Here is a 144179-nt window from a genome sequence, read left to right as displayed (position 1 = left end):
TTATTACTGTATGTAATACTTCATTCAGAACAGGCGAGATGTTTTTAGCTACCAAGTTTTCCCTATGAATAACACAATGCACAAGAATCATTTCTGGATTCGCATCTTTCATCAATTTTAAGCAGCCATTTTTCTTGCCCATCATATTGGGAGCACCATCTGCAGCACAAGATGTTATATTTTTCATTGGTATATCATTGACATCTAAGTAGTTTTTTTAGCTTATTATATATATCTTTGGAGGTAGTGGTGCTTTCTAATCTTTTACAGACAACATTTCTTCAGCAAAATGTCTTTTATCAATATATCTTACGTAAGTTATCAATACTGCCTCACTGTCTCTCAAAGTTGATTCATCCATTTGCAAGGAGAATTTTCTTGTTTTCAGCTTTTCAATAAGTTGTTTTTCAATATCCTCACTCATTTCATCTATTCTTCTGCTAACAGTATTGTCACTGAGTGGCATAGCTTTTACATCTTTGTCATCTTCTTCAAGAACCGTTTTAAAAAATGCTGATATTGACAGTTTTATTAAATTCTCTCCTATAGTGTGATTTTCTCCAGTTTTAGCGATGTATAAAGAAATTTGATAACTAGCCTCAAGAACACGATTATTAGTTGAAGTATGAGCAGTAAATAGAGACTTTAATGTTGTTCTTTTTTCAAAATTTTTCTTTAAAGTTTTAAAGTAACTCAAATCTGAATTAATATAAGCACTATGTTTCGCCTTCAAATGCGCCTCAAGATGTCCTCGTTTCATTGATTCGTTGGTCAAGCATTGCTGGCATAAAAGACAAAAAGGAATCCGCTCATCGTGAACAGCGGGTATGAACCCAAATTTTAAATATTCCTCCGAATATTGACAAGTTTTTTTCTTGCTTGCACCACTCATTTTACTATGGGCTATAAGAAATAAAAATAAGATCAATTAAAAACTAATATTAAAATATGTGTTAAAATATATTCAATGTGACATAGAGTAAACGTATACTAAAAATTCATATTTATTTAAATGTATATAACACATTTACTACACTACCACCACAAATCAAAAGGTATCTATATTTTTTCAACTTGACAAAATTTTCTGGAAAGTTATGCTTCTAAAATTAAAATTGTCGTGCACACACTATTATAACCCCAATAATATTTATAAAATATTAGTGCTTTCTAGCCCCGATGCAAGAAGTACTTAATAAAGAGTTTAACATTGATAAAAATAAAATCAAATACCAATTATATCTATACAATATATATATGTATATTTATTAAATCAACGAGCTTTTACAACAGTTTTGACTGACACTTATTTCAAATTAACACCAATTGAATTATGTGAAACACTACAGAAGTTGCGATGGGCCAATTAGGTGAGAATAACTGCGTTGTTTAGCGAGTTTTTAAAACGTCCGGGGTTCCCCGCGGCAGACGGTACACTCGGCGGTGAACCCAGGACGAAGTTTACTTGACGACGCCAATCACCCAGTTGATATTTTGGTCTCGCCAAACGAAATTATACTTAATAATTATTTACCGCAATTATTTAAGAATTGCATTTTTTGTTAAATTTGGCACTGATATCTAGTATTGCATTTAAATGGCCCGGGGCGAAAGAGTTAAAGTCGTGTCGAGTCCATTTTCAAATTGCCCCCCTTAACTATCGAATTGCCCCCCTGTGGGGCGTGGGCCCCACGTTGGGAAACACCAGTCTAAGGTGATCTCTAGATGTATTATCCAATATAGTAGGTAGCTGCTAGCCATATGGCTACTTAAATTTATATTGATTTGCCCTGACCAGGTAGCTCATTTAGTTAGAGCATCATACCAATATGCCAGGGTTGTTAGTTTGATCCCCGGTCTGGGCACATACAAGAAACAAGCAAATCATAAATAAAAGGGGACATCAAATAGATGTCTCTCTCTCCCTTTCCTCTTTCTTTCCAAAGAAATCAATAAAAGTTATATTATATTAATCAAATAAATTAAAATTTTAGTTCTTCAGTTACCTGTTACAGTTCTTTTTTTTTCCTTCTTTTCCAAGTGAGAGGAGGGGAGATAGACAGACTCCTGCATGCACCCTGACCGAGATCCACCCACCCGGCAACCCCATCTAGTGCTGATGTTCTGCCCATCTTGGGCCATGCTTGTAACCAAGCTATTTTTAGCACCTGAAGTGGAGGCTGCATGAACCCATTCTCAGGGCCAGGGAATGATGTGCTCAAAACAATCAAGCCATGGCTGCAGGAGGGAAAGAGAGAGAGAAGGGGCAGTGGGAAGCATGGAGAAGAAGATGGTCACTTCTCCTGTGTGACCTGACTGGGAATCCACCCCAGGACATCCACACACCAGGCCAACACTCTATCACTAAGCCAACCAGCCAGGGCCACACTTGTCACATTTCAAGTGTTCAACAGTGCATGTTGCTATTGTCTACCATTTTGCATAGCACCATTATAGAACATTTTCATCTTAGAAGAAATGTTCAACTGTTTCTTTTTCTGCCCTTGAAAGAGAATAGCAAGTTAAGCAATGGTATCATAAATAAATAAATAAATATACCCTCAGGCAGTTTCTCTTCCTAAAACAGGCACTCACAGGATCCCATTTCTGCTTTCAGAATTAGGTTTAGGCCAATATTATATTCTAATAGCTGTGTTCAATAATATATTTATGCTTTCACAAGTGGCTCTCTTAGCCTTGATTATCTCAATTTAAGTTTTTCATTTCTTTTGGATCTTCCAAAGTATTTCCCCTCAAGTAATATCAGAAAAAAATTCTATTCACTTATTTCATAACTGTTCCCTTGACCTTTTTATTGCTTTTCTAACTATTAGAACTCAAGATGCTCTTGAAAAGGAGACTTATTATTGACAGTCTTCATTCTTTGCAAGTAGAAGTGATAACAGACCCACTACTTTGACAAAGTATTTTACTATTTCTATACAAAATATTTAATTAATGGAAACACTTGTATTTTAGTGAAATGTTATAACTTAAAATTTGGTTATCTACTGTGTCTCTAATAATAAAGACCACATTGAAACTGTTGCTTATAGACTTGCCACTGCCTGGCATTTTAATTTTTAATTCACATTTTTAACTCAAATATGACTGATCTGAAAAATTCTCCTTGAATCATTGCACTCCAAAAGAAGAAAGCCAATCCAGCTGTCTAATTATCACACAATCTTTTATTTATAAATGGAGATCATTAGCACATACTTAATGCCTCCTTCTCTCTATTAAATGTACTCCCAATAATGCTAAATGAAATGAATGTGCTTTATAAAGTTAAATTTACCAGAGCAACATAGCAAAATATAAAGGTAAGAATTATTAACATGTCAAGAAAAAACTCATTTCTAAGAACAGATTCAATAAACTAAGTATACAAAAAACTACTGCAGTTTATCTTTCTCAAACCTTAAAAAATGCATCCCTAGATAATGCTTCTAATAATTCTTCTGTCTTCCCCACTGCATTATGAACTGCTTGAAGGTATGTGAAAAGTCTTCTTACTGTTATTCACATATCACTAGCATAGTTCCTTCTACCCTACTGAATATTTATTGAATTTAATTTAAAATCAGTAAGCCTTGCTAATAAGCCAACAATTCATAGGCACTGTTTTGACTCTAAAGTCATACTTGAAAGAAAAACATCTAAAAGCAATGTGATTTCTTCATTTAAAATGTTGAAGAATATTTTTTCCTTTTGCTTTTAGCTTTATTGTTAACATTAGCATTGAAAAAAAAATTAAATCCATCTGGTTAGTTGAATTGATGAAACATCACTTCTCCAAATTCTAGTTCACCTTCATTTTAATTTTAACTTAATTTTATTTTTTATAGAAAAAAATAAAAAGTGATTCAAATCTTTTCTAGCTCAGGGTATAGAAGGTCATAATTTTCTGCTACAGAATTGATTTTTTTTTCCTTCTTCATTCCTTATATGTTTCTATAGTAATATGATCAAAGTAATTTTTTAATGATGACAATAACCCTTTAGATCACTTCCCCATAGACTCAAGAAGTTGGCAGTCCCATTATCCTCAACCAGAAAGGTTTAGATCAGTGGTCCCCAACCTTTTTTGGGCCACGGACCAGTTTTTTGTTTTTTTGTTTTTTGTTTTTTGGGTTTTTTTTTACAGAGACAGAGAGAGAGTCAGAGAAAGGGACAGATAGGGACAGACAGACAGGAACGGAGAGAGATGAGAAGCATCATTAGTTTTTCGTTGCGACACCTCAGTTGTTTATTGATTGCTTTCTCATATGTGCCTTAACCAGGGGGCTACAGCAGACCGAATAACCCCTTGCTTGAGCCAGCGACCTTGGGTCCAAGCTGTTGAGCTTTTGCTCAAACCAGATGAGCCCACACTCAGGCTGGCGACCTCGGGGTCTTGAACCTGGGTCTTCAGCATCCAAGTCCAACACTCTATCCACTGTGCCACTGCCTGGTCAGGCAGCCACGGACTGGTTTAATGTCAGAAAATATTTTCATGGACCGGCCTTTAGGGTGGGACAGATAAATGCACAAAATAAAATTATGCGACCGGCATAAAAACTGGTATTTTTAAATATAATTGTCGAACTTACAATATTTATTGGGCTAAGTTAAAGGAGGAACGAGCATGTCCTCATTATTCAGGCTGTATTTAAATTTGTTATTCTGACAACGTTTCATGTCTGACATCAATATGTAATATAATAGGTTCAGGCTCGCTACCAATCATGAACCTACAACAATAAAAATAAACATGAATCCACTGTGTACTCGTATGCAACTTTATTAGAAGCGTCCTCTTAACATCACACCAACAACATAACATGAGTAACATCCTCTCTGCCTCCAAACACTTTCCAGTCACTATGGTAACATTTAAACATGCCTTAAAAATTAGATACAACACAAAAACAAAAAGTGCATGAAAAATACAACTCACCATTGTTATGAATATTGTAAGTTAAGGGTTATTTATTATAATGTTTATATAGAATGAGAGATAGTAGCCTATCTCTCAACAACCATAACGCTAAATCAGTGGGAGCCCTGAGCTTGTTTTTCTGCAACAAGACAGTCCCATCTAGGGGTAATGGGAGACAATGACACCCGAAGTGTGTTGCTTATGTACAGTCTATTCCGTAATTTTGTTTTGGTTGCTGTCACTGCAGAAAATCCCGCTTCACACAAATAGGATGTCGGAAATGGCAACAGGGTTTTTAGTGCTTTTGTGGTGATCTCGGGGTATTCTGCCATGACTTTAATCCAGAACACCAGCAGAGTTGTAGTCTCAAACATATTTTTAAGGCCGTCATCATTTGCGATCTCCAGTAGTTGATCCTCTTCTTGCATAGACACACTGGATTCACCTGGTTTGTTGACAAATGGATCACAGATCCTTTCCTTGGCAATTCATGGGTCTTTTGTGGTTGGGAAGTAGCATTCAAACTCTCTTAAAAGCAAATACAAGTGATCGTGCACCAGCTGGGACAATGAAGGCTTGGGCTCAGTCTCTTCCAAAATTCCCGCGAATGTTTGAAACATGTCAAATATACCCCTGTTTACGCGTCATCCCCATAAATCCAGTTTGGCTTTAAATGCAGCTACTTTATCTGCCAACTTGAAGACAGTTGTCATTTTCCCCTGAATGACCGATTGAGTTCATTGAGGAGGTTAAATATGTCGCACAAGTAAGCAAGTTTTGCGACCCATTCCTCGTCACTGAAATGTGCTGCTAGCGGTGACTTTTTTTTCTGAGAGAAATCTCTGCAGCGGCTCTCGTAATTCAAATACTCTGGCCAGATACCTCCCCCGGGATAACCATCTTATTTCTGTGTATAAGAGAAGGTGTCTGTGCTCCGCGTTCATTTCCTCACAAAGCTGCTCGAACAGGCGCAAGTGAAGGGTGTGTGCTTTGATGTGGTTAATAACTTTAACGATATCATTCAATATGCTGTTAATTTCCAGTGGTATATTTCGACTAGCCAGCATTTCCTTGTGAATGACACAATGCGTAGACTCGCATTCAGGTGCAACCTCCTTAATCCGAGGAGTTAAACCAGACATCCTTCCGGTCATGGCAGCAGCTCCATCCGTGCATATGCCGACACAAAAAGACCATTTCAGTTTTCCTGATATATAGTCATCCAGCAATTTAAATAGTTCTGCAGCTGTGGTTTTGGTTGGCAATGATAGTGCACATATCCTCATGATAAAGATAACGCACGTAAACAAGTAGCATTACCTTGTTGTCAATATCTGTAGATTTGTCAACTTGGAGAGCATACCATGGTGATTTATTAATCCTTTCCAACAATTGTGATTCAATGTCCTCTGCTATTTCCTCAATGCGCCGTGTGACGGTGGTAGCCGAAAGAGGCATCTGAGCTATCTTTTTAACCGCAGCCTCTCCTAGAAGTTCATGACAAATGTCTTTAGTGGCTGGAAGGATCAATTTTTCACCAATGGTGAATGGCTTCTTAGCCTTAGCAATACGATTAGCCACCAAGTATGATGCTGTCAGTGCACTTGCATTTATTGATGTAGTGGCCACCAGTAATTGTTTCTATCCTTCTTGTTCATGCTTTTTTCTTTCGAAATACTCAGAAGGCTTGTCTTTTAAAGTAGGGTGCTTGGTCTCCAAGTTGCAAAGCAGTTTTGAAGGCTTCATTGCCTCATTACTTGGCCTGTTGTCACATATTATGCAGAGTGGCCTTCGTGCGCAAGAATCACCAGTTGCGATAAATCCATACTTCAAGTAGGACTCCTAGTATTGTCTGTTAAATGAAGCCTTCTTTTTCTTCGAGGTTGTAGGTTCTTCTGTCTCCTCACTGGCCCTTTTCCACTTCGCAAAAAAACTTTCAATGGAATTTTGTTTTTCACTCATTTTGCTAGTTTATGGGTTTAATTTTAGCAGCAACGTATCATATGACCAAGACAAGCATCAAGAGTGAGTCTTAAGCCCTGGCCGGTTGGCTCAGTCGTAGAGCGTTGGCCTGGCGTGCAGGAGTCCTGGGTTTGATTCCTGGCCAGGGCACACAGGAGAAGCGCCCATCTGCTTCTCCACCCCTCCCCCTCTCCTTGCTCTCTGTCTCTCTCTTCCCCTCCTGCAGCGGAGGCTCCACTGGAGCAAAGTTGGCCCGGGCGCTGAGGATGGCTCTGTGGCCTCTGCCTCAGGCGCTAGAATGGCTCTGGTTGTGACAGAGCAACGCCCCAGATGGGCAGAGCATCGCCCCCTGGTGGGCATGCCGGGTGGATCCTGGTCGGGCACATGCGGGAGTCTGTCAGACTGCCTTCCTGTTTCCAACTTCAGAAAAATACAAACAAACAAACAAAAAAAGTGAGTCTTAGATGGATGTAACAGGGAATATGGTCATTTTTTAAAAATAAAACATCATTCAGACTTAAATATAAATAAAACGGAAATAATGTAAGTTATTTATTCTTTCTCTGTGGACTGGTACCAAATGGCCCATGGACCAGTACCAGTCCACAGCCCGGCGGGTTGGGGACCACTGGTTTAGATAACTCATGGTCTAAACAGTAAAAATTCCAATAGTCCACTATGAATAAGGTAGGTAAATATCTCAGCTGAGAAACCTGAAATACATGAGAAGATTAGTTACTCTGAGACATTTAAATTGGGTTCCTGCCTGACCAGGTGGTGGCACAGTGAATAGAGCATTGACCTGAGACACTAAGGACCCAGATTCTAAATCCTAAGGTTGCTGGCTTGAGCGTGGGATCATAGACATGACCTCATGGTCGCTGGCTTTAAGCCCAAAGGTCAGGTTTGAAACCCACAGTCACTGGCTTGAGCAAGGGGTCACTGGCTCAGTTGCAGCCCCCCAGTCAAGGCACGAATGAGAAAGCGATCAATGAACAACTAAAGTGCCACAACTATGAGTTGATGCTTATCATCTCTTTCCCTTTCTATCTGTTTGTCCCTGTCTGTCCCTCTCTCTCTCTGTCCTTCGCTAAAAATAAAGAAATAAAAATAAATAAATTGGGCTCCTAATCCTTGGTCCAAGAATGACATGAAAACAGCTCTTTTATAATGTTAAATGAGATGCCCTGTCATATGGGGCAGGAGATGAAAGGGAAGGAAATCATGCTTGCAAAATTGATATAATCTTTTAAGGTTGCTGCATGGTTATAATTATCTCATCAAAAACTTTTTTTTGCTTGATTTTTTTGCAATTAAAAAAAATTTTTTTTTCTATCTAAATATTCAGTAAAGTTTTGAAAATGACTGCCTACTTCATCTGAAGTAAAGAGAATCAAGGAAGCATATATTGTTTACATTTGGATCAGAGTTTGGTACCCAGCAAAATTCAAAGTAGTACAGTAAAAATCTTCCCAAGAGAAGATGAAAATTGAGTAAAAAATTAGGATCATTTACTTGGCTTCTCCTCCTAGAGATTTTACTTCCAGAATTTTCACTAAATGAACTTCATATGGGTTTGTGTTTCAGCTTTTATAATAAAAGAGATTGGTGTTATGATACAACATATAATATTTTTTAAGTTTATAAGATTACTTTTAAATATGTCAACTTGTGTGGTTTCCCTAAGAAACAGAGATAGTGAAATAATAAGAAAAATCTTAGGAAACAAGACTAAGGAAAGACTAATGGGAAGATCTTTGACTATTGCCATCATCAATTTAATTATAGATCCCCATGGTGCCTGATGATTAGCTCTGCTCCACATGATGCTGTGCTGGTCTGGTACAAAGATAACTCCCTAATGGCTTCAAGCATTTAGTAATTATTGGAAGTATGAGTTTTAACAGAGTTGATATAATACTGAGTGATTAAAAAAAGAAGATATAAAAATTCAATTAGAGGAAGACTTAGAGAAGTTAAAAATAAAAAGGAAACAGCATTAAGATTAGGGGAAATTGTGGGTTGGGTCTTTTAAAATATAATTGAGAAAAAATGAATTAGCAGGGGGAAAAATCTTAATGTATATAAAATATTCCTGTATTAGAAGGGAACAGAAGAGTATACCCAAGAGATACATAAAGGGTAGAGAAATATGATTCTCATTAGCTTCAATCAACTAATTAACAGTGTTGCCCAGAACATTTTTATCAATTCTTCTAGGCTTGTAGGTTAGAAAAAAATGACAACTACCTTTACTGCTTTACTAGGAAGATTGTAAGCTACTTAGGTCATGGGTCATGTTCTTTGGTTTTGGTTTCGGTGGGTTTTTTTAGATTTTATTTACTGATTTTAGACAGAAGAGGGAGTGTAAGAAGTGAGGGGCACAGAGGAGTAGGAAGCATCACTCAGAGTTGCTTCTTGTATGTGCCTTTTATTCTTTTATTTACTGGGGCCTCTATACTATATCTTTACTCTCCTTAAATCCTTCTATTTTAACCATTATCTCTACTTTCATTCGTTTTTCTTTCCTTCTCTACTGCTATTACTCCAGTACAGGTCATCCTACTTCAATCTATATTGTATGTGGCTGCCAACTTAATATAGCTAACATTATTTTATCATGTCACTACTCATCCTCTCAGGAATCTGCATCGTCTAGACTAGAGAGAGTATAAAGGCCAACCTCTCTTTCTGAAAAATGAGAGCCCTCCATTCTACATATATAAATTTTATTTCCCAGTACTGCCCAAAATACACTCATTTCAGACAGGGATATCTACCTAAGCACTTCCTCCACAATGCCAAGCACGCTCGTTTCAATGCCTGTGCAAGTGCCAGTATATTGCTGAAATGATGTTGCTGTCTCCCTTTCTAAATTGTCTCATATTCAGTTCAGTTCAAATCCCACTGCCAGAATGAGGCCTTTTCCAGTCACTCTAGCTTTTACAACACAGAGGCTTCTATTACTGAAATCATTCTATCCTTAGAGTGAGCACAGATACAAAACCATTTTGTTTTTTAATGTTTTACTAGGAAGATCATAAGCTACTTAGGTCATAGGTCATGTTTTTTGTTTTTGTTTTTTTAAAGAGTTTATTTCTTGACTTTAGAGAAGAGGGAGTATAAGGAAGGAGGAGGGGTGCAGAGGAGCAGGAAGCATCACTCCTAGTTGCTTCTTACATGTGCCTTGATCAGGCCAGCCCAGGGCCGCAAACTGGTGACCTCAGCATTCCAGGTCGAAGCTTTAGCTACTGCATCACCACAGGTCAGGCATGGGTCACATTTTTAACTCCCTTTTTCTCCAGTAGTGTATAAAATGAGCTAGGCCTTAATTTTTAATACTTTGACTCACAGAAAAACATTTAAATTTGAAGATTATGTGGAGCATTTGAGACCTTGCTCCCCAGAATATGTCATCCATTATCTCAAATAAATTCTTTGTTTGTTTTATTAATTTTTAGAGAAACATTAATTTGTCGTTCCACTTATTTATGCATTCATTCATTGATTCTAGTATGCGCCCTGACTGGGCATCCAACCTGTAACCTTAGCATATTGGGATGATGCTTTAACCAACTGAGCTAGCCAATCAGGGCCTCAAATAAACTTATAAAAACTCTATAAAAAAAATTGAAGATTAGGATTTAGGGAAAATCTTTAAGCATTTGTACAAATTTATATTATGTGGTGCAAGTTTTTTATAATTTATATTAAGTAGTTTATACTTAATTATATCATAGGAAAAAACTCAAAATTAGGGGAGATAGAGAAACAGACTCCCACATGCACTCCGACCGGGATCCGCCCAGCAACCCCCATCTGAGGCCAATGTCCTTCCCATCTGGGGCCATGCTCGCAACCAAGCTCTTTTTTTTTAGCACCTGAGGTACAGGCTCCATGAAACCATCCTCAGCACTTGGGCCAATGTGCTTGAACCAGTTGAGTCATGGCTATGGGAAGGGATGGGAAGGGAAGGGAAGGGAAGGGAAGGGGAGAGAGAGAGAGAGAGAGAGAGAGAGAGAGAGAGAGAGAGAGAGAGAGTAGGGTGAAGGGGAGAGGCGGAGAAGCAGATGATCACTTCTCCTGTGTGCCCTGACCGGGAATTGAACCCAGGACATCCACTGGCTGGGCCAATGCTCTACCACTGAGCCAACGGGCCAGGGCCAAAATCTTGCCTCTTAATCCCCAGCCATCCTTTCCCCAGTTCCAGTTTACAAAGGTAACCATTATCAACACTTTCACTCAAAATCATTTACAAATTTGCTATGCACATACAAATGAAATCATATTATACATACTGTTCTTCCAATTTGAATTTTTATTTAAATATACATCTTGGAGCTCTTTTGGTGTTAGTCCTGTAGAGTTACATTATTCCTTTTTTTTAAATACTTTTTAATTGAATTTATTGGCATGACATCAGTTAATAAAATTATATAGGTTTCAGGTATACAGTTCTATAGAGCTCTATCATTTTTAATGTTTTGCATAGTTTTCCACTATATCAGAACACCATTGGCTCAGTGGTAGAGCGTCAGCCTGGCATGCAGGAGTCCCGGGTTTGATTCCTGGCCAGGGCACACAGGAGAAGCGCCCATCTGCTTCTCCACCCCTCCCCCTCTCCTTCCTCTCTGTCTCTCTCTTCCCCTCCCGCAGCCAAGGCTCCATTGGAGCAAAAGATGGCCCAGGTGCTGAGGACGGCTCTGTGGCCTCTGCCTCAGGCGCTAGAATGGCTCTGGACGCAACAGAGCAACGCCCCAGATGGGCAAAGCATCGCCCCCTGGTGGGCGTGCCGGGTGGATCCCGGTCGGGCGCATGCGGGAGTCTGTCTGACTGCCTCCCCGTTTCCAGCTTCGGAAAAATGCAAAAAACAACAACAACACAAAAAAAACCCAAAAAAAACCCCACCATAGTCTATTTAATCAATCCCTTATTAATAGGTTTTAAAATTATTTTTACACATTTTTGTGTATTCATGGAAATATATTCGAGAAGAGAAATTTCTAGGTCAAATGGTAGACGCATGTTACATTCTTTAACGATTGCCAAACGCTGCCCTTTAACAAAGGTCACACAAACCTGTTCCCAGCTACTGTGTAGGAGTGTTTGTTTACCTATGCTCTCACTAGCACTAGCTATTACAATGATTTTTATTCTTTGCCAATCTAAGAGATGAAAAAACATCTTGCTATTTTAATGTTCATTTCTTCAATTATGTATGACAAAAGGTTTATTGGCCATTGTAATGCCGGTGGCCAAAGCCAGGCAGGTCCACATTGAATTCGGGAAGATGGTAGAGAAACTGTGGAGTCAGAAAGCATTGGACCATTCCCATCTAATAGATTCTCCCAACGGCGGACAGACGAGCAGACAGGCAGGGGAAACCCTCTTCTCACAGCAGCAAGTGAACAAACAGCACAATGGCCCCTCACAAAGGCGGGCAGGCAATCCACCATTCACTCTCTGCAGTCCACACTGAGCACAAGCATCCAGAGCCTTACCTAGGCTATGCATATGTGCTCAAGCACTAATCAAGCAAAGTGCTTGCAGCCTGTACACTAGCGAGCAAGCCTAACACAGCTATTTTCCCAACAGCCATTTGTGGGGATTTACTGAAAAATGTTCCTCTTTCTTACTGAAAATTTTTTTATTTTTTTGAGAGAGAGACAGAAATATCAAGCTGCTCCTGTATGTGCCCTGGCCAGAGAATTGAACCACCAGCCTCTGCAATCCGGGACAATGCTTCAACCAACCCAGCTATCTGGCCAATGCTTAATATATATATATTTTTTAGAGACAGAGGAAGAGAGAGAGAGAGAGCGAGGAAGGGGTAGGGAAGCATTCATTTGTTGTTCCACTCAGTCATGCATTCATTGGTTGCTTCCCGTGCATGCCCTGACCAGGGATTGAACCTGTAACCTTGTCACTTCGGGACAATGCTTTTAACTGACTGAGCTAACTGGCCAGGGCCTTTTTTCTTTTTGTTTGAGATTTTTTATTTAGCTCTGGCTGGATGGCTCTATTTATTGGTTAGAGCACCGTCTCTCTCTCTCCCCCTTCCTCTCTCACTAAAATAAATAAAGGTCTTTTACTTATTAATTTTACAAGAGAGAAGAGAGAGCAGGGTGGGGGGAGCAAGAAATATCAACTCATAGTTGCTTCACTTTAGTTGTTTATTGATTGCTTCTCACATGTGCCTCGACCGTGCAAGCCCAGCGTTTCCAACTAGCGACCTTAGCATTCCAGGTTGATGCTTTATCCACTGTGCCACCACAGGTTAGACTTTTTTACTGATTTCTTAAAATTATTTGCATCTGTCTGTCACATGTGTTAAGAATATATTTTTCAGCTTGTCTTTTTTCTTTTGAACATTTTTATGGTATATTTTTCTCACATAAATGTTTCCATGTTTTATGATGTCAACTCATCATCATCCTTTTGCTCTGTCCAGTCTGTCCTTTGTACCATACTAAAGGCCTCATCTCCAAAAGTATTTTCTTAAAATGTATCTCTTTTCCCATGGCCATTTTTTATGGCTTTCTTTTTTTTTTTTTTTTTTTGACTAAATTTTTTTTATCTATCTGAATTGTGGATGAAGGATATTGTAAGAAATGAAATAGAGATACAGATTTTTCCCAAAAAGCCAGTGGTCCAAAAATTATTTCATTGAATAATTCATCTTTTCCTGATGTACTTAAGATGTATATGTAGGTTAGCAAACTTTGTTACTAGCTATTTTATTATTGTCAAGCACAAGGCAAGGTCTAACAGATTTGGCCAGAAAAGAAATAACAAGCCCTTTTTAAAATTCAGACGGTTTATTACTTACATAGACGGCGAAAGGAGGAGCATGCAGAGGTGCCCGCACCCTGTGGCCCTTAGACACGGCAACACCAAAACATAAGAGGCCTCCACACTGCTGCTGTGCAGTTTTGTTTTGTTTTTTTCTTTTTTCTGAAGCTGGAAACGGGAGAGACAGTCAGACAGACTCCCGCATGCGCCCGACCAGGATCCACCCGGCACGCCCACCAGGGGCGACGCTCTGCCCACCAGGGGGCGATGCTCTGCCCCTCCGGGGCGTCGCTCTGCCGCGATCAGAGCCACTCCAGCGCCCGGAGCAGAGGCCAAGGAGCCATCCCCAGCGCCCGGGCCATCCTTGCTCCAATGGAGCCTCGGCTGCAGGAGGGGAAGAGAGAGACAGAGAGGAAGGGGGGGGGGGGTGGAGAAGCAAACGGGAGCTTCTCCTATGTGCCCTGGCCGGGAATTGAACCCGGGTCCCCCGCACGCCAGGCCGACGCTCTACCGCTGAGCCAACCGGTCAGGGCCTGCTGTGCAGTTTTATAGGCTGTAGCTGCACCCTGTGTAGGAGGTGGGGAATAAGACAGAAAGCCTCATGCTCATCAGCACCCAGCAGGTGATGAGAAACTGTGTGTAATGCCAGTGACCAAGGTCAGGCAGGTCCACACTGGATTTGGGCAGATGGTAGAGAAACTGCAGACCCAGAAAGCACTGGGCCATTCCCGTTTAACAGTCTTTCAAAGGCAGATGAGCAAACAGGCAGGAGAAAACCACTTCTCAGGCAAACAAACAGCAAAATGGCCCCTGACAGTGATGGGCAGGTAATCTGCAATCGCCATCCACGCTGAGGGCAAGCACACATAGCCTTATAGGGGGAAAACAGCCGTGTTAGGTTAGCTCTCTGGTTTACAGGCTGCAAGCACTTTGCACAACTAGTGTGTGAACACGTGGCAAAAAGCCATGTGTGCGTTTCTGTGCAAAGCTATGGGTGTTTTCCCTCAGGGGCGAGTCTCCCAGATCATTCTCCCACCACTGCGAGGTGCGGTTCCCTGATTCCCTTAGTCACCGGAGTGAGGGGCTGGTTTTCCTGATCCCTTGTTCCTTTGTTTATTCGCTCGCCTGTCTTTGCGAGCCTCCAATAAGTGGGTATGAACTAGCTTTCCGGTTCTGCAGTTTCTCTACCGTCTTCCAACCGGCATTACTGCTTTCTTAGACTATACACACGTGGTACTGCCACGTGCTCAGGCACTAATCTGGCAAAGTACAAGCAAGCAAGCCTAATACAGCTGGTTTCCCAACATTGTGTTATAACACCCTCCCTAGAGATCAGGGTGGTGAATGAGAAATGTCCTTGTAGCAATAACTCATAAGCCTCCCACACTCCCATATTCTGGGAAAATCACAGCATTCTGCCATGTCAGCTGGGGGTCAATCTTGCTTACATGGCCTGTGTGGATACATGCAAGGTCATCAAGCGCCAGCATGGAGCTGTTGCCCTACAACTGTTAGTCTGTTCTGGCTGCACTCATACATAACCTGAAGTCCCAATACATAGGATTAATGAACTCATTATAGGCAGCTCAATTTTGTTTCAAAGAAATGTATATGATTAAATAAGAGTATTATCTGGCCTAAGCATAGGGAGGGAGTAGGAATGAAATGAATTTCACCCCAGCCCTGGCCAGATAGCTCCGTTGGTTAGAGCATCATCTCATAATGCAATAGATGTTCCATCCTGTCAGGGCACATAAAGGAACAGTGTATGTTTCTGTCTCCCTCCCTTCCTCTCTCTCTCAAATCAATATATAAAATTTTTTAAAATTACATTCCAAAACTCAAATATTTCCTCTAAAACTATTCTTTAAAGACTGATTGTGAATAGAAATATTAAATACTAATGTGCAAAAGAGGAAAGAGAAGTGTCCAAATAACCAATGTTTTCCTAATTAAAGGCCAAATTGACTTATAATTTGTTTTTCATTAATACACCAATACATTATTATAAATAAAGCTAAGAATTTGATGAAAAAAAACATCAAATGACTATGCTAATTGTTATTAGCATCTTTATTAATATCTTCAGATTTTAATGCATTTTAAAATAAAAAATTTAAATTAAAGTATTAATGGCTTCAAACTATTAATATACTTTCTATATTCATATAAGTAGAAATATAAATTTGTTGATTTCTTAAGAAACTCAAAACACTGAATAATTTTATTTTATTTTTTGTATTTTTCTGAAGTCAGAAGCAGGGAGGCAGAGAGACAGACTCCTGCATGTGCCCAACTGGGATCCACCCGGCAAGCCCACTAGAGGGCGATGCTCTGCCTATCTGGGGCATTGCTCCGTTGCCACCGGAGCCATTCTAGCACCTGCGGCAGAGGCCAAAGAGCCATCCTCAGCTCCCGGGACGACTTTGCTCCATTGGAGCCTTGGCTACAGGAGGGAAAGAGAGAGATAGAGAGGAAGGAGAAGGGAGAAGAGTAGAGAAACAAATGGATGCTTCTCCTGTGTGCCCTGGCTGGGAATTGAACCCAGGACTTCCACATGCTGGGCCAATGCTCTACCACTGAGCCAGCTGGCCAGGGCTAACACTGAATAAGTTTTTAATGCTATAGTTGCATATGAAAATTTCCAACTGATAGATTTTTCCAAATCATTTTATTTATCTAGTGTCACATTAAAATAAGCATTTATGCCTGACCACGTGGTGGCACAGTGGATAGAGCGTTGGACTGGGATGCAGAGGACCCAGGTTCGAGACCCCGAGGTCACCAGCTTGAGCGCGGGCTCATCTGGTTTAAGCAAAAACTCACCGGCTTGGACTCAAGGTCGCTGGCTCAAGCAAGGGGTTACTTGGTCTGCTGAAGGCCCACGGTCAAGGCACAAATGAGAAAGCAATCAATGAACAACTAAGGTGTCTCAATATGCAACAAAAAAAACTAATGATTGATGCTTCTCATCTCTCTGTTCCTGTCTGTCTGTCCCTGTCTATCCCTCTCTCTGACTCTCTGTCTCTGTAAAAAAAATAAAATAATTAAAAAAAAAAGCATTTATTTTAAAAACAAATTAATATTGTAAAATTTGTTTGGCTCTATTATTCAAACATGAAGATTCCTTTAAACATATTAGAACTGTTCTATAAGAGAATATTTATAAATGAAAAAGGAGGATTTTTTAGTATTATCTTGCTTGAGGCAAATTCATCATACAAATATTAAATTTACAGAAAGATAAATTAGGGCATGAAAATTTACTCTGTAAAAGACACCCTTTCCACAAGAAATTCAGATTTAAGTAATATCTTTCAATTTCTTACTACATAACAATTACTAAGCATAGTGCTTTCAGACACAATATCTCATGTGATTCTTATGAGTCCACACAAAACTCAACCTTTCTTATACCTTTTAATATGATGTAAGCATCTGCCTAACTGTGGGGAATGAGGAAGTGGCAAAGACAGCAGAATGGATTAGGCCACAACCAAAGTGCTTGCTGGAGATGGAATTGAGGGAGGCAGGAAGAGAGAACAAAGCAGTTTTTAACCCTAGAACCACAGAAAGATGCCTTGAAGGCCCAAGATACAGCAAATGGCAGAGGTAAGGTGTGGGACTGAAAGAAGTACCAGCTGGAAAATCTAGAGAGAAAATTATTAGACTCCCTAAATCCCCTTTCCAACCCCATGTGGTTTGCAACTCCACACCCACCACCACCTACATCGCCCACCCCAAGCATATACCCAACACTTTCATCAAGATTCCATAGATATATGGGTCTCTGAACCGAAGAGGCTCAGGACTTGAGTTCCCAGGGTTGGAATTAAAGTAGGAAAACAAAGGACTAATTTAAGAAGTTAAGAAAATCTAATGGCCTCCCCTCTCCTGCCCTGGTTCCACTGCCTGTCACCAACACTTTTTAATAAAAGTGTCCTCTAAAAATTCACATCTACCTAGGACCTTAGAAAGTGACCCTATTTGGAAATAGGATCTTTGCAGCTGAATAAAGAAGACATCATACTGAGCTCTAAATCAAAGACCGTTGTCCTTATAAGAGTAGAGAGGACACATGGAGAGAAGGCCATGTGAAGATGGAAACAGTGATTGGAGTGATGTAGCTACAAGATAAGGAAGGCCAAGGATTTCCAAGAGCCATCAGAAGCAATCAAATTTTAAAACTCCTCACAATTTTTCTGCTATCCAGTCACCTGCTGTATTACAGTTAGGCAACGGGCATAAATGAACAGGGATACAAGGATTCTCAGGCCAGGACCCTCTTCTCAGAAGAGATAGCAAGAGAGCAAGGGGGTCATACTGCAGGTAGTTTCCTCCGACGCATATCTGCTAATCCCACTTCACTGCGATTGTTCCTCATACTTGTAGGAAACCATCAGAAGATAACCAGCAGTAACAATAATAACAATAGCAACAGCAACAGTAATAGTAATACTAATGACACCATCTGGGGGTGTGCCAGGCCTAAACTCTTTAAATACTGTATCACATTTAATTCTCACACGAATTCTATAATGCAGGTACTGTCACTGAGAGGGTGTAGCATAATTGTTACGACTGGACTTCAGAGCTAGATTAGCCTGGGATTGCATCCTGGTTCTACCATCTCTTAGCTGTGAATTCGTGTTTCCTAACCTCTCACCTACAGAATGAGGATAATGATAGTAAGTATTTCATAGGTCTTTCTGGTGAACATTAAATGAGTTCATAAAGGTCACATCCACAGAAAAGGACTGGATTAAAATGTGGATTGCCTGGGTTTTCATCCCAGCTTCACTACTTATGACCTATGTGGCCCTGGGCAAGATACCTGATTTATCAGTGCCCTGGTTTCCTCTTCTGTAAAATGGGTGTGGCAAGAACAGCACCTACCGCACAGTATTTTTATGAGGACTAATTAAGTTATATCTGTAAAGTACTTAAGCAGTATCTGGCAAATAATAAGCTTCTCCCCATTTTCTCTCATCTCTTAGGATTTTACCTGCACATGTCAAACCCGTTTACTGTGTCTATTTGTCTTTTACTCTTTCCTGTGTTTTCCATCCCTTTTTTTACTTAAGTCTGAATATTTTTTTCTGATCCCCTTTTTTATTTGTTAAATCAAAAATAAATAAGGTATATACATATACTGTATTGTTTGGTTGGTTAGAGCTTCATCCCGAAGTGCAGAGGTTACCAGTTCAATCCCCGGTCAGGGCACATACAGGAGCAGGTTGCTGTTCCTGTCTCTTTCTCTCTCTCTCTCCCACCCTCTCTCTCTAAAGTCAATTATATATATAAATAAATGAATAAGCACACTGTGCATAATATACACCTGACAGATATTATCTATGATTATTAACCCTTATATAACATTAGAGGAAACTGAAACTCAGGGAGATCAAATAATTTTTCAAAGGCTACACCGCTAGTGGGTGATGCAGCTGGGATCTAAACCCAGAGCCCATAGCCTTAACTACTTCAATTATTATACTATGCTATTGCTGGGAAACTAGTGGAACACTGCAGGTGTTTGGTGATTTACCTAGTTCTTAAGGGTGAAGACTGACTTTGTTATCTAGTTGGGTACATGTATATGTATGTATATTTAAAGAGCTTTGTCAGAGCGGGGTTCTTTTCAACCCAATCCACCATACCTACACCTTCCTTAATTTTACTCAAAATACCTAGTTCCCAACTAGAAAGCCACTTTCTCGTCTGTCATTCTGTGTATGCAATCAGTGGGAACTCCCCACCCAGAAGAGATGAGGAGTGAAATTAACCGTTCTCAAGCAAGCAGCCCATGATTCCAGAATTAGCCTCATGCTGCTGCCATCCTGAGCCCTTGGGCTGAGATGTGGCTCTGGCGGAGGAAATAAATGAATCACCAGTTGGTTTTTTTAATTAGTCTTTAGCTATTTGGAGCAGCACCACTTTAAATAATTAAAGGAATTTAAAGGAAAAGAAACGGTGATTTCTTTCTTTGCTGATAAAGCCAGAATGTATTAATATTAACTGAGAAAGAAGAAAGACTTTCTCTAGGAACAGTTCTGCTCAACTAAAAGGCACAGATAGAAGAAAATCAGACATAAAACTGGAATGACAGGAGATTAGAAAGAAAGTACAATTACTTTTTAATATTTGTATTGGTTTTTTAAAAACTTTTAGCGAGAGAAAGAGGTAGAGAGACAGAGAGATGGACAGACAGGAACAGACAGACAGGAAAGGAGAGAGATGAGAAGCATCATCAACTCATAGATGCGTCACTTTAGTTGTTCATTAATTGCATTCTCATATGTGCCTTGTGGAATGGGGTGGGGAGCTCCATCTGAAACTTGGGCTCAAGCCAGCAAGCTTGGGCTTCAAGGCACAGACCTTTGGGCTCAGGCCAATGACTATGGGGTCATGTCTATGATCCCATGCTCAAGCCGGATGAGTCCGTGTTCAAGCCCTTAGGGTTTTGAACCTGGGTTCTCAGTGTCCCAGGTCAACACTCTATCCACTGCGCCACCCCAAGTCAGGCTGTATTAATTTTTTTAGAGGGGGAGAGAGAGAAAGAGAGAGAGAAACATCAATCTGTTGTTCCACTTATTTATGCATTCACTGGTTGGTAGATTCTTGTATGTGCCCTAACTGGGGATTGAACCCTCAACCTTTGTATATGGGGATGTTGCTCTAATCAACTGAGTTACCCAACCAGGATAAGAAAGTATAATTATTATTTTGTACAACCATCTACTTCCCATCAACTACATACATATACACAAACACTATTGTTTTTAGAGTAACTTCAATGATTTCATTCTGTGTCTCCAATCATCTTTTTGTCCATTTATTCTTCCCCTAAAGTATCTATTCTCTCAGCTTTGATTATCAGTTGCATCTACAAATAACATATAAATTTTAACATCTCGTGTCTCACATTTGTAGTTACTTCTTAGAACTATCTGAGTGCTTTTCATGCCGTCAGCCCAAATCAAATACATTTAAAGTAAACATAATTCTACCTCCATCTAGCATATAGAAAGCTTGAAAGAACATTGTTTTCACCCTAATAAAAAGAAAAGGCAGGGTGATCAACATAATCATACTTTTCCTTAAACCCCTCAAAAAGCTGATATCACAGGGCACCCAAGCACATTGAAATCCATGGGAGGACAGAAACTTACAAGGAGAGAGGGGTTGAGAACACCAGCTCACTGTAGCAGCGTGCAGGAGAAAGAAACTCCAGCTGCCATATAAACAGGTAAGGAGAATACCATTGAGTGTGGGCTTGTGAGAAAGGTTAGAATCCCTGGAAACTGCGGACACAACTGCAGGCCCTTCTCCATGAATACCATATTTCCCCATGTATAAGACTCTCCCATGTATGTATAAGACGCACCTTAATTTTGGGGCCCGAAATTTAAAAAAAAAATATGTATTAAATAAAATTATTGAACTCAAGTTTTATTCATCATAAAATTCATACAACTCTTCATCACTGTCAAAACTCTCATTCATTAGCTTGTCCTCATCTGTCTCTGATGACAGATCACAGTCTTCAACAATGAGTGCAAAAACAAGCGCATGAAAGGGGGAAATACAAGAAAAAAAATCTACAACCACTATATAAGACACACCCAGTTTTTAGACCCTGTTTTTCAAAAAAGTGTGTGTCTTATACATGGGGAAATACTGTATCCACTGAGTATGTATACAAGGTGCTCAGGGTAGTGCAGAGAACATGGTATCTGAACAGGGCCATTCCACAAAGATAGGGAACGATTACAGGTGAATAGCAGGGACACCTTCGCGGGGACAAACTTCTGTTCAAAGACTACAAATAGCCTATCAAGGGCACATGTGTTTGTGTTTGGAAAGAAAGATGGAGGTGGCAGGAAGAGGACATGAATTCTCATTTAATTTGCCTGGAAGATGAATGGTTTTAGGGAGGCTCCTTTTCAACAGTCTCCTAATGTGAGACTTGGCAGTTGTTAATACCGTGATGGGGAGTTCTAGTGAAAGCTGTATGACATCAAGACTGAGAAACGGTAGAGAAGGAAGACAAATGTGGCAGCTTTTAAATGTGAATGTTGCCTTCCCAAAAGAGGCAACCTCCGTCACCCATATCTACCCTACCTGCTCCCTCAGGCTTGTATGTGCAAATGGCAAATTCTTCCTACACCACGGTGTCAAATGTACATTTAGGAAATTCTCTTTTTTCTCTCCTTTGTGAAGTCCCCTGTGCACGGGGGTAGGGTACTAAACAGTGAGCCCAGGACAGTAGCACCAGGTTTGTTTCATCTGGTTGATCGCTGTCCCTGAGCCAGGTGCCATCTATTACTGACACTCGACACAGGTCTCCCATTTCTGAGATAGCAGTGTCATATGCCCTATTTTCATTTTTGCACTTAGCTATCTGACTCTACCACCAAGTCATTTCATTTGAATGAACTGCTGAATCGCTTCCACATCTCCAAATCAAAATTTTGTGCTATGATAACCACTGGATTCAATTGGAAGCTTTGTTTTAAAAACAACAACAAAAACTCTATTTAAAATAAAAATGCTCTTTGCAGGGGAAGAGCTCTAAGAAAACTGCATTTGGAGTTTTAGCATATTCAAACCAAAGGAATTTCAAAGTAACCTCAATCATAAGAAATAAAAAACACATCATTGCTCAGCAAACCTAAATGATCATATGAACATTTACCTGTAGGGAAGAATGGATCAGTCAAGGAAGAAAGATGGAGAATAAAGCATTTGGTCATGTATTTCTTCAGTTTACCTTCTGACATTGGGAAAATCTGATTGGAAGGAAAATGTACTTATGCTTCACTTCTGTTTACTTCTGCTTTGGTTACATTAGATGTTTTTATTTTTATTTTTGTGACAGAGACAGAGAGAGGGACAGATAGGGACAGACAGACAGGAAGGGAGATGAGAAGCATCAATTCGTTGCAGCACCTTAGTTGTTCATTGATTGCTTTCTCATATGTGCCTTGACTGGGGGACTACAGCAGAGCGAGTGACCCCTTGCTCAAGCCAGTGACCTTGGGTTCAAGCCAGTGACCATGGGGTCATATCTGAGATCCCACACTCAAGCCAGTGACCTCAAGGTTTCGAACCTGGGTCCTCTGCATCCTAGTGCGACACTCTATCCATTGCACCACCGCCTGGTGAGACTACATTGGATGTTTTTTAAAGTGCATTTTGACCCACCTTAGTTTATTCTCAGGACTAGATATGGAAGGATTTGAAGGGTACTAGAAAGAGAGCATACCTCCAAATAATCCTTTTTATACCTTGGGACAAAAACATATCAGAGTACCCTCAGAAAGAATCTTCCTAGAATCTCATGCCTGGTAAGTTTCCCCATAACTACCTGTCATATGGACTATGGCTTTTCCCTTTTATTTTATTATTACTATTTTATCTCTATTTCCCTCTTTTCTGAGTCTTGTTATCTCAGCCTAGTCAGTCAGCCACTTAGGTTTCAACATGGTTCTGCAGTGAAGAAATTTCAGCATGCAAGTTATCCAGAGTAACCAAAATACAGTTTGGCTTCTTAAACTGGCTTGATGATTCTTAACTCATCAAACCCAACTCTAACAGTTATCTTAATGTAGTTCTCAATCTCTGCTGCCTGGCCAGCTCAGTTCTAGCCACCAGATCGTGTCCTTGATCCCACCAGAACACAGCTTTCTTTCTGCAACCTCTAGATATTGCTTGAATAGTTAGTTCTATTTGGATTCCAGCTGAAACTCTTTGTCAAATTTCTCATCTCAAGATCTCTTTCGTCTGTTCAGATGAAGTGATATAAGCTGCTGTTTCCTCTTTTCAAGCCTTTTTTAGTATAAAGCTAATGTACCTCTCCCACTGGAGAGGCTAATAGCCTTACAACCTCCTATCCCTGCTCCAGTTTCCTATGCTTCTAAAACTTGCTTCCAGCATCTCTTTAAGTAACTTCTACATTTCATTTTGTCCATCCTTCTCTCTCACAGTTATACTTCCAGTACTTTTAAAACCTTTATCCTAGCCCTCTGAATACAGCATAAAGCCTCAATCACTCTTGCCTTCATTTGGACAGCCATACCATGCCCTTAAAACTACACATTCACTGGGGAAGGATTACCCTTTTGTAGTCACAAGTTTTAATCAACAAAAACCTTGTTATCAAAGATCACTTTACATATGGGCACCTAATTAAGGCAGGAAGGCCCTATCATAGGGCATAGACTAGGACCTGAATGGAGAGATGGAAGGGTACAATAATTCATGAAGGTTCCAAATAGGATATAGCTCCAACATTTGGGAATGAGGTCAAGAAAAGGTTAGTTCTGATATTCAAACTAACAAAAATCGGACAAGACTGCATCTGCAGAAATGACTCACTTTAAGTGGTTTGTAAACATGTACCAAGTGGCGCCACTGTCTCTTACTTCAATTAAGAAAGTCATGGGTTTCTCAAAGAACTGTATGTAGCCCACTCAGGGATAATGACTCAGAATCTTGTTGTGCTGTCATAACAGGAGTATTGGAAGTCTGCCTCAGACCTAAGAAAAGGCAGGCAAGAAAGCAAGCTGACATTAGTTTTATCCAGCCTCCCCAGAGGGCAGGACACTTTGACTTCAGAGGACTAATGTCAATTATTTAGTTAGAATATATCTAGAATAGAACAGGGGCAAGCTACACTTAATTTTATAAAAATAGCCAGTAATTACATCTAACTATTTTTGTTGTCATTATTTTCAGCGAGTGTTGCAGTAGGCAGAAAAAACTAAGAAGAAGAATGGATTAAAATGTCATGGATAAGGAAAATAATGTACATTTAGTGGCAGATAGGAAAATAAATTGCTAAATGGAAGTTTCAAGAGAGATGCAGCTCAGGAGTAGGTGAAAGAAGAAAGAGGCGGAGAAAGGCAAGGCTGACCTACTGATAAGAGAAAGTTAGGATGAGGCATAATCACAAGGGAGTGCATTTATAGATAAATGCTGAATCTGAATGCTTGAATGAGAAGGAAAATTGGGAGAGGATGTCCCCAGTAGAGCTTGCCATCGTAAGCATATTTTTCCCCCAAATGAAGCTGATACTTTGTAATGGTAAGCAACTGAGTGAGGGTAAGCATTTATAATCAGTCAAAGTGGAAGATAGGAAATAGAATGTGATTAGTTGGATGTATTAAATCAGATATCAAGACATACTGCATAAATGCTTTTAAAACTTCACTACTTAATATAAGAAATAAATTCAGTGTTTCCCAAGTTTAATCTTTGGGTACCACTTTATCAACTTTGACATATCACCTATACTCTTACCTTAATGTAATTCTTTCTTAATGTTTGTATACTTAATTCTTACCTTAATATAATTCTTACCTCAATGTAATTCTTCAAAATAATTATTTTCATATTTTAGATTCACCCTAAACAATATTATCTATGACATCACGCATTTGATAAACTAACTTGAGCTTTTTATAACACATATTACCATAAATGTATAACCTTAAAAATAAAAGCTCTCCACCTATGTGACAGCTGGAATCAACCTGTGTACTACTGCTGATACACATATACAATTTCGGAAAACCTAAGATACATATTGTTTGTAATGTTATGGTTGGTATGTAAGAAGTCTCCTTCTTACTTTTTGAGAGAGGGGAAAAAAGCACCATTAACCTACTTGGGTGGCTCAGAGGCTTATTTTTAAGTTACTGAAACTAATGGATAAAGACAAATGTAATCTCTAGCCCTGTTTTCCAAAGGCTGGCCCTGCTTGTTGGGTAGCATTATGAGGGCATCTTAGTACTCATTTCAAAGCTGTGTCTAACATCTTACTGGTGGAGGCTTTGCTTTGATAGTCAGTAAAAGATATTTATTAATGGAGCTGTTTAAGAAATGAAATGAATTTGTGTGGGAGGTAAATACTTTGAACCATAGCAGAGACTGGTTTGTGCTATACGCCTTCATGTGTTGAGAAACTTGGGATTTTGTCACCAAACCATCTGCCTGTCTTCCAAGGGCTATGCTGACCTTCCCGTTGTCTTTTTCTTGCTTTCAGTTAACAATCTCTGTTAATTAGATGCTAAGAGGACAATGTAGAAGTCTAGGTAGCGGAATCCAGGACCAAGTTCTAATTATACAGAACTGAAAACAAAAAGCCTTCAGAATTAGATAATCTTTCTCTGGAGCAGGTCAGTCCTTAAATGTTCTTTCTTTCTTTCTCTTTTTTTTTTCTTGTGGGAGAGACAGAGAGAGTCAGAGGAGGGACAGATAGGGACAGACAGACAGGAAGGGAGAGAGATGAGAAACATCAGTTATTCGTTGCAGTTCCTTAGTTGTTCATTGATTGATTTCTCATATGTGCCTTGACCCAGGGTCTACAGCAGACCAAGTGATCCCTTGCTCAAGCCAGTGACCTTGGGCTCAAGCTGGTGAGCCTTGCTCAAATCAGATGAGCTCGTGCTCAAGCTGGTGACCTCGAGGTCTCGAACCTAGGTCCTCCACATCCTAGTCCAATGCTCTATCCACTGCGCCACCACCTGGTCAGGCAAATGTTATTTCTTTTTACTTTTCTTTCTACCAGTCATGCTGTGAAGTTAGAAATGCTAACTCCACAGAAGCATTTGATGCTATAAAACTATTAGAAGAAAGCACTGTAGTAAATCATTATGACCTTGGATTAGTTGATAGATTTTTAGATATTGGCACCCAAAGCAGAAGCAACAAAAAAATGGAAAACTAGATAAACGAACTTTATCAAAATTAAAAACTTGCCTGACCTATGGTGGTGCAGTGGATAAAGCATCAACCTGGAATGCTAAGGTTGCAGGTTCAAAACCCCAGGCTTGCTGGGTCAAGGCACATACAAAAAGTAAATATGAGTTGATGCTTTTTGCTTCTTCCCCTTACCCCCAACCCCCACCTCTCTCTCCCATTCCTCTCTCTAAAATCAATAAATAATACAGTTTTTTAAAAATAAAAGCTTTTCTTGCCTGACCAGGTGGTGGCACAATGAATAGAGCATCAGACTGGGATGCTGAGGATCCAGGTTCGAAATCCCAAGGTTGCGAGCTTGAACATGGGCTCATCTGGTTGGAGCAAAGCTCACCAGCTTGAGCCCAAGGTCTCTGGCTTGAGCAAGGGGTCACTCAGTCTGCTGTAGCCCCTCGGTCAAAGCACATATGAGAAAGCAATCAATGAACAACTAAGGTGCTGCAACGAAAAATTGATGCTTTTCATCTCTCTCCCCTCCTGTCGTCTGTCCCTATCTGTCCTTCTCTCTGTCTCTGTCACAGAAAAATAAAATAAAAATAAAAAACTTTTATGTGGCCCTGGCTGGTTGGCTCAGTGGTAGAGCGTCAGCCTGGTGTGCAGGAGTCCTGGGTTCTATTCCCGGCCAGGGCACACAGGAGAAGCGCCCATCTGCTTTTCCACCCTTCCCCCACTCCTTCCTCTCTGTCTCTCTCTTCCCTTCCCGCAGCCAAGGTTCCATTGGAGCAAAGTTGGCCCGGGCACTGAGGATGGCTCCATGACCTCTGCCTCAGGCGCTAGAATGGCTCTGGTTGCAACAGAGTGATGCCCCAGATGGGCAGAGCATCACCCCCTGGTGGGCATGCTGGGTGGATCCTGGTCTGGCGTAAGTGAGAGTCTGTCTGACTGCCTTCCCATTTCCAAATTCAGAAAAGAAAAAAAAAATGTATCTAAGAACATCATCAAAAAACTGGAGAGCACATATAACTGAAGAAAATATTGGAAAATCACATATCCAAAAGAGGACTAATACCAGAATACACAAAGAACTCTTACAACTCAACAACAGAAAGACAAACAACCCAAATTAAAAACAGGCAAAGAACTTGTAGACATTTCTCCAAAAAAAAAAAATATATGCAAATGGCAAACAAGCACAAGAAAAGATGCTCAACATCACTGACCATTAGGGAAATGAAGTGAAAACTACAAGAAGATGGCACTTTATACTCACGAGGATGACTCTCATTAAAAAAAAAAAAAGGAGTCTGAACTGTGGAGGCGCAGTGGATAAAGTGTCAACTTGGAATGCCGAGGTCACCAGTTCGAAACCTTGGGCTTGCTTGGTCAAGGCACATATGGGAGTTGATGCTTCCTGCTCCTCCCCCTTCTCTCTTTCTCTCTGTCTCTCCTCTCTAAAAAAATGAATAAATAAAAAATAATAAAAAAGGAAATAAGTGGTAAGGACGTGAAAAAATTGAAACTCTGTACTGAGTATCTAAAATAATGTAGCTCCTATGGAAAATAGTGTGGGCCTTCCTCAAAAAGCTAAACAAAAAATTACCATAAGACCCAGCAATTTCACTCCAAGGTATACAACTCAAAGAATTTAAAACAGTACTTAAATATTTGTACATAAATATTTGTACATATATTTGTCTACAAATGTTCAAAATAGCCTAAAGGTGGAAACAAGCCAAGTGGATATGGATACAATGGAATATTACTCAGCCGAAACCAGAAATAAAGTACTGATACATGATGTGGATGGACCTTATACACATTATGCTAAATGAAAGAAGCCAGACATAAAAGGTTAGGTAATGTATGATTCCATTTACATGAAATATTCAGAATGGGTAAATCCATAAAGGCAAAAAGCAGATTGGTGGTTGTCCCGGGTTGGAGGGAGAGAATGGTGAGTGACTGCTTAATAGGGATAGGTTTTCATTCTTTATTTTTTTTTTTGAGGTGATAAAAATGTTTTGGAACTGGATAGAAGTGGTGGTTGTACAACACCGTAAACATACCAAATGCCACTGGATTGTATGTGTGCTTTAAACTGGTTAATTTTGTGCTATGTAAATTTAACCTCAATTTAAAACAAAAAGAAGTAGATTGTTATTGAATGATCTGACTTGCAAATTTGAAGCCCGAATCAAAAGAATGCAACAATATGACAATGACTTTCGATGATTGAAATAATCCATTGAGTTGAAATAATTTTCCAAAGAATCATATAAGGCTATCTTTTCAGGGAAATACTTTTTATGACTGTGTATGCTCAAAGTTTAGCTGATATCTTTTAAATAACAGTTTAAATTATTTAGCTTTGTTTCCCCATAACTGATGGAGGATGAGTTCAGAACAAGTGACATTAATTTGAACATGACTGCCTATCTGAAGTGACTGAGAGATCATGGGGAACTTGATAGTGTCAGGTGATAAAGCTGATAGATACATGGCATTGCAGCTGACAGCTTAGAAACTATAGAAGCACATCTACATTCTGTGGAGTCCTAATTAGGACCAGGGAGTCCACGGGAGAAGTGCCGCAGAAGACTTGTACAACATTCTACTACAAACAGACAAGTCTGCCGAGAGAGCATGTTCTATTCCTGGAGAGACAGACTTTGGGCAGAAAAACTAAGAATCCTTACATGGAAGACATGCTTTTTTACTCTGTGGAAGTCAGTTTCATTAACTTCCACAGAAAATGCCTTGATGAACCTCTTCAAATGTTCTCCATCCAGTCTGCAATTGGCCTCATTTCCCAAACTGGTTACAAGTAATTGTCCCCTTAAGGATGATTCCTGAACTGTGTTACATGCACATCCTGATAACATACTCATGTTTTCATAACAGAAAACTATCACCTCTCTTCCACCCTTTGGAATTACTTACTGAATTGAAAAAAGGTTTATAATGATTACTACAGATGAAACAATCTCACATAAAATAGACAAGGAATAAAATGGAAAATATGCTGCTTACAAACATGAAGGGATATTTCAAAATGAATATGAAGTGATCAAATATCCCCTAATTTTTGTGAGCAAAATATTAACTTATCCTTTGGGGTGGGGGGGTTGGTTCTCAGAATGAAACTCAAACCAAGTCTTGTATTAGTTAGGGCATTTTCTTGGCTGTAAGTATTTAGAAAATCAAACTAACAGTGGCTTAAACCCATAGGGATCTCATAATTAGAAGACAGGAGACAGGAGGTAAGCTCTCCTGCTGAATGATGTCATCAAAGACCCTGAACTTTTCTATCTTTCTACTCCAGCCTGATACGATGGACTCGTAGTAATAATATGGTCACCATAGTACCAGACATTATGTTCACTTTTAAGACATTAAAGAAAAGAAATGCGGGCACGCTGTGGGGAGAAAGCAGGTGGCACCAACCACATCTGTCCCTCACTAGGAAAGAAAACCTTTCCCTGAAACCTCACAGGAGACTTCTGCTTATGCCATATTGGCCAGAGCATGTTCACACAGCCAACCTAACAGAAAGGGAGGTAGAAGAAAAAATTTAACATTTCTAGCCTCTCTAGTGGAGAGTTGGGAATGGAGAAGAGGGGGAGGAATGGGTTTTAGGCTTGTCATATTTCACCATTTACCATGTTTTCCTTGTACAATCATAATAAAAAAGATTCTTAGGTAAATAAATAAAGTGACTGGTCTTATGCATAATAAACAAGAATATGGACAATGTGTCACTCCTATTTCAGCTCTCTGAACCTAGGAAGTATAATGTCGCTTAAGTTTTCTCTTCATCTCAGAAAAAAAAGAAAACTGATATTCTACCTTAAGTGATTTGTGGCCTTTCTTTTCTGGTTCTAAACGGTCTTCATGCATATTGACTCATTTGGTTTTATTACATTTAAGAGAAAGACAATGGAGTTTGGAGGAGGGGGAAGATGGAAAATGAGCAACATGATCATTTACTTACCTAAATTTAGAACATTAAGGGATTCTGGTTTAGAGTTCAGGATATTTAGCAAGATACTTTTTTCTCTACTATTCTTCCTCCCTTTCAATGCTCAATTAAACACATACACTTATAAACACACACACACACACACACACACACACACACACACACCACTCACTGATATAAATAGTCACCACCAGCCTAGGGAAAGGAAGCAATTATCTAAACCTTGGCCTGGGCAAAGGAAGGTCGTGACTGAATACCCAATGCCAGGAAAAGAAGGAAATTATCATTTCCCTAAGGAATACAAATTTCTTTTAAGTTATCACACCTAAAAATTAGATTTACGCAGCAATATTTCAGGGAATAGTGGTCAGATTTATGATGACATAAAATTCATTCAACTTACAAAAAATATCCAGCTTCCTCTTTGTTATCCACAGAACCTATCTTACCCAACCAGGCAAAATAAGCTTAACCTTGACAAATTTTTCTTCCTGCAGCAAATGCCTGCATCAACCAGCAGTTTTTCCTAGCTGTGGATTAGTAATGACTTTCTTCATTTTGAAGAACAGATTAAATGACTACTTAAGGATCTGAATATTGCCATCCACAAATCTTCCTGCTAACTGATTACTATAAGTTATTTTCCATGTTTTTCATGTTTCAAAAGCATTTCCCGTGCTGGTGCATCCTTTGCGTTAAGTACATATTGCCATTGACAAATAATTCAAAAATAAAATATGAGCTTCAAAGAAAATGAAGCCAATTATGTGGCAGAATGAAATTCAAGGAAGATTTTTATAATATCGTACAGGTAAGAACTTTAAATTATACTCCCAAGGCTAAAACAAAGTAGCTTTTCAGGTTTTCGCATAAATCTTTTTCTTTTTTTTCTTTTCTTTTTTTTAAATTTTTATTTCTTTTTCTGAAGCTGGAAACGGGGAGAGACAGTCAGACAGACTGCTGCATGCGCCAGACCGGGATCCACCGGCATGCCCACCAGGGGCGATGCTCTGCCCACCAGGGGGCGATGCTCTGCCCCTGGGGGGGGTCGCTTTGCTGCGACCAGAGCCACTCTAGCGCCTGGGGCAGAGGCCAAGGAGCCATCCCCAGCGCCCGGGCCATCTTTACTCCAATGGAACCTTGGCTGCGGGAGGGGAAGAGAGAGACAGAGAGGAAATAGGGGTGGGGGGTGGAGAAGCAAATGGGCGCTTCTCCTATGTGCCCTGGCTGGGAATCGAACCTGGGTCCCTCGCACGCCAGGCCGACGCTCAACCGCTGAGCCAACCGGCCAGGGCCTAAATCTTAAAATAAGTTTGACCAAAGTACAAAAGTATTTATAAAGTGCAATGTTTATAGGTCTAACATTTGAGTTTTAATAACTTGTACAACATCTGGGATAAAAATAATCTATGACTATCTCTTAAAGGCAAAATACATTCTCTTCTCCTGGGTTAAAATGGACTTCTAATCTACTAGCCAAAGGGCATAGTTTAGCTATTTCTATAGCAACAATTCTTTTTCATTTATCACAGCATCTGAAGAAAGAACGTGCTGGGTAATGCAGCTGTTACAGACTTTAATAAATTTGCTTTTACATGCTATTTACAGATTTCTATCACATCTGTGATCTTAGACATTAAGGTTGAGAGATACACAAGGTCTTCATAACATTCTTCTACAGCTATCTGGCTATATTAGCCCCCTTGGCAAACTCCTGTAGTGCAATGTTTTATATTTGGAAAGTACATTCTAATCATTTCCGTTTATCTTCTCAATATCTGTAAGGATGGAGTAAGTTCAGAGACAAGGTTGGCTAATATTGAAGGCAGAAGAGTCTGCTGGCCTTTCATAAAGCTTTTATAACAACAATCAGAGGTTGAAAAAACAGAAGACTATCTTTTCATAAATGTCATAATAAAGGAGGACAAAGAGGCAGAACTAAGAACCTATCATTGGAATCCAGAGAAAGAGACCTACTAGCTTCCGAATGTGGAGAAAATAATAGCCCGTTATTGGTGAGCTTACTGTGCTGGGTACTAGAATAAGTGTTTTACATACTGTATTGTCACTGAAAGCTCACAGAGTCCTGTGACGAAGATACTATTGCCATTTTCAGATGAGAAGAGGTTTATGAAAATTGCTCAATAAAGTTTAATTTTATTAACCATAGTGCTATTCTCCACTATGATAATTCTAACAAATGATAATCATTCATTCAATTTTCCTTGATTTCCTGCTACAAATATTTAATGTACAGCTATTTAGTGCTAGGTCACATGCTAGCCACTGGGCAAACTAAAATAAACAAGGCCAACATAAGCCCTATCTTCACAAGTTTAACTTTTCCAGTTTAATGTGACACAGAGTCTGTGTTTAAGAAATGGTAATAGTACCCTCGATGGGTAGCTCAGTTAGTTAGAGTATTACTCCCAAATGCCAAGGTTGTGAGTTGGATCCCTGGTCAGGGCACATAAAAGAATCAACCAATAAATGTATAAATGAGTGGAACAACAAATCAATATTTCTCTCTCTCTTTCTCTCACAAATGAATAGATACATTAGAATAAAAAATGATAATAGCAAATATATGTATAGAATGTGTTATATAGTAGATGCTGTTTTAAGTTTTGACACATATTAATTGATTTAATTCTCCCAACAACCCTTCCACTTTACAAATGAGGAAATTCAGTCAAGGATAGAGGTTGAGTAATTTACCCAAGGTTACACTCCTTGTGATTGTCAAAGTAAGGATTTGAGCCCAAGCAGTCTAACTTGAGTGGCTCTCATCTTATCTACTGAACTCTTCTATCTCTTTAAAATTACTTATTGAAATAGGTGAATTAGAGACTTCTCTCACTGACTCCCAGGCCTGGAGGATGTTAACTATTGAATATATTTCTCTGAGTTTGTAATGAGGAAACAATGAAAGAAATAACATCTACTCCTCAGAAATAAGAGAAGGGGGAGTTTTGACGAAGCACAGAGGTCAGGGAGCTGAGAGTCCAGCCAAGGGTAAGGCAGCCAGTGGACCACGTCCCTCAGAACCTGCAGTTGGCAGAGAAGTGCTGAAGGGTTGTGTCAGGAGGCGCCAACCTGCCCTGTGGCGTCAGAAGAGTTTTCTCTGAGGAAATGTTTGAGAAGAATGGCAGAATTTCAGACAAGCCCTGAGAGCGGAGGGGAAAATCCATGGAAATACTGAGGCAGGAGTCTCCTGTGTGATCGAAGACTAAGAGAAGTCCCTCTGGCTGAGCATAGACAGAGCAGTGTGACATGCTATAGAGGTGTGATGTTGACCATAGAGAGCCTAGAAGCCATGTGAAGAACTCTGGACTCGACTCTAATGGCAACAGGAAGCTATTGAAAGGTTTCTAAGCACAGGAGGAACATGAAGTTGGCTTTGAAAAAAGATAATTCTAGCCAAAGAGTACAGGACAAGTGAAAAAGGGGATAAATTCGGGTAAAAGTACCATTTCTTACAATGCAGGAGGCCATTACATTAGTCTAACTGAGGTCTGATGGTGGACCAGATTGAGATGTTGGCAGTGGGCAATAAAGAGGAGAGGAAGGTTCAAAGATAATTAGGAGATATTTAAGACTTAATGAGTAATGGAAGGACTGTGAGGAACCAAGAACATCCAAAAGCAGAAATCTAGTATCTGGGTAATTATCAAATAAGAAGGGAGCAATGCTAGCATGTTGCAGGGCAGGTAGAAGAAGCCGAGAGGTGGGATGTAGGATGATGGAGTGGCAGCTGGAGAAAGCAGGGGTTGATGCTGATGTATCAGTAGGAGGAGCAGTGTTGGTGGCTGTGGGCAGTCTTCAAGCTTGGGAGGCTCCTGAAGTTTCTTTGATACTTTTCAAAACACCCAAATATTTTTACTAAAATTCACTTCAGTTATCTGGTGAAGACAGAATTTTAGTAAATATTTTTAAATGGAGAACACTTATTAGTCACCTTATATTAAAATCATACATATATATTTATATATAGATATACATATATATAGATATATAGATAAATATTCCCCCCCCCCTTTTTAAGTGAGAGGCGGGGAGATAAGAGAGACAGATACCTACATAGGCCCTGACCAGGATCCACCCAGCAACCCTCATCTGGGGCCAATGCTCAAATCAAGCAAGCTGTCCTCAGTGCCTGAGGCTGATGCTCGGACCAACTGAGCCACTGGCTGGGAGAGGGGAACAGAGAGAGAAGGGGGAGAGGGAGAGGACGAGAAGCAGACATTTACTTCTCATGTGTGGCCCGACCATGGATTAAATCTAGGACGTCCACATGCTGAGCCAACACTCTATCCACTGTACCAACCAGCCAGGGCCAATATATTCTTTACAAACACAAATCAACTTTGAGCTGAGGCCTCCTTTATTATTGTCATCACTGCCAACATTAGCATTCATCCACTAGAGGGGAAATCCCAAAGATACCTAAAATTGCCTTACAAATGTTTATTTGTAAGATCACTGTTTGATTCTTGGAATATAATTTCTAATAGAATAAGTTACAAATTGTAGACAACTTCCCAAACCAGCCCAGAAGTATTTATTTTAAGCCTTAGTATAGATAAAGAATCCATATAAATCATGTTGGAGAGATCCATCCATTTATTCAACAAACTCAGTTGAGCATCTATGATACAACAGATTCTCTTTATATGCTGAGAAATCAACAATAAACAACAGAGTTCCTTGCAGTCTAGTTGGAATAAGGGACTGAGGATAAAAAGTTGTGACTAGGAAGTTTTCTTTCCTCTTCCCCCTTTACCTCTTTGATTTCTCTGCCTGAAGAGTAGAAAACAGTACCTGCACAGAGAATGTAGAATAGAAAAGTTACTAAAGTAGAAATATAAGCTCCACTTCCTGTCCCTTCTCTCCTTCCCAGACACTGACTACAGTATTCCCATCCTTTGTGCCCCTTGTCTATGGAATCCCCCTTTCCTTGATCAGCGCTTCAGTGGCAGAATCTGGGAGGTGCAGGCATTGGGAGGCGAGAACAAATGGTTTTGAGAAGAGCAAGACAAGATTACCTAGGAACAAAGAAAGGAAAATGTACAGTCCAATAGGAGGAAAAAAGTCTGTATCCAAACCAGAAGAGGCAGCTCGTAAGTAAAATATTCAGATAAAAAAAATTGTACAGGGCTTACCATTTTTTTAGAGTTCCCACTCAACTGTTATTTTTTTAATTGAATTTATTGGGGTGACACTGATTAACAAAATTATACAGCTTCAGGTGCTCCATTCTACAACTCATCTCTGTACACTGTGTTTTGTGCTTACCCCCCCCCCCCCAGGTCAAGTCTTCATCTATTGCCATGGATTCCACCTATACTCTCTTCCACCTCCCCCCTCCTCGGCAATCCACACTGTTGTCCATGTCCAGGAATATTCATTCTCTCTCTTTCTCATCTTTTGGTCCTTTTTTGCTCAATCCTGCCACTCCCTCACCCAGCCCCCCCCCCTCCACAGCCCCACAGCTATCAGCCTGTTCTTTAATTCTCAACAGATAAAATGTACTTAGGAAAAACTAACAAATTAGAATCCTTTCTAATGTAACTTCCAAAAAGTAATCCCCTTATGAATTAATTGGCCAAGAGCTATACACTTATTCTTGAAACCAATAGATATTAACTATCATTAACTTCAGCAGAAAGGGGATTTGTTAATAATGTATAGGATAGATCACAGGTTGTTTAGAAAGGCTGGACTCCAAGGCTGGAAATCTGATAGGAGTCAGGGAAGGTTAGGGAGCAGGAACGAGGCCAAAGTCCCACTTCAGCAATGGTCTGGTTGGGACATCTCAATGGGCATGACTGCCATTGCTGCCTTTGCTGCCCTTGCCTGCTGCTGGGTGCACCTCCATGAGTCAATTCAAAACTGTCCCTGTTGCCTGACCTGTGGTGGTGCAGTGGGATAAAGCGTCGATCTGGAACATTGAGGTTGCTGGTTTGAAACCCTGGGCTTGCCTGGTCAAGGCACATATGGGAGTTGATGCTTTCTGCTCCTCCCCTTTCTCTCTCTCTCTCTCTCTCTCTCTCTCTTTCTCTCCCCCCTCTCTCTAAAAATCAATAAATAAAATATTTAAAAAAAAAAAACAAAAAACTGTCCCTGCATGAGAGCTTCACTTACCCCGGATTCAAAGCACTGGGCGGAAGCACCAAATTGGCTTTTCCCCTCGGGAACAAGGAGAAGGAGTATCTGCTTATCACTTTCAAAAATCACACAGTATGGATTCCATCAAAATAGATGCTGGGCAGCCATGGAAAGGACAAACACTCAATGCACATTGCTTATGGTAATTGACTAAAGTGTCATTTTAATAAAAGAGTAGAGGTCCTGACCTGTGGTGGCGCAGTGGATAAAGCGTTGATCTGGAATGTGAGGTCCCCAGTTTGAAACCCTGGGCTTGCCTGGTCAAGGCACATATGGGAGTTGATGCTTCCTGCTCTTTCCCATTCTCTCTCTCTCTCCCTCTCCCTCCTCTCTAAAATGAATAAAGTCTTAAAAAATAAATAAAAGAATAGAATTTCAGCAAGGATTTCAGAAATGTTTGATAGGGTAACACAGAAACCCTTCCCAAGAGTTAGTTACCTCCATTGTCCAACTCAAATAATAAATACCCCCCACGTCTATTGTTAACTTTGATTCTCAGATCTTGAAGCAAGCATTTTTTGTCAAGATTGCTGTTTGCCTAGGGTGTGACACTGTCGCATTAGAAGCCCTTAGCTCTGTAAAGGTGTAGGTATACACACCCACCTTAATATACCCATTTTAAATAATGAGTCTCAGTAAGAATGTCACAAACTTTAGGTGCTACTGGTTATTACAGAATAGGAACAGATTTGGAGTGTAAGGTCGGTGGGCAATGGAGGAAGGTCACGTGGGTTCCCTAGCTGGGAACTTTGGCTAGGACCGCCCACAGCCAAGTGTGCCAAAAGAAACTTCCCAGGAGCCCTTTGGAAAAAAGCGACCGTCTGCCAGCCAGTGAGATTTCACCACATCATATTAGCTCGACCACCCTAGGGACCCTTTAAATATCCCCCACGCGGCTCACCACTCACAACTTCCTTGGCCTCCATATTTCCGCTGGGCCAGGGAAACTCGTCCGGTGGGATGTGTGCTCTGTACTCAATAAAGCCTTTTATTATTCCACACTTTGTGGCTCCGGCCCCTTCCTTCCTTCTCTGTGGGGAAAAATACCTTACATGGAGTAATTAATTTCTTCTACCTTATTTATTCCAATTTAAGCAAAACATGGTTAGTAAAATTATTTTAAACTGTGTATTTCCTCTAGAAAATATTTCATTTTTCCTCATATAATGAATGACAGTAATTTGAATGGCCCTAATAGACAAGTAAGAAGTTTGTTAAGGTTTTTTATTTTTTTAAAGACTTTATTCATTTTAGAGGGAAGAGAGAAAGAGAGAAGGGGGAGGAGCAGGAAGCATCAACTCCCATATGTGCCTTGACCGGGCAAGCCGAGGATTTCAAACCAGCAACCTCAGAGTTCCAGGTCGACACTTTATCCACCGCGCCACCACAGGTCAGGTGAAAATTTCTTCATTACAATAAAAATTGAGTTTATTAATTGTAAATCAGAATGGATAAAGCTTCACATTGAATCTAATTAGCAAGATTGCTTTTTATAAATTACTTTCCTGAACTATTTCCTTAAAGAATTGAAGCTAGGCTCAAATATATTTATTCTAGTGAATTAGTTGTGATATTTGAGCTTGAAACTTGTATATTTGGGATTCAGTGTACTGTAACAAGTGGACATGAATCTAAATGAACTTTTAAATTGGAATTACACATATTGAGGAATGTGTATTACTGTCATTCCAAACTCAATATTGGGGCTTATATTCCTTATGAATTACAATTGTTTAAGGAAACATTTTTACACATCTAATGTTGTGATGTTTTGATTAAGGAATCCTTGGAATAAGCTGCTTCATAAAAACGTTCAAGGTGTTAAAGCCAACAAAGCAAGGTTTCCTGAAGTGTTAGCAGGACACCACCACCTCTTTACAGAGCTCCTATTTTATTCCCGCTAAGGTGAAGATAAAATGCCCTTTGAGGTAATTATGAAGTCTGCAAAGCTTGTATTCTCAGGTGCAAGGCGTTCTGAAGCCTCGGCAGCCCGAGATAAGCCCTGGCTCGGAACAACAGGGGCTGCACCGGCTGGCGTGGATGCAGAGCTCGCGGCTGTGGGAGCCTCTGCAAGGCTGGGAAGCATTCCGGGCTCATCAGTGGCTGGTCAGAGCACAGAGAAAGGATTCCTGAGTGTTGATTCAGTTTAGGGGCCAGACAAGACAATTAATTACCAAAGTGTCCATGATGCCAGTAAGCAGGGCACAGGCTAGCAGGATTCAGGGAAGCCAATGTAGTGGGCACTCGTTAGAGTTCCATGGAGAAACTGCCCGCTGCATGAGGAAATCTACACTCAGGCCCAGGGAGCCCTGAGGTAGACCTGGACTGGGAGTTGAGCTGAATCCCCGCTGCATGAGGAAATCTACACCCAGGCCCAGGGAGCCCTGAGGTAGACCTGGACGGGGAGTTGAGCTGAATCCCCGCTGCATGAGGAAATCTACACCCAGGCCCAGGGAGCCCTGAGGTAGACCTGGACTGGGAGTTGAGCTGAATCCTCGCTACATGAGGAAATCTACACCCAGGCCCAGGGAGCCCTGAGGTAGACCTGGACTGGGAGTTGAGCTGAATCCCCGCTACATGAGGAACTCTACACCCAGACCCAGGGAGCCCTGAGGTAGACCTGGACTGGGAGTTGAGCTGAATCCCCGCTACATGAAGAACTCTACACCCAGACCCAGGGACCTGAGGTAGACCTGGACTGGGAGTTGAGCTGAATCCCCGCTACATGAAGAACTCTACACCCAGACCCAGGGAGCCCTGAGGTAGACCTGGACTGGGAGTTGAGCTGAATCCCCGCTACATGAAGAACTCTACACCCAGACCCAGGGAGCCCTGAGGTAGACCTGGACTGGGAGTTGAGCTGAATCCCCGCTACATGAGGAAATCTACACCCAGACCCAGGGAGCCCTGAGGTAGACCTGGACTGGGAGTTGAGCTGAATCCCCGCTACATGAAGAACTCTACACCCAGACCCAGGGACCTGAGGTAGACCTGGACTGGGAGTTGAGCTGAATCCCCGCTACATGAGGAAATCTACACCCAGACCCAGGGAGCCCTGAGGTAGACCTGGACTGGGAGTTGAGCTGAATCCCCGCTACATGAGGAAATCTACACCCAGACCCAGGGAGCCCTGAGGTAGACCTGGACTGGGAGTTGAGCTGAATCCCCGCTACATGAGGAACTCTACACCCAGACCCAGGGAGCCCTGAGGTAGACCTGGACTGGGAGTTGAGCTGAATCCCCGCTACATGAGGAAATCTACACCCAGACCCAGGGAGCCCTGAGGTAGACCTGGACTGGGAGTTGAGCTGAATCCCCGCTACATGAAGAACTCTACACCCAGACCCAGGGACCTGAGGTAGACCTGGACTGGGAGTTGAGCTGAATCCCCGCTACATGAGGAAATCTACACCCAAACCCAGGGAGCCCTGAGGTAGACCTGGAGACCTAGACTGGGAGTTGAGCTGAATCCCACGCTTTCCTTGCACCTCCTACCTCAGTTAGGAGCAGTGGAGTTCAAGGTGAGCCGGGGAGGTGTTTGGGTTGAGTATCAGGAAACCTGGAGTTAGGAGCTGGGAAAACAGAAGCAGTCAAAATGAGTTGAGGTAGACATTAGCCTCCCCTTTCTGTGCTCTTATGTCAATTCAGGAGTGAGCAGTGACCTGTCTCCCATTCTGAACTCCCAAGTTCTTTCTGTTTTCTTTACCTGCCTGCCCATATCAAAATACTGATGTGGGCCCTGGCCGGTAGGCTCAGTGGTAGAGCGTCAGCCCGGTGTGCAGGAGTCCCGGGTTTGATTCCCAGCCAGTGCACCACAGGAGAAGCACCTATCTGCTTCTCCATCCCTCTCCCTCTCCTTCCTCTCTGTCTCTCTCTTCCCCTACCGCAGCCAAGGCTCCATTGGAGCAAAGTTGGCCCGGGCGCTGAGGATGGCTCTATGGCCTCTGCCTCAGGTGCTAGAATGGCTCTGGTTGCAACAGAGCAATGCCCCAGATGGGCAGAGCATCACCCCCTGGTGGGCATGCCAGGTGGATCCCGGTCGGGCACATGCGGGAGTCTGTCTCTGCCTCCCCGTTTCCAACTTCAGAAAAATACAAAAAAAAAAAAAAATACCGACATGATATTGCTATTTATGTTGATGATTAACTGAAATGTAGTAAGTGTACGGGGGCTTGCTTACACAGAGCTCACTCTGAAGATATCCCAACTCTAGCCCATGCTATGCAAGCGGTCAAGGGCAGATCTGCTAACCAGAGCTTCCGCATGACTCTGTCCTCACAAAGGACTCTGCCCCAAGAAATGGTGACCACAGATAAGGGGTTTTTCTCTTTGGGCATCTGAAATAGAAAAACAGAAGTAAGTAGCCGACTGATGGGGCATTGGAACTAAAAAGTCATGTCGCGTCAGACTGGAGCAGCCATTTTGGAGACAGGAAGAGCTGAAATCACGTAAGAGTAGAAATTAGGAGTAAGGAGAAGGCAGCCGGTGAACATAAAGAACAGACGCAGAAGCAGCCTCGTTTCCCCGACGCCGGCTCAGTGGTGCTGGGGTGCCTGACCTTGGATCTCTGACTCCTCCCCACACACTCCTAAAGTGCCTGGAGAAATACATTGTTCCTTGCAACAAAATAATCCTCAATCTACAACAAAACTTTGGGGTGTTCAAATCAATGTATTTATTTTTTAATCTTTGTGTTTAAGTGCAATAAAGAGATGTTTTATTTAGTGGGGCAGGAGACTAGGAATCACAAAATCATTCAGGCCTATTTTCTTCTTTTTTTTTTGAGACAGATGGACAGAAAGACTGAAAGAGAGAGAGGGAGAAGAGAGATGAGAAGCATCAACTCATAGTTACTTCATTTAGTTGTTCAGTGATTGTTTCTCAAATATACCCTGACCAAGGGCCTCAAGTGGAGCCAGGGACCCCTTGCTCAAGCCACTGACCTTGGGCTTTCAAGCCAACCACCTTTGGGCTCAAGCCAGTGACCTTGGGGTCATGTTGATGACCTTGCACTCAAGCCAGCGACCTCATGCTCAAGCTGGCAACTTCGGGGTTTCAAACAGAGGAGCTCACTATCCTGGGCCAATGCTCCACCCACTGTGTCACCACCGGTCAGGCCGTTCAGGCTTACTTCTAAAGCTGTCCCTAAAAGAAAAGCTGATTCCTTTGTTTGGGTGAACTACGGGTGAAAAGATCAGAAGAGATGTCTTCCCCATCTGCTGCTGCCAGCCTTCTCTCCACTCTTTCTTGCATGTGTGTGCACCTGCTGGAAGCCTGTTTTCTGTCACTGACTGATCTTGTCACAGGCCTGTCCTCCAGGATTTGTGGCACACCCTGCTCTGACTTGGTGACTCAACTTCCTGCACCTACCCTTATCTTTACCTAATACTTGCCACTTGCCTTTTCTGCCCTCTGCCCTAAGATCCATAGATAAATTTTTTGGTTCTTTCTGATCCATTAATCTTGAGTACCTACCTAATGACATTCTTATCCCCAAACTCCCTTATCTCTCTGGATAATAATATTAACCCCAACCTAAGGTAATAAAATTCTGATAATATAGCATTGCTGCAACAGTTTCTTTGGTTAATAATGACATATCTGAATGAGGAATCACAGATTTATTCTGAGAACAACCCCGCTGTACTTCTACTCACCCATGCAAGATGCTAAAACCAGCTGGTATTTGAAAAACATCATTCACCTCTGGAGGGCTCCTTCCTTCCCCAGTAGGAAGTTTGACTTTTTCTCCTGGGTGCTGCTATCATATCCTAATAAGACATCATAATGTACTGCAATTAATGTCTATATCCTTTAAGACTGAGCTCCTTTAAAAATCTTTTATAGATTGAGTGCAAAATACAGACACTACATATAGATTATAATAGGGCCTTCCTTTGGGGGTTATTATTATGAAAATTAAGAGGAAATTACAAAAAAAGTAAATCAACTTGCAGTGCTGTGACTGTTCAATAAACATTAGCAACTATTGCTACTATTGCAATTATTATTAATAACTTGATTCCTGACACCCAGGTTCTAGGTATCTTTAGGGTGACGTGCCATTCAGAAATAAGAAGTGCAGAAGAAGATGAGATTCGGAAATTAGAGCAGAATAGTAAATTCATTTTAGGAATATTATCTTCAGTGTTTATGAAGAGACCCAGACACAAAACTGACTTATAAACAACCTCCCCATAGCTAGAACTCAGTAACTGTTGACGAAATAAAAGAATGTTCATTCATTCATTCATTCATTCATTCAATGAAAGTATTCCTGGCCCTGACTTAACCCTAGCTATTCAATAACTTTAAGGGAAGAGATCTGTTGGTCAAATAAGTTTGTAAAAGATGATTTTTGTTTGCTCTCTTATAGTTTACATTGGGGGCTGGGCAGCACCAGGTATATGTTGGTCTGTGAAATTGCAAATTACCTTCCTGCTTGGGAAGGGCTATTGTTTTGCTAATGATTGCTGGAGCAGAGGTTTTCTTGCCAGAAAGTTTTGAAAAGAGTGGAGAGAAAAAGAAGGAGAGAGAAGCCATGTTTTGCAGGGAGAGCAGAGAGAATGCAGGGTGCTGAAGAAGAAGCCAGTTTGTGCAGAGAGAGAGAAGGTGTGCAGATGGGGAACCAGAGCTGAGGGGCTTTTGCGAGCTCCGCTGAGACTGGTGGGGCCTTTGATTCTAGGAGGAACCGGAGAAGACTCTCCTGGTTGTGGAATGGTGGAATGTGTCAGTGGCTTTGGGAGCCCTGTGTGTTTGCTCATCTGCCAGTGCAAGACTTTAAAGAATGGCCTACCATATTTTGCTCCACTGTTTCTTTACCATCTGCCCGAACCCAGTGAGAACCTGCATGTGCCTGGCCATGATGGCTGTGACGATTGGCCAGACAGGATCAAAGCAAACTTCATGTTTACTTTAAAAATATATGTACCATTATCATTATCACAAGTGTCATAATATCAAAAAACTGTAAAACACTGATTTATTATATGTTTTTAAATCCCTTTCACCAAATTAGCAAATACTTATTTAGTACCTTTTAATATATGGGGCTCTAAGACCCTATATAAATCACCAATTTCACCAAGTTGAAAGCAATTTTTTTTTTTAATTTATTTATTTTTTTTGTATTTTTCTGAAGCTGGAAACGGGGAGGCATTCAGACAGACTCCCGCATGCGCCCGACTGGGATCCACCCGGCACGCCCACCAGGGGGCAATGCTCTGCCCATCTGGGGCGTTGCTCTGTTGCAACCAGAGCCATTCTAGCGCCTGAGGCAGAGACCATAGAGCCATCCTCAGCGCCCGGGCCAACTTTGCTCCAATGGAGCCTTGGCTGCGGGAGGGGAAGAAAGAGACAGAGAGGAAGGAGAGGGGGAGGGGTGGAGAAGCAGATGGGAGCTTCTCCTGTGTGCCCTGGCCGGGAATCAAACCCGGGACTTCTGCACGCCAGGCTGACACTCTACCACTGAGCCAACCAGCCAGGGCTGAAAACAATTTTAGATTCATTGCTCAAATATCCAAACTGACCATAATGTTCTGTAAGAACTTATGATGTCTGACTTCCTGTTATCCCTTATTGCCTATGATACAGTCTTTACGTCTCCCTAGTACGTAGCTATCACACCAACTTTGAAAGATTTCCCTCATCTGTTCTGTAAAATGTAGAAGATGAAGAAGGAGGAAGAGGAAGTGAAGGATAGAAGAAAAGAAGGATGAAAGAAGAAAAAAAGGAAAAGATAAAAAGACTATTCTATGCCCATATCCCTAAATGGGTAGTAAGTAGGGGTAAATAAATTGCTCTTTTCCCTTTCTTTTTTGCGAAAATAAAATGATTAGTGGGGATTATAAAATCCTCACAGGTTGAGTAACAGTCTTCTCTCTCTGGTTCTATCAAAGATAAGGGCCCTAACAGCTACCAAATAATAAGACTCAGTAAGGGGTTGGATGCAAATTTCCTTTCTAAGGGGCTACTATAAATCCTGTGTTGACTAACGTTTCTCTTCTCTCTTAAGCGGCCCTTTGACTTCACTGCTATCCTCCTTCCTACCTCAGGGTGTGGCTCTAACAGCCTTACTTCCCAAAACACATCTATGCATAGTATTCCAAAAGATTTTGACTGGGTAAATGACATTTCAAAATGGTCAAAATCACGTCCCCATTTCTAGATTAGTAAAAAGCTCAAATCATAGAAAATCGCTCACGTCTCGCACCAGTCAGGTTCTGGTAAGTGCAGTTCTCTGAGCTATCACTATGGAAACCACAGGCTGTAGCAGGAGGTAGTGCCAGTGACTCCGCAGGTGGTACTTCCCTTCCAGTCAGCCGTACTCAGTGCCCTGACTGGATGCCAGGCAAACACCACCACACCATCGTTGTTTCATATTTATGACAGTTATATACAATGACCTTCACCAGGCAAAGCTACAACCAGCTTTTAGATCAGCCAAAACATGAGCAGGAAAAACAGCAAAGGGGAAAGATCAGAGTCAAGTGGTAAAAACAAAAAAATAAACTTCCATTCTACTTAACTTTGTAAATCACTGGAAAGTTGGTCTCGGTGACTGGAACTATTTCCTCAGGGGAAGGTTGTAAGGGAAGGAGGTTCTGTTCTGTTAAGCTCATTTTTACTGTCTGTAAAGGTAAAATACTGCTGGATAATGAAACAGTTTCCTGTCTGGAAATGTTTTCTCTTAGTGAATTATGAACTGCTTCAAGTTTTCAGTTTTGGATTTTGATTTTAAAAAAGAAGGATCCCTGTTGTTATTTCTATAGTGGCTAGCCTAAATTTGACTAAAATAAGCAAGGTTTAACAGCAATGGCACTATTGACATTTTAGACCAGATAATTCTGTTTTGGGGGTGCTGTTCTAGGTACTGTAGGATGTTTAGTGGCTTCCCTCCCTGGCTTCTACTCACTAGATGACCATGACAAGCCCCCAGCCCCACCCTGTCATAACTAGAAAAAAATGTCTCCAGGGAGTCGAAACTGCCTGCCATTGAGAACCACAGAACTAAAGGTAAAAGGTCCTGTTCTCAGATAACTGGGAGCTTGAATACACTCTGTCCTTAATTATCATTATTATTTTTGAGAGAGACAGAGAGAGAGTCAGAGAGAGGGACAGATAGGGACAGACAGACAGGAAGGGAGAGAGATGAGAAGCAACAATTCTTCATTGTAGCACCTTAGTTGTTCAGTGATTGCTTTCTCATACCTGCCTTGTCCGGGGGCGGGGGGATTACCACAGAGTGAGTGACCCCTTGCTCAAGCCAGCGACCTTGACCTTGAGGAGCCACTGTGCCACTTCACCCGCAGGTGTTGTAAACTACCAAAAGCTACAGAATTAATATTAATATTTTAAGAGGCTTGAAGAACATTTTATTAATTTGGGTTAAAGTGTGCAGAGAACTTTTGAGAATAATCTCTGTACTGTGTGACTGGCATAAAACCAGATGGCCCTTGGCATTGTATTGTAAATGCAAAGGGAAGGAAAACATGGATTCCTAGACATTCCACCACACCTGTGGGGGAAGGGGTAAATGGCTAGCCAGGTGCAGGAAAAGCCAAAATAAACCTTTTCTTATAGCAATAAGCCATTTGCGGGCATTTGTCCCCATGGAAACTACCTCTCCTATGTAAATGCATGTGGTTAATATGTGTGACTCTGGACAGAGAGATGGCGGATAAACACTAGAAAATATAGGAATGCCTTTTAATATGTAAAGAGACATCTTTCTACCATTGTGTTGACTTATAAATTTTGTTTTCTCCAAAATGATGTATGGCTTGCAAATTGAACATGGTCCTATCATGTTAAAGGACATATGACTATAACCAATAGTGGTAAAGGACACCTAATTGCAATTTTTGCTTCTGTACTTCCCACTTGCAAAACTATAAAAACTAAGTAAAACAAAGGGCTAGTGCGCTCTCCCTCAGATTTCTGTTGGAGTTGCCACCGCTTGGCCAAGCTAGACAATAAAGCTTTGATGTGCAATCGACGGATTTTGTTCATGTCTTCAACATGTCAAGTTCCTCCGGATTAATCTTAACAACCTTAAGCCAGTGACCTTGGGCTTCAAGCCAGCAACCTTTGGACTTAAGCCAGCGACCATGGGGTCATGTCTATGATCCCACACTCAAGCCAGCAACCCTGCGCTTAAGCTGGTGAGCCCATGCTCAAGCCGGATAAGCCCATGCTCGAGCTGGCAACCTTGGGGTTTCGAACCTGGGTCATCCATGTCCTAGGCCAACACTCTATCCACTGCATCACCACCTGGTCAGGCTCTGTTCTCAATTATTTTAAAGGAAAAAATGTAAGTTTTAAAAATTGAACTTTAAGCTTCAAAGCCAGGGGAATAAGACTCATTTCAATATATACACCAAGTGTTCTTTTCCTATTTTATGCTTTATAAAAAATGCTGGATGACATGATATTATATATAGGAAACTGTTTAGTCTCCACTAAAAAACTATTAGAATAAACTAATTCACTAAAATTACAGAATATAAAATCTAAATATAAAAATCAGTTGTGTTTCTGTACACTAATAACAAACTATTAGAAAAAGAAATGAAGAAAATTTCATTTACAACTGAATCAGAAAGAATAAGATACCTAGAAATATATTTAACCAAGGAGGTGGTTAACTATACTCTGAAAATTTTAAGATATCGATGAAAAAAATTAAAGGCACAAATAAATGGGAAGTACTTCACATTCATGGGTTAGAATAATACTGTTAAAATGTCCACACTAACCAATGCGATCTACAGATTCAATGCAATCCCTATGAAAATTCCACTGGCATTTTTCAAAGAACTGCAACAAGCAATCCTAAAATTTCTATGGAACCACAATGGACCCTGAATAGCCACAGCTATCTTGAGAAAAAAGAACAAAGCTGGGGGTATCACACGCCCTGATTTCAAACTATACAAAACTATAGCAACCAAAACAGTACGTTATTGGCATAAAAAACAGACACAAAGATTAATGAAACAAGAGATCCCAGAAATAAACCCATACATTTATGATCAATAAATCTATAACAACGGAGACAACGATATACTATGAGAAAGAAACAGTCTCTTTGATAAATGGTGTTGGGAAATGGACAGTCATATGCAAAAGGATAAAACTAGACCATTATCTTATGCCATACACAATATTAATTTAAAATGATTAAAGACTTGAATGTAAGACCTGAAACCATAAATATTTTAGGAGAAAACGTAGGCGGTAAACTCTTTGATATCGGTCTTAGCAATATATATATTTTTGATATGTCTCTTCAGGCAAAGTCAACAAAGCAAAAATAAACACATTGGAATAACATCAAACTAAAAATCTTCTGCCCAGCAAAAGAAAGTATCAACAAAATTAAAAGGCAACCTACTGAATGGAAAAAGATATTTGCTATTGGTACTTCTGATAACAGGTTAATATCCAAAATATATAAGGAACTCATACAACTTAACATAAAAACTATAACCCAATTAAAAAATGGGCAGAGGGTCTGACCAGGCAGTGGTGCAGTGGAATGACTGTTGAACTGGGATGCAGAGGATCCAGGTTCGAAACCTCAAGGTTGCTGACTTGAGAGTGGGCTCACCAGCTTGAGCACAGGGTTGCTGGCTTGAGTGTGGGATCACAGACATGACCCCATGGTTGCTGGCTTGAGTGTGGGATCACAGACATGACCCCATGGTTGCTGGCTTGAAGCCCGAGGCTGCTGGCTTGAGGCCAAGATCTCTGGCTTGAGCAAGGGGTCACTCACTCTGCTGTAGCCCCCCCTGGTCAAGGCACATATGAGAAAGCAATCAATGAATAACTCAGGAGCCACAACGAAGAATTGATGTTTCTCATCTCTCTCCCTTTCTGTCTGTCTGTCCCTATCTGTCCCTCTCTCTGTCTCCATCACAATATATATATGCAGAAGACTTAAATCGACACTTCTCCAAAGACGATATACAGATTGCCAACAGATACATGAAAGGATCCTCAACATCACTATCAGAGAATTGCAAATCACAATTGTACAAATTGTCAGTTACAAAAATAGTCATAGGGACATAAAGTATAGCATAGGAAATACTATTGTAATATCTATGCATAGTGACAGATGGGTACGAGACTTATTGGATGATTATTTTGTTGGGTATATAAATGTCTAATCACTATATTGTACACCTGAAACTAATACAGTATTGTATGTCAACTGTAATTGAAAAATAAATGTAAAAAAACACAATGAGGCATCACCTCACACCTGTGAGAATAGCTGTTTAAAAAAAACAAAAAGCCTGACTTGTAATGGCAAAGTGGATGAAGTGTTGACCTGGAATGCTGATGTCGCTGGTTCGACGCCCCAGGCTTGCCCGGTCAAGGCACATACGAGAAGCAACTACTAGTTGATGCTTCCCACTCCTCCTCAACCCTTTCCTCTCTCTAAAAAATCAATAAATAAAATCTTAAAAAAAAAATAAAAATAAAAAACAACAAATAACAAGTGTTGGTGAGGATGTGGAGAAAAGGAACCCTTGTACACTGTTGGTAGGATTGTAAATTGGTGCAGCCACTATGGAAAACAGTACGGAGGTTCCTCAAAAGTTTAAATAGAACTACCAGATGACCCAGCAATTTCACTTCTGAGTATTTATCCAAATAAAATGAAAACACTAATTCAAAAAGACATATGCAGGCCCTGGCCAACTGGCTCAGTGGTAGAGCATTGGCCTGTCATGTGGATGTCCTGGGTTTGATTCCTGGTCAGGGCTCACAGAAGCACCTATCTGTTTCTCAACCCCTCGCCCTCTCGGTTCTCTCTCTTTCTCCCTCTTTCCATCCTGCAGCCACAGCTTGATTGGAGCGACTTGGCCCCAGGGGCTGGGGATGGCTCCATAGACTCCACCTTAGGTGCTAAAATAGCTCACTTGCTGAGCAACAGAGCAGCACCCCAGGTGGGCAGAGCATAGCCCCTAGTGGGCTTGCCAGGCGGATCCTGGTTGGGGAGCATGCGGGAGTCTGTCTCTGCCTCCCCTCTTCTCACTGAATTAAAAAACAAAAAAGATATATGCACTCCTATGTTCACTACAGCATTGTATATAATAGCCAAGATATGGAAGCAACCTAGTTGTCCATCAGTAGATGAATGGTTAAAAAGATGTGGTATACATACATACGATGGAATATTACTGAGGCATAAAAAAAATTTTGCCATTTACACCAACATGGATTATGCTAAGTAAAATAAGTCAAACAAGAGAATGACATAGACTGAATCGTTTCAATTTTACATAGAATTAAAAAAAGACATGAGCAAACAAAATGAAGCAGAAAAAATCTTATAGAAATAATGAATTACTATTTTGTACACCTGAAACCAATGCTTGTACTATACATCAACTATAATTAAAAATAAAAAATTTTAAAATGAAAAAAACAATTTTGGCAAGGACAGGGGAATAGACACTCATTTCTGGTCAGGACTGTACATTCAGACAGATTTTCTAGATGGCAATTTGGCAATGTGGATTGAAAGCTTTAAATGTTCTTTTCCTTTTTCTGCTTAGCAATGCTTTAATATATTTATCTGAAAAAAACGCTTAGACAACAGAAAAAGATATATACAAGATCCTGCTTGCAACATTTAATAAAACCCAAAATTATAAACATCAATATCTAACTGGTTGTTTATAATGTACTTCCTACATGTAAGACATTCTTATCTTTCCAAATTAAATGCATTCTGCAGTTTATATCAAAAGACTACCTACAGTGGTCAGTTTAACTAGTAAGTTAAAAAAATGAGATACCACCTCATACTTTTTAGGATGGCTATTATAAAAAATAAAAAAAAAATAAAAAAAAAAAAACCAAGAAAAAAAAACCAAGAAAAATAACCACTGTTGGCGAGGATGTGGAGAAAAGGGAACACTTGTACATTGTCACCAGCTATGTATATTGGTGCTGCTGCAATGGAAAATAGTATGGAGGTTCTTCAAAAATTAAGAATAAAACTACCATACCACTTAGCAATCCCACTTCTGAATATCTATCCAAAGGCATTGAAATCAGGATCTCAAAGAGATTTCGGCATGCCTATGTTCAGTGCATCATTATTCATAATACACTGCTCACAAAAAATTAGGGGATATTTCAAAATGAATACAAAGCTATAAAACATCCCCTAATTTTTGTGAGGAGTAATATATATGCATAATATATGTATCAATGGAATATTATTTAGCCATAAAAAAGAAACCTTACAACAACATGAATGGAACTTGAGGGCATGTTGTGTGCCTATCGATAATCAATATTGTGGCAACCAGCCTTTGTGGCTCTTGTGATTGATACCCAGAGCAATAACCATCTGAAAACTTCAAGAGAACAAAGTTTATTGCCTCTATAGTCCCCTCAAGTAAAAATGTAAAAGAATGATGACAAATACGTAAATTTTCAAAAGGGGTCAGATTGTTTGTGGAGAGGCTGAAATCTTGTATTAATGTTTTCCCATCATTGAAACCCCTAGTCTGTCCCCTTTAATAATACAGAATTCTGTGGTCCTCCTCATGTTTTATAAAATTAAAGAAAAAACATATCATGGCTAAAAAGAAATTGAGCAAAGGGGAAAACTGGGGCTTTGTTTCTTACCTGCATGATCTGATATATGTATTCAGATCCTCCATCTCTTAAGAATTACAGTTGGGGTCCTGTTTCAGTTATAGTGATTACTCATCAACAAAACAATAAAATCAGAAAGGAATTTTATAACATCCATTTAGCCTAGCATTATATATTTGACTGCATTTTTGTGTATAGATATATTTAATTTAATTTATTTTATTAAGTGAGAGGCGGGGAGGCAGAGAGACAAATTCCCACATGCACCCTGACCAGGATCCTCCTGGAAAGTCCCCTATCTAGTGATGCTCTGATCATCTGGAGCCATTGCTCCAATGCTTGACAACCTAGCTCTTCTTAGTGCCTGAGGCAAAGCAATAGAGCCATCGTCAGTGCCCGAGGCTAACTTGCTCCAACTGAGCCAGGGCTGCAGGAGGGGAAAAAGAGTAAGAGAGAGGAGGGAAAGGAGTGGAGAAGCAGATGGTCACTTCTTCTGTGTGCCCTGACCAGAATCTAACCCAGGATATCTACAAGCTGGGCCAATACTCTACTGCTGAGTCAACCGGCCAGGTTCGTTGTGTTTAGATATATTTTAAATAATTTTAATCAATTATGTCAATTAACTGAATCAAATTGAGGCATGGTATAGATCAGTGGCCCCCAACCTTTTTTGGGCCATGGACCGGTTTAATGTCAGAAAATATTTTCATGGACCGGCCTTTAGGGTGGGACGGATAAATGCACAAAATAAAATTATGCGACTAGTGTAAAAACTGTGGTATTTTAAAATATAATTGTCGAACTTACGAGACAAGTGTCAAGAGTGAGTCTTAGATGGATGTAACAGAGGGAATCTGGTCATTTTTTAAAAATAAAACATCGTTCAGACTTAAATATAAATAAAACGGAAATAATGTAAATTATTTATTCTTTCTCTGCGGACGGGTACCAAATGGCCCATGGACCAGTACCGGTTCGTGGCCTGGGGGTTGGGGACCACTGGTATAGATGACAAAAAATTAGCTTGAATATCTTCAAAAAGTGAATTTAACCAGTTATGATGCAGAGTTTAATGACTTAATCAACTTTTTAGTTTATCAAATACATTTTTGATATTAGCACCATCAAAAAGTTGAATCACATATTTCTATTTTTGCACATGGACGATATATTTTTTAGTATTTCAGGACAAAATATATTTTAAGAAGGAACTTTTCTTCACTTGATCTTAGCAAAAAGGCCGAGAAGCAATAGAAAGTCACTTTTCTTAAATAGAGATATTCTTCATTCTCAGGTTTATGGAAGACAAAGGAATTAGGAGAAAAGAATTAAGAAAATACATTGTAGCCTGACCAGGCAGTAGCACAGTGGATAGAGCGTTGGCCTGTGATGCAGAGGACCCAGCTTTGAAAGCCCGAGGTTGCCACCTTGAGCGTGGGCTCATCCAGCTTGAAAGCAGGCTCACCAGCTGGAGTGTGGGGTTGCCGGCTTGAGTGTGGGATCATAGACATGACCCCATGGTCGCTGGCTTGAGCCCAAGTTCACTGGCTCAAGCAACGGGTAACTGGCTCAGCTAGACCCCTTGGTCAAGGCATGTATGAGAAGCAATCAATGAACAACTAATGTGACACAACTATGAGCTGATGCTCATCTCCCTCCCTTCCTGTCTCTCTCTTTCTATCTATCTCTCTCCTTCGCTAAAAAAAAAAAAAAAAAAAAAGAAAAGAAAATACCTAGTAGTTGGACAAATGAGTTTGAAAAATCTGTATTTTTTGAGTTTGCTCACTTTTAGTGCTAAAAAATGGCTCTGGGCAGAGCCAGGTATGTGATCTGTGAAACTGCAAATCACCTTTCTGCTTGGGAAGGGCCATTGTCTTGCTAATGTTTACTGGAGGAGAAAGAAGCCATTTTTTGCAGAGTGAGAGCAGGGAGAAGGCAGAGTGCTGAAGGAGAAGCTGGGGAACCAGAGGTGAGGGGCTTTGGGACAGGTGAGGCCTCTGATTCTAGGAGAAACCAGAGAAGATTCTCCTGGTTGTGGAACTGGATAATGTGTCAGGGCTTTGTGAGCTCTGAGTGAAAGGGAAGTGTTTTCCCTGTGGGTTTGCTCATCTCCGGTACTAGACTTGAATCAAGGAATGGCCCACCATTTTTTGTCTCCGTTTCTTTGCCTTCTGCCTGAATCTAATGAGAACCTGCACCTGCACGGCCACAATGGCAACAGCCATGACTACTGGCCGTACACTAGTAAATATTGTACCAGAAGCACAACAGGGGTTTAGTTTTTTTTTTGTTTGTTTTTATCAACAAGCATTTAATGAGCAGCCACTATGTGCCAACTGTTAAGTGTTGAGTGTGGCTCCCTTCTCTCCATGGTCTCTTCTAATTCCCTGACATTTAATATCACTTAAAAACAATATTAAGTTAACATCACTTAAAGCGACTATCACTTAAGAACAGAGTATTTTAAATAGCACTTTGCAAAAAATAGTATTTTAAATAGTACTTTCCAAATGAAATGCATTTTCACTTATGTTAAATTCAAGAGAAGTTAAAAAATTTCTGTGCACTTCTTATTAAATAATATGAGCTGACCTGTGGTGGCGCAGTGGATAAAGCATCGACCTGGAAATGCTGAGGTCACCAGTTCGAAACCCTGGGCTTGCCTGGTCAAGACACATATGGGAGTTGATGCTTCCAGCTCCTCCCCCCCTTCTCTCTCTCTGTCTCTTCCTCTCCTCTCTAAAATGAATAAATAAAAAAAATTTAAAAAAAATCTAATAAAAAAATAATATGAGATTTCCTATACAGAAAGCAAATAGATGCTGAATCATAATGATAAGGGGTATGAAAGTGAGTAGCTGTGGCAACCAAAGAAATGCACCTCAGATCATCAAGAGAATTGTCTGTGGGGAGAATAGCTAAGAACCCCAGCTGCAACTAACCCCTGGATTCCACCAAGGCAACACTTCCTTCAGCTGTTCCCAGCCAATGACAGCACAACAGGGGTCTCAGTGTGTGCCCATCCCTGTCGGATTTAGGACTTCTCTAGTAGGCACCGTTCACTAAAGAACTCTCCACTGGCTTGGCTAAAACCTTCCTAAAACTGCACTCTAATCTCAGGCTCTTCCTACCCAATCCTTCTCCTTCCCTCTCTCCTATCACAGGTCAAGCCTATGATCCAGTGGGAAGGCTCCCTCCTCTTTATCCTGCGCAGACAATTACCTCCAATAATTCCTTTGCTTGTCTAACCCTGTTTCAGGTGTCTGTTTCTTACAGAACCCAAACAGACCCACGTGATACTAGGCATGGTTCAAAAAAATAGATAGTCAAGTTGGAGTTTGGAGATAGGCCCACACTCATGCCTGACTGATTTAAAAGTGGCTCAGTGAATAGAGAGTTGGCCGGACATATGAACGTCTCAGGTTTGATTCCAGGTCAGGGAACACAGGAGAAACAACCATCTGTTCTACCTCCCCCACTTCTCTCCCTCTTCTCCTCCCACAACCAGTAGCTTGATTGGTTTGAGCATGGCCCTGGGTGCTGAGGATAATTCAGTTGGAGCGCATCAAGCCTCAGGCACTAAAAATAGCTTGGTATTCGAGCATGGGCCCCTGACAGGGTTGCCAGGTGGATCCTAGTTGGGCACATGAGGGAGTCTGCCTCACTATCTCCTCTCTTCTCATCTGGAAAAAAAAAAAAAAAAAAGAAGAAGAAGGCTCCACTAGAGTGGCTCAATTGCTGACCTAAGAAAATGTCCTGATGTTGGGCACCATCCTTAGAGCTGTGATGATTCAAGCATTTTAAAATACAAGGGGCACAATATCTATAAAGACAGCAGAGTCTCTGGTTAGTAAGTTGTACTCGTGTCCTGGAGAAAAATAATGGGAAACTGAGAGCCATTAATAATCAAAGGCTAAGTGTGAGAGCCAGAGAACAGCATCTTTGCTAGCTCACAAAGAAGCCCCTACCTCCTGCAGTGAAAGTGCAAAGTTGAAGAACAGAAATAGAATTTGATAATGAGAGTTGCAGAGCTCCTGAGACATCTAAATACTCAGCCAATGTAGGTCTGTGTTGCTAAAAAAAGAAAGAAAAAAAAAAGAAAAGGGCTCTGGAAGGGAAAACATAGGACTTTGAAATGCGAGGTGGGAGAGATCCAAGATGTTCCTAGGATTTGGAACTGCAAACCTTTCTGGACCCCTAGAACTCGGAGAAGTGCTCCATCCCTTTCTAGTAAGAGCTCCCAGTCCTCCCACATGGAAAGATACCACCAAGGCTTTGCCCTGCAAGGCAACGGGCGTGGGGCTCTCCCCACCCACACTCTTGGCTGCCGGGCCCGTAGCTGAAGTTAAATCCCAGCATTTCTTGGCTGGGGATATGTTGGGCCTGACAGCAGAGGAAAGACATTACACACCAAAGGAACTGTGAAAACTAACTATGTACACTGGCAGGAGCCAGGCCACTACTGGGGGGTTGGATTCTGAGGTGCTCAATCAGGGGGCAGGATATAACAGTGAAAAAGGAAGAATGCATAAAATTGGGGCAATTTCTTATGTCGTGATATTCAGTTTAGCACTCTGGCCAGGACTCAGTAGGGATCACGTACACTCACTGCAAAGGTGGCTCTTAGAAGCCTGGAGAAAGTGCTAGTCACTGCTGAGCAAAGTGGAACATACCTGTGTTGCCCTCGTAGCCTGTAGAGGCAGAAATGAAGAGCTGGGGGCCGGGCTGCTGGCATGCTGGATGGATATTATGCACGGCCAGACGACTACCAGGTTATGTTCCTGGGAAAGCCTAGAAGATACATTGTTCACCATGGTCAATGGGAACATGCGACTGAAAGGAGCACTAACACCCAAAGCTCAGTGCTGGTTCTCTGGAGGCCAGAGTGAATAGTAAGAGAGCAGTCACAGAGCTGGGTTCTTTAAATTCCAGGTGATTGGCCCTGGCCGGTTGGCTCAGTGGTAGAGCGTTGGCCTGGCGTGCAGGAGTCCCGGGTTCAATTCCCGGCCAGGGCACACAGGAGAAGCGCCCATCTGCTTCTCCACCCCTCCTCCTCTCCTTCCTTTCTGTCTCTCTCTTCCTCTCCCGCAGCCAAGGCTCCACTGGAGCAAAATTGGCCCGAGCGCTGAGGATGGCTCTGTGGCCTCTGCCTCAGGCGCTAGAATAGCCCTGGTTGCAACAGAGCAACGGCCCAGATGGGTGGAGCATCGCCCCCTGGTGGGCCTGCTGGGTGGATCCCAGTTGGGTGCATGTGGGAGTCTGTTTGCCTCCCCGTTTCCAACTTCAGAAAAATACAAAATTAATTAATTAATTAATTAATTCCAGGTGATTGTGCCCTTGCCCCCAAATACATGCTAGTAACAGAGGCCAGGTGCTAGTGCTTAACCATTAGAAGCCAGGAGGCCATAATGATCAGCAAGGTTGGAGAAACAGGAAAATAGACTAGGTCTGCAGGGAGTTGTGGAACCAGGTAAAGCCTATCCTTGAAGCAAAATAGATGGACATTCAATGGGGATACGCCCTGACCTCTACAACCAGAAAAAAGGCAAGAATGGAGAAGTAGGAGTTCGAGTGTAGTCACTATAAAAAGGCACAATCTCTTGCTTAGTTACCAGACTCAGGCCAATTTTCCTATGTGGAGCCACTAAATGAAGAGGTGGCTCGGCCCCAGGAGGAAGGACTTTGCAAACCCACGGCAAGCGTATGCTATAATGATGCCTCAGCAGGCCATTTACTTAGGTAACTGCACTGGGGAAAAGGTATACCCAGAATCTCAGTTGACATTTGATTCCCAAAGACTGGAAGACTCATCATGACCCTGTTAGAATGGCAGTTTATGAGGATCATTTAATAAATGGAGACCTGTAGTCGAACTTACAGTAGGTCCACTGGGTCCATGGATGTACTCAGTTGTCATTTCTCAGTTCCAAAGTGTGTAATTGGGAATGATATAGTTGGAATAACCATCATACTGGGTCCTTGACCTGTAGGGTAAGAGCTGTAATAGTGAGGAGAAACAAGTAAAAATCTTTCAAATCCTACCATATCCCCCCAACCACGATATTAAATCAAAAACACTACTGCACTGTGGTGAACAGGATAGGGGAGATTGGTGCCAGTATTAGAGACCTAAAAGATGTGGGTGGGCGGCAGGTGTGGCCTTTCTCATACCTCCATGTCATTTGCCGGTCCGACCTCTGTACATACTAGATGGATTCTGGAGGATGACCAAAATGTAGACCCCTGTAAATGGTTGAAAGTAGGAGCCTCGGTCAGGTGCTGTGCTGGACATGGTATCATTGTATGTACATGGTATACAGCTATTGATTTGGCAAATGCCTTTTCTATTCTGATTATAAAAGGATCAGAAACAGTTCACATTTACATGGAATAAACAGTATTTATATAATTTTTCTCTACGGCTGTTAACTCTCCTGCACTCTGTCAGAGTCCGAAGAGAACTGGACTGACTGGCTATCCCACAGAATATGACATTCATCCATTACATTGACAACATCCTGCTGATTGGACAGGACAAGCAAAAGATGACTTGTGTGCTGGAAGCACTGGCCATACACGAGGTCAATCCTGTGAAGGTCCCGCCGTCTGACCTTTTTCAGAAGCGCAGCAATCAAGGGGCATGCCGTGATATCACTCCCAAAATATAGCTGCTGCCTTGGAAGGAAGCCTGGTAGGCCCCTTTGAGTTCTGCAGGTAACGTTATTTCCCACCTAGGAATCCTTACTGTTCTGGCTTATGTATTGGGTAATATGGAAGGCTACCAGTTCTGCATGGGGCCCAAAGCAGGAATCGCTCTGAAGCAGGTCTGGCTGGGTGCAAGCAGCCCTGCAGCTTGGGCCACAGGATCAGCAGACCTGTGGGGTAGGAAGCATCAGCGGTAGGGAAAGGTGCAGTGTGGAGTTTATGGCAAGCCCCTGGGGGAGAATCACATCACAGGCCTAGGATTCCAGAGCAAGGCCCTGCCATCTGCGGCAGAGAAGTACAATTTTTGAGAAATAGCTCCTAGCATGGTACTGAGCTCTGGTAGACACAGCTGTCTGACCATGAGCACCAGGTAACCATGTGGCCAGAACTGCTCATTATAATCTAAGCTTAGACTCACCAAGACATAAAGTTGTATGAACTCAGCAGCAGTCTTTCAGAAGGCAAAAATGGAACGTCTGAGACAGAGCCCAGTCAGGACCAGAGGGCGAAAGTAAACTGTATGGGCAGGTAGCTCACGCCTCCATGGCACCCCCCACAGCTGCTGTCAGTGCCACTTATCCCCCTGCACCTGTGGCGATCGGGGAGGGGTGGTACGACCAGCTGAAGGAGGACAAGGCTCAAGCGTAGTTTACTGATGGTTTGGTTGGCGTGGTTCAGCTTGTGGGTTTGAGACACAAATGGACGGTGGCTCGTTATAAGAATGTAAAGGGGCAGTCTAGTAGCTAGTTAGAGGTGAGGGAGGAATCTTCCCAATGGGCAGATCTGTAAGCAACGTACCTGGCCAGTCATCATTTTATGTAGAAGTGGCTTTAGGTGAGATTCCTGGGCAGTAGTCAATGGCTGGCCCTCTGATGAGTGTGAGGAAGGAAAATGGCTAGAAAATCAGAGACGAGGTCTGAGGGAAAGGTATATGGGTGGACATGAGGGTGCGGGCATAGAGGAAATTCTTTCAATAACATGTTTGTGTCCACCAGGAAGCATCTACCACAGAAGAGGCATTCCATCAGCTGACACGAGCCAGCCTGGAAGAGGCACACTGGGCACATGGACGGAATGGCTTCTGGCAAAGGGGCTATGCATGAGCCCAACAGATGAACTCCCACTTACTAAAGCTGATCTATTTATTGTGTCCCTCAGTGTCCAACCTGTCAGCAATAGACTAATGCTGTACTCGCAGTACGGCACTATTCCTTTAGAAGAATGAGACCACTTGCTGTCAGCTTAACTACATGGTCCTAGAAATGCCAGCAATTCATCTTCACAGTGATACCTGTTCTGGTATCCCCCAGTCCCAGAGCCACAAACCTCAGCCAGCATCACTATCTGGCCTTTAATTCACAGGCATGAATCCCACTCATCCAGGGAACCTACTTCATAGCAAACAAGGTGAGAGTGGGCCCAACCCTGGGTCCCACAGGTCATACCATATGCACGCAATCCAGAAATATGGAGTCTCATTGATCACTAAACAGCCTACTGATGACACAATGTAAGCACCAGCTCAGATGCAGTATGCTGAAAAGATTGGGTACCATCCTATGGATGTATTTAGCATACATACATGCAAACCTTTATATTGGTCCAAGAACTAAGAGAGAGTAATGGCTCCAATTACCATCACTTCCAGCGACCCACTGAAGTACTCTGCTTTCCATTCTAAAACTCTGGGCTCTGCAGGGTTGGAAGTATTGGTCACCAAAGGGCCACACCCTTGCTAGGGCACACAACAGAAGTTGTACTGAACTACATGCTATGACTATCACCAATTCTTTTGTACTCTTATGTCCAGGGAGCAGCAGGCTAGAAGAGTAGTCAGCCTTCTGGTAAGGGTAATGACTTTGACCAGCATGGGGGGGGAGGACTGGAGAAACAGGAGAGACTCAGCTGGTCCATTTGGTGCCTGCTGGAATTCCCTTGCTCCACTGTAATTGTAAACAGGTATGAGTAGCAACCCCAGCCTGAGAAGGATATGGTTACCTAAGGTTCAGATACCTCAGGAACAAAGATTTGAGTCACATTATTAAGTAAGCCATGAAGACCTGCTGAGGAGATAGAATGATGGAAGACAGACAATAAGTACCAGTTTGGGCTCTTCAGTGTCAGGGGTACCAATCATCCAACCAAACTCCCTCTTCTGAGCGGCACAGGGAAGAGTTGCTCCCCAACCCGGTAAGAAGTTGGTCTGTACGGCACCAGGGGTACAGCCGTAGAAACGCTCTGCTCAGAACTCCCTCAAGGGAGCTGGCAGGAAGCACAGCGGCCGAGTCCAGGTTTCCGGCCGAGTCCAGGCTGCCACCCCTCTGGATTCACCGCTGCACTCACTGCAAGGCCACGCTTCCCCAGGGCTGCTCCCAGCCACTGCCTGAGCACACGAGGGGCCTAGTGCTGGCCCGTTCTTGCACAACATGGAACCCTTTGACAAGCTACGTTGGCCTGAAGACACCCCATCAGCCTGGCCCAACCTTTTTAGAACTGCTCTGCAGTCCAAGGCTCTTCCCACTCAGTCCCCCTTCCTTCCTGCTCTCCTGTCACAGGAGTCCAGCCCACAGCAGAAGGCTCTCCCTGCCTACTCCTGCTCCCTCCTCTTCATCCTTCACAGCTCCCTTTCATAAACCGCCTTCCTTCCTTACCACATCTAGGCAGCTTTTTAAAGAGCTCAGCCTGACCAGGCGGTGGTGCAGTGGATGGAGCGTCGAACTGGGATGCAGAGGACCCAGGTTTGAGACCCCGAGGTCGCCAACTTGAGCGCGGGCTCATATGGTTTGAGCAAAAAGCCTACCAGCTTGAACCCAAGGTCGCTGGGTCCAACAAGGATTTACTCGGTCTGCTGAAGGCCCGTGGTCAAGGCACATATGAGAAAGCAATCAATGAACAACTAAGGTGTTGCAATGCGCAATGAAAAACTAATGATTGATGCTTCTCATCTCTCTCTGTTCCTGTCTGTCCCTGTCTATCCCTCTCTCTGACTCACTCTGTCTCTGTAAAAAAATAAAAATAAAAATAAAAAAAATAAAATTAAAGGGCTCAAACTGGCACACATGCTCATGCTTACGGCTCAGCATTTGCATATTTTCTTTGAAAACACACCCAAACTAATAATATGTTCATAAGAAACTTGGTTCACCTTTAAAGTCAAGTCATTGAAGGCCTACAACAGATCATAAAGATGAAAAGATAGATGGCTGATCCCTCTCAGCCTTAAGAAAGATATGATGAAATGTTTAAGATATCCAAGAAAGCATAAAAAATTAACAGAATAAACAGAGCTTAATAAATGAACCTCCCTCCAGGAGCTGAAGTCTCCTGTGTCCCACCCTCACTGTATCCTCCCTCTCCGGGTTTGCTCTTTATCAGCCCTGTGCATTTCTTCATCTTTTTACAACAAATATATGTAGTCTTAAATAACATTTTTTCTTTGGATTCTTTTAATGTCTTCTTTACTTAAAATTACCTAAAATTGGCACTGGCCAGTTAGCTCGGTGGATAGAGCACTGGCCCAGCATGCAGACGTCCCACGTTCAACTCCCCGCAGGCCACACATGAGAAGCAACCATCTGCTTCTCTTCCCATCCCCCTTCTCTCCTTCTTTCCCTCCCACAGCCAGTGGTTTGACTGGTTCTAGTGTCAGCCTCAAGTACTGAGGATAGCTTGGTTGATTCAAGCATAAGTCCCAGACGGGGAATGCTGGTGGATCCAGGTCAGGGTGTATGTGGGAGTCTGTCTGTTTCCCCACCTCCCGCTAAAAAAAAAAAAAAAAAAAAAAAAGCTTCCTAAGATTTAAGTTTATATATTTACAATAGAGTTAAATAAGTTGATGATTAAAAAGAAAAACCCAGCCTACACTACTATTTACAACTTAGTGAGAAGTTATTTAGTAGAAATGGATCAGTTACAATGCTGAGAAAAAGGCTGTTTTATTATTGTGATGTGACCATAAATTATAATCATTATCTTTTATGAAAGTTACAGAATTGCAGGCTGATCAACTTTAAAGTCTCAAAAAGCCAAATATAAAAGCACAATAAATAAATCCAATTGAAAAATGTACTGACATAATTCTTCTACATGTTCTGTGAAATCCTGGGAAGAAACATTACATAATTAAAGCAATATTAAAGGTAACACAAAAGATGTTTGGTCTTAAATGTGAATTTAAATGTATAGTGTCTATAATAATAGATCAGAGCAAAAGTATAATTGCAATTTCTAACAGAAAAAATAAGCTAGTTTGCAAATACTCTGTATTCTCCAATGAAATACAAAGTATTGGATAGTCTTACCAACAGGCCACCTTTTAAAGATAATTTTTCAGGGTAGCTAAAATGAGCAACAATAGTGCTCTACACATATAACTAAACTTTGTTATTCATAGCAAGTACAGTTGACCCTTGAACAATGCACGGGTTAGGGAGCCAACCTCGGGCAGTTAAAAATCCACACATAACCTCAGTTGGTCCTCTGCACTCACGGATTCTCAACCATAGATAGAAAACACTGTTTGGTCCAAGACTGGTTGAATCTGTGGATGCCCAACCTGGGAACAGAAAGAGCTAACTGTTTATTTATTGAAAAAATATCTCCATATAAGTGGATCCAGCCAGTACAAACCCATGTTCTTCCAGGATTAACTGTATTTTTATTTGTAGAGTTTGCAAATCAATACGTAACAAATAATTATTCATCAGTATTCGTAGGAATACCAAATATTATTTCACAACTGCCACTACGTGTTTCTTCTTCTCCGACAGGATCTGCACAGAGCCAGGCTTGCTATGTTTCAGACGATTCACCTCCCTAGAAATAAGACAAAGTACACAACATATAAGCAGGTTTATGAGAAGTCATCTTAACCAAAGAAAACTTTCTCAGAAAAATCTGAGAAATTCACTGGAAAAAACACTTAATGAAAAAGAAAAGTTTTCACAGTAAGATTAGGTAAAAAGCAACTAAAAATAAACTTATTACAAATTCGTATCCTTTATAAGTTAGAAAAATGTGTCATAGTTAAAATTGTTAAAAGGGATTCAACCTCAACATCTATCCAAAGACAGAAAAATAATAATCATTTGTATAATATAACTTTTTTTAAAAAGAGCTCCCTATTAGAATTTCTGTAATACTTTGCATGAATTCAAGAATTAAAAAGAAGACTATTCCACAGGGGAAACAGTGGTGATGAGTTCTGCTTTAGAGTCAAAATGCTAGATTCCAAACGTTATGATGAAGCACATTAGAAAAATTTTTATTTAAGAAATGTGGACAATGAGTTCTTTGCATACTTTATCTTGGAAGACACAAAATACCTCTTAAGTCTAGATTCATTAGAAATCATTTTTAAAAAATATTATCCACTGACAACAGTCCTCTAGTATAAGCAGAAGCATTTTCTTATTTTGATAAAAGCCATTTCATTGTCTGCCCTTTAACTATATTCTCAAAAATAGATATTAGAAATTTTCACAATCTTATATGCTTCTTGCTCTCCCTTTTATATATTAGAAAGAAAAAAACATCAGCAATATGTCTAATGTATAATAATAGCACATAAATTATTTATTCCCTTGAAAGGCAGGTTTTTTGTTTGTTTGTTTTGGTGACATGGGGTGCAGGGGGTTGTTAGAAAAAGGCACTGAGTTAGAGTCAAATTTCTCAAAACGTACTTTCGTCGACGAGCCTCTTTCATGATGCGCTGTTCCTGAATCTGGCTGTAGATAGATTTTGGTAGATGTCGATGACGAGCAATCCGTTTTATGTGAGGATAATATTGAAATTTCTCCTTCAACTTCTGGTTATAATCTTTGGCTGCCTCTTCTCGTGATGTCAGCTGAAAAAAAAATGCATTTGATATTTTAATGAATGGTGTGTTCTTTGTTTTGATTCAGTATAACAAAGCTAGGAGCACCCAAAATTTCCGCCCAAAACTACATTTTTATGACATGCAACCAAAACTGCCAATGTAATTCTCCCACTTGCAAGGCTCTATGAGCACTGAATTTTCTTTTAGGCAGAATTCCTACAACGTAGACAGATTCTGCCAGGTGAAAACAGCAGTGCTGAGGCTGAGGGAGCAGGGTCACGTGCACCACTAAGTTGACCTTCCCCAGGCATAAGTAACACAGAGAACCACCTGTATGAATCACTCAGTTTTTTATTTCCTGTAGAAATACATATTGAAACAGAAAAGAACAAGTGTTCTATTCTGTAACAACTAGCCTTTGTTTAACAATGTTAAGGACGACAAAGATTTAGAGGAACGTTTAATGATGAACTGAAACCCAAGCAATGTAAAACTTAGCAATCATTAAATCTAAAATAGAATTGTCTTTAATTACTGCATATCATCTTGTGCTTTTCCTAACAGGGCTAAGCAGAAAATAACTCACCCTTAACCTTTCCTTCCTAAACTTAAGATGTTTCTGATATAAATACTCCACATGTTTCTTAGATAAAGCATGAGACATTTAGAAAAATATTAAGAATGAAAAAAATAAGCCATAACCCCAAAACCCAGAGGTAGCTAGCCAATGATATTTGTTACATTTTCATTGAATCCTTTTTTAGAGTCTGAAGCTTTCTGTATTTTTTCATCTTTTAAAAACTGTATTTATTGATTGTAGGGGAAGAGAGGGCAGAGAGAAACAGAAAGAGAGAAACATCGATTTGTTGTTCTACTTATTCATACGTTCACTGGTTGATTCCTGGAGTGCCCTCACTGGAGGGCAAACCTGCAACACTGGCACGTCGGGATGACGCTCCAACCAAGCGACCTACCTGGCCAGGGCCGTCTATATTTTATTCAGTGTTTCACTGTGTCTTTAATATTAAAAATCCTCACAGGGACCCGAAGCCTTTAATCTGCCAGATTACGACCAGAAGAAATAGGTGTTCCACATTCTGAGGTTCTAGTCCCTACGCCTTCACTCCCTACACCTCAGAAACACCAAGACTCAAGAGGGCTCAACTATCGTCAAACATCTGAATTAGCGAAGGCCTCTGAAGGTGCTTACCCATGAAAAAAAGTAAATCTCAATACAGACTTCTGTGTTGGTGCTAACATTTTTATTACAACTATGCCAACATGATCAAAATACCTACATATTTCAAATAAATCCTCTTTACAATATAGTGATATCCAATAACATGAAAAACTAGCTTTACTTGACAATGAAAGAAAATGGGTCTCTTACCACACCCAATTTTTCCGAAGCATTAGCTTTCCAGAGACGAATATTCATTTCATCAGATCCGCACATAATGTACTTGCTGTCAGAAGTCCACTTTACACAGATCACATGTTGCATTCTCTTTGTGTGATATACTTCCCTATAGAAGAGGAATTAAGTTAAAACCCTTAGTGTTTTGGTACAAATTTTCTTGACCTACTGCCTAGCAAGTATCAGAATAGTTTTTTGAGTCCAAAGAGAGTAAGAGAAATTCACAAGATTCTATGCTAAGTGCTGGGGAATCAAAAATTATTCCTGTCCTCAGAGAAGTTACAACCCCAAAACAAAAATATAAACAAACTAAGCAAAACTGCATGCCCAGGAAAGTTCACAAAATAACTGAAGACATGTAACACAAATAAAATATGCTGAAGCTAAAGAATTTTGTAACAAGAAATAGATTGTTTTTTGTTTTGGTGTGTGTCTTTTTAGTGAGAGAGGGACAGACAGGGACAGATAGAAAGAGAGAGAGATAAGAAGCATCAACTCATAGTTGCAGCACCTTAGTTGTTCATTGATTGCTTTCTCATATGTGCCTTGATTGGTGGGGGGCTCCAGCTGAACCAGTGACCCCTTGCTCAAGCCAGTAACCTTGATCTCAGGCCAGTGACCTTGGGCTTCAAACCAGTGACCATGGGGTCAGCTCTATGATCCCACACTTAAGCCAGTGACTCCGTGCTCAAGCTGGAGACTCTGCACTCAAGCTAGATGAGCCTGTGCTCAAGCCAGCGACCTTGGAGTTTTGAACCTGGGTTCTCCATGTCTCAGGCTGACACTATTCATAGAGCCAGTGCCTGGCCAGGCAATTGGATTGTTTTTAATAAGCCTCTACTCCCTCCAAATCAATTCTGGCCAACAATCATACTTTACATTTTACAGAAAAACAAAATTAATGCAATGGTATTTAAAGAGCACATCCTGATATGTTGATCCTAATATCTGATTTTTGTTTTGGTCAAATCATTTAAAAAGCTTAACTCAAGTACGACTTGACTTAGTAATGTGTGAAAAGGGAGGGCTATAGAAGTGTCTGATGAGTTAAGAATCATTTAGAAAGTGGAGATGTCAAGTATAACACCTATTTGGAAAGTCTGTGGAACATGCTAAGTGAATTCACAGAAGGTACTATATTGGGAAGTGTGAAGAACATTAAAAGCAAGTAAAAAATAAGGTCAGTAAAAAAAAAAAAAAAAAGAGAGACTTCTGGAGAAATATATTTTCCATATCTGGATTAAAAATGGTTCTTCAAAATGCAGACTACCTGAGAGAAAGGAAGTAAGCTCAGCAAACTGCACAATGAAAGAGCCTATCCTGACGACCAGATCAGAGTTCCTGCTGTTAGAAGCATCTCTGAAGTGCCCTCACACACTGGTCTCGGACAGACAGGTTTGCGCTCCTAAATGAGTCTGTGCATAAACCATAATAAACTTACTTCTACAAGTGGAGACATTAGGTCAGAAAGAACAACCCAGTAAAATGAAAAATAGGAGAGCTAGACTGCTTTTTCCTATCCTCCCAATGCTCTGCTTTCCCAAGACTCAGTTCTTACAATTTCTACATATTTAAGAGGCCCAGTTTCCCCACAGCCATGTAATGAATTTAAGTACCAGGAAATCAATCAGGCTTCGGCAAACATTAAAAATAACTTGTTCAAGTATTAGACCAGTTAATACCAATTATTAGTCCCTTAACCAACCTCTTTACTTGTAAATGCTACAGAATTCTTAATTTCTAGGTGTTTATGCTTGCAAATATGATAGAAACTAACTGCTCCATATGAATGCAATTCATTTACTTAGTTGCTTAGTAATTATTGCATGAAATCCCAATAGAAGCCTACTTTCAAATATTGATTTAACTATAGTTTAAAAAAACCTACTCAAAATTTACTTTAACAATTTTAAGTTCCTTTAAGGGAAAATATTTTTGAAACAGAGATCATTCAAAGCACTGCCTGCATTATCTGATGTTTGGTAATGATCAGTACTCTACGGACCGCACGGAAACAAACTAGAACTAGCATTCAAGTGAATGATGGCTTAGAACACCTGCTGGTGTATCTAAACCCAACAGGAAGACATACTAAGATTGTGATTTTTAAAACCTCCAAATGATATCAGCAGACAATTCTCTGAAAATCAGTTATCAAACTTAAATGTTTTGGAACTTTAATATTTTGTACAGTGATGGATATGCCATTTCATACATTTGTTCAAACCCACAGAACGTATACACCAATAGTGACCTAAGGGAAACTACAGATTTGTGGTAGCTACGATGTGTCAATGTAGGTTCATCCTTGGTGACAAATGTGCCGCTTTGGTGAGTGGTATCGATAATGGGGGAGGCCACGTGTGTAGTAGGGGGTATGCGGGAAATCTCTGTACCTTCTCTTCATTTCTATTATAAACCTAAAACTGCCCTAAAAAAGGTCTGTATTTTAAAAGGTTTACTATAAAACATTTAAAAATAATTCTAAAATAAATGGCTTTGCCATAAGGCGAAAACTAAAATTTCCTATCAACAAATTATATAAATACAATATGCTGTTTAATGAAAGAAACTGCCCAGCAGGCTGACGTTTTGCCCACAGATGATACACTGAAAGCTGGCACTCCAAGTCACACCACCAGGGTAGGAGCCTCATCGCATACACACAAACAAACCTCCCCACAAAGATAATGATCAAGACAAGGAAAAATCAAATAAAAATAAATGGTTTATTGGCAGTAACATACCTGCTTCTACTTTTGTCCACAGGAAAGATTCGAATAGATTTATCAAAACTAGCGGACACGAACTCCTTCCCAGTGGGAGAGTAGTCCACATCAAGCACTGCAGACACGTGATCCATGTGCACCATTACAGGAGTGTCCAGTGCACGCATGTCAAAAGTATACAGGCTGCAAAAGGAGTTTTAATTACTTGACACAAATTCCTTAAAGCAGCATATACAGTAATAAGAGACACTAGTGAGAATAACACCATTAGCTAAATAATGCACGTCTAAATAAACAGCTCAGATCTTCACACAGTGGGTAAGGGCTACAGAAAAATATTAATAGTTTTCATTATTCCTTAAGATTACACTTACATAATTTTTATCCTTATAAACATAAATCTTGTAGAAAATGAGGAAATTCCACACAAGTATAGAGTACAAAACTCATCTTTTAATTCTACTACCCAGAGAAAGTTGGCACAGTATAATTATTTGAGCTTTTCACCACACAAATTAAATGTGTATTTTTAATAAAATTAAAATATGAAGCTCTGTATTCTGATATTTCATGTAGCATATTATGATCATTTATCCATTAAATAATCTTGGAAAACATTTTAATGGTTGTATATGTAAATGAATTAAAATGAATTTATTAATAATTATTAAATGAAATTCCAATATTTAAATTTGACACAATCTTTGATCGACTGAGGTGATTGCAACTAAATCTGGACAGATCCCTACAAGTAGGATTATTAAGTCAAAAGATATGAGCATATTTAAAGCTTTTAATTTGACAAATCATTTCTAACAAAGTTGCACTATAGTTCTATCAGTGAGTACTTCTCAGAGTGTACTAAAATTAGAAAACTATACTTTGTGCACAATTAGTAAAAACAGTAACTGCATGATTGTCAAAGTTTAAAGATTCTTAATGAACAGCTAGAAGAATAATGAGTGCTTCAAATGTGCCAATATGGACAAGAGACAACAATAATACAGCATTACAGTGACCAAGTTCCTAACACTGAAATACTTCAGGACGCTAAGATTAGTAAGCAAAAGTCTGCAGAGAAACAGGGTGTGCATATAATTCAAAGTTATCTCCCCAAAGATATGTATTACAAAAGGAAAAAATAGTAACTGCATAGTGGAGAAATTTGGCAGATTCTACCTTAATTAAGTGATCAAGGTTAAAATCACCAGTAATAAGACACACTGACATCATGTAACACTGATTCAATGCACCAAGAAGGGCATATCAGTATGGTGGTATTCTTACCAAAAATGCACAATAATGAAAAACATCAGTTAAGCCAAAATTAAGGGCAGTCTAAAAAACAATAAGTGCCTTTCAAAAGCACTTAGATCATGAAAGACAAGAGTAGGCTGAGGAACAGAGTGAGCAGACTAAGGAGACACGGCAATCAAATGCAACATGGGATCCTGTATTGGATCCTAGAACAGAAAAAGAACTTTAGACTGGGGATGGAATAAAGTGTAGCTTAGTTAATAGTATTGTACCCATGTTAATTTCTTGGTATTGCTAATTGAACTATGGTTATTAGAAGAAGTTGGCTGACGGGTACTATTTTTACAATTTCTTTGCAAATTCTAGTTAAAAATAGTATGTTTAAAAAAAACCTAACATTTCAAAAAATATTTTTAATACCATTTGAAAAGTCAGGCCCTGGCCAGTTGGCTCAGTGGATAGGGCGATGGCCCAGAGAGTAGACGTCCTAGTCAGGGCACACATGAAAAGGGACCATCTGCTTCTCTTTCCCTCCCTCTCTCCCTTCTTCTTTCTCTCTCACAGCCAGTGGCTCAGCTGGTTTGAGTGTTGACCCTGGGTGCTGATGACAACAGCTCAGTTGGTTCAAGTGTTGGCCTCAAGCACTGAGGATAGCTTGGTTGTTCTGAGCACTGACCCCAGATGGGGATTGCCAAGTGGATACCAGTTGGGGTGCATGTGGGAAATTCTCATCAAGAAATGAGTCACTATTCTTTCTTAAACTTCCAACATATAACAGGACTGTCAGCCAAGGTCATAGTGATCTTCCAGGTTAACTTTCTCAGTTGACAAGTGCATTATATTCAACCAGGTTTGTTTTGTTTCACTAAAAAAATTTTAAGTAGATTGTTTTAATTTCTATATTGGATAGAAAATGTTTATACAAACAAGCTTTTGAATTAAAAAATTATTTAAAGATAATATATTTCTAACGGTCTGATGTTACAGATGATGAAACTATGGCACAAAGCTAGTCAGCATGACTTCTCCAAATTTCTAGTTGCTACTGGTTGAGTCTGGACTTGAACTTCAGTTTCTAATCAGAATGATTAAACTATTTAAAGGGCAAAAGAAGAAAGAAAATATTAAAAATGTATGCAAGGACCACAGCATGATCACTTTCAAGTAAGAGCAATTATGGTACTCTGACAAGAGACATGCTCTTTGTTTCAGGTGTCGTATATAATTCTTCCCAAGGTCAGAAATGAGAAATCCCAAGGACACTGAAAAAGTTATCGTGCCAAAATAGCCAATTTGAACAAACTTTAGAAACCTCAGTAAGTTTGGGTCCACAGGACATACTCTCATTGCCTTTAATTGAAACAAGGCCATATAATTTCAAAATGTCAAAGTCCAAAAGGGCTGCAATTAATCTGGTTTGGTTATATATTGCTAGTTACTGAGAGTCCAACTGAGCTGCTTCTTCTAAGATTATTTATTTATTTTAGAGAGGAGACAAAAGAAGAGCGAGAGAGAATGGTGGGAGGGGGGGTACAAGCGGGAAGCATCAATTTATAGTAGTTGCTTCCCCTATGTGCCTTGACTGGGTAAGCCCGGGGTTTCGAACTGGCAACCTCAGCGTTCCAGGTCAATGCTTTATCCACTGCGCCACCACAAGTCAGTCTGAGCTTCTTTTTAGTAAAATAGATGTTGGTACCACTAAAATATCACATAATAAACCCCATTTCTGAGCTAATATATGCTTGGATAAATAGGGGAAAGAACAAAGAATTTAAATGCAGAATATTAAAGTTAAACTCAATGAGAACTTCCAAGTTCTCAATGAATAAATAAATAAGCCCATATATGAAAAATCTACCATATATACAGTGCTAAAATAAATGCTTTCAATAGCTTGACCAAGTAGTGGCACAGTGGATAGAGTGTCAACCAGGGATTCGGAGGTCCCAGGTTTGAAACCCTGAGGTCACTGGCTTGAGCACAGGCTCATCCAGCTTGAGTGTGGGATCACAGACATGATCTCATGGATTGCTGGCTTGAGCAAAGGGTCACTGGCTCGGCTGGAGCCCCATGGCACATGTGAGAAGCAATCAGTGAACAACCATAAAGTGCCCTAAATGCTCAGTTGATGCTTCTCATCTCTACCTTCCTGTCTCTCTCTCTCTTGCAAAAAAAATAAAAAATAATAAAAAAATAATAATAAATGCTTTGGGTAAAAAAGATAAATAGGGCATTCTTTCCTCACTAGGATATTAGCTCATCTCTAAAAAGAGAAGAACATATATATCCACCTTACAGGAATAACTACAAAAATACAGTAAGACAGCCAATGAGTTGCTTCAACAAGTTATTAAAGGCATTATAAAATTCCATCTAGGTCAACCTTTACACGGAGTCACTGAATAATTTATCTGCAAATACTAAGATAAAGATTGAAGCTTATTTTTCCTTGTCTTACTGAAGTCACAGCGATAGCTGATCACGTAACTACATGGGTATCAGCTACCTGCAGAGCTACAACTTTTGTAGGCAGGTGTTTTTAGTTTCTATCAAAACATGTTTGGTTCAGTCATTATTTATATGGTCTCCATCAGAGGTCAGCCAACTTTCTGTGTAAAGGGGTAGATAAACATTTTCAGCATCATGGGCCAGAGTATCTGCAGCAACTACTCAATTCAGAATGTTAGCACAAAAGCAGCCACATTCAGTTCTTTTTTTTTTTTTTTTTTCTTCCATTTTTCCAAAGCTGGAAACGGGGAGGCAATCAGACAGACTCTGGCATGCGCCCGACCGAGATCCACCTGGCACGCCCACCAGGGGGCGATGTTCTGCCCCTCTGGGGGTCGCTCTGTTGCATCCAGAGCCACTCTAGCGCCTGGGGCAGAGGCCAAGGAGCCATCCCCAGCGCCCGGGCCATCTTTGCTCCAATGGAGCCTCGGCTGCGGGAGGGGAAGAGAGAGACAGAGAGGAAGGAGGGGGGGGTGGAGAAGCAGATGGGTGCTTCTCCTGTGTGCCCTGGCCGGGAATCAAACCCGGGACTCCTGCACGCCAGGCCATCGCTCTACCGCTGAGCCAACCGGCCAGGGCCACTACAGTTTTTCTTAATTCCACATTCAGTTCTTAAGAGAGCGTGGCTGTCTTCCAATAAAACTTGACAGAAACTGGCAGCAGACAAGCTTTGGTCCACAGGACACAGCTGACTGTCCCTGGTCTGGATCATTTTGAAAACAGATTACTTTTCTATGGAGCTCTTCTCCAATTTGGAAAACTTTTTTTTTAAAGCAAAACAAATACAGTTTTCTAACATATATGAATGAATACTATTTAGGAAACACATATTTCATTAAGACACATAACTGAGCCAAATCTGATAAAAAAATAAGCTTTAAAAAAAAAGGAAACTTACTTGTAATCTTCGTTTGCTGCAGTAAAAACAAAAGCTTCCATAGGGTTCCAACAAATTGTATTTGTTCTCATATCTAAGATGACCTGAGAAAGTAAGCACACACTAACCTATTACTATGAAATTAATTCCCTCTAAAATGAATAAACTTCCCACTTCCTTTCCTTTTTTTCCCCATTGATTTAAGCAAATATTTAATAAATACCTATTATGTACTCAGTACTTGCCTTGGTGCAAAAGGAAAAGAAATCAATCAATAATTGCTTTCTGAACACACAAGCAGGTGTTTAATAAACGGTCCCTGAACATCAAATAATTTCTACTTTAATCAGGAAAATGACACATACATGAGAAAAGTTAAAATATAAAGTATGAAGCAGTAAATAACTAAGTATGAAATCAGAGGGAAATGAATGGTGAGCTTAGAGTTAAAAAAAAAAGTTTCAAAAGACAAGCAAATTGCAGCTAAGCAGCGAAGAACCAGTATATTACAGAGCTTCTCAACAGGAACACTGGGCAGGAAAAGCTTTGGCTGTGTGTGACTGTCACCGTAGCCTGGCTGGCCTCTCAGGCGCCTGCCCGTTACACGCCGTGGCAGTCTCTCAGACGCTCCTCCCACATCCCAAAACATACCTGGCAAGGGGTACAGTCCAACTGAGAACTACTACATTAGCAGAAAACATGAAAGAAACAGTCTAGTCGACAGAAGAAAGAACTATACAGAGGGTCCTCGGGTTATGACAGTCTTTACATATGATGTCTTGAGTTTATAACACACACTCCCATAAAAACTTTAAAAAATTGAAATGTGAGTGTTTGGGCTTACGCCATTAGCGTCAGACTTATGGACTAGCCTGGAACAATTCTTTAAGAAGGTAGAGAGGCCTGCAGCAGATCCTACACCCTCTGCATCAGCTGCTTCTTGAGATTAAACACCTATAGTACAGGTAGGATCATCTCCGGCATCTCCTGCATGTTCCTTAGGCAATCCTGATTCACCTGACCCAGTGTCTCCAGCACCTTCTGCAGGTTCTCCTGCCTCTCCAGCTTCCTCCTCCCAGTAGGTCACTCTCTCCCACCTTGCAATGCCCCTTCCAGTGTGCAAGCCAACCACAGGAATAAAGGGAAGGAATTCTTTTTACATTCATTTTTTGTCATTCTTTCTGTTATTATAGTGCAGTGTACCGTACAGTATATTTATGTCCTCTTCCTTTTTCTGTTGCTGAGTTGTGTTTTTATGTTCTAGATTATGATTTTACAACTGTGTTAGGATAGGTAAGTGACTTAGGCTAGGGTGTGTTTCTACTAACACCAAAATTCGGGTTACATCACTGTCGTAGGAACAGAACTGTGCCATAACCCAAGGGCCCCTATGGATCCATCAAGGCGACCTGCATGTAACAAACCCTATTTATAAGTTGCCTTACTTACTGAAACAAATAAACAAATGGAACACACACAGGGACCAGATGCTGGATGGCTTAAGAGCCAGGCTACTGCTCTTTTCTTTAACCTAAAAGTAATGGCACATCATTTAAAAACTGAGACTGCAGGAGCAAAGGGGGGCAGAACTACTATGTATTAAGCTAGTGATTCATATTGGCAGTCTAATGGCTTAATGTATCGTGTTATTCTCACCAATGTGCTGCAAGGTTATTAATATCACCATTTTACAGGAGAAACACAGATTAAACTACCTGCTCAAGGTCTAAACCAAAGTTTACACAGGGTCTTCCCACTGTATGACATAAGTGAGTGAAATAATTAAAGTGGTACTTTGGAAAGGTTACCATATTTATCAAATACAAACTTCAATGAATATACTCTACTTCTAATATTTCTAAATTTATTACATGTTGTAAGAATGATGAAACAACAAAAATAATAAAAGTACTTCTTTTACATGTGGACTCTGACAGAAACTCGAGTACATCAGGGAGTCCAGCCCTTCCTGCATGCTCGCATTCTTACACTAGTGCTCCTCTCCTTACCAACAATATTCTCTCCCTTTGGAGGTAGCCTAAGGTTCCATTAGCTTTGATATCTCACTCCTGGAATGATTGCTTAGCACTGTTGGGAAATCTGTCACCTTGAACAGGACAGTGTTTTGTCTAAACAAAATGCCAAACTAGTAACTGTCAGCATGTAACTAAACAAATAAAGCTGGTTATGTAAATTAGTTACAAAACTTTTTGGAATAAAATGCCGTACGTGTCATATGATCATCATGGGGCCTGAGCTAAAGGGAGGCAATATTTTTAATGAAAGAACTTTCAGTTTAGTAAGTACTAACTGTAGATGCCTACAATGGGCCGGCACCGTGGAGGACACGCGGACGAGAATGAAGTACGGAATGGAAACGAGGCTCTGACAGCAACAGGAGCCGAGAGATGCCACTGGGATCGCTTCGGGTGCTAATAACAGCTCTACGGAAAGAGGGTTTTTTATTTCTCAAGAAACATTTGCTCCATATTTTGTTGCTCAACTTACCAAGGAATGCATTAACAATTGCATAAAGCAGAAGACAAACTGAAACTCACCTTCTTCAGAGGAGTAGCTTGCCTCATATCATATAATACTATATTCCTGTCAGAAGCACAACTTCCCAAGAGAAATGTCTAAAAATAAGTATAACAATCACCAGTTAAACGCCAGGGTTAGCAGCAACACATATCCATTCAGGGAAAAAATCATTTAATTGCCCTTAACGTTTATGTTTAGGATACCAAGTTACAACATTAAAGTTCATTTTAAGATTAATCACTTATATCTCAGCAACCTAAATATTTTCATTGTTAAATCCCCATGTACGTGTGTTCTAGAGGCCTGTGATGATAAGTGTACAAATAATTCTGTATTCTATTTTATAACAGAACATATTTTACTGATCCATTCTTCCACTCAAACCTGTTTTCTGTTTTTCAATTTACTTCAATAAACACTTTCATACACTAAGCTCTTCTTTTTCTAAGGATAAAATTTCAGTAGTGGCATTACTGAATCAAAAAATACTAAAAAAATTTATGGCTTTTGATATTTAGAGCTAATCATTTTCTAGACAGCTGTACCAATATACACTGCAACATGTGAATACGTCAATTCTACTACAACTGGGCAACATTAGAGTGTCGTTTAAAAGTTAACTGCATGGCAATATTTTCTAATTATATAAACTATTACTTTATTAGTAGTAAACATGTCCTCAGGTATATTAAGTCTGTATAAATTAGGCCTGTCCTTAGTTTAATTGTTTAACAGATGTTTCAAATATTTATTTGTCAGTTATAAATGTGCAAGGTACTTTACACAACCCTTGGCATTTGGTGGAAATAAGTCTTCAAGCTACCAGTAGAGCCCCAAACCCCACCCTTCGGAGCACCATTCCTCCTCACTCGGGGTGCCTATTAACTCTCGGTGTCTGCCTACTAACGACTTCGTATTGCAAATGTAAGAGGACAAGACATTTACTAAATATCTGTATAACCAGCTCCTACTACAGGTGTGTACAAAGTTTAAATAAAATACCATGACTTTTAAACCCCTCCTTTAAAATAACTTTCTCTCTGGGACTTTCTCCTAGTTAGTGACCCCGCTCAACTTTCTTGGTGTCTCATGTCACCTCGAGGTCTGACCAGGTTCCATTTCTAAATATAAACACTTTTATCTGAGCAAAGCAAAAATTCTACATGGAGAGGAAGTGGACTTTCAGACTATAAAATGTGGCAATGCTTAGTATAAACCTTTGGCTTTATTAGAATTCTAGGCTTCAATATTTTAACAGAAAATTTATTATTAATAACTAGAGGAGACAAATATACTCCATTTGTTCACAGCAACTTGCCCTTTCCATTCAAGTTAGTACGGGAAGTGACACACACACTATTTGCTTTTACCACTAAGTCAGTTCATAAGATTAACCCTCTCTTCCACAGACAACTGAACAAAGAGCTGTTACACAGACAAATTAGAAAAACGTCATTGTTAGGTTGTCACTAATAAACATAATTTTAGAACTGCCCATCCGTTCTTCTGACACAGGTGTTTACCAAAACAGAAAAGCAAAAGATCCTCCCTCAGAGAAGCAGGAATCAGTATCTGTCTGTTCCTTCTGTTTTGTTTTATTTTTTTCAGTAATAACATTACCATCTTTAAACTTGGACAGCACCTTTTAAAAATATCCATATACATTACCACATTTTACACTCCAACAAATCTATGAAGTACACTGAAAGATACAATGAATCTCACTTTAAGAATAAAGAAACAAATACAGAGAAAAAGCCTGGACTGTATAAGGTCAAAGGTTATGTGCAAAGGCACGAGGGCAGCAGCTTGGTGCCAGCGGCAGGAAGCATGCTCCAGCCGACATCTCAGCAGCATCAACAGGCCAAGCTCACCGCACAGCAGCACCTCATGTTCCAATGCTTCAGACAGTTTGTACAACTTGCTACTTTGACTCGACCTGTCTATCCTATTATCAGCATTACCTGTCTATCCTATTATCAGCATTGGTCTTCGAGAGTATAAAACTGGCATGCCAGAATTTTCTCTTAGACTATCGAACACGGTAATTTCCTGGGAACTTCTAAAACCAGCTTACACATACAATTTCATTTCCTTTCCTTTCTATAGGAAAAGCATTTCTACTGAGTGTTCTGGGAAACGAGATCACCTACTGACACATTCAGAAAAAGCTCAGGTAAAGACCTGGGGACCAAGGGCTTGGCCTTCAGGGCAGCTTCCTTTCCTAAATTCCGACTCAACTAAACAGTAAATAGCCAATTGCAACTCTTTCCTTGGACACACAATTCATATCTCTTAGAAAAGAAAAAGTAACTAATTATCCTGCGGTACAATAATCAAGCATACTATCATGAAGCATTGGTACCCTTGTCACTTATAAAACGTTAAAGAAAACAATGGCTGATTCCCCTTCTTCTGACCTCTGAGAGTGAACAAAAAGGAACATTTTCCTGCCAGACCTGCGGTGGCACAGGACATACGGTGCTGCTGACCTGGAATGCTGACGCTGCACGTTCAAAAGTGCCGGCCTGCCCGGTCAAGGCTCACACAAGAGGCAACTACTTCAAGTTGATGCTTCCCACTCCCCCCACTTTCTCTCTATCTCCTCTCACTAAAATCAATACAGAAAATCTTTAAAAATATATATTTTAAAAAGGTTAACATTTTCCTAAAAGTATAGCGATGGAGCCTGTGGTCTGAGTGTTGAAGGCATGAGTAAAACTGAAGTGTCACAGCACAGCACTGGCTTGAGTTCCACCCTTAGCACATGCACACACCCCCTCCAGTGGACCTGGCACTAAGGCTGCAGGCAAGCATGGTGAGATCTGACCAAAGCTGTGAGAACTGAGAAAGAATTGACCAAATGCCAGAAACATAATTAAAACTCAGAAAAAAATGTGTATCATGTTTAAAAGTTTCCTACACAGAGCCAAAATTATTAAATAATAAGGAAACAAGAAGCAGAGAATATTTCAAAAAGAAACATTACCTCAATTGGGTTAAATTTAACACTACTTATACTGTCAAATCCCCAGGTCATGGAACATATAGGACTGGTTCTTTGTTCATCCCAAATGTCCACTTGCTGTCCACATGTGGCAAAAACAGCTTCTTTCCAGTGATGGTCAATTCCTGTATACACTGTCTTTAAAAGCAAGGAGGTTGTTATAGATGGGCCTTTTCATTATTTCTTCAAGTTTACAGAATAATATTTTAAATATATTTATTTATCCTCTCTCTCTCTCATTTTGGAGAAAATCCCTATTCACAAAGAAACTTCTTTGAAGGCCTTACTTAAAGGAAAAAACAGTATCATAAGAAGTGTTATATCTTATCACACATTCTGGAAATAAAGAAAAATGTTAACATGGTATGCATTTAGTTAAGTTTGAAAACATCACTGAAGCAATTTTTAAATCCTCACTGGGTATTGAAGGATCTAATAAAATACAAATGTAATTTTTTAAAAACTTCATTCCACATTTACCACATAAAGTACTGACTCCCAGCACAGTAACACAGATACCAACTGGATTAAAACTTAGAGAGAAAAATAAAATCGGTGAGGGTGGATGCTAATATTGTTAAAGGCAATAAAATCTCCTAAATTTGATAGTATCCACTTAAAATATGTGTTCAAATTCAGATAGGACATATTTAGACAATACTTTAAGCTTTTATAAACTCTTAGCAGCACCTGCAGGTTTCTGATTATTTTCTATTCATGAAGGCAAGTCCTACAAACTTTTCTACAATTAGAAGTAATCGCCCATACCCCTGGTTGGCAAACTGCGGCTCGCGAGCCACACGTGGCTCTTTGGCCCCTTGAGTGTGGCTCTCCCATAAAATACCACGTGTGGGCACTTCCTCGATAAGGAATGTACCTACCTAGATAGTTTATGTTTAAAAAATTTGGCTCTCAAAAGAAATTTCAATCGTACTGTTGATATTTGGCTCTGTTGACTAATGAGTTTGCCGATCACTGGATACCATAGAGCAGCGGTAGGAGTAAGACTAAAGAGTTCCAAAATCTTTCGGTATTTCTAAAGAAAAGCATTTTACAAGTATGAAACCAATTTTGTTTGAGGCATTGACAATTTTTTTTTACCACTTACAAGTTATTTCCGTCTCATACTATACCCCATTTCCATGTCCTTGTAAGAATATTTAGAACATCCTGAAACCTGAAAAGCAGAATCTAAATATATACTAACTATAATAGTGAAATGACAAACTGAATTAAAAAATACATGATTAAAAATTAAATCTAACATTATAATTTTGCTCATTATCAAATATAAGCATTATAAAACATGAACAGCCAAACATTCCAAATTATACTTAAGCTATATCATCTGGTTTGCAGAGTAATTTTGTAAGAAATATATATGAGGTGTACAAAAAGCATAACCACAGTATTACATTTCTTCATTTCCTAAAGGATTCTGTCAGGTAAGAATTTCTGAGCTTTGTGTAAGATCTATGATGCTATAAATCACACAGAAGCTGAAGCATTATTTTTTCTGATCTTTATACCCTATAGATGTCCCTTGGAGCCTTGCTAGAGAAAAATGTCATTGAATCCTCTAGGTAAAAACAGAAATCAAACCCTACAACAAACACTGAAGAACTGTTCAAATTCTTTAGCTGCAAAGGACCACAATAGCATTAAGTAATGTTTAAAATAGGTCAGTTATTTCAATCTAAGGGCTTTGATTTTTTATTTACATCTGTTTTGGAAATGAAAATTATGAAATAATTTGAAAAGAGAAGAATCTTCATAGACAAAGTATGGGTCAACTTATTTTTGTACCTTTCCTAATATTGTATGCAATGGTTCTTCCTCTTCTCCAAAGCCTGGTCCATCCATTTTCCACTGCTTCACAGTTTTGTCATCACCAACCTAAAATATTTATTGTGGTGATAATGAAAAGTTATAAATTATGAACTTGCCAACATATACATCAAACTTTAAACATCTTCAGTTTTACAAATAACTGATGCATATATATCTCACCTTGTTAAAGATTTGTAACCAATACATATAATATATAAAATTAAGAATAAAAAGTATGAGAGAAAACAAAATAAGTAGGAACACAGGTCACATAAATGGCAAAAAAGAAACAACTGATACTGCAATAAGGATGGCATTTCAATTGAGACATAGAGTCTAATAAAATGATACTGTGATATCAAGTTGACTGCTTTAAAAGTCGAACTAATTTGATGCTTGACATAAAATTCCAGATAATTTTAAATGTGAAAAGTGAAAACACATAAAAATATTAGAGAAGGACATTTTTATAATCTTGTCATGAATAAAGTCCTTCTTTGCCTGACACAAAATTCCAGAAACTACTGAGTTGATGGTTTTCAAACTGAAGGCCCCTGAGAATTTTTCAGAGGTCCATGAGGTCAAAACTATTTTCACAGATGTACAGATGGTAAAGCAGCAATGATGGGTAGAACTGTTGGCACCTTAGTCCAAATCAAGGCAAAGCAACAAACTATGGTAATTTAGATATGGGTATGGGGCAAATATGTCCAAGACACTTAGTGAAATGAGCTGCAAAACAGAATGCAAAATATAACCTGATTTGGGGTTAAAACATAAAATAATCATATATGTAGTACTGTACAAAATTGTATATATACCAAGCCATTAGTTTTAACCAAAAGTAGAATTATAGGGTACTTTAACCTCCTGTTTTCTTTTTTACATTTCCATGTCATATATAATTTACATCCACTTTTTAAAATAAAAATATTAGCAAATATATATACATTCATATATGTATTCATAGACATATATCTTTATATACATTTGTCTGTGGGAAGAACATAAATTTAGCTCTTTTCTTGCAGCAAATTCCAAAAGGGAAGACTTTCCTGTAAAACAATTCACAGTGCTCATATATTACAATAGGACAAGCAAATAGGAGAGAAGTTTGGGTACTAAAGTCAGACAGAATTTCTTTTGTTGAGGATGCTAACAGACAAAGAACTATTTAATACTAGAGCTGTAATTTATTAACAACTCTGAATCTAAGCTACTAGCATAACACCAAAACTCAATTCTGGAAACTAATACTGAAGGCCAGTAAAATGTAATCTAGGAACCAAGGTCTTAGCTGATCCGGTTTGACCCAAATAGAATATTCTAGCACTTATGGAAGACAGGATAAACTCATTAGACACACGTTCCGTGAAGACTGTTTCTTTCAGTCAGGACTCCGATAAAGTGTCTGCCAGCTCAAGACTGAACCTCCTTGTAAATGTCTAAGCTACACCACCCAAGTCTACTGAGCACAAACTCGCAGACCACAGATCCTGAGAAAGGTTCAGCGACTTGTAGAAAGGAGGAACCAAACAGGCGCATGCCCGGCTACAAACATCTTATATCCCGCTGTGTCAGCTGAAGAAGGACCTGTTAGTATCACAAACTGGGATGTTACAGATAATTGAAATTTAGGTAATAAAGTTTTATCTTTAATAATATTGTATATTAAACATTTTTTGAAACATGCCAGCAAGTAGTTTTCACACATGCCTCATCTCTAGCCAAGCACACATTACCTAAAACTATCTAGAGAGGGAGAAATCGATAGTGATTACAAACATTTTCAGACTTGATTCATTTTTAAGCATTAACAAGAAAAAAATCAGTAAGTCCTCTGGCGAGGATGTTAAACTAATTAATATATCCAGAATAAGCAACTGGAAGAAGTGTAGTTGCAGTCTGCTCCAACTTCCCACACAAGTCCTTCTGTAACATGCATGCAGGGTTGTGAAACCTCTCTGCACTCCTCTAGTGAAAAGCTACTAAACGCTTTGCAATGTAGCCTATTTTAGTTTTTGACAGTGAATAAGTTTTCCTTACACCAAAACCAAACCTTTTAACATTAACACCTACTCCTAATGCTCCAATATGAAACGACAAATAAGTCCACTTTCTCTTTCTCATGACAATATTTCACATATTTAATTTTTTTGTTGTTGCATTTTTCTGAAGCTGGAAACGGGGAGAGACAGTCAGACAGACTCCCGCATGCGCCCGACTGGGATCCACCCGGCACGCCCACCAGGGGGCAACGCTCTGCCCACCAGGGGGCGATGCTCCAGGCTGTTGCTCTGTCACGACCAGAGCCACTCCAGCGCCTGGGGCAGAGGCCAAGGAGCCATCCCAGCGCCCGGGCCATCCTTGCTCCAATGGAGCCTCGCTGCGGGAGGGGAAGAGAGAGACAGAGAGGAAGGAGAGGGGGAGGGGTGGAGAAGCAGATGGGCGCTTCTCCTGTGTGCCCTGGCCGGAAATCGAACCCGGGACCCCTGCATGCCAGGCCGACGCTCTACCACTGAGCCAACCAGCCAGGGCCAATATTTCACATATTTAAAGGTAGCTCTCAGGTTTCCCAGAAGTCATCTCTTCCCTCCATTATTCCCTTCTTCTCTGGGTTTGAACTCAGCATGCTACTCAGCCTATTCTTTAAAAAACCACCACTGAATAAAAAAGAAAGAAGATTTACATAGTTGGTTACTGTGTATGTATATATAAACTATTACATATATAAATAGTTCAAAACATTTTAAAAGATAAATTGAAAGCGTCTAACAGTTTTAGAACTAAAACAGTAAAATTACAGGCCCTTTAACTTTCCATTTTGTGCAGGTCTGCATTCCTGAAATACTCTTCTCAGTCTTCCGTTCTCATTATCCTTTAAGGTACAATAGTTCGCACAATCAACTATCCCTTCCTCCTGGGACATTAAGCTCATTCACAGGTTCTCGTGTTTTGGCTCTTCCCAGAGTTGCCCCATTCCTAGAGGTGGGCATTCCCCGAGGCAATTTCCCTGACATTGCCTATTTCCACATTTTCCACCTCACTTCTCCCCAATAATGCCATACCATAGCTTCAATTGTTATTTCTGTATTGATGCCTCCAAGTTTTACTCTTGATTTCCCTCCTGAGCTCCAGCTTTGCATCTGTAAAGGTCTGACAGATCTCTTCAATAACCCATGGCAGTCCAGCTCATCACAATATATCTTTCCCACTCTCATTCTCTTCTAAAGTTTCTGACACTCCTGATTTTCCCGTTTCTGTAACGAAAACCACCATCTTCACAGAAACCCCATAGTAGTCATGCCTGTCAAACCTCCAAAACGTTTCTAAACCTAAAAACTAATTTCCACTGTTTTCACTAATAAGTGTTGACTTATTAATACGTACCAAGATTATTAAAAGACTCCAAACTGATCACCCACTGCTGTCAAACTAATCATTTCAAAGCACAGCTTAGATTTTGTGATTCCCCTATTTAAAACTTTCAATGAGCTCAAAAAGACATTTGCACACCAATGTTCATAGCAGCATTATTCACAAGAGCCAAAAGGTAGAACAGCCAACTGCCCATTGATGGATGAATGGATAAACAAAATGCAGTATACTGTATACATACAATGGAATATTAGCCTTAAAAAGGAAAAAAATTCTAACATATTCTAAAACATGAACAAACTCTAAGGACATTATGCTTAGTGAAGTAAGTCAGACACAGAAGAGAAGGGCAAATATTATCTGATTCCTCTAATATGAGCTACTTAGAATAATCACTTACACAGACACAAAGTGGGACACTTTATCAAGGGCTGGAGACAAAGGGGATGGGAGTTGTTTACTGGGGTACAGAGTTACAGTTTGGAAAAATGAAAAAATTCTGGAAATGAATAGTGGTGATGGTTGCACAAGGATGTGAAGTACTTAACGCCACTGACTATACACTTAAAAATGGCTAGAATGGTAAATTTTATGTTATGTATATCTTACCGCCCCCCGCCAATTTTTTGATTTAATAGTACATCACTACCTCACACACTACAACTGACACAGCCCTAGTGCTGAAAGTCCTCTGAATAAATTACCTTTCCAGACTCACCCTGCATAATATCCTATAAGCTACTAGTTCACTATTATATTAAGTAACTATTTATAAAAATCCAAACGCACGATATAAGAAAACCAGTACTTTCCAAGGTTTTTGTAAGTTATTTTGCATTGTGAAACTCCAAAAGAGCCTTGGAAGAAATAAATGAATTCAGAAAATAAATTCAGTTAGTCTTTACATGTTGAAAAGGGTTAACAAGTTAATTGCATTATACTTACAGTAAAAAAAGAACTCCCACAAAAACGAGCACATATTCCTCGTACAAAACCTTCATGTGCTTGTATCGTATGGATACAGTTTCGTTTGGTCAAGTTCCAAATTCTAACCTATGATAAAAGTATACCAGGGAATTTCAATAAGTTGTAAATATAAAATTTTCAGGCACAGAAATACTACTACATTCTAAGAAAAATAAATTCAACACTAAAAAGGCTATGAATCATTCTACCAGATAGCTTAAAAAAAAAAAATCCGCTAGATTAAAATAATGCAATCTTTTAAGGATACATACACCAACAAGCAGAACATTCAACCTCTTAAATACTCAATAGTTCAAAGTGTTTCAAGGCTTTCTTTCTTTGCTTTATTTCCAGAGTGGGAAATAAGTGCTAAGTTATTAACAACATCCTGTTATTAATAAAATTCACATTGAAATATCTTTATTATAAACATTTTATTGTTTACTATTAAATTAAGGCATAAGCTACATTTTTTTTTTTAAGCAAGAGAATGAGACAGAAAGGGAGGGAGATGAGAAGCATCAACTCATAGTTGTAGCACCCTAGTTGTTTACTGATTGCTTTCTCATCTGTGCCTTGACGGAAGGGGGGGCTCCAGCTGAGCCAGTGACCCCTTGCTCAAGCCAGCAAACTTTGAGCTCAAGGCAGGGACCATGGGGTTATGTCTATGATCCCACGCTCAAGCTGGTGACCCCACACTTAAGCTGGTGAGCCCACATTCAAGCTGGATGAGCCCACTCTCAAGTCGGCAACCTCAGGGTTTTGAACCTGGGTCATCAGCATCCCAGGCTGACACTACCCACTGAGCCACTGCCTGGTCAGGTGCTACTACATTTTTAATTTCCTGGGTTTATATAAGAAACTTCTGGAGATATTAATTCAATTCAGTCTTGAGAATTAAAAGAAAACAGAACATATAAAAATAAAATCAAACCAATTAAAACTAAAGGAAGACTATTTATAACACAGAATAGCTATCTTTAGTTTAAAATACCAACATTTAGAGTGACACTTGCCTCTCCATCACATGCGCCAGAAAGGACAGTAGCCAGGCTCTTTGGATGCTTTGCCAAGCAATTGACTCCATCTCGATGACCATCCAGAGAAGCAAGGAATGGTTTTGCAAATACCCGTTCCAGTTTAGTGGCATTTAAAGCTCTTATGTATTCTCGTGGGACCTCAAAAGGATGTAAAGTAGGATCATAGTTTCTTGGAACTGAAAATAAGAATGACTCCTCTTAATAAAACAATTCACATTTAATATTTCCTGTGGTCTTCTTCAGCTAACCATTCAATGTGTTTTGAAATAAGCCATTTTTAGGGATACTGTCCTATGCCTAGCACTGTGGAGAATATAAAAATTGGAAACCTTTTGTCCAGAAACCTTTTCAAAATTGCCAAGAAATCATGGAATGCATATATTTTGCGAAATAATTAGACCCTATACATATACACAGCTTCTTCTTTTACATGTCCTACTACATCCTTCAACTGGTGTAAGTTTTCACTTGTACTCTTTATGCCTAGAGCAGTGCCTAGCACAAAACAAGAGCATGATAAATGCTTACCCAAATGAACTCTAAGCAACTTGTGCGGCAGGGGACATTATTAATCTCCTAAACACTGCTAAACACTGTAGTGACAGGCATACACTGGCGTGATTACGATTATAGCTACTATTTATTGAGCATTTTCCATGATTTTCCAAACAAGAGTTTGCCACGTGCCAGGCACTGCTGCAAATACCTTATATCAGAGGTCGGGAACCTTTTTGGCTGAGAGCCATGAACGCCACATATTTTGAAATGTAATTCCGCGAGAGCCATACAACGACCCGTGTACCATACGCATTATCCAATAAAAATTTGGTGTTGTCCCGGAGGACAGCTGTGATTGGCTCCAGTCACCCACAACCATGAACATGAGTGGTAGGAAACGAATGGATTTTAATACATGAGAATGTTTTATATTTTCAACGTTTTCTTTTTTTTATTAAAGATTTGTCTGTGAGCCAGGTGCAGCCATCAAAAGAGCCACATTTGGCTCGCGAGCCATAGGTTCCCAAACCCTGAATTCTATTAACTCATTTAATCTACACAGCACCCTATGGGTTAGGGTCTGTTACTATTTCCCACTTTATAGATGGGGAAACTGAAGTGATGGAGTCAGGAATCAAATCAAGGCAGTCTGGCTCTAAAATCAATGTTTTTAACTATTATGCTATACTGCCAAATATGTTGTCTCAGTTAATAACTACATTTAGGAAATAATTCTAAGCCCATATGCCTAAAAATACCCTCAACTGCCTGACTGGTGGTGGCACAGTGGATAAAGTGTCAATTCTGAACACTGAGGTCACCTATTCGAAGCTCCAAGGTCGCAAGCTCTGAGTGCATGCTCATCAGCATGGGGTCACTGGCTTGAGCAGGGGAATCATACACAATCCCAGAGCTTGCCAGCTTGAGCACAAAGGTTGCTGGCATGAAAAGCCCAAGGTCGCTGGCTTGAGCAAGGGGACACTTGCTTGTCCCGACACATACAAGAAGCAATCAATGTACAACTAAAGTAAAAACAACTACAAGTTGATGCTTCCCACCCTTTCTCCCTTCCTCTCACTCTTTCAAAGATAAAAATTAAAAAACAGGCCCTGGCAGGTTGGCTTAGCGGTAGAGCGTCGGCCTGGTGTGCGGGGGACCTGGGTTCAATTCCCGGCCAGGGCACATAGGAGAAGCGCCCATTTGCTTCTCCACCCCCACCCCCTCCTTCCTCTCTGTCTCTCTCTTCCCCTCCTGCAGCCAAGGCTCCATTGGAGCAAGGATTGCCTGGGCACTGGGGATGGCTCTTTGGCCTCTGCCCCAGGCACTAGAGTGGCTCTGGTCGCGGCAGAGCGACGCCCCGGAGGGGCAGAGCATCGCCCCTGGTGGGTGTGCGGGGTGGATCCCGGTCGGGCGCATGCGGGAGTCTGTCTGACTGTCTCTCCCCGTTTCCAGCTTCAGAAAAATACAAAAAAATAAAAAACATACAAATACCCTCAATGTCTAAAGGTAAGTGTATCTTCTCACTCCATGACTTCACTGTGCTGTCTTGTCTTTCTGATTGTAGACAAAAAAGGGGTTCTACAAAAAGTAACATCACAGGGGGATTTGATCATAAATTCCTAAATGGGCAAGTCATGGTGGGGAATCACACCTCAGGCATGTAACTTTTTCCTTTTTTAGAGAGAAAGAGGGGTATGGGAGAAAGAGAGAGGACAGGAGAGAGAGAGAAGCATCAACACATTGCTTCACTTAGTTGTGTTTTGGTTGTTTCTCATATGTGCCTTCACCTGGGATCGAATCCGCAACCTCAGGGTAGAGCCAAGCTCAAGCCTGCAATGCCATCATTGTGTTGGCACCTCAGGCTCAAGCTGGCAACCTTGAGTTTTGAATGGGCAACCCTGGCATTCTGGGTTGACATTCTATCCACTGTGCCACCACCTGTCAGGTCATGTAATTTCTTAAGTAAAAGGTTCATCTTTGCCTTAAGCAAGCCCTGTCCCTTACTGTGCATCTAGGTTAACATGCCTTTGAAATAAGCCTAACCACCTTCAAGAGAGCACAAAATCCTGTTCAAATGTATAAAAGAAACTGCAAAACTGTCATTCTCCTGAGCATTTGAAATCTTGCTTCCTGGCAACTGCCAGTCTGGCTCAATAAATTCATATAAAAATTCTCTACAGGTTTGGAAGCTGCTTACATCAACAGTACTACATCCAACATTCAATCAAGCTTAAAGCTTAAACACATTCTTATGTATTCCATGTTCCACATTCCCCAGTGCCACAACTTAAAGTCCTACTTACACCGTCTCTTTGAAATAGTGCATTTCCCCATGTATAACACAAACCTTAATAATGTATTATATAAAAAATAATGTATTACATAATGTTATTGAAGTCAAGTTTTAGTCATCATAAAATTCATACAACTCCTTATCACTGTCAAAACTCCTATCCATTAGCTTGTCCTCATCTGTGTCTGATGAATCACTGTCTTCAACAACGAGCACAAAAACAAGCACGAAAAAGCAGAAAATGCAAGTAAAAAAAACTACAACCACTGTATAAGATGCACCCAGTTTTTAGACCCCAAATTTTTAGAAAAAAGTTGCGTCTTATACATGGAGAAATACGGTACTTCTTATTCATTCTTTCCTTTCTTTACCTACTTCTAATAACTTAGTTTTGGCCCTTAATTTAGACTCCAACTATTGTAAGACCATCCCTGTTCTATTTGGTGGCAGTTTACACTATCACCAAATTAATCACGCTAAAACACTGCTTTTTGCATGTCACTCTAAGGCTCAAAAACTTTCAAAGGCTCCCTATAGTGGCAGTCTTCAAACTTTTGATTGTGTGCCCATTAATAACAGAGTTTTTAAGCAGATCTCAATCATATAACAGTATTTATTTAGTGAAAGCATGTGATTAAAGATGTTATGTTTTAAAATCTAAATCTAATATTATTTAAAAGTTTTCATCAAAATGTTTGGTTTTAACTGCTGCCATGGTTGAAAAAGACACAAGCAGAACTTGCTAATCCATGGTACTGACCACAGACATACGGAAACCTATTCCTCACTTTGTAGTTTTCTAGTAACAGACATGACTTGTGACGTATCACTGTGAACACATCAAAAAGTGGAACTGTTTGAGTTGCTATAATGCTGTACTAAGTGAGAATTACCTACTGCACTTTTCAAAGACAAGCAGATTCAAAGAGAAGATATCCATAATTGGCTATGTTTATTTAGTATACTTAATTTTAGTCCCATCCACCAGTTTTATAAAAGTTATTTCTAAAATATGCCTAGGAAATTTCCATTTACTCTGATGTCTATAGCTGTTCCTACAACTATTTGGCATTTTAATAATTTTAAAAAAGGTTAAAAAAAATCTCAACAAGGTAGTTGCTGTATACCAATATTTATGTGTAGTCAAAAAATGAATTTTCATAGAAGACACTTTCATCATATTCAGGACAAAATTTTTTAAATGATGGAAACAGTTCTAACCATATATTTTCAAAATGATCTTCCATAGCACAAGATTTTTTGGAAAATAATCACTTCCTCACCACTCATCATTAAAAGGGACATCGAAATAACAGGTTATATTCTTTTTAAAATAAAAAATAAAAACACATACCCAGTGTTCACAGCCACAGAAAAGTTCAGCAAGTTCAAAAATTCTTATTTCACCATTATGCTCTACAACTCTTTTGAAAACTTTGATATATATTACCAAGGAACCTCTGCAGGAAAAGATTTTCATGCCCCCTACCACTTCACAAATTATTATAAAGTTTCTGTAATTTAAAATAATATTCTGCTCACAAAAATTAGGGGATATTTAAAAACGACTATGAAGCAATAAAATTTCCCTGAATTTTTGTGAGCAGTGTATATTATTCCCCCAATAAATGTAAACTGTAGTAATGTGCTGCAATATTCCAAAGGTAGAACAAGCACACCTGTGTCAACCCTCCAGTCTCTTCCTGGGATACCTATTGTATTATATACAGCATGTAACTAACATATTGTTCAATGAGGATGTCAGTGTCAATGCAGTTATTATGTAAATAAATGTTTTTTTAAGAACATGAATTGAATATTGTTTTTTCTACTCTGCAATGGATAGCCCAGTACATCCATTTTACAGACTTCTGACCATCACTGTCTTGTTACTTAACTTGTAGACCTCTTGTGAGTAAATATTTACTTCTTAGCAATGCTCATATATATGTTGATAGCTTCTATGACTCAATCAAAATAACAAAATATTGTTCCAGCCTCATCTTCTATCACTTATCCCTTACTCAAACTCCGATGACATGGCCCCCAAGTTCATTTTTGCCTTAAGGCCTTTGAACTTATTCTCTTCACTAAGAATATTCTGTTGACATATGGTTGGTCCCTTGTCATTTAGGTATCATGAGCAATTATATAATTCATAAATAGTGAGCATGTCAATGGAGAAACACACCAGTATAGATAAATATAGAACTCATTAATTTTATTTCAATCATTTCCAATTACAAAAGTTGTTGAAAAGTGAAAACTGATGGCTTTAAGTTTCACCTGTGTCTCTTCCTACATCCAGACATACATAATTTTAAGTCGTAAAGTGGCCAAAAGTTAGAACAGGAGAAAAATTTAAAGAAGCCAATTTAACTGTTAAATACTTCAATCCACGATTTTGGCTCATTCAAGATGTACTTTTCAACAACCTGAGAGAAGTAGCTGCGGGGGGGGGGGGGGGGGTTGGGAAAGCAGAAGCATTCTCCATATAACCAACTTCCCCCTAACCACTAAGAAAGTTCTTTTAGACTTCAAGAGAAGCTACCCGCTACCCAGTCCCGTCGCGGTCTGATCTGTAAAAAGTTTGCCTTGGCGAAAGAGAGCTGGGAGAGAATGAGACTAGAGCGCCTGTCCCCCGCCAGCTTCACTCAGACCCAAGGCTGGCGGGCTCCCTACTAACTTGCCTCACCTCTCTGTAGGTCCAACTTAGTTTCGCGGACATAGTTGTCCGGGTTCCGGCTCAGCATCTTCACCTTCATCTTGGCTACCACTTCTCTCCGCTTCCAGGAGCCTTGCCCTCCGGATTCCGGGTACCGCCCCCTCTCTGGCACACGCTACTTCCGCTTTTTGTAGCCTACTTCCTGCCATGTGACTTTCACGGAATGGAAACTGGCCGCTCGGTTGGACCCCGCGGCGCTCCGTAGTTTTGCGGACATTGGCTGGGGGCGGTTCTGGGCCCTCCCATCTTCTTCCTCCAGCCACGGCCTGCGCCGCTGTGGGCGAGGCTGGGCGGGAAGGGGCGGAGGAGGGCGCCCCACCTCCTTCGCGCTCCTCGCGGTGTGACTTGTGGCGCCTGTGTTTCGTGGTCCGTTGGCTACAGGGGCTCTCGACTCCGTGCTACCTAGTCCGCGCGGTGGTCCCGGAAGTGGGCTAGTGCCCCGGGGTTCCACCTACAGGGTGGCAATTCCCACGGTGGCGGCCACCGCATCCCGTCCCACCTCCTCGGCCCTAGGAGCCGTGGTATCAGCGGGCCCCGAGCCAATGACCGATCGTAGCCATCCGGCACCCGGGTCGTCGGCGTGGAGCACGATATTCCGCCACGTCCGGTATGAGAACCTGGTGGCGGGTGTGAGCGGCGGGGTCCTGTCCAACCTCGCGCTGCACCCGCTGGACTTGGTGAAGATACGCTTTGCCGGTAAGAGCCCGTTCTGACCCTGGGCTCTTTCTTGCTGTCATCCCGAACTGGGTGATAAAAATGCAAAAGGAGGCCTTAATATTCTCTGCTCCTTCCAAACCAAGAGGCGAGCGTTGAAGGAGATTGCTCTCAGTCCGGGCTCACCTGGAACTAGATTTGAGGGAGGGGACCTGGTAAAGGGATCTGACGGGCGTCGTGTTCCCCTAGGGCTGGGGAGTACGGGTAAAAAAGTCAGAAGAAAGTCCTCACTGATGTAGAATGTAGGACCCAAAACCTGACTTGTAAAATAAAAAACGAATTGGCACACTTTGAGCTTAGCCCTCAACACGTACAAAACATTAACCGTTGAAAGTACTTTGAAATCTTAGGGTAGACACGTGTTTGGCAGCTCAGCTGAGAGTCAAATGCGAGTGCGTAGTCAGTGTAAGGAGTAATCCCCAACAGGCATAAGATAGAATTCTCTTGAAGGTTTGTTTTCTAGCGTTTATAATGTGGTACAAGGTCCTGTGAAGGAGTTGATAGCTAGAATCCAAATACTATTTTGTGTTTTATTTAGGTTTATTGAATTAAGTGTCTTGAGTTAAGCAGTATATTGAAATTCACAAAGTACTTGAGAAGTTAAACTCAGCGCTAAGTTCTAGGAAAGATAGTTTGAAAGAAGGTCTTTGATAATTTTATTTGCAAACTATTTTTTGTCGTTTCAGTACTCTTACATGTTAAGTTCTGCCCTGAAAATTAGATCTGCAGAAGTGGTTTATTTTAAAGAGTTAAATTAACTTTAATTCTATTCTATTCACTTGTTATATATTGTTTCTTACTATTTGCTCTATGGCATACGGAAGTACCTAAACACAGTTCTTGCTCTGGGGGAATTTACAGTCTAATCCTAGGCTTGACACTTAGTAATATAAAAGATCATTGTAGACAATAAAACCAAGGGCAAACTAGAATAAACGTAAATACTAAAATATGAGTAGAGATAAACTATCAATAAAATTATAATTTGCTGATAGCCATATGCATCTGTATCTGTAAAGGTTCCATGATTAGATCATGAAGTTCCTCAATAGAAGGACTCAAATTTTGACAGTTGGACTGGAGGTAAGAAGCTATTCTATGAAGAAAATCAGTGAAAATTATGGACTATTATTCCTCAGAGAAAACCCACAAAGTCATATAGTTTTCATAGTTTGTGGTGCGTGCATACATAAATAAATTAGGATATAACATTCATTGAGCATTTACTAAAAACAAGGCGATGAACTGTGCATTATCTCCTTGACTACTTTGAACAACCCTGTGAATTTATTTTCCACATTATACAGATGAGGATAATAGAAGTGGACTAACACAAGCCATAGGTTTGTAAAGATAGAGCTGGGATGTAAACCCAGGCAGTATAATCTTGAATCCACTAGCACTTAACCACTCACTGTAGTACTACAACTAGAAATCCCTCTGGTACACAGTGGCTTGAACATGAAAAGAGTTTTGGATTTTGGCTATGGGCACTGGCCTCTAGGATTTGGTGTCTCGACTGCAATTTTTGTCTAGGAACAGAAGAGATGTCAGTCGAGAAAATCATTGAGGAATCATGTGGTTGGCCTAGTGAGTTTAAGAGGGTGCAATAAGCATACCATTCCTGAGGAAAGGGAAGTCTTGGTACCTGAGAAGATTGGTAGATTGGTAATCTTGTTGAAATGGGGAGAGGATTAGGAGACAGTATGGCTGAGGTGACAGATAAGACAATCGAAATTGGGTGGGAAGACAAAATTAAAGATCTAAGAGTTGAAGCAAGGTTTTTTAATAATACAGCCCACTGTGTGGCTGGGAAATTTTGGTAGAAAAGATGAAAATTTGGCCTGACCAGGTCATGATGCAGTGGACAGAGCATCAACCTGGGATGCTGAAGACCGAGGTTCAAAACCCCGAGGTCGCTAGCTTGAGCGCGGGGTCACCTGCTTGAGCGTGGGATCATAGACATGAACCATGGTCACTGGCTTGAAGGCCAAGGTCCCTGGCCTGAACCCAAGGTCGCTGGCTTGAGCAAGAAGTCACTGGCTCAGCTGGTATGAGAAGCAAACAATGAACAACTAAAGGGACACAACTATGAGTACATGTTTCTCATCTCTCTCCCTTCCTATCTTTTTCTCTTGCTTAAGAAAAAAAAAAAGGAAAATTTGGCAAAATGAAATCAAAATTGCTTGGCCATCAGCATTAATGCTGTAGTTTTTATGCTTTATAAAGCCCTTATAATAAAATTGTATCTTGTGACAGGGGTGTTAGTCTTGAATGTAGCATTAAATCAAATCTGGACTTTTTCAGTGAGCCAAATGCAAATTGAAACTCAAAGGTGTCCAGAGTACTACTATGAACAACCCTTTGTCAAGGGAAATTAGAAATCATTTCATATGAGAAATGTCTGGAGGACCTAGTTTAGCTGGTGGGAGGGTGGAACCTACAGTATTCCGAGAATTGTCATGTGGCAGAGGGAGCTGCCTTACTGTAATGTTGATCTGAAGGGCAGACAGAAGTTGGGTGGAAATTATAGGGAAGCAAATTTAGCCTGGCAAAGTGATGGTGTTCAGAAATGAAACCAGTGGTGACTACAAGTGGTTCAGGGGCTGGATGACAGAGGTTAGAAGATATTCTTGTAGTAGGTGTGGATAAGGTGATTGTGGAGACCTCTTTTAACTTTAAGATATATAGTCATGCCTCAGTATCTGCAAAGGATTGGTTCCAGGATTCCCGCTGTGGAAACCTGGAAACCGAAATCCCCAAATGCTCAAGTCCTTATACGAAATGATGTAGTATTTGCATATAACATATGCATAGCCTTCAGTATACAGTACTTTAAATTGCCTCTAGATTACCGATAACATTTAATACAATGTAAATGCTCTGTAAATAGGTTTTAGACTATATTGTTTAGGGAATAATGACAAGGAAAAAAAGTCTACATCTTCAGTTCAGATGCAGCCATCATAGGCCTAATTACATAGTACACATCAGCAACAACATAACTTTTTTTTTTTTTACATATATTTGACCCCAGTTGGTTGAATCTGCGGGTGCAGAGAGTAGACTGTAATTTTAAATCATCAGAATGATGAGATAGCCCCAATAAAGAAGAATGTAAATGAGGTAGAAAAATAATTTTCTAAAATGACCTGAAAACCTAATAATCCACACATTAATCAAGGAACCAACATCCAGAGTCCAGTAACAAGAATAACATGCAGTTGAGTTTTGGTCTAGTATTGCAAGAGCCAGTAGCATAAATAAACTAATACTTATTGAATGATTGCTATGTGCCACGCAGGATTTTTTTTCTTTTCTTTTTTTTTCTTTTTTGTATTTTTCTGAAGCTGGAAACGGGGAGAGACAGTCAGACAGACTCCCGCATGCGCCCAACCGGGATCCACCCGGCACGCCCACCAGGGGGCGACGCTCTGCCCCTCCGAGGCCTCGCTCTGCCTCCACCAGAGCCACTCTAGCGCCTGGGGCAGAAGCCAAGGAGCCATCCCCAGCGCCCTGGCCATCTTTGCTCCAATGGAGCCTCGCTGAGGGAGGGGAAGAGAGAGAGAGAGGAAGGAGAGGGGGAAGGGTGGAGAAGCAGATGGGCGCTTCTCCTGTGTGTCCTGGCCGGGAATCAAACCCGGGACTTCTACATACCAGGCCGACGTTCTACCACTGAGCCAACCGGCCAGGGCCGTGCCACGCAGGATTTTAAGGGCTTTATTTGTAATCCTTTGTAATTTTTAGAGTTGAGTTCTATTAGTGTTCTCATTTTATGGGTGAGAAAACTGTCATGGAGTAATCAAGTAACTTGCTCAGAGTCACACAGTGGTGGAACTGAGTGAGATTCAAAGCCAGTATACCTGACTCCGTTAGCATACGCTCTTAGTGTGAAACCATAAGTGGGTAGTTTGGTATAACTAAAGGGTAAAATGGTAAAGGTGGAAATGAAAATGATTTCAGAAAGTTGAGAAGCTGCCAGATGGATGGATCTTTTATGCCATATAAAAACAGAAGCCAGGTCTGAGCGTTAGGAAGGAGATCAGGACTAGAGAGGTAGAATGGAGTACAGGGACAGCAATTGAAAGTATATACTTAGTAATTGAGAGACTGTCCCTGTTGTGTGGGAAGACGGGCAGAAAACAAGGAGGCTGCAAAGGAAATTTAGTGGCGTAAGAGGAAAATCCGGGGAGTATGGTGTGAAACTAGCCTGAAGAAGAGTGTTAGGAATTAAATGACAGGTGCTGCTGAAGGGTTAGTAAGTTTATTTTTTGAGTAATATTTTTGACCATTTGAATTCTTAATCTTGGATTAAGCTAATCCAACTTAATTAGAGCTGCTAATCCAACACTGTACAATATTATTTGAGTTCTCAGTAATGCCTTCCATAAAAACTTGAATAAATTCATGAATGTGTTTATTTTAAAATATGAAATAATCCTGGAAAATTTCCTCTACCTAAATATGTTTTTCTTCTGAATTTATCACCTTTATATGATTGTATAGTATCTGTGTTTATATGTGATTCAGAGCTTGAACTTTGCCCTCACCTGACTTTGTGTATCTTTTCCCACAGTGAGTGATGGATTGGAACTGAGACCAAAATATAAAGGAATTCTGCATTGTCTGACTACCATTTGGAAACTTGATGGACTACGGGGACTCTACCAAGGAGTAACCCCAAATGTCTGGGGTGCAGGTTTATCCTGGGGACTCTACTTTTTCTTGTGCGTAGATCTAGATTTTCCAGTACTAAATGAAAGGAATTTTTGTTTTTAGTGATGTTTTTACATACCAGTTAATAAAGCAAGATGAGTCATTTAATCAGTTTCCTTGAATTGGAAGAGTCTGAAAGAGCAAAATGGCTTGATCCATACTCTGTTAGCTGTCCTCGGAGGCATTTGGTGTGGAAGAAAGTTTGTAATAGGAAGAAGGCAAAGGGGTGGAATGGAAAAACAGTTGCAGAAGCCATTTCTTTGAAATGAATTCCAGAAAATGGCTTATCCCAAAGGGAAAGCAGAAGAGAACGGATCTTGGGGTTCCTGTAGCAACATGTGCCACAGGAAACAAAGCAAAAGCTACTGCTTAGCTGAAAGAGTTTGAGGCGTGTTTCTTCTTCCCTCTTATTTGACCTGCTGCATCGTCTTCCTAGCTCATCCGTTTCCTTTATCCTTTACCTGTAACGTGTCATCACCATTTGAAATAACTGCTATTGCACACTTACTGTAGCAACCACAGAAAGGGTCTGCGGCAGGCACGCTCAAACTAGTGAGTGTACTTGAGCGGGGGAGCAGCCGCTGTGACCTGCAGTGGAGGGGTGTGTGCTGCTCTCGGGAAAGCAAGATAAAATTCAGCTCGAGTACTGGTTAAGTGGCTTTTTATTTTCAGTTCTAAGACAGACTTACAAGGGCGAAACTATGTATCAAATTCATGCTGTTAGGAATTTCAGAGTGGTGTAGGTTCTCCAAAGAGAGTTCCTAAAGACAAGACATATACAGTTTATGTGTTAAGTTTTTAATAATATAACAGTATACTTGTTTTATGTTAGAATGGTGTTGGTAAAACTTAGATTTACTTAGCCAAAATATTTTTTTAAGAGAAATTGAAATGAGAGAAAATAGGCTGATTTGACTCCCTTGCTCAAGTACGCATTAGTGGTTGCCTGACCAGGCGGTGGCATAGCAGATAGAGCGTCAGGCTAGGACACAGGGGACCCAGGTTCAAAACCCTGCGGTTGCTGGCTTCAGTGTGGGCTCACCAGCTTGAGCTTGGGGTCACTGGCTTGAGCATGGGATCATAGACATGACCCCATGGTTGCTGACTTGAGGAAGGGGTCACTGGCTTGGCTGTAGCCCTCTGATCAAGGCACATATGAGAAAGCAATCAATGAACAACTAAGGAGCCGCAACAAAAAATTGATGCTTCTCATTTCTATCTCTTCCTGTGTCTGTCTCTCACTAAAAAAACACAACACATTAGTGGTTTTCTATTTTCTGCCAAATAAAGTCCAAATGTCAGTCTGCCACTGAGGTGTGGCTCAGTTTTTTCTGTCTTCCTATTCACCCTTATCATAACTTTTGCTCATGCTCATCCGTTTTCCTATTGTACCTGCATGTGTCTCCATACCTAGCCAATGCCACTTCCTAGCAAAGCCTTCTGTGACCTCAGCCATACTTTCTCAATCCTTTCTGAGACTGCCTGTGTTATCTTTTATCTTTTGTTACTTGGTAGTCTGTTAAGAAGAATCCATTTATTGATAGAGTTTATCTATTTACCTACCAAACTTGCCAACTATAGTGGTAACTGAACATAGATATTCAGCACATGTTTATTTGTTAGGTGCCTTTTTTGGTCTCTTTTTGCCTTGTCTGCCCAGTCACTGAACCACCACTATACCTTCCCCCTCCTAGTTTTTCCTGTCGCTTTTATTTTATTTTATTTTTATTTATTATTTTTTTTTGAAGCTGGAAACGGGGAGAGACAGTCAGACAGACTCCTGCATGTGCCCGACCGGGATCCACCCGGCACGCCCACCAGGGGGCGATGCTCTGCCCCTCTGGGGCGTCGCTCTGCTGCGACCAGAGCCACTCTAGTGCCTGGGGCAGAGGCCAAGGAGCCATCCCCAGCGCCCCGGGCCATCTTTGCTCCAATGGAGCCTTGGCTGCAGGAGGGGAAGAGAGAGACAGAGAGGAAGGAGGGGGTGGGGGCGGAGAAGCAAATGGGCGCTTCTCCTATGTGCCCTGGCTGGGAATCGAACCCGGGTCCCCTGCACGCCAGGCCGACTCTCTACCGCTGAGCCAACCGGCCAGGGCCACCTGTCGCTTTTATTAATTGAAGCGTGTGTGATTAAAATACTTTACATATGTATTACTAGCCATATAATTTTGGGGGGAGGAGAGGTATAATCTTAACAGTAAACCATTCCAGCAGATCCATTCTTGAAAAAGCTCTCATTTTGTGGCTGCACTATGCATTGACTTTCTGTTCACTTTTGAGGAACCATTGTTATGATACCACTTTAAAACAGACTTGACTGTTTTATGACACCTACTCAGATATTTACTAAACTGCTCATGTTTTATTCTTTTAGTTACAATGCCATCAAGTCATATAGGACAGAAGGAAGAGCTGAACAGTTAAATGCAATGGAGTACCTTGTCTCAGCTGCTGAAGCTGGTAAGACAGTGGACAGTGTGTGAAATTTAAAACGTCAGATTTTCACTTTTGTTTTTTATTTTATTTGCCTTTTTTCCTTTGAACACCAGAGTTTAAATATGCTTACAACTATACTAATCAGTGATCACATGAAGTTTCTTAAAAAGCAGGTATTCTTATTGATTACTCTAGATAGATTTCAAGAATTTGACTTATCAGAGGGTAGTAAAACTTTAAAAAGTTATACATCTCTCATAGTTTAAAATGATTAAGTATAGTGTTTCTTCAATTAAAGTATATATAATTTCAGTTTTCAAATCATACAGTTTAGTTGCCTTGTTTAATTGCCTTGTGTGTATGATACTCAAGGAAATACAAAGTAACACTCATAAATCTTTAAAACCCCTTTGATACTTTACATACCTTTCTTTCCTTTTTTATTTTATTTTAGTTTATTTTATTCATTGATTTTAGAGAGACGATGCAGAGAAAAGGAGGGGGGTGAGGGGGAGGAGTAGGAAGCATCAACTCACAGTAGTTGCTTTTCGCATGTGCCTTGACCAGGCAAGCCTAGGGTTTTGAACCCGCAACCTCAGTGTTCCAGGTTGATCCTTTGTCCGCTGAGACACCACAGGTCAGGCCTTACTTTCTTAATGTTGCTTTTTAAGGCAAGAACTATCTTACTCATTTTTGAATACCTAGCTGCTAGCAGAGATCTAAATCACAGGAACAGTAAATATTTGTTGAACGAAGGACTACTTAGAAAACTGCAGATGAGAAACTGACCTCAATTTCTTTTTATACAAAATTGTCACTTTCTATAAAAAATGTGAAATAATACTTATTACATTGCATGGTTCTTTAATTTGGGGGGTGTAGTAGTTATTTGAATGGACTTGAGCAAGATCATGTTAAGTTGGGGCGGATATCTGTGTGCACATGCACACATTATTAAGGTGCTGGATTCCTGGTTCTTTTCCCCTCATCTGCCGCCCCTCTGGGTTAGCCTGTGTCCTGCTCTTCTGAATCTGTATCTATATCTCTTTATCAGAGTTGGCTTCCTGTGTCTTCCAGCTGTTCTCCTACACCAGGTCTCATTGTTTAGAAGCTAGGACGTCTTTATCCTCACACCCTAAAGGGAAAGTGTTTTACATTTCCATCTCCCCCCTCCATTTTTTTTAATTTTTAAAAATTGATTTATTGATTTTAGAGGGAATGAGAGATCAATTTGTTATTCTACTTATTTATGCATTCATTGGTTGATTCTTGTGTGTGCCCCAACCTGGGACTGAACCTGGAACCTGACATATCAGGAGGACACTGTAACCAACTGAGCTACCCAGCTACCCAGCCAGGGCCCCATCTCCCTCTTACTTTACCTCTCACTAACCACATGAGGAACATTTTATGATCACCTAACATGATGTCTACTTTTTAGCCCTAAGACTGTGGCTCAGAGACACTTACCACTGTTGCAGGTACAGATCCTGGGCAGCCCTTTTCTTATTGGACTGTTCTTAATTTGGATTGTTATAAGTGAGAAAGTACTTGTATGCTGAGTAATTGTATTTAAATCTGCTTTTAGGAGCCATGACTCTCTGCATTACAAACCCATTATGGGTAACCAAAACTCGCCTTATGTTACAGTACAATGGTGTTGTTAACCCACCCCAGCGGCAATATAAAGGAATGTTTGATACACTTCTGAAAATATATAAGTATGAAGGTGTGCGTGGATTGTATAAGGTAATGAATTATTATCAGTACATTTTTAATAACTGACCATTATAATTTCCCATGGCTCTACTGTGCCAGTTATGAATGACCTGTAGTCAGTCCTAAAAGGAAGCCAAACTTAGACAAGAAACAATTTAATGAAAACTGAAATCTAGTTTACAGTATTGCGATTGTGCTGTGTGTCCCTGTTACTATAAGGTGTAATATCATGACACAGGTGGGTGTGAGAACTGTCTAAAACTTTGTCAAGTAACCATTTCACTTAAGTCACACATTGAGGTCACCCATTCCTTACTCCTTTATGTGGAAGCTGTGGTCTTTTGGGAAATTGCTTACTTTAGTTTTTTTTTTTCTTTAATTGTTTTGATTTAGGGGTTTATTCCTGGGCTGTTTGGAACATCACACGGTGCCCTTCAGTTTATGGCATATGAATTGTTGAAGTTGAAATACAACCAACATATCAATAGATTACCAGAAGCCCAGTTGGTAAGATGATTCTTGAAAACAAATGTATTATTTACTTTTATGGGCGTATAATAGATGGAAATGTTGTCATGCTTACTTTGGGAATATTATGATGATGAATATTGACTCTGCCACTAATTTAATTTATAGTTAAATATTTCATAGGCCAATGACATACAGATGTTAAAAATAGAACCCCTTAATTTCTCAAAGCTTTTGTTAAGAAGGGAAATAGTATTTTTCACTTATAGATTCATTTAAATGTTTGCTTTTTATATAATTTATATTGCTATATTTTTAAAGAAATCTTGTCTGAAGAAAAAGACATGTTTTGTGTTGTCGTTTTAGAGCACAATAGAATATATATCTGTTGCAGCACTATCCAAAATATTTGCTGTTGCAGCGACATACCCATATCAAGTTGTGAGAGCTCGTCTTCAGGACCAGCATATGTCTTACGAGGGTGTATTGGATGTAATCACAAGGACATGGAGGTGAGAGCGTGCATTGTGTATCAGGATGGCTCTTAGCTGGGACCTTGCAAATCTTAAACTGTCTGGTTGACATTAGTTTTATAGCAAAGGCCAGTGTGCTGTGGTGAGAACATGGCTGGCGGACCCTGCTTTCCCATTTCCCATTTACTACATATAAGGAATGGACTTAATCTCCGTGAGGCTTCATTTGTAAAATTAGAATATCTAGGCTGAATAGGTTATAAAAATCAAAGGAGATCTATGAAAGTACTTTGACACAAAATTTAGATGTTTTAAAATAGTTGAATAGCCTTGAATAAAAGAAGTCATAAAAGACTTGGTTTAATGCAATTAAGAAGGCCCCACACTTGCTACCAGCACCATAACGTCTACAAATATATCAAGTTCTTAAACTACATTGTTTCATTATAATGTTTATGAGATAGATGCTCTAGGACCTTACCTCTTGTTTATATCAATTAGCCTATGGTAAAGTTGGTTTTGTTATTATGTCATTTTGCTTAAAGTCGCAGAACTTGACTCTTGATGAGGACTCACTGCACTGTTCTCCGCGTATGGAAGAAATGCTTGTTCATTATCATGGGTATAGTTAGACTTTTATAGGTTTACATCCTCATATTTATCTTTAATTCTAAAATGCCGGAGCAGAATATTTAGAATGTTTAAATTTAGTTCAATTTAGTAAATACTTACCAATAACCTAAGTGATAAGGTCCAAGGCTATATTCCTGTTTTAGGCTAAGGAAATAAATTATTTTAGAATGTGCTACATTCAGTGTTGTCTCACATTTATATAATGTACGAAGTTTTTAATGCCTATATTAGGTCATTTACTGCTCCTGTACATTTATACATTTAAAGGCATTTAAAAGATGATTATCAGCCTGACCAGGCAGTGGCACAGTGGATAGAGCGTCAACCTGGGATTCAGAGGACCCAGGTTCAAAACCCTGAGGTCACTGGCTTGAGCCCAAAGGTTGCTGGCTTGAAGCCCAAAGTCACTGGCTTGAGCCAAGGGGTCACTGGCTCAGCTGGTCAAGGCACATATGAGAAAGCAATCAATGAACAACTAAGGTGCCACAACGAAGAATTGATACTTCTCATCTCTCTCCCTTCCTGTCTGTCTGTCCCTATCTGTTCCTCTCTCTGTCTCTTGCTAAAAAATAATAATAATAAAAGATGATTATTAAAGCACTTTCCAGTTCAGTTTTGAGGTGTCCCTTCCCTCTCTTCCTCAACCAGCCCATAAAAGGAATGTAAGCCCCTACAAATGGCTCATAAACTACATTACTTGAGGACATTGAAAACATGAACTTATATCACAGTGAGGTTTGACAGCTGGCTCCAAGCCCCATGTCAGTTAAACTTTTGTATCTTCATAGCTATATAGGAAAATAAACATATGTTTTTTTCTCTCTAAAGGAAAGAAGGCGTCGGTGGATTTTACAAAGGAATTGCTCCCAATTTGATTCGAGTGACTCCAGCCTGCTGTATTACCTTTGTGGTATATGAAAATGTGTCCCATTTTTTACTTGACCTTAGAAAAGAGAAAAAGTAAGCTAAAAGAAGACAAGTCCAGTACATCTGCCCAAGGCAGCAACATACTCCTTTGTGTTTGAAATACAGCACTCAGAAGAATACTACACAGCAATGTGGCTCATAATCAGAATTGGTCTGTAATCATTAGAAGTAAAAAAACTGCTAAGTCTCTGCAGTGTTCTGCTTTTTGCCTTCCCCACGTATCGGGACTTGGCTACCTCTGCCTGAACTGGCCGCCATTGATACAACAGTAAAACTGACACCACGTGGGAAGTCTCACAGATTTCTCCATTTCATTGTTCAAGTAGAAGCTGATTTGCCCCATTTGCTAAATGGATTAGATGAATGTGCTTTTTTTTGCTGAACTCATTTTCCTGGATTAGCTTTAAAATTGACCTCTGCAACAGCAAGAAAATGGCTTCTTATAAGAATGTCATCACTGTTTATGGGCAAATTAAACCTTAAGGATTATCTGGAAAAGATGTCGCCCAAATCTAGACCATTTTAGAAATGGGACATTTTGGTGAGAAAAAATAATCTACTTAGTTTTAATTCAATTGGAATACACTAGCTACAGAGAAATTTGAGAAGTTATGTATTTCTTTATTTGAGAAATATCTGCCGTTTGTTGTCATTTCATCACTGATTTTGTTTCCAGAGGTTCTACTATAATTTCAAATGTAATCCTGGTCCCGGGCCGGTTGGCTCTGGTACAGCATCAGCCTAGCTTGTGGATGTCCTGGTCAGGACACACAGGAGAAGCAACCATCTGCTTCTCCACCCCTCCCACAGCTATAGTTTGATTTGTTCAAGCACATGGGTCCAGGGCACTGAGGGTTGCTCTGTGGAAGCTTCATCTCAGGTGCTGAAAATAGCTCGGTTGGGAATATGGCCCCAGATGGGGTTGCTGGGTAGATCCGGTCGAGGCGCTTGCGGGAGTCTCTCTCTCTCTCTCTCTCTCTCTCTCTCTCTCTCTCTCTCTCCTCCTCTCACTTGGAAAAGAAGAAAAAAAATGTAATCCTGGATCCCATTATTTTTTTTGACATGGTGTCTTTTTTTTTACCTAGTTCTTTTAAATTTATAAAGTCTGAACTAGAATCCAGCTGTGTCAGCCCTTATTTAGCATATTTGACTAGAAGTCACTGGCGTTATAAATAGATCACCTTATACAGATACTGGAATAGTCTATGTAAGGCTGTGGGTGCTTGCACTCAGGGTGGAATGGGGATTGCAGATGGCAGAGTGCCTGCCAGCCACTGTGAGGGGCCATTTTTGCTGGTCGTTTGCCGAGAAGCAGTTTTCCCCTGCTTTGTTTGCTCGTCCACCATTGCGAGACTATTAAATGGCAATGGCCCAACACTTTCCGGCTCCGCAGTCTCTACCACCTGCCAAATCCAGTGTGGTCTTGCAGTGGCTACTGGCATTACAATACCTAATTATATTTACTATAATTTCTTGTAACATGTCCAGGAATACTTTATAAATTAAATGTGATGTACTTTTTCATACTTCTGGATTAGACTATAATTCATATGAAATCCTAACAATCACTGTATAGAAAGACAAGCTGCAGTTGACATTTGGAGTTTTAGAGGTAGTGGCATTATTTGAGTGCCTCTTATGTATTCCAAATAAAACATAATTTCTGTCCTTTAAGAGCATACAGGCTTTCAGAATAAATATATAAACATTAAATAACTATAGTTCTAGGTTAAGAGCATGCAAGATTTCTACAAAGCCCTGTAAGAGTACTGAGCATTCGTTTTACTTCAACAAATAGTTACTGAGCTCCTGCCCTGTGTCAGCTGTGTTCCTAAACATTGAGGGTAAAATAAATAAGCCAAACAACATTCCTGTCCTCAGGGAACTTTCATTTTAGTGACAAGAAACATACAAAATCAGCATGATATGATTTCAGGTACTAAACGCTGTAAGTAATACTAAAGCACTGTTGTGAATCGTGTTACTTTGTTAGGATGCTTAGGGGTCACGAAAGGTCTCTTTGAGGAGATACTTGAATCGTGGCATAAGAGAGGAAGCAAGCCACAAGTGAGATAGAGGAAACACTGATAGAGAACCGGGAGTGTGTAACGCAGGTGGCCGAGGCCAGGCAGGTCCACACTGGATACGGGCAGATGGTAGGAGGAACTGCGGAGCCAGAAAGCATCAGGCCATTCCCAGTTTACTGGAGGCTCACAGAGACAGGCCAGCAAATAAACAAAGGAAAACCACTTTCACACTGGAGAGCGAGGGATCAGGAACACCGCCCTCACAGGTGTGTCACTGAGGGAATAAGGGAACCACGCCTCCCAGGGGCCAAGAGAGCAGTGGCAGGGGAGAGCTATCTGGAAGAACTGCCCCCGAGGGAAAGCACCCACAGCTTTTCATAGACTCACGCACATGCTTTCTGCCACGTGCTCACACGCTAACATGCAAAGTGCTTGCAGTGTGGAAACCAGTGAGCTAGCCTAACAGCTGTTTTCCTCACAGAGTACAAGGGCCCCGAGGCAGGAAGTAACTTGGCTGGAGGGATGAATGGCCAGAGGAGGTTGGACAAGTGGCCGTTACAGTATGGTGAGAAAGTTCAAGTTCTGACCCCAGAGAGGCTTCAAATTTCAGCTTTCTCATTTTCTGTTGGACCTGAGGCAAATCACTTTACTTCTGTCTCAAGTTTTCTCACCTGTAAAATGGTATCTTGGATCAGTTCCTTCATAACAATGCCTGAGATGGGGATTCTGGGCAAGTGGCTTACTTATTGAGGGAGTGCTCTTAGGAATCTGCAATGGAATAAAGAAAACAGGACCCGGTGGGGGAAGAAGAGGTTTGCAGCGTTCACCCTCTGTACCCTATGGTGTACTCTGTGGTGTGGGTGGGCCACATAGGTTGTCCTGCCCCGAGGTGAGGAGCTGAGCTGTTACGTTCCCATGCCAGGCATTTTTACTGCCTGCAGTGGGGGAAGGAGGAGCTGGAGGGGTGGCGAGGTGACTGCTCAGCTGAGGGCAGTCAGTCCTCCAACTAAGGTGGAGGCATGAGCTGTTTGTTAGCCAACACCCACTGCCGCTAGGCTGTGGGGGCACCAGCCCTGTGAAAGGGTCTGGGAGGCTCATCAACAGAATCTACCACAAATCAGGATAATGTAGGCACACAATAGGCATAGGATTACTGACAGGATTGAGTGGCTTAACCCAAGTAAAGTGCTTAGCAGTCTCGGGCCGGTAAACATTAGCAGGGGCCAGATCTTATAGGCCATGGTAAGGGGTTTAAATTGCATGGGAGCTCGTTCTGGGGTTGTGTAGAGGAACAATTAATTAGGAGACAAGAAAGAAGCAGGATACTAGTGAAGCTAATTAGGAAGCTGGTGGTAGTGTGGACTTGGTTGATGGAGGTAGTTTACAGCCAGGGGGGAATTAGAACAGGGTTTATGGAGGAGAAAACATTTAAGCTGGGACTTGAAGGAAGATATTTCAAAGGGACCCTTGGGACCATAGGACAAAGCACAGTGACATGTCTTGAGCAGTGAGTTGACAATGAGATAATGAAAGGGAAGACAAAGCTGAAATATTGGGACTAGAATATGAGAACTCTTAGGGTTTTTGATGGATAAAGAGAAATGAGAGAAAATGGGACAGAGAGATATGGCTACATCTGAGAGGTGACAAAGGGAGACCAATCAGATAGGAGGAGCACACTCAGAAGGAAGGGGTTATTGACCAGGTAAATATTTGAGTAGGATGAAGATTAATGCCACTGATAACTAAGTACAGTAGATTCAAATTATAGAGGCTGAAGACAGATTGCAATCAGCTAAGCAGGAGGAGCAAACTACACGTATTCATTTCACCCCAGACTTCTTTCTTGGGTTTCAGCAGATAAAGGAGAGGTAAAGAACTGTAGCTGGAAAGAGTGCTGGGAGTCTAGGAGGCAGTGGAAGTGTTGGCAAAGGAAAAACCAGAACATGGTTGTAGGGAGAATGTGAACATTGAAGATCCAGGCCCCCCAAAGAGAGCTTGCTGGAGCTAGGCACCAGAGAATGAACATCTGGTAGAACCTGACCCATACAATGAAGGGTGCCGTGCTTTGTGAAAAGAACACTATTACATTTTGATATGTGTTTTTGTGGCCTGGCAATTTTAGAAAGTGTTGTTTTTTAAACATACTAAAAAAGGGGTATCAACTAAAAGGTATGTTTGAGCTCACGAGGCATCAAAGAGAAATTTCTTTTGAATGTGGACACTTTACTGAATGTAAAACCATCCAGATAAAGTACTGTATGTATTACCACTTGCATAGCAAGGTCTTTTTAGTGATTATAAAATTATTATGTTAGAGAAATAAAATACTGGGAAATGGTTTACTTAACCTTTTTGTCTGTTTTCTAAAAGTGTGTTAGGTAATATGGAGAATGTATGTGAGGCTAAGTTTTGGGTTAAAGTCTTAGATTTCTTTCTAAATGAGGAAAGGAAATAGACTCTGGAAGTACCTGTAATGAATGCCTGTTACTGGCTGCCCAGCATCTATTTCCCATCCAAGGAGCCTGAATTTCTTTTCAGAACTTATCCCCTCCCTTCATTCTCACCTTTGTGATTTAGATGGGATGGCCTCACCTGCCCCAGACGAGGGCCCTGATTAGTAGAGCCAATCTAAATGTGCCATCTCTGTTCATAAAGAGTGGTTTGGAATTGACACAGTTACCTAAGCTGGTCCAGCCAGACTGACTCTAAAGACATCATTTTCTGAGAGTGCTGACATAGACTCTCTCTTTGCTGTCTCATGGATGAGGATTCATATGACTCTCAGCTCCTCAAATTCAATTTAGGATCATGAATTGGGGGGAGTGTGTCCAAAATGGAGTCAACACCAAGGAAATGACAGTAAAAAATTGAAAGAAAGGAATTAGCTCCAACCTCAGACTGGAGGGGGTGGGGAACAGTTTTCTTTCAGATAAGCTTAAGATTTAGCCACCTAATAAAGGAATTTCTGAAAGGAAAGAAAAAGCTTGGTCATAAGTCATATGAAATTCTGGATCAGTTGTCACCCCTTGCACATGTACCTCTAGTTTCCGTTGGGTGAACCTCTATATTTCCTTTATTTTATAAGCCAGACTCAGTTGGGTTTTTCTGTTGTTGCAGCTGAAAGCTTTCTACATGAATCTGCAGTGCAGACCCCAAAGTCTGTCACTTCCCCATCAACTCATGATGCTGGTGAACTGGTTTCTATGGAAATTGATGTCACCTTTATTAAAAGCGAGCACTTTTGGATCCTTACATATGTTGTGTAGTTTCTTTAAAATGTGTTTAGTTTTATAGAAAAACATGTTATTTATTATTTATAAAAAATAAAATTTATTCAACTCACCATGAAAAGAATAAAAGAAGATTGACCAGTAGTCTTAGAAAAATGACTAAAATCTACTACTTCTGGTCCAAAACCCAAGAGTACAAAAGTCGTCTGATTTGGAAGTTCTCCCTCGATATTTTCTGAGATCAAATCATACGGGATTCTATGTTAATATTAAATTTCAATATATGTTAATTATGACATTAGGCTTGTCCTAAAGCCTAGAAAGTGATTAAACTAGTTCACACTCAACATGTCAAAAGAAAAAACAACCAGCTGCTTTTGTTAAATGACTCACATTAAACTCTTCCCCATCCAGGGTCTAAACTAATTCAGAAATAGAAAAGCAAAACAAAACTAACCAACCAAACAAAAAGAAACAGAGAAGTGGAACGTGAAATATATTAGTGATAAAGTTGAAATGAGAGAATGAGGCTTATGCCTATATAAAAGTGGGCTTCCTTATACAAAGCCCTAGAATCCCGCGGACACACCCATCCTGCCACAGACAACGACGAGCCAAGACCATTTCCCAGGCTACCCTTGTAGAACGTGACAAAGAGGAAGGGGTGGGGGCCATGCGTTATCTCTGTGAGCAGCTGCTTCCCAAGGAGAGAAGAGAAAGCTGCTCATGCTCGCTTCTTGTCCCAAACTCACCAAGTCATCACAGCTCTAGCAATCTATGTACAGTGCAGAGACGGTACACAACAGTAAATTCAACCAGGAGATGTTGAAAGAATTGTTAAAGTCGGGTAGAGTAATATATGTTAAGAAAGCCTGGCCTGTGATGTAGTGGATAGAGAGTTCACTTGGAATGCTGAGGTTGCCAGTTCGATACCCTGGGTTTGCTTGGTCAAGGCGCGTACAATAAGCAATCAATGAACAACTAAAGTGAAGCAACTATGAGTTGATACTTCTCGTTTCTCACCGCTCCCCCCCCCCACTCCAGAAAATCATTAAATGAAACCATTAAAAATATATATATATGTTAGGAGAACTCTAAGTAATACCCTAGGGCTGAGGGAGAGTACCTAAGGAAGGACACGCTTGGAAGAGGGCCACCCTCTGGCATTCAGACTTCATTGGAGAAGGTGTGGCGGACCACTGGATAGTGAGAGTTTGCTGGTTCGCCTGGTTAGGGATGATTTAGAATCTTCCAATAAGTAGGAAATGACCCTCTGGGTCACAAGCAAGGCAAGGCTGGTGAGCAGGTTGCAGAGGAAGTTAGGGTGTTTCTGTAGGCACAAAGCCAGGAGCAGACCTTTTCCACATTGGAAAGGCCTTAGGAACAACCCGGTAAGGGGCTGGCAAGCTAAGAGTGAACAGGCATGCCAGGGAGCCTGGGGCACTGCCTCAGCCTGAGGCCAGGAGCATGTGTGTCCCTCTCAAAAGCCTGCAGTAAGGTGATCACCAGACCTCTTGGGCTGGGACTCAGTTAGTCAAGCGACTGTGCATTTTGGGTATGCAAACAGTGAAGCATCATTAGAGGCCCACACACTTACACACAGTGGCGGCATTCAGCAAGTTCGCAACAGTTCAGCAGAGCCGGTACCGAATTTTTTGTTGAGTTCAGTGAACCAGTTGTTAAAATGGCACTTCTAATCAGGATTCTGTCTAAGGTGGGTGCTTGGGCAGCCGCCCAATGTGGAAATCACAAATTTATATTCCTTATTCTTTTTTTAATGTTCAGCTGCACAACAGTGTATTCTAAGTGTCCATAGTAATGTTCATTCTGTCCATAGGTGAAAAAAATTTGATGGAACTATGCTTGTAATATTTATTTATTCATTTCATAAAATTCATTACACCTTTGATGAAATACTACATTTTCATTCCCTCACTTCTGTTACTTCAGTCGCCTATTTCTAATATATCAAACACAATGACTATTAGTCTTATCGGCCTACCTCTAAAGGAATGGGATCCTACTCCTACAGTGAAAACATGGTTAAGGATAAATCACACAGCCAATGATGCTCGGATAGAAGTGAAGAAAGTTGCAAGTGAGGACACCAATTAAGAGCCAATATGGAAATATCTTAAATAACAGTTTTATTGTGTTTTTTTTTTGTCAGGTATTATTTAATTTTTTATTAATATTTTAAAACTCTCTTGTAGCATAATCTGATTTTGTGTGCTTCTTTTATTGTCCTTATTTAAGTAGTAAATGCATGAAATAATAAACTACCTTTTGGTAGATCTTTTTTTATACTTAAAACAGTCATTAGGGCAGAGAACTGGTTTTTAAAGTATTTGAATCCCACCACTGCTTACACATACACCACTGACAGATCATGCAGCAAAAGCAAGAAAAAAATTTCAGTACACTGAAATTGGAAAGAGAAGCTTCTTTCTCCTTGCAATGTCCCTCTAGTATCCTCTACTTAATGTGCTTCTTCTAAAGAAGAGTGCCTAGAGTCCGGCCCATTTTCCCAGAGTGGGCACTGAGGATGAACTTGGAGCTAAGAGGTTCAATGAACCTTTGATTACTCAGCTTTCATATGCACCCTTCTACAAGATTTGAGTTCCTGTACAACAACAAAGCAATTAACTATATTTTAACCTAGCAAGATGCAGCTATTCTGATAAATGAAGTTCTTGCCCTTCTCCCAGATGAGAAGAAACAAAGCCCCAACAGTCATTGAATCCATTGCCGGCTATGTTAATTACCACTCATTCAGTCATGGTCTCAGTGAATATTCTGTTAACGAAAGACTACTTTGTAAAGTTGACCTCCACCAGCTTTAAAAATAAAATACACACACACACACACACACACACACACACACACAAATACGCAAAGGAAGGAAAGACAAAAAGGGTTAGAATATATCATATAAATAAACATGTGCATATAACAAAGAGAAAATATGCAAAGCTAGCACAGTCCTGGTCTTTGTAATTGGCCACGATTATGGCTGATATCTATACCTCCCGTCCTCAACTACCCAGTCCATATCTTCTTTGCCCACAGCCGGAACCCACAGTTCTGGGTTCTTTACCTGGTGGAGTGATCCAAACCTTTCTTCTTGGTCCGAGTCCTCAATCATCCTGCTTCTTCTGGTTCCTGTAGTTTTTCATTAAGCTTTAATGTTGGCATGGAAGTTTTAGGAGAAACCTTACAAAATCTCCAGATTTTAGAATCATTTGCTGGTTCAGGCAAACTTTTCTCACCACTCAGTGGTCTGCAACTGCATCTTCTCTAACTAACCTAGGTTTCCCTAACATGGCCCTCCTTGCTTCTGCCATCAGCAGCAGAATTCTGTTGGTAACTGGGATCAATCACAAAAGCCAATCGGTTAACCTTCTGTTTTTCACCTGTTGGTTCAGCGGGATTAGAAGTGTGAAATGGCCAGGCGGCAGTCTGTGGTAGGCAGAATTCTAAGATGGACCCCATGATTCCTGCCCCTGGTGCATAAACCCTGTATAACTTCCCCTGTGCACTGCTGGGACCTGTAAATAAAACTGGGTATCACCTCCATGATTATGTTATATGGCAAAAGGGATTTTGCAGGTGTAATTAAGGTCCCTAATCAGTTATCTAAAATCCAAGCAGAGATTATCCTGGGTGGGTCCAACCTACTTAATTAGCAGAAGAGTTTGTTTCCTTGACAGTTTGGAAGAAAAACAGCTCTGTGGCAAGAGGAGGATCTGTGTGGCAGGCACCTGAGCATGACCTCTAGGAGCTGAGAGCAGCCCTTAGCTAACAGCAAGAAAACAGACTTTAATTACACAGCTGTAAGGAATTAAAATGCTGCTGACAACCGCTTGACCTGGGAAGAGGATCAGAGCCTGAGATGAGAGCACAGCCCTGCCTGACCTGTGGCGGCACAGTGGATAAAGCATCTGCCGGGACTTCTGAGGTTGCCGGTTCAAAGCCCTGGGCTTGCCTGGTTACGGCACATACAGGAAGCAACTACTATGAGTTGATGCTTCCTGCTTTCCACCCTTTTTTTTTCTTTCTCTCCCTCCCTCTCTCTCCTTTCTCTCTAAAAAATCAATAAATAAATAAAAAAGAGAGATCACAGCCCCAATCAACACTTGGATTTCAGCCTGGTGAAACCCCGAGCAGAGGGTTCAGCTCACCTGTACCTAGACCCTTGAATCACAAAACCCATGAGATCAGTTATGTTGTTTTGCCTGGCCTGTGGTGGTGGTGGTGGTGCAGGAGATAAATCCTTGACCTGGAATGCTGGCCTTGCCTGGTCAAGGCACATATGACAAGCAATCAAGGAACAACTAAAGTGAAGCAGCTATGAGTTGATACTTCTTGCTCCCCTGCTTCTCTCTCTCCTTTCTCTGTAAAATCAATAAATAAAATCTTTAAAAGTTTTTTATGTTATTTTAAGCAGCTAAATTTGTGGTAATTTGTTATGCAGCCAACAGAAAACTAGTACATAGTCTCATCTTCTAATTCGGTGGAACCATTGTTGGTCTCCTGGTAGGAAGCAGCCTCCCTTTGGATATTGAAGTATCCAAACCCGCAGAGCTCACCGTTGCCAGGGCAGGAAGCAGAAAGTCTGCAAATGGGTTATTAGATGTAACAGTGAGTGAAGTCAGTCCCACTTTACCGCCTGTATTCTGTCTATAGGAGAGAAAATACCATATAATGCTTTCTGATCCAAAGTACATTGCACCTTGTAAGGCAGACGCCATTCTTTCAGGATGTTTACCAACTGGTACCACAATGAGTCCTCAATAAGTCATTTTACCTTTCTTATAGGCCAGCCATTCCAGATGATGGAGTACGTGGTACAACCAGTTGATTTCACGGGTAAGCCCCATTGCTTCGCTTACTTCTTTGCTATGATGAGGTTTCCTGATCAGAGGCAATGCTGTGTAGAATGCCATGGCGTTCTGTGGGTCTGTGGATGGTAGTGCTAGCAGAAACGTTACAGTCAGGAAAGGCAAATCTATATCCAGAATATATGTCAATATCCATGAGAATGAATCTGTGCCCTCCCATAATAGAAGTCTCGCATCATTAGCCTGTCACTAGATGGCTAGCTTGTCCCCCCAGGGCATGGTGCCATATTAGGGACTCAAGTTGGTCTCTACTCAACAGTAGCACTAGTGGGGCTAGCCTTAGTAATGGACATGCCCTGTTGTTGAGTTCATACATAACCTCCATCCTTGTCACTGTGGCCTCTCTGTTCATGGGTCCATTGAACTAGCAGCACTGGAGTGGCTGGGGAGAGGAACTGGCTGATATTCAGTTTTCTTTTTCCATCTTAGTATTAAAAGCTGCTTCTGCAGTGGATGCTCTTTGGTAGGTATTCACATGGAATACAAATATCTTCTCAGTCTACAACTATTCAAACAGGTCTTAACTAATATTCTTGTCCCCACCCAAAATGCCCTTAAACCCAGACTCTATTTGTCAAAAAATTGACCTATCTTGGTTAACTTCCACCTGTCTTCAACATTTTTTTAAATTTTAATTTTTTTAGCGAGAAAGAGAGAGATGGACAGACAGGGAGAGAGATGAGAATCATCAACTGTTGTGACACTTTAGTTGCTGATTGATTGCTTTCTCATATGTGCCTTGACCAGGGGGCTCCAGCTGAGCCCTTGCATGACCTTGGGCTCAAGCCAGTGACCATGTCGTCATGTCTATGATCCTGTGGTCATGTCTATGATCCCACGCTCATGCCTGTGACCCCACGCTCAAGCTGGTGAGCCCACACTCAAGCTGGAGACGTCGGGGTTTCAAACCTGGGTCCTCAGCACCCCTGGTTGATGCTCTCTCCACTGCGCCAACACCTGGTCAGGATGACTTCAACATTTTCCATTTAGATCCCCTCTTACCCACTTTTTATTCCCAGATTATTTTGAAACAAATTCCAGACTTCATATCATTTTATCTTAAATATTTCAGTATCTATGCAAGATGAGTACTACTTAAAAATAATCACAATACATGCCATTAGCACACCTAAAATAGTTATTTAATATCAAATATGTAATGTTCAAATGTCTTCAACTATTTTAAGCATCCAAATAAAGTCCAAACATTGAATGAGTTGATATATTAATCTCTTTTGCTCCATATTTTTCCCTTTCACTTTTCTTGCAATTTATTGAAGAAACCAAGTTGTCTTATGCATTTCCCAGTCTAGATTTGATTATAACCCTGTCATGTCAATTACCATTTCCTTCTTTTCTCCGTATTTCCTAAAATTTAGTGGTTATATCTGGAGGCTAATACAGACTCAGTTTGATTGTTTCTTGGCAAAACTTCTGGGATAGTATTATAAACTTTCATTAGGAGGCATATAGTCTGGTCTGTCTTTTTGGAATTTATTCAGTCATTGATGATTATTGCTAGATCCCTTAATTCATGAGGGATCATCATTTTGTGTGTTTGTGTTTGCACACAAACACTTCTATAAGGAAAAACATCTCTTTGTCAACAGTTTGGTTACCCAGAAATACAGTTCATATGAAGAAAGCAGAATTAATACTTGGTTTATTATTTTTTTAATGTATCAATTTTCAAAGTAACATTTGGTTTGCTGGTTTCCTCCAAGTTGACAAATAAATTTTATTTTAACACCATTATGAATTCATGCATGTAAACATATTTGGTGTGTTTTAAACTACTGTAGTTATTATCTTTATTAATGCTTAAATCGTATCAGCTTTGCCAAGGGGAACCAATTCAAGTTGGCTCTTAGATCCTTTCGAGTTGTCTTTGATTGCCTTGTTTTCCAGTATGCCAAGATGTTCCACGCTCATATTGTACCTTTCCTGCCCAAGAGCTGAAATCCCCCATTAATTCATGGAGCCTTAGCTCCTTTTAGCAGGAAATGGTATGTAGAAATTACAATCTGGGCATTACTTAATTGGTCACTGTTTCTAGGCTTCTTCAATAACCAAAATTAGGGTTTGTTGTTATTGTTTTAGACCTTTATTTAAGATGAAGTACTTTTTGAATTCACATTGATACTTTCAAGTCAAGCACAGGATTTACTTTACTTTATCAGTCTTCTACCTATACCTCTTTCATCATGAATTCTTTCTGAGTATCTCAACTCAAATTCATAGGTCTTTCTGTGAATTAGACTACCTCCTTCAAAAACTTTTTCTTTTTTAATTTTTTATTTATTGTTTCTAGTGAGAGAGGAAGGGAGAAAGAGAGAGACAGGAACATTGATTTGTTCCTGTATGTGCCCTGACCGGGGATCGAACTGGCAACCTCTGCACTTCAGCATGATGTTTGAACCAACCAAGCTATCTGGCCAGAACTTAACAACTTTTATGACAATCAACATATAATCTTTGGTTTATTGGTTTTTTAATATATAGCTTATTCTCGCTACCAAATGGTAAGAAATTTGAGACCAGAATTCACATCTTTTTACTTTTTGTTAAAAAAGATAAAATTCTTAAAGTACTAGAGTATTTCCTGACACATAAATTCCTTTCTCTCTGTATCCTTCAAGATGTGGAATAGTACATATACTTTAAATTTAATATATCATTTTAAAATGAATAAATACAAAATTAGGTTTTCAGATATAAAGTACTAGACACTAATTTTAGTAGGAATTGGTTAAAGATATTAAAGTTGTTTGAAATAAGTTTTATTTTACAGATATAAAACAATTTTGAACATTTACAACGTATACAAAGACTGGTAGCATTTGTAATTTTAAAAAGTGCTATACTAAGAAAATAGGAAAAATTAAAGACCACAATGATATTCTAAATTATAGGTTTAGGGAATGGGAATATGAAGACAGTATTCCAGTCAACTACAAAATCCTGAAACCATCTTTGATTTAAGGAAAATGAATAATACTGGACTTAGAAACTGAATGAACTCATACTTTGGTCTGTAAACATGTTTAGCTATGTTTTCCATTCAGATGTATAACTAAAAATTATATAAAATGTCACTAAAATTAACCATTTAAAGGTACAATAAGAAAGAGGTAGGAAAAGAAAATGAAAAGTTTTATTTTGGTAGTTCTTCAATAATGATGCGAGACACTGAATTCCATCCAGTGGAGGCATCTCCTTTGGGGTAATCTGAACAAGTACCAACCCAGATGGCAACATCCACTAATCCAGCACCAATCCCTTCACAGAGTCCTTCCACTGCAAAACAAAGATGAAAGGGACATCTTTCTTTAGAAAACAAAAACCTTTCGTTAAATTTTGTTACTTTAGCAAGCTAGATAATAAATCTATTTAGCGTACAATGCATTAAAAATTATAATACTTGATAAATGTTTCATAAAAACAAATTGTATTTCTTAGCACATACTTTTAAAAGACAAATGCATAACCATTTTACTACATAAGCTTAACAGTATTTTTCTTACAGGTTTTAACCATAAAACCAGAATTTGTTTGGTTATAGAGATGACCTAAAATTAAAAAGCAATTTATTTGACTAAACAAAGGAAGCCTACAATTTTAAAAGCCATGACTTTGATTTGATTTACAAGTCTTCTTTATGCTTTTAAATGTCTATTGAATTTATTGGGTGACATTGGTCAATAAAATTATACAGGTTTCAAGTGTACAATTCTATTACACAACATCTGTACATTTTATTGTGTTCACCATCCAAAGTCAACTCTCTTTCCATCACCATTTATCCCCTTTACCTCTTCTACCAGTCCACCCCCTTTTGTTGTTGTAATCCCCATACTGTTGTCTGTGTCTATGAGTTTTTCTTTTTGCTTAATCCCTTCACCAACCTACCTTCCTTCTGACAGCTGTCAGTCTGTTCTATGTATCTACAGTCTGAGTCTGTTTCTATTTTGTTTGTTTATTTTTATTCATTAGATTCTACATATAAGTGAAATCATATGGTATTTATCTTTCTCTGACTGGCTTATTTCACTTAGCGTAACACTCTCCAGGTCTATCCATGCTGTTGCAAAAGGCAAGATTTCTTTCTTTTTTATGGATGAGTAGTATTCCATTGTGTAAATGTACCACAATTTTCTTATCCACTCATCTACTGATGGACACTTGGGTTATTCCAAATAACATTGTAAATAACATTGCAATGAACATAAGGGTGCATATATTCTTTTGAATCAGTATTTCTTCAGATATATTCCCAGAAGTAGAATTGCTGGATCATAAGTGAGTTCTATTTTTAATTTTTTGAGGTAACTCCATACTGCTTTCCATAGTGGTTGCACCAGTCTGCACTCCCACCAGCAGTGCACGAGGGTTCCCTTTTCTCCACATCCTTGCCAACACTTGTTATTGGGTGATTATTAATGATAGCCATTCTGACAAGTGTGAGGTCGTAAGTGATTGTGGTTTTAATTTGCATTTCTCTGCTGATTAGTGACGTTGAGCACCTTTTCATATATATGTTGGCCACCTGTATGTCCTCTGTGGAAAAGTGTCTATTCAGGTCCTTTGCCCATTTTTAAATTAGATTATTTGTACTTTTTGGTTGGTGTTGAGTTGTATAAAGTATAAGTTTGTGGTGGTATTAATCCCTTATCTGATGTATCATTGGCAAATATGATCGCCAACAAATCTTTTTTTAAAAAAATTTTTTAAAGACTTTATTTATTCATTTCAGAGAGAGGAGAGAGAGAGAGGGAGGGAGGGAGGAGGAGCAGGAAGTATCAACTCCCATATGTGCCCTGACCAGGCAAGCCCAGGGTTTCGAACCGGCGACCTCAGCCTTCCAGGTCGATACCTTATCCGCTGTGCCACTCCATGGATCAGGCCCTGCAAGTCTTTTTTAAAGAAAGCCCTTTCCAACACTTAATTAGACATTTGATGGTATTCAAGTAGAAGAAAGGACTTTTATAACATTAAAAGATATTCTAGCATAAGCATTATACCAGCTGGGAATCCCATTTTACAAAGAATTTTCTCACAACAAACAAACAAACAGAGAACCCCCAAAATTCTACTTTTCCTTTTATGCTACATAAATATCAATATATACTTTTTTCTCAGGGTCTCTGGACTTTTACATACTAACACACAACTTGCATTTCATCTTACCAAGGTTCTTGTCCTACATTAAAAAGAAAACAAAACTTTCCTCAGTGGTCATTTTAACAAGGAAAAAGACATAGCCCCTTTGAGGTCTCTGTAAGGGAGACAAGGAACCACAGTTTCAGATTCTTTAAGAAAATGAGTCCCAAGCCTGACCAGGCGATGGCGCAGTGGATAGAGCATCAGACTGGGATGTGGAGGACCCAGGTTCGAGACCACGAGGTTGCCAGCTTGAGCGCAGGCTCAACTGGTTTGAGCAAAGCTCACCAGCTAGGACCCAAGGTCGCTGGCTTGAGCAAGGGGTTACTCGGTCTGCTGTAGCCCCATGGTCAAGGTATATATGAGAAAGCAATCAATGAACAACTAAGTGTCACAATGAAAAACTGATGATTGATTCTTCTCATCTCTCTGCATTCCTGTCTGTCCCTATCTATCCCTCTCTCTGACTCTCGCTCTGTCTCTGTAAAAAAAAAAAAAAAAAAAAAAAAAAAGGAGTGTAGAGATGACATGAGGTGACTGGCCAGGTGTCCTATTGGTAGGTTACTGCCTTCCAGCTGAGGCTCAGGGATATAGGCCTGCAGCAATCTAATGAGGCAGGTCCCTCAGAATCCAGGGACCCGGCTCTGGTTCAGGCCCCTTTAAAATCTAGGAGAACTGAGCAGTGTGTCTACAGTCCCATTTCATCTAGTACCCTCAGTACCCATGCCAGGTGAGAGTGTCCAGAAATTCTCATGTTTTCCTGAGGTCTTCACATCATGGCCTAGAAACCTGTTCACTTCACTCTATAGGACATCAGAGAAGCTTGGTTCTAGCATCAGCCTCACAAGGGGAGAGTGGAATTGTCACCTCATGGTCTTTAACAAATAATATATAATATATATTTTATATGCGGCTTAAGTGTCTGTTTGTAGCCGATAGCTTATTGGTTGCTTGCGTAACTGTACTAGCCAATGGGGTGAAGCTGCCACGGCATTCAAATAGTCCCGCCTTCTGGCATGCCACCTCACAAATTGAGGTTAAAGATTGGAGCAATTATTATGCTGTTAAGAAATCTTAACACCAGAAGGGGTCTTTGCAATGGTACAAGACTAGAGGTTCTCCAATTGAAAAATAATGTCATAATAGCTAAGTCTTTGACTGGCTCCTCTAAAGGTGAAATACATGTCATTCCAAGAATTGATTTGGCTCCATCTCAAACAGGGTTGCCGTTTCATTTGAGACGTAGACAATTTCCTGTAAAACTTGCCTTTGCTATGACCATCAATAAGTCTCAGGGCCAAACACTTAAGCATGTTGGCATTTTTTTACCTGAGCCTTCATTTGGACACGGTCAATTTTATGTTGCCTGTTCAAGAGTTCATGAAAGAATGGACGTAAAATTAAAAATAATTGATGGTCCTCTGCAAGGCGAGCTTAAAAAATGATGGAAAAGCCCTGGCCAGTTGGCTCAGCGGTAGAGCGTCGGCCTAGCGTGCGGAGAACCCGGGTTCGATTCCCGGCCAGGGCACATAGGAGAAGTGCCCATTTGCTTCTCCACCCCTCCGCCGCGCTTTCCTCTCTGTCTCTCTCTTCCCCTCCCGCAGCCAAGGCTCCATTGGAGCAAAGATGGCCTGGGCACTGGGCATGGCTCTGTGGCCTCTGCCTCAGGCGCTAGAGTGGCTCTGGTCGCAATATGGCGACGCCCAGGATGGGCAGAGCATCGCCCCCTGGGGGGCAGAGCACCACCCCTGGTGGGCGTGTCGGGTGGATCCCGGTCGGGCGCATGCGGGAGTCTGTCTGACTGTCTCTCCCTGTTTCCAGCTTCAGAAAGGTGAAAAAAAAAACAAAAAAAAAAAACAACAAAAAACAAAAAAAACAAAACAAAAATGATGGAAAGATCTACACAAGAAATGTTGTGTACAAAGAGATCTTTGACATGTGAATTAACATTTTATTATTTAAATCACCTTTATTTATTGAGCTAGCGGTGGCTCTTAAGAAATGTACCGCCAGTGGTTTCCTTCATTGCACTCTACTTTAAGCAATTAAGCAAGTAGAAGGGGGAAACCCTGTGGGGCAGTAAGCAAAGGGGCATCCTCGCCGCCTGCCCTGGGTAATTCAGTTTGAATTAGCAGACACCTTGCACAAATCATTTTAATTACAATTTATAATATCTAGAACAGCGGTCATTTCGTATGACCGCCGGGCTTTCTAGTTGTGCGTGTGTGTGTGTGTGTGTGTATATATATTTAAATATTTTCATTGATTTGAGGGCAGGAGGGTAGGAAGCATAAACTCATTGTTTGCCTTAGTTGTTCCATGTAGTTGTGCACTCATTGATTGCTTCTTGTATGTGCCCTGACTGGAGAATGAACCCGTGACCTCAGCATGCCGGGATGATGCTCTCTCCACTGAACCATCCGGCCTGGGCCAATAAAAAATACTGTGAATGAACATTTTTGCTATGATAAGATATATAGAGAATAAATAAACCAATAGCTTTTTTCTTACAGCTTAAGTGACCATTGGTTTAACTGACTGTCTTTTCTCTCACACTAAGTAGAAACCAACAGAGAATGCAGGAACAATATAGAGATGTTGTCTTTTTTTTTTTTTAATTTATTTATTTTTTACAGAGACAGAGAGTGAGTCAGAGAGAGGGATAGACAGGGACAGACAGACAGGAACGGAGAGAGATGAGAAGCATCAATCATTAGTTTTTCATTGCACGTTACAACACCTTAGTTCATTGATTGCTTTCTCATATGTGCCTTGACTGCGGGCCTTCAGCAGACCGAGTAACCCCTTGCTGGAGCCAGCGACCTTGGGTTCAAGCTGGTGGACTTTTTGCTCAAACCAGATGAGCCCGCGCTCAAGCTGGCGACCTCGGGGTCTCGAACGTGGGTCCTCTGCATCCCAGTTCGACGCTCTATCCACTGCGCCACCGCCTGGTCAGGCTAGAGATGTTGTCTTTTACAAATTCAGCAGACCAAATCTACTCTTTCAAAGGACAAGGCAGAGAAATCAGTCCCCTTACTAATCTAAGCTAGAGGTTCTCAACCGTGGCTGAACATTATAATAAGCAGGAGGGAGTCTAGAAGCCTTCTTGCAGAGGCTGCACCTGGGCCCATTAAGTTAGACTCCCTGGAAGGGACATAACCAGGCATGAGGATATTAAAAATTCCCCATTTGAGCCCACTGTGTAGCCAACACTAAAAACCACTGCTCTGTGGTATTATTGGTTGTTTTCTTTTGCCATTTTATCTAACTCAGTGACTTTCAACCTTGGGGATTTTTTTTTTAATGCAGCATTACCCCTCCCCCCCAAAGATGCTGATTCAGTTGGTCAGAGATGGGACCCAGGCATCTGCATATTTTTTAAAGATTCATTTCAAGAAATTCTGAAATACAACCAGGATGGAGCATTATGGGCTAAAAACTTGCTGTTCTAGTGACCCGACATGATAGCGGACTCAGAACTAATCTTTGGTCTCTAAAGGTCTGAGACACATTCTGCAAGGTCGCTATTCTACATACCAGAAGAAGTGCGATGAATGTTAATTGTTGAATTTAATTCAGGGCTTCCTTGGTCCAAATAAATGATGGCTTCAATGGGAAGAGGTCCTGAGCATTCAGCTCCGTTGAAGGTGAAATACCAACGTTGACAGCACGCGCTCCTGCACTTTAACCGAAGTGAGCCACTGAACAAAACTCTCAGCGCGCTGTTCGAGCGCATCTTTGTAAATGTACACTCCTGTCACAGACACCGATATGAGGTTTGATTAGCGTTTTCAAGTTTAATTAAAAAGATACTTTCAAACTGTATTATAGATTTTAACTCTCCTCTACGTACTCTAAATCACATTTTAAAAGCTTAACTTTTACAGAGCAAAAAAGACTTTCTGCATAATAGATGAGAGACTCTGATGTTAGGAACTCAAAAAAATCATATTATGGCATTCTTAGAATTATGCATGCCATTGAAGGTATCTTTCATTTTTACCAAAAACAGCTAGTCTTCAGTATTTAGGCCAAACTAACCTATATCTGTACCTTTTATTTATTCCAAAAATATTTTCTGAGCCATGTATACTGAATGCTACAGATACAACAGTAAGCAAAATAGATTCTCTACCCTCGTGGAACTAACATTTGAGATTAGGATTGTCCATATACATTTATTCTTGACCTATTTGTATTTGTGCAATAGCAAATGGTATAAAGGGTTCAAGCACAGGTGGGATTTATAGTCTTTATTTATGTGACACAATTATAAGGCCCAAGATCTTTTATCTACCCGGTCTTTGCAAAATTTGTCCACTGGCTCATGGTCCTACATGCAGAATGCTCCCAAACCCATTCTGACCACTGCTAAAAGGAACTTGAAAACACATGAAAAATTCAGAGTCCATAGGGATAGCTTTTAGAGAGAACTCAGCAACTTCTAATGAGCTATAAATAAGCAACCAACCTATCAATGTCAGAGGTTTAAAGAAGTAGGCAACATTTTATCAAAATGCTTTCTAAGAAATCACAAGTGAAGCTAAAAATGGGTCTCAGTCACCAAAACTATGGAAGAATTTTAATGGAAATTCTATCTCATAAAAACCAAATTAAGACAGTAGCAAACTTTTTATAAATAATATAGTAGATATTAAAGAGCTGAAATAAGGATTGGGTGAAATACATATAAGGTTAAAAAATCTTAGCGTTTTATAAAAATAAAATCACTTCTGTTTGCCTGGTGATAGTAGTAGTTAACAGCATGAAGTAATATATTGCGGATATGGAACCAGGTAAAGAGTTGGTCAACAAAAGAAGAAAGGCTTAGAAATAGCACCAACTTCTTCAACTCCAAGACATCCCAGTGGACTTGCCATTTACTTCTGAAGCAAACATTGATCAAAGTGACTGAGCCATTAATCAAAATGCATTGCCAGCCAGGTTATTTTGAGTAACTTGCCCCTAAATGTTGTAGAATAATGTAAAATGGTCATCTCTGTTCCGTTCCACTTCTCTTAGGCTGAACAATTTTAAATTAGGCAGGCTACCCAGAATAAGGACAAATATCAACAGACTTGCCACTTCCTGATAATTCCTGTCATGTGGTAACTTCTTTGAAATTTATTGCCACCTTTACATCTGTAGCCATAGCACAATTTTTAGACAAATTTAAATTTACTTTAGGTTTAAGATTGGAAAGTTGCGGCCCTGGCCAGTTGGCTCAGTGCTAGAGTGTCGGCCCAGTATGTGGATGTCCCAGGTTCAATTCCCAGTCAATGCACACAGGAGAAGCACCCATCTGCTTCTCCACCCCTACTCCTCTCCTCTTGCTGTCTCTTTCTCTTCCCTTCCCACAGCCATGGTTTGATGGGATTGAGCAAGTTGGCCCCGGGTGTTGAGGGTGGCTTCATGGGCTTGCTTAAGGCACTAAAATAGCCTGGTTGCTGAGCAATAGAGCAGTGGTCCCAGATGGGCAGAGCATTGCCTGGTAGGGGGCTTGCAGAGTGGATTCTGTTCAGGGTGCATGTGTAAGTCTGTCAAAGATTGGAAAGTTGCTTACTATTCAATCTTGTGAACACAGGTACATATCCCTCCTTTTTTGTTTGCATTTAATAATATAGAGTAAATTATTTGAGGTACTAGGGTTAAAAATAATGCAATGATATATTTGTCTTAGAAATGCCTTTATAAAATTAACTCTGAAATGTTATCAATTTTTTCTTATGACTTTTAGGTTAAAGCCACATGGTAACTCCTCCTTAATTTTTTTAAGTCTTTTGGTAAAAAATAAATAAAATAAATTCTCACTTAAAATTAACACTCAGCTATGAAAACCCTAAGTTTTACTTCAACTTTAAAATAATTCAGTTTTCACTTACCGCAATTTTTCCAAGATCTATGCCGTAATTTAGTGAGCTCCATGAACACTGCTTGTAGTTAGGCGTCCAGGACTCCTCAAAGGTTTCCCTCAGGCATTCCCCCTTGTCTCCTTTGAATCCATCCCGACCTGGAATCCCAGGGGTCCCAGGAATGCCATTGGCCCCAGGGCTCCCATCTCGGCCAGGTACCCCCGCAGGCCCTTGTAAGCACATTCCATTATACTATAGAGGGAAGAGGAAAGGAAGGTGAAACACTCTCACCATTTAAGATTCAAAGACTCGATCTGATTGGCACTGCATTTATTTTGAGCCCTTGGAGGCAAAAATCCTTTCATACCACTTGCTCATGTTCTAGATGAGTTATTATAGAGAACTGATTTAAAAATTATTTCTCAACTATTGTGATTTCATTCCTTTTCTTTTAATTGCACAGATTTTACAGTTTTTATGTGGAGGACCTATAACTAGGGTAATACTTCTGACCACCAAGGAGCAAATGACCTTATGGCAGGTGACTACCAGTCTTCACTAGGGTGCAGTGGCCTTTCAAACATCTTCAGTGCTAGGATTCTCTGTTTTCCTTGGCGGGGAGGGGGGGGGGCAGCAGCAGTACCATGTAGAAGTTAAGAGCATGAATTCTAGAGCCAGGTCCTCTGACTTGACTCCTGACTCCACCACTATTAGCTGTGTGAGATAGAGCAAGCCACTGAGCATGTCAGTGCCTACTTCCTTATCAGTAAAATAGGGGAAATAATAAAGATTCTTACATTGTAGGGTTTGTACGAGATGTAAATGAGATAATATACAAAATGTGCTTAGAATAGGGCCTGGTACACAGTAGACACTGCTTATGTCAGTCATGATTACTCTAATTATCCCCCATGTAAGGAATAATTAGAGATGTGAGGCAGTGACCCTGGGCAAGTGTGTCCACTTCCTTGGGTGGACCTAACCAGGGTCTAGATCTAGAGAAAAAAGTATTAGCAAAACCTCCAGTTAACACACAAAGGCCACAACACACCAATGTAGTTAGATCAGTGGTAAAGGTGACTTCTGATTTCCATCTGTCTAACTCCTGAATTGATACACTTATTGGATCCTCCAAATCCCAGACCCAATACACTTAAATTTTTATTTTAACATTCTCCCATTTGTGTAGATTGTCACAATCTACAATTCTATATCAATATATTGTCCAATCAGAACAAAAAACAAGGTTCCTTATATATTAAAACAACTTGAAAGCTTATCTTTTAAGTTCACTATCTCAGAACAGACATGGTCATATTATAAAATCTAATAACGACACACTTAGGCAGGATCCTTATGTCTCTAATGTTTGCCAATCAATTTGCTTTTCACATCACCAATTTGATCTTTGTTTTGGTAAATTATTTTTGTGACTTTGGCCAGCGCTATTTTCTTGTTTGTAAGGGACAAAAAGAACACTACTATTTATTTATTGTCAGAGAAGTAGCAGTAAAAGTAACAAAGTTGTAAAAGTATTAGAACACATGCTAAAATATAAAATATTCTAAACATCTAGTTTATTTTGGACTTAAATTTCATTTCAGTAATTTTATTGACTTATGCTAGCAGATATATGTACTGTTTGTATATAGATTTCAAGTGGAAAAGGAGAAACAGTAAGCAGTAAGATTTCTGGGCTTCTTTGGTTTCTTCACTATTGTTTCCTGCAGGACAAGATGCCACACAAAGTTTTATTTTCCTACACTTATATCAGAGGTTCTCAACTGGGGCCACTTTTTCTCCCCAGGGAACAATGGCAATGTCTGGACCCATTTTGGGTCGTTACAACTTGGGAGGAGAAATTGCTCTTGGTACCTAGTGAGCAGAAACCAGAGATGCTGTTAAATATGCTACAATGTATGGACAGCTCCACAACAAAGAAGTATCCAGCCCCAAATGTCTGTAATGGCATGGCCAGTGATGGGACTCAGCTGGTTTGCACCAGTTCGGCAGAACCGGTACCTAATTTTCTGTTGAGTTCAGTGAACCAGTTGTTAAAATGGCACTTGTAAGCAGGGTTCTCTCTAAGGTGGGCACCTGGGCAGCCGCCCAATGTGGAAATCACAAAGTTACACTCTTTACTCTTTTTTAACCTTCATCTGCGCAACAGTGTATTCTAAGCACCCGTAGTAATGCTCATTCCGTCCACAGGTGAAAAAAATTGCAAGTGAGGATGCCAATCAAGAAGCAATATGGAAATATCTTAAATACTAGTTTTATTGTGTTTTGTCAGGTATTATTTAATATTTTTTCATTAATATTTTAAAACTTTCTTATAACATAATCTAGCTTTGTGTACCTCTTTTATTGTTTTTATCTCAGTAGTAAATGCATGAAATAATAAACTCCCTTCTGGTGTATCATTTTTTTATACTTAAAAGGGTCATTAGGGCAGAGAACCGGTTGTTAAGTTATTTGAATCCCACCACTGGGCATGGCTGAGAATTTTTATTCACATTTTAATATAAAAATTGCATTTTTGAGACCACATAATTTTATTGAGTTTGGTTTCACAGGTACTGCATCTGTCCTCTTTCACTTTAAAATGCTAACTCAGCACATGTTTAGTACCTACCACCAGGGGTAAGAGAAATGCCTGTGAAATGAACTCCTGTTTCTTTCACTGGCCACCAGGGGGCAGAGCTTGCTGGAAGCTTGAAAGAAATGCTTTGAAAGATCCTATACAAAGAAGTTGCTTTATAGAATCTGTTGAAACTTTCTTAACGACTATGTGGACCTTTTCCTCCCAGCAAAACCAAATCCAAGCTACAGGATGCACCTGAGTCTGGTTACATAGTAAGTTTTTCCAAGTCGGTCTAGAGTTGTAAGAAACCGCAGGTACTAAAAATCTTTGGAGGGAAAGAAAAAGATTGCTAGTTTTGTGGGGAAAACGGTTATTTTGTGTATCATAACTACAAATTCACAAAATGCAAACTTCACATGAACCACATTCATTTGGTACAGCTTAAAACAATTTTAGATACTTAAAATAGAACTGCAGCCCTGAACATATATTCTGCTTTGTGGAACAAAATTACATAGCACATCACCAAAAAGTGCTACATGAAATGGCAGAAAATTTTTTTTTCAGAGCTTTTGAATCTTGCTTACAAATAGCTGCCAGGGAACTTGGTTTATTAGCTCAACTTATAAGGGCAGCTGAACATATTGAAAATAGTTTTTTTTAATCAAAATATGCCCCCTCTCATGTTCACAATGCCTGTAAACCATATTTGTCTGTAATTAAGATTGGCTTGAGGATTGAAGATATCATGGGCCAAGGAATATGGTAATTGTGCAAGGATCACTCTTGCCCTCCCCTTGGTTTGTTGACTTTTAGAAGAAAGAGCTTTAAGAAAACAGACCTTCCCAAAGATTAGCCGCTCAGAAAGCCCTTGGGCTATTTATCTGCTCTTCTGGAAACTGTCTTTTCCTTCAGCTTAATTGTGATGCTCCTACTTGGTGACCACAAGCTAAAGACCTAGGATGTCGAAAGGACTGACTGACTCCTATCTGTCTAAACAGAACAATAAAATGGGTCCTTGGAGGGTTAGTGCAGGGCTTTCATTTCCCCTTCTGGCCATAAACCCTCTGAACCATTCCTGCCCCCCCCCCCCCCCCATGGTCGTCCAACAAAGTAAATTGCCGCCCATACTCCCAGGAAGATGACCCAACATGACTCAGAGTCTTCAAGTTACAAAGCATTGGACGGAGGCTTTGTAAGAGTTTTTATTCTCTTCTGTGGCCACCAGTCCCAACAAAGGACACGTTGCATATCCTTGGCCTGCCCACCCAGGCAATCAGCCAGTGCAGGGTCTCTCTGGCAGCACCCAGGCCAACGTTCCAACCTACCCAAGCTCCTCATTCTACTCTCATTGCTACTCTAACCCTCAGCATCCTCAGAGAGGTGTGTGTGTGGGGGGGGGGGGGCTCAGAGGCCAGAAATTATTGGCAAACTCTTGTACTTCGAGGCGCCCCACCCGTCCAACGTCGCATCTCTGACTAAGGATGACACCCTCGTTCTGGTCTCCCCTGCGTCCCAGGAAACTGCTATAGGCATAGCCCAGGTCCTTCCTTACACACAGACCTGGACAAAGCAGGACACCAGGCGCACGCAAGTAAGACACACACACACACACACACACACACACACACACACACACACACACACACACACACAGCTGTACAGACCCCCCCCCCCACGACCCCCAACACCACCCCCAGCAGCAGGACTGACGCTGGCCCAGTGCTGCTCGGCCTGGCTCCCCCCACTCACCAGGTCCACCACCTCCCTCTGCCGGAGCAGTGCTTTCTGCTTCACCTTGGGGGTCTCAGAGGCGCTCGACGGCGTCCGCAGCTGCAGCAGCAGCAGCAGCAGGAGGAGGCAGAGGAGCCGCTGCGCAGAGACGGCCGCGGGGCCCTGGGGGCGCATGACGCGCGGCGGCCCCGGGACGCGCGGAGCAAGAGCTGGAGGAGCCCGGGAGCCCGGACGTGATCAGAGTCTGGCCCCAGCACGTTCCGAAGCCGGCGCAGGCTGCATCAATGAGCCTTTCACCCGCGCGCCGCCCTCCCTCTTCTTTTTCCTCCCGTCTCCACGGAGTTTCCCTCCAGTAATAGGCCGGAGCCCCCACTCCCGAGCCAGCGAGGGGCGGGCTGAGAGCCGGGCCCGCCTCTCTGCAGCCCTGCAGCCCGCCGGGACCCTCGCTGCCGGGTTGGACAGACCGCTGAAGAAAACTTCTGCAAAGTCGGGGTGAGGTGGCGGTCGCCAGGAAGGCACCAGTGGAGACTTGGAAGACAGTAGAGGAGACAGTACCGCTCAATGAACGTTAGAGAGGCGCGTGCCTTCACATGGGTCTAGGGACCGGCTTCAAGGTGTCAAACCCTGGAACCTTCTTCTTTTTTGTTAGAGAGAGAGAGAGAGAGAGAGAGAGAGAGAGAGAGAGAGAGAGTGTCAGGGACAGACAGGAAGGGAGAGAGATGAGAAGCATCAACTTGTAGTTGCAGCACTTTTAGTTCATTGACTGCTTTTTCTATGTGTCTGGGGCAGGGCAGGCAGATGCGAGCAGCTGTGTCTAGATGCGGGCAGGGAGTTTCTCGCTGAACCAGTGACCCCTTCCTTGCTCAAGCCAGCTACCTTGAGCTCAAGCCAGCGACCATGGGTCATGTCCATCGACCCACGCTCAAGCCGGCAACCCCGCTCTTAAGCTGGTGAGCCAGAGCTCAAGCCTGAGGAGCCCACGTTTAAGTGGGCAACCTCGGGTTTCGAACCTGGCTCCTCAGGTCGACCTTCTATCCACTGCGCCAACTTTGGCGAGGTGTTCTTTCTTTTCTTTTTTCTTTCTCTCTCTCTTTCTTTCAAGATTTCATTGATCGATTTGAGAGAGAGAGAGAGAGAGAGAGAGAGAGAGAGAGAGAGAGGAAGTGAGGGAGGAGCAGGAAGCAGCAACTCTAGTAGTTGCTTGTCACATGTGCCTTGACCAGGCAAGCCCAGGGTTTCAAACTTGCGACCTCAGCATTCCAGGTCTATGTTTTATCCACTATGCCACCATGGGTCAGACCCTAGCACCTTCTGGAAGCTCTTTTTTAGGAGGTGACTTTTTTACCTTTTTTTTTTTTTAAGCAGGAGAGAACCATAGATATCATCAGGTTCTCCGAGAGCCCCATGATCCAGATTAAGAAATGCTGTTTAGCCTGACCTGTGGTGGCGCAGTGGATAAAGCGTCCACCTGAACGCTGAGGTCGCCAGTTCAAAACCCTGGGCTTGCCTGGTCAAGGTACATAAGGGAGTTGATGCTTCCTGCTCCTCCCCCCCTTCTCTCTCTCTCTCTCTCTCTCTCTCTCTCTCTCTCTCTCATTCACTCTCTCTCTTCTCTAAAAATTAATAAAAAAAAAAAGAAAAAAACTTAAAAAAAAGAAAGAAGTATTTTTTTTTTTTAAAGAAATGCTGTTTAATAATAAGTGCTAACACTTGCTAATCTTCAGAAACTACGAAGTCATTTACACACACTCTATTCTCTGGGACAGTGGGGTGGGAGTGTGGGGTGGGGGCTCCCCTGCTTGACCCATACACAGATGAGGAAACTGACGCTCAGGGAGGTTAAGTAACATTCAGCGGTAGAAGTTCACTTTTGAGGAATCACTGGATCTCTGATTCATATCTTTTTCTTACCTCTTCTCTCCCCGTCTCATCTGTCCTTTGTCTATTCTGGAAGAAAGCATCCTCAGGACCCCGGGCCACCCACCCAGTAGGGTCAGGAGCACCTTTATATACCACTGATTGGCATTAGGCAGAACAGAATTCTTGCCGCACTTGTAACAATATGAAGATTGATGACCAAATGGCAATGCTGCTGAGGTCAAATTCAACTCAGCAGAGTTCTCCTTGGAGACACAGCCAGGTTTCTGGAAGTTATAGTGGGCTCAACAGATGGATATTAAGGAAAAGGAATAGTTTGGCAGGGGAGCAGGGCAGGACAGTTAAATTCTCACTTCTGGGCCAATGCCTAACCACAGGTAAATTTCATTCCTGTTTGTTCGTTTATTTATTTATTTATTTATTTTTAATTTTTTGTATTTTTTTTTTTTGTATTTTTCTGAAGTTGGAAACGGGGAGGCAGTCAGACAGACTCCTGCATGAGCCTGACCGGGATCCACCCAGCATGCCCACCAGGGGGCAATGCTATGCCTATCTGGGGCATTGCTCTGTTGCAACCAGAGTCATTCTAGCGCCCGAGGCAGAGGCCATGGAGCCATCTTCAGTGCCTGGGCCAACTTTGCTTCAATGGAGCCTTGGCTGTGGGAGGGGAAGAGAGAGGCAGAGAGGAAGGAGAGGGGGAGGGGTGGAGAAGCAGATGGGCGCTTCTCTTGTGTGCCCTGGCCGGGAATCGAACCCAGGACTCCTGCATGCCAGGCCGACGCTCTACCACTGAGCCAACCGGCCAGGGCCTCGTTCCTGTTTATTAGAAAAGATAAATATCCAAATGTGTTCTAAAGCCAAATGCAGTGACCTTTGTTAAGAAATTATTAGGAATTTCAAGACGTGTCAACAGAGCAGTACACCAAGCTTCTAACTTCAGCTGCACAGGTCATTCATGCATGAAACCAGTCCTTTATAAAGCTAAACAAGGTCCCAGCTGATACCGTTTTATAGCCAAACCACTATGGTGGCAGCAGTCTACATGCTAGAAAAGAGAGGACTCACCACCAGAGAGTCTGTCTTCCACCCCAGCAATTTTCAACCAATGTGCCATGCAAACCCACATGCCGCAAGAATTTTAAAACATGCAATACCTGACTATTTAATCAGGGGCACTGACCTCTTTTCCTTTAGATTGCCAGATTTAAAAAAAATGACAACAAGCCTTGGCCAGTTGGCTCAGTGGCAGAATGTCAGCCCAGCCCATGGAAGTCCTGGGTTCGATTCCCAGTCAGGGCACACAGGAGAAACAACCATCTGCTTCTCCACTGTTCCCTCCACCTTCTTTCTCTCTTCCTCCCGCAGCCATGGCTCGAATGGTTTGAGCAAGCTGGCCCCAGATGCTGAGGATGGCTCCATGGCCTCTCCTCAGGGGCTAAAATAACTTGGTTGCCAAACAATGGAGCAGCAGCCCCAGATGGGCAAAGTATCTTCTGGTAGGGAGCTTGCTGGATGGATCCCAGTTGGGGCACATGTGGGAGTCTGTCTCTCTGTCTTTGCCTCTCGCTTAATTAAAAAAAAAAGATTGATATCTTAAAAGCATTTAATCATCCCTTTTAGGGACATAATTTCTCTATTTTTCCAAATCTTCTTTTATGTATTAGTAAAATTTTATGATTTGCTTATATGATACATTTCTTAATGGGGCCACTATGAATTTTTCTGCTGATGCAAATGGAATCTACTTGTATCGATTCCCCCATTGATTGTACAATATTATTTTTCTCTTACCGAGTAACAAATTACCACAATTTTAGTGACTTAACAAAACACAAATTTATTACTGCCACTTTTGTGGGTCAGAAGTTCAGCACAGTTTAGTGTTGTACAAATCTGGTGTCAGGTGTCAGCCAGGTGAATCTTCATCTGGAAGCTTGACTAGGGAAAGATGCTCTTCCAAGCTTCTTTAGATTATTGGCAGAATTCATTTCCTTGTGGTTGTAGGACTGAGGTCCCTGATTTCTTGCTTTCTGTTTTCTGGGGACTTACTAAAGACCACTTTCAAGTAGACCCCTTCCAATGGTCCTCTCTTTTAGATTTTGAATCTCTGGCTTCAAGAAGGGTGTAGTTTCTTTTACAAGCTCATTGATTAAGTCAGGCCCGCCAGGAAAATCTTCCCTCTGATTAAGTCAAAGTCAACTGATTAGGGAACTTAATTATACCAGCAAATCCCTTCTGCCATATAATATAATATAATCATGGGAGTGACATCCATCATATTCACAATTTCACTCATATTCATAGAGAGGGGATTATGCACCACAGGTAGTAATCTTAGAAGACCATCTTAGAATTCTGTTTACCACATATATCAAAGAGCTACGGCTGGAAGCTTTTGAATTTCATCCTTGCCTGCTTACAACATAAAAAGTAAACTGGCAGGTGGCAAGAAGATCAAGATGGCCAATAAAAATATTCTAATCGCACTAGTGGTAGGAGTCTCCTAATAGAGTGTTGTATGTATATATATTTTTGTTTTGTTTGCAGGAAAACAAATACAGAAGGTTCTCAACTTTAAAAAATTTTAAGCATTCACAGATTTCTCAATTACCCTGTGCCTGCCAAGTATGTCTTTTATACATCAGTTCCTGATGAATTTCAAAGTATCCCATAAATCACTGCCTACTAGTCAAAAATTTTAGTTGCCATGTTTGTAAACAGTATATATACAATTATTTGACGACATTTGTATTCTTATTATTTTCTAAAAAAGAACAAAAAGAAGGAAATAAAATGTAGTGATATAAATGATTAGAGCTCATAAACTTAGTATGGTTGAAATAAATATAGAAATAAATAGGCTGAAAGTGCCAATTTTTTAGAATCAATACAACACTTACTGGAATTAAGGAAGAAAAGCCTATGTATCAGCCAAAGTCTAATCAGAGTAACATAAACCATGCTAGATATTTCAACCAGAGGAGATCGAATAAGGGAGATTGGTTACCAGATGTTGGAAGACAGATGCTGAGGTAAATCAGATGATTACTGAAAGAAGCAGTTACCACCCCTTTGAATCCAAAAGAGAAGAGGTGTCTCTGGGGGAGGTCCAAGAACCTAGAGCTTGGACAAAGTCCCCTCCCCATCTCAGGGTACACAGTGGGTTCTCAGCCTTCTGGTTGGAGCACCAAGTGCACAGTATTGGAACCACCAAGGAGTCCAGGCAGCTGGTAACTCTGAGGGGTGTAGCACAGCTGTTGCCAAGGGAAGCTGGAGGCTAAGGCTGTAAGTTGCTTCTGCTTAGTAACTTACTAAGTACTTTTATGGATATTTATAAAGTACTCTCTCTCTCTACATATTAGCTATTATTATTTTTTATTATAAAAGTAGGGGCTTCCATGTAACATTAAAGGAAGCCATGATTCAATAGATGGCGATTAATCTATACACCTGCTGTATCGTTCAGGATCTGGCTAGGAAACAGAAATCACTGTGAATATTTAATGTAGGAATTTAATGCAGGAAATTGATTACAAAGGCTGGAAGTTCAACAGGGGACAGTGAAGCAATCCCAAATTGCCCATTGGTATACGCTGCTACCCTCCTTAAACTGGAGGGAGATAAGGTAACCGGTTCAAGCTGGAAACATGTTGGGCTTGTCCAATGGAAGCTGGAGCCATGAAAGAGATGAAGTCACTGCCAGAGAAGGGAGATGAGCAATACCGCGGCTTCTCCCCTCTTCCCACCCTCCAGTCTCCGCTTAGCCAAAGGCAGCCAGAGGGCCCGGAAACAAGAGCCTGGGGCACAGCCTGCAGAGGTTAGTCAGCCTCACATGATGCAGAGAAGCTCAGCAGAAGCACCAAGAATGGATCTGAGGGCAAACAGGACTGTTCAGTCCTGCCACGGGTGGGGGAACTGAATTTCTCCCCCCTCTGGTTCATGTTCACACACAGCTCTCAAATCCAGCCGTGTGGTGGCTCTGCCCACATTCCTAAATACCTAAATCACCAGACTGGTCAGATACTAAATGGTTAATCTATCCACATCCTGCACTAATAAACATTAAGTATACGGCACACCTGCCATCTCATGAAGGAGTGGAATTTTTATAGTTCTAAGGGGAATAAAAGTCGATGGAAAATTATAGAACCTAAATATCCTTTATGAAAGATGAGTGAAAGTCCCGTGGTGTGATCATGATAAGTACATTTTACACGCATTGCTTCTTGGCCTTTTGACCAAGATCAAGTGTACATTTTATACACATCCCTTTTTAGTTGTGTTATTTCAACAACTAGAAGCTGACTCCTTTGCAGAGCTTGAGGGCAAGCAGTGGTCTGTGTTAGACCTGGAACAGTTACATTTCATTTATTCTGAATCATAGCATACTTCATGCTTTCTACTTGGATAGTCTTTCATTTCCCGTCGAATTTTCTTCCTTTTTCTTAAGTTTCCCGAAGCTGTGCACTTTCTTCCCCTCTTCATTATGCCTTGTGTACAGAGGTTTTGAAATCAGCACCCTCTGAACAGACTCTGCATTGTAAGAAGTGCTCAGAAAATTGTTCACCATGGAGATCTGTGTTTGAAAATAGTCAAGATTAAAGACATTTCTGGGCAGTTCAGAAGACTCTTTGCAGCCTGCGTGTCTCTTTCAAGGCACAAAGAATGGCCTGTTTTATGATAAAAGAAAGCCAAAGTAAGCAGGACATCTTAAAATATTTAGGTTTACGAAATACATCCAAGTCTCCCGTCTCCCTAAACCATGGCTTCTGGTTATTCCCCCCCACACACACACACCCCACACAGCTCCTCCTGACAGTTACCCATGTGATTGCTTTGTTCATATTAAGTCAGATCATTGCAATAGAAACGAAACAAGCCAACAACATTAATCTTCCTCACCTATCCGAGTTTTTATTAAATGACAAACTAAGCTGAATGCAATTTCACCTCTCCCCCAAACTGTCCAATAGAGAATGTTAAACAGTGACAAAATGGCACTCGACTGGTGACAGGTGGGAGAAAAAGATCAAGAGGCTTGGATACAAAACAAGAAGTGGGTAACTGTCCATGGTAAAAGCAAGAGTTAATGAAATAACTCTGTCACAATCCAGCCACAACAAGACTGTTACGGGGTCCTCGAATGGGAAAAGGTATGGAATTAAATAAATGGTAGACAGAGAATTAAAGATATATACATAAAGATGGGTTCGGGAGGACCACACGGCGAGCAGTCTCTACTGCTCCTAAACCGATGCAATGGCAACCCCCAGAAGCACATTAGTCTTTATTCAGGGAAAAAAACGTGGTCCATTAGCAATTCAATTGTTTCTAAGACAACTCAAAGACAACCCTCAACATACCATTTAGATCTAACTTTACACTAATAAGAAACTAGCTTCCAGCCTCTTCCAGAGAACATGGGTGGAATAAGCAATAATCAGGTATAGCTCTTTGTTAACTGGTCAGGTGAGATGGGTGGTTAGGCCCAGCACCTGTCCCCTGGATATAAAAACACCCTGTTTATGTTTCGGTCCCCAACATAACTCATTGTAATTATGGCATAGAAGTTACCAGTTGTAAGACTTGCCAGCCACCGTGAATAAAATTAAAATTAAGTCTAGGCAAAACTCCTATGTTCCTTACCATGATTTGAAAATACCCCTTTGGCAATATTACCAGATACTTCAACAGTAATACAGAATTATCCGTATTACAGCATTATCAGTATTATCAAAAAACATCCTCTCACCACCTTTACTTTCTAACTCTTGGCTAGATGAATGAGTCCTATTTTTAATGGATACTGTTGACCCCCTAATTTATTTATGAAGTCTATAGAATGCATACTTTACAATTTATAGATGACCCAAAGCTAGAAGAGCTAGCTCAAGCTGCTTGCACCAAAGCCAGATGGGAAAGATTTGCTTGGCAGCAGTTTCTGAAAACAAAATCCGGGTGGATAGGTCTGGGGTGTGGGGAGAGCAGGGCGAATATTGAGTTAGCCACTTGCTAAATAAAAACCAAAGAATTGTTATACAGACAAAAGTAATCTAAAATTGAATAAGGAGGGATAATAAAAATCCTCACTATCCTTTAAACAGATATAAACATCAACTGACCCCAACCATATACAAATTTTCTTTTGGATCTTAAATTTGGTGGCCAGATGCTGCTATTAGTTTTATGTGATTCACACACCAGGGGTAATATAACATACTCTGGAGTTTTGTTTCCTCATGGTTTCACTGTGAAATTTCTTCATCAGGTAACTGGAATCTTTAGCATGGGCCTAAAATTTTTTTTTTTTTCTCATTTTTTTCTGAAGCTGGAAACAGGGAGAGACAGTCAGACAGACTCCCGCATGCGCCCGACCGGGATCCACCCGGCACGCCCACCAGGGGAGGTGCTCTGCCCCCCAGGGGCGATGCTCTGCCCATCCTGGGCGTCGCCATATTGCGACCAGAGCCACTCTAGCGCCTGAGGCAGAGGCCACAGAGCCATGCCCAGTGCCCGGGCCATCTTTGCTCCAATGGAGCCTTGGCTGCGGGAGGGGAAGAGAGAGACAGAGAGGAAAGCGCGGCGGAGGGGTGGAGAAGCAAATGGGCGCTTCTCCTATGTGCCCTGGCCGGGAATCGAACCCGGGTCCTCCACACGCTAGGCCGACGCTCTACCGCTGAGCCAACCGGCCAGGGCTGGCCTAAAATTTTTTATTGAAATATAATTGATATATATAAATGAAATGACCACAATAGGCCCAGTTAACATCCATCACTATGCGTGGTTATAACATGTTTTTTCTTGTAATGAGATCTTTCAAATGTATTATATAATGCAGTATTATCTACCACAGTCACCATGCTGTACATTACATCCCCCTGACTTTTTTTATAACTGAAAGTTTGTGCCTTTTGACAACTCAGTTTTTTCACATAGAAATATATCTTTTTAGAATGTATTTATTAAGTTTTTAGAGAGGAGAGAGATGGGGTGTGGGGAAAGAGCAGGATGCATCAACTCATGGTACTTGCTTCTGTCTGCATCTTGACTGAGGAAGCCCAGGGCTTTGAACCAGGTGACCGGGTTGATGCTTTATCCACCGTGCTACCACAGGTCAGGCTTGACCACTCAATTTTTAAGGTGGTTGCTCCTTTGGGCATGAGTCCTTTCTCCCTCATCAGTTTTTCGTTGCGACACTTTAGTTGTTCATTGATTGCTTTCTCTTATGTGCCTTGACCATGGGCCTTCAGCAGACCAAGTAACCCCCTGCTCTAGCTGGCGACCTCGGGGTCTCGAACCTGGGTCCTCCGCATGCCAGTCTGATGCTCTATCCATTGTGCCACCACCTGGATAGATTTCTTTTTAAAGGTAGATTTCTTCTAAGAACCAGGTCACATTCTCAACACTTGCTTAATATGTCTCCAGAAACTTCTGCTTCTAAGTAACTTCTGCTTTTAAGAGTGTGATGACATATCAAGGCTGTGTGTGGCTGGAATACTGCATTCTGGGGCTATATCCCAGTCACCTCTCCATCCTAGCCCATATCCATGCTCAGAAACAAAAGCAAAGTCCTGCATTTCTGCTCTGATTACAACTGCTGCATATTTCACAGTTATCAAGGTTCGGGTGATATGGCTCCTAAAAACCAACTAAATTGTTTTTTCTTATTCAGTGAGAGGAGGGGAGGTATGCACCCCAACTGGAATCCACCTGGCAAGTCCATTAGGGGGCAATGCTCTGCCCATCTGGGGCATTGATCCCTTGCTTGACAACCAAGTTCTTCTTAGTGCCTGAGGCAGAGGCCATGGAGCCATCCTCAGTAACTGTGGTCAACTTGCTTCAATTGAGCCTTGGCTGCAGGAGGGGAAGAGAGAGAAAGAGAGAGAGAGAGAGAGAGAGAGAAGAGAGAGGGGGAAGGGTGGAGAAGCAGATGGGTGCTTCTCTTGTGTGCCCTGACTGGGAATCAAACCCAGGACATCCACATGCTGAGCCAACACTCTACCACTGAGCCAACTGGCCAGGGCCAAAACCAAGGAAACCTTAATGATATCATAATCGCTCTAAGAAATAAATGCACTGATGGACATAAATTGTCCTGCATGGTTAAGAACACTGTTGGAGTACTGTGGTTACAATGGAGTGGTTCTGAGAAGATCCATCGTCCTGAGTGTTTTCTGCAAAGTCCAAAAAGCTTACACAAATTTCTCTGCTTAATCAGTCTCTTTGTATTGTCTGCTTCCTGACTTCTCAGGGATACTAAGCTCCATGGAATGTGTTTCCCTCCTACGGTGATCATCTGTGGGGGTCTTACTTCCTGAGGAAGCTTGTGTGAATCTGGGAAATGTCACAGAGAAGCTGGATTTTCTGGCCAGTCATTTGTCCACAGGCATTTTATCGCTTGATAATTCCTCAGGCGAAACTTAGGCTCTCTCATAATGCTTATATTCTTTCCTGGCTCATTACAGTCTTCAGGTTCCCGAAGGATTAGTCCATTGAGAGAAACTCAATTATTAAGCATTTGTTTCCAAATTGCTACTGATGATTGCTACTGTGCCTCTCTTATAACGATCATTATTACACTTGCTCACTGGTTGGTTGTTTCTACACTGGTTTTCATTTAACTGATGTGGTCTTTTTTTCTACATTAAAGAAGAAAGTATGAATTCTTGTGATAATTTTTCTCCACTAACAGAGTTCTCCACCACTTTATCTCTTTGTACAAAGTATAAGATAATTGTTCTATTCCTTCTTCTATTGTGATGGCTATATTTCAGTGCACTGGTAGGAATAAACTATATATGCCATTTATAAATTTATTAATAGTTCTTAGTAAAACACATGCCTAATAAATCACCACCTCTCATAAAATAACTTTTAAATGTATATATATATATAGAAAATTTTAGCTTTAATTAAATTAAAAACAGTTTCATAAGAAGTATTTAGAAGAGATACCACACACATGGCAATTAACCTTGAATTTCCATTAGTGCTGTCAAAAGCTTTTTTCATCGCCATATTTTTAGTTTCCCCAAAGATTGTCAACATGGCAAGGATTGTATTGGGGTTTTTTTAGATTTTTTTAAAGATTATTTGTTATCACTTATTAATTATTTTTTAGAGAAAGAGAGAGAGAAATGGGGAGGAGCAGGAACTATCAACTCTCATATGTGCCTTGATAGGGCAAGCCCAGGGTTTCGAACTGGCAAGCTCAACATTCCAATGCTTTTATCCACCACAGGTCAGGCTGACATTTCTTTATATCTTCCACAATACTTAAAACAATGTGTTGGGTACACAATAAATGTTATATAATGTGTTTGTGTTAAAGGTTAAATAGTGTATTGCATTGAACTGAAATTAGCCTTGCCTTCACGTGAGTTTTTGAGCATCTAGAACAGATAGATAGGGTCTGGTTGGAAAGAGGATCAATCTCTTTAGAAATATGTCACTAAAATGACGTTAAAAATTTGGCTCAACAATAGGAAAACAACACGATAAAAAATGAGCTGAAGACCTAAACAAATACCTCACCGAAGATGTTCGGATGGCAAATAAACATAAAAGTGTACTGCATATTTGAAAGTTGCTAAGAGAGTAAATCTTAAGTTTTTACCACAAGAAAAATAAACTTTGTAACTAAGTATGATGATGAATGTTAACTGTACGTTAACTGTATGTTAACTGTACGTAGTGGTGATCATTTCAAAATATATAAAAATATCAAGTCAGTATGTTGGATACCTGAAACAAATATAATGTTGTATGTATATTACACTCAATTAAAATAAATAAATAAAGATATGGTAACAAAGGTAAAAAAAAAAACCTTAAAAAAAAGCATATGTAAAAGCTCTTCATATCATGTGTCATTAGGGAATCGAGAATTGCATACTAAAACAACTATGAGATGCCATGGCATACGTATTAGAACGGCCCAAATCCAGACAGAATACTGATAACACCAAATGTTGCTGTATATGTGGAGAAACAGGAATCCTCACTTATTGATGGTGGGAATACAAACGTTATAGTCACTTTGGAAGACAGTTTGGTTGTTTCTTACAAAACTAAACATACTCTTACCATAGGGTCCAGCAATTATGCTCCTTGGAATTTGCATGTTTTGAAATGAGTTGAAAATTTATGTCCAAACAAACACCTGCACATGCTATTTATAGCTCTTTATTTATTATTGCCAGAACTTGGAAGTAACCAAGATGTCCTTCAATAGGTAGATTAAGAATAAACTGTGGGGCTCTTCTCCCCGGGAGAAGTGCCCGACAGGGTTCCTTTCTTCCTTTCAATAAAGCCTGTTACTCTGGTCTTTCAGACTCCCATGGATTCCAACATCTGGTGCTGAAACCCGGGACAGGGGACTAACTGCCTGGACAATCCCTCTTTGCTGTCCAAACTTACAAACAGAGAAGCAATGGCAGCAGCAGCTTGTCCCAGGCTTACTCCCTGATTCTGTCTGGATGTGTAATTGTAGGTCGATTGGCCGGCAGTCTAACCATGTCCTGAACCCCTGCTGGACCAGAGAAAGATAAGGAGTTTCTCCCTTCTCATTCCCTGGTTGGCCTCCAAATTTCTATCTAAAAACACCCCTTCCTGGTCGGACGTTTTTGACTTCGGACCCCATATCTACGGGTGGTCTGCCTCTACTCCTTTATGGACTTCTACAAAAGTCTAGGGGTGCCTAGCCAGGCCCCTCTCCTACGTCCCAGGATCTCAGCCTTGGGGTGACAACCTCTTGTCTGAGACTCTCTTTCTTTTTTTTAATTTTTATTTGTTTATTTTTTTACAGAGACAGAGAGTGAGTCAGAGGGATAGACAGGGACAGACAGACAGGAACGGAGAGAGATGAGAAGCATCAATAATTAGTTTTTCGTTGCACATTGTGACACCTTAGTTGTTCATTGATTGCTTTCTCATATGTGCCTTAACCGCGGGCCTTCAGCAGACCGAGTTACCCCTTGCTGGAGCCAGCGACCTTAGGTTCAAGCTGGTGGGCTTTTTGCTCTAACCAGATGAGCCCACGCTCAAGCTGGCGACCTCAGGGTCACGAACCTGGGTCCTCTGCATCCCAGTCCGACGCTCTATCCACTGCGCCACCGCCTGGTCAGGCGAGACTCTCTTTCTATGGAGATTTTCTCCTCTCGGAACTGTGACTGAAGGCGAGGACGTCCCCTTCTCTCACCAGTTTCCTCTACTGTGGGCTCCTCCCAGTCCAAACTATCCAGCCAGGCTCCCCTTGGAACACGGGCTCCTCCCAATCTCAGGCCTCAGAGACTACTCCTCTACTCCTTCGGGACTCCTTTGCTCCTTTGGAACTTCTCTACTCCTTTGGGACTCACCCTACTCTCTGAGGTTCACAGTTTGGGAGGTTTCTACTTCGAGCGGCCTGCTTCTACGGACTTCCTTGAAAGTCTAGGCACCTAACCAGGTTGCTTTCTACTACCATAACAATATCCTAAGAGATCTTGACAATTTCTGCCACCGGACAGGGAGGGCATCAGAAATTCTTTACATGCAGGCTTTTCTTCTCCCTTCTCTCCTGTCCTTAATTTCTGTGCCTTCTGTTCTACACGCAGGCCTTTTTGGCCAAAGAAACCTCACCTAAAACCTCCACTCCTAATCTTGCCTTCTCCGCGGACTCCCAACTCTCTCCCTCCTGCCTGACCCCTGAGGGTACGCCTCTCTCAGGACCCCTCTCTGGTCCCTCTGAAAATTTTTTCCACTTGAGTCTCTTCCCTCCAAGAGCCCCCTCCCTTCTCCACTGTGTTCTTTGTCCCCTCCCCCCTCCTTAGAAGCTGTGGCTCTGGCTGCGGTGCCTGTCTCTTCTCCGACCCCTCCTCCCTCCTTACAAACTGTGACTGTGCCTCTTTCCTCCTCGCCCCTCCACTCTCCTCAGAGCTCTAAATATTTTCTGACTCCCCTGACCATGTGGCGCCACACCAGTACTTTACCCTCCTCCTCCTCCTCCTGCAGATTCTGACCCTCCTTCTTTCCATCCAGCTGCTCACACTGTCCATCCGTCTGCTTTCTCTCTTCCTCCCCTTATGCTGGCAACTCCCTGTCATTTTGAAAACTTAAAAAAAGCAGAATTGTATATTAAGCTATGTGAGTAAGTAATCTGTCTTGTCTTTTTGTTTGTCAGAAAATATCTCTAGTATAATTTTAATTGAAACAAGTAAAGTGTGCTCATTTAAATTCCTTAATTCATAATTTGTAAAATCTTTGTTTAGTGTGTAACTGTGTCTGTTTCTAAGGCCTTAAACCAATAATTACCCATCTCTTAAACCAGGCTTACTCATCCCCATGGACTCTCCCTGCAATACCCCCATCCTTCCTGTTCAAAAACCTTCAGGGGCTTATCACCTCATACAAGACTTACATCTAATCAATGAGGCTGTAATTCCCCTCCATCCAGTAATCCCTAATCTCTACAGGTCCTAGACCTCAAGAATACCTTTTTTACCATTCCTCTATACCCTAACTCTTACTTTCTGTTTACCTTTATTTAAATTGACCTGGACACTAATGCAGCCCAGCAACTTATATGGACTGTCTTACCCCAGGGGATCAAGAACAGCTCACACCTGTTTTGGAAAGCACTAGCTCAGGATTTAGCAGCATGCAATCTCAAAACTAATACTCTCTTACAATATGTATATAACCTACAACCTACTCCTCTGCAGCCCCTCCCTGCCTGCCTCAAGGAGACACACCACCACCCTTCTTAACTTCCTCGCTGTGATGGGATATCACGTCTTCTCTACTAAGGCTCAACTTCACTCTCAGTCCGTAGTCTATCTGGACATCGCCTTAACCCCCACCACCTGAGGTCTCACTCTAGATTGAACTCAGATCCTCCACAGTCTCCAACCACCTACCACCGCAGATTAAATCTTTTCTTTTCTCAGTCTAATAGGCTTCTTTAAACACTAAATTCCCAATTTTGCTCTCTTAGTCAAGCCCCTCAGTGAGATCTTTTGAGCATGGCTTTTAAGGTTTATAATGACCAAGGAAGTAACAAAAAAGGCAAATAAGGCCCAAAAGAAGCCAGGAAATACCAGCTTTTGGCACATTCTCTTAAAGCAGGGGTCCCCAAACTTTTTACACAGGGGGCCAGTTCACTGTCCCTCAGACCGTTGGAGGGCCACCACATACAGTGCTCCTCTCACTGACCACCAATGAAAGAGGTGCCCCTTTTGGAAGTGTGGCAGGGGGCAGGATAAATGGCCTCAGGGGGCCGCATGTGGCCCGCGGGCTGCAGTTTGGGGACGCCTGTCTTAAAGGCTCCAGTGCCCTAAAGGGCTTCATAGGACTCCATCAGGGCCCTGCTCCAGAGTGGAAAGAAAGGTCATTGAACTGAAGCCTGCTAGGCTTCCCAGCCCTACCAGTTGACACATCACTGCTGTGGAAAGAGGGACATGAGAAGGTAAGATACCCCCTTGCTCCATGGATGGAGGGTTCAGTCTCTTCTAGCCCTGCTCCAGCTACCTGTGACCTGACCTTGCCCAGCATGCTGGGAATTGCCACTGAAGGCCCAAGGACATCATTCACGAGGCTAAGTTATTTCTTCCAAGTAGCAGATAAATTGATCTCTTTTCTCATAAACACAAGGGCCATCTACTATGCCTTGCCTGAATATTTGAGTTTTATTTATCCCTCAAAGATCTCTACTGTGGGTATTAACAGTCTGATTTTGTTACTTTATTTAATGTATAGTATCTCCTTTATTCCTGTTATCTTGATGCCCCATGCCTATTGTAGGCTGGGACCTGCTGCTAATTCCAGCTAGAAGCAGTGGTCACTAGGACTTAAACTCTAACTACAAAGTGTAGAAATATAAGTACCCTTTCCCTAAGTACTTGCAGGATTTACAGGTTACTTAGCATGTTGTTCAAACACTGTCCAAGAAGCACTTCCAGCTGTACATCACCCAAGGACTAACTTTCACATGGACAGGTCCAC

General features: G+C 40.9%; 3 protein-coding genes across 3 annotated transcripts; 1 reads left to right on the top strand and 2 right to left on the bottom strand.

Annotated features, from left to right (window-relative positions):
* Positions 1-61779: 61779 nt before the first annotated feature.
* DCAF13 (DDB1 and CUL4 associated factor 13) lies at positions 61780-90850 on the bottom strand. The gene is made up of 11 exons (XM_066379286.1): positions 90715-90850; positions 85205-85404; positions 84168-84275; positions 79821-79910; positions 77997-78152; positions 75025-75102; positions 72488-72570; positions 67843-68007; positions 65069-65204; positions 63542-63705; positions 61780-62675 (listed from the first exon to the last, which is right to left on the bottom strand). The coding sequence occupies exons 1-11, from the start codon at positions 90782-90784 to the stop codon at positions 62588-62590; spliced, it is 1338 nt and encodes a 445-aa protein (XP_066235383.1). The 5' UTR covers positions 90785-90850; the 3' UTR covers positions 61780-62587.
* A 164-nt stretch (positions 90851-91014) lies between these two features.
* Positions 91015-106330, top strand: SLC25A32 (solute carrier family 25 member 32). Its single transcript, XM_066379285.1, has 7 exons — positions 91015-91440; positions 96035-96185; positions 98549-98634; positions 100199-100359; positions 100723-100836; positions 101164-101309; positions 102732-106330. Exons 1-7 carry the CDS (start codon positions 91287-91289, stop codon positions 102865-102867), a joined length of 948 nt encoding a protein of 315 aa, XP_066235382.1. The 5' UTR covers positions 91015-91286; the 3' UTR covers positions 102868-106330.
* Positions 106331-115816: 9486 nt separating this feature from the next.
* CTHRC1 (collagen triple helix repeat containing 1) lies at positions 115817-128659 on the bottom strand. The gene is made up of 4 exons (XM_066372484.1): positions 128340-128659; positions 124034-124255; positions 121689-121905; positions 115817-116288 (listed from the first exon to the last, which is right to left on the bottom strand). Exons 1-4 carry the CDS (start codon positions 128493-128495, stop codon positions 116146-116148), a joined length of 738 nt encoding a protein of 245 aa, XP_066228581.1. The 5' UTR covers positions 128496-128659; the 3' UTR covers positions 115817-116145.
* Positions 128660-144179: the final 15520 nt, after the last annotated feature.

This window comes from Saccopteryx leptura, chromosome 3, assembly GCF_036850995.1.
Source record: "Saccopteryx leptura isolate mSacLep1 chromosome 3, mSacLep1_pri_phased_curated, whole genome shotgun sequence".
Lineage (NCBI taxonomy): Eukaryota > Metazoa > Chordata > Mammalia > Chiroptera > Emballonuridae > Saccopteryx > Saccopteryx leptura.
Note: the sequence above shows the minus strand (reverse complement) of the source record. Positions and strands in the feature narration are given on the sequence as shown.

Bases quoted from the DNA above. Each gene is read 5' to 3' on its own strand.
- CTHRC1 (XM_066372484.1), bottom strand. From the start codon at position 128,495: ATGCGCCCCCAGGGCCCCGCGGCCGTCTCTGCGCAGCGGCTCCTCTGC. The intron at 124,256-128,339 runs GTGAGTGGGGGG...TTCCCTCTATAG, and splicing joins AGAGGGAGGTGGTGGACCTG to TATAATGGAATGTGCTTACA. The intron at 121,906-124,033 runs GTAAGTGAAAAC...TGTCTGTGACAG, and splicing joins TAGATCTTGGAAAAATTGCG to GAGTGTACATTTACAAAGAT.
- DCAF13 (XM_066379286.1), bottom strand. From the start codon at position 90,784: ATGAAGGTGAAGATGCTGAGCCGGAACCCGGACAACTATGTCCGCGAA. The intron at 68,008-72,487 runs GTAAGTTTCCTT...CTCCTTTTGCAG, and splicing joins GCAGCAAACGAAGATTACAA to CCTGTATACTTTTGACATGC. The intron at 62,676-63,541 runs GTACGTTTTGAG...TCTTATTTCTAG, and splicing joins AAAGAGGCTCGTCGACGAAA to GGAGGTGAATCGTCTGAAAC.
- SLC25A32 (XM_066379285.1), top strand. From the start codon at position 91,287: ATGACCGATCGTAGCCATCCGGCACCCGGGTCGTCGGCGTGGAGCACG. The intron at 91,441-96,034 runs GTAAGAGCCCGT...CTTTTCCCACAG, and splicing joins GGTGAAGATACGCTTTGCCG to TGAGTGATGGATTGGAACTG. The intron at 96,186-98,548 runs GTGCGTAGATCT...TTATTCTTTTAG, and splicing joins TGGGGACTCTACTTTTTCTT to TTACAATGCCATCAAGTCAT.